The following is a 144,179-nucleotide window of genomic DNA, read 5'->3' as shown; positions in this document are numbered from 1 at the left end:
CTGTTTGGATGGGTGCGCCCGGTGGCGCAGTGGGTTAAAGCACTGAGCTGCTGAGCCTGTTGATCGAAAGGTCGCAGGTTCGATTCCGGGGAGCAGCGTGATCTTCCGCTGTCAGCCCTAGCTTCTGCCAACCTAGCAGTTCGAAAACATGCAAATGTGAGTAGATCAATAGGTACCGCTCCGGCGGGAAGGTAATGGCGCTCCATGCAGTCATGCCGGCCACATGACCTTGGAGGTGTCTACGGACAATGCTGGCTCTTTGGCTTAGAAATGGAGATGAGCACCACACCCCAGAGTCAGACATGACTGGACTTAATGTCAGGGGACTACCTTTACCTACCTTTTATCTGTTTGGAATATTTCCAAGCCATGGATGGTTGGATCCATGTTTGCAGAGTTTGTGGATTGAACTCTTGCATCTGGATGATACAGGCATTGAATTTCCTTCCTCTCTTGAGGATCCGTTCCAAATAACAATAATTCTTGGAAGAACAAAAGCTTGCAGCTGGAGCAAAGAAGCCGACTCAGTCCATTATAAACCCCAGGAAAGAAAGGTATGGAAAATCTTTCTTGCATCTTCATTAATTAATATGTTTTCCAAATGCTTTTGTTTCTACGTTTGGTCTTTTTGGCAGCTGCTCTAACATCCCTTTCCCCTTCAATACTCCATGTTCGTCTCGCTCTCACATTAGAATCATAGAATCAAAGAGTTGGAAGAGACCTCATGGGCCATCCAGTCCAACCCCATTCTGCCAAGAAGCAGGAATATTGCATTCAAATCACCCCTGGCAGATGGCCATCCAGCCTCTGCTTAAAAGCTTCCAAAGAAGGAGCCTCCACCACACTCCGGAGCAGAGAGTTCCACTGCTGAACGGCTCTCACAGTCAGGAAGTTCTTCCTCGTGTTCAGATGGAATCTCCTCTCTTGTAGTTTGAAGCCATTGTTCCATTGCGTCCTAGTCTCCAAAGAAGCAGAAAACAAGCTTGCTCCCTCCTCCCTGTGGCTTCCTCTCACATAATTATACATGGCTATCATGTCTCCTCTCAGCCTTCTCTTCTTCAGGCTAAACATGCCCGGCTCCTTAAGCCGCTACTCATAGGGCTTGTTCTCCAGACCCTTGATCATTTTAGTCGCCCTCTTCTGGACACATTCCAGCTTGTCAATATCTCTCTTGAATTGTGGTGCCCAGAATTGGACACAATATTCCAGGTGTGGTCTAACCAAAGCGGAATAGAGGGGTAGCATTACTTCTTAAAACATAATTGGAAATTTGGGTTCTGTTGAGGACTTTCCTCTACTAAGGGTACATCTACACTGCAGAATTAATGCAGTTTGACACCACTTTATTGCATCCCCAGATAGCATGATGACTGTGGATGATGGGAGTTGCAATCTGAGACATCTTGTGGAGACTGGGAAGGAGCCCACTGACCAAATTCATACAAACTGGTTCATAAATAATGTCAGTGATTTGAGGAAACTGACAAGTGCCTTCAGATCCTGTAGAAAATAATAATCTAGTTCCTCCCTTCCAGCAGATGTTTCTTGTTAGAGTTGCCCCAAGACATTTTGGCTTTTTCAGCTATGTTAAAGAAGAGAGAAAAGGAAAAAAAGAAAGGAGAATTCAAAGGAAGGGATGAAAGAAGAAAGGAAGAAAAAATGTGAGGGAGAGATGAATGAAGAAAGCAAAGAAAAATTGGTTGGAGGGATCAAAGAAGAAATAAAGGAAAAGTGGAAGGGAGGGATGAAAGAAGAAGAGAAAGGAAAAATGGAAGGAATGAATTGAAAAGAGAAAAGGGAGGGAAAAGAGGGGAGGGATGAAAGAAGAAAGATGGAAGGGAGGGATGAAAAGAAGAGAAAGGAAAAATGGAAGGAAGTAATGAAAAAAGGAAAAGTGGAAGGGAGGGATGAAAGAAGAAAGGAAAAATGGAAGGGAGGGATGAAAGAAGAAAGAAAGAAAGAAAGATGGAAGGGGGGATGAAAAGAAGAGAAGGGAAAAAAGGAAGGAAGGAAGGAAGGGAAAGGAAAGGAAAATGGAAGGGAGGGATGAAAGAATGGAATGAAAACTGGAAGGGAGGGATAAAAGAAGAAAAGAAAGGAAAATGGAAGGAAGGAATGAAAGGTAAAATGAAAGGAGTAAAGGGAGGGAAGATAGAAGAGGAGAGAGGAAAATTGGAAGAGAGGGATGAAAGGAAAAAAGAGAAAAATGGAAGGAAGGAATGGAAAAAAGGAAAAGTCAAAAGGAGGGATGAAAGAAGAATTAAAGGAAAAGTCAAAGGGAGAGATTAAAGAAGAAGAGAAAGGAAAATGGAAGGGAGATATGAAAGAATGAAAAGAAAAGTGGAAGGGAAGGACAAAAGAAGAAATAAAGAAAAGTCAAAGGGAGGGATGAAAAAAGAATGAAAGGAAAAGTGGAAGGGAGGAATGAAAGAAGAAAAGAAAGGGAAAATGGAAGGGAAAGATGAAAGGAAAAATGAAAAGAAGAGTCAAAGGGAGGAATGAAAGAAGAGGAGAAAGAAAAAATGGGAGGAAGCAATGAAAGCAAAAAAAGGAAAAATTGAAGGAAGGGATGAAAGGAGAAAGAAAGAAAAAGTCAAAGGGAGGGATGAAAGAAAAAAAAGAATGGAAAAGTCAAGGAGAGGGATGAAAGAAGAAAGGAAAATGGAAGGGAGAGATGAAAGAAGAAAGGAAAAGTGAAGTAGAGAGACAAGGGAAGAAAGAAAGGCAAAATATAAGGGAGGGATGAAAGAAGAAAGAAAGGAAAAGTCAAGGAGAGAGATGAGTGAAGAAAGAAAGGAAAAATGTAAGGGAGGGATGAATGAAGAAAGGAAAAATCAAAGGTAGGAATGAAAGAGGAAAGAAAGGAAAAATAGAAGGGAAACATGAAAAAAGAAAGAATGGAAAGGTCAAGGAGAGAGATGAAAGAAGAAAGAAAGGAAAAATTTAAGGGAGGGATGAATGAAGAAAGGAAAAATCAAAGGAAGGAATGAAAGAGGAAAGAAAGGAAAACTAGAAGGGAGAAATGAAAAAAGAAAGAATGGAAAAGTCAAGGAGAGAGATGAAAGAAGAAAGAAAGGAAAAATTTAAGGGAAGGATGAATGAAGAAAGGAAAAATCAAAGGTAGGAATGAAAGAGGAAAGAAGGGAAAAATGGAAGGGAGAAATGAAAAAAGAAAGAATGTAAAAGTCAAGGAGAGAGATGAAAGAAGAAAGAAAGGAAAAATTTAAGGGAAGGATGAATGAAGAAAGGAAAAATCAAAGGGAAGAATGAAGGAAGAAAAGAGAAGTCAGAGAGGGATGAAAGAAGGAAGAAAGGAAAATGGAAAGGAGACATAACAGAAGAAAGAATACTCAAAGGGAGGGATGAAAGAATGATAGGAAAAGTGGAAAGGAAGGATGAAAGAAGGAAATGGGAAATAATTGTTTCCATTCAATGTTTGATTTTTTGTCCTATGTCTATAACAGGCTGTGCTTTTTATTTAAATGTAGTTGTTAAGTCATAATTCACGTTTTTATGTTGGGTTGTATAAATTTTGTTGGCATGGATGTATTATTGTTGCATTCGGGCATTGAATGTTTGCCTTTTATGTTTGGAATCCGCCCTGAGTCCCTTTGGGGAGATAGAGCAGAGTATAAATAAAGATTATTATTATTATTATTATTAGTAGTAGTAGTAGTAGTAGAAAGTAAAAGGGAAGGATGAAAGAAGAAAGGCTGGAAAAGTGGGAGGGATGGTTTGATTCAATGCAGATCGCTTGAATGTTTTTGTTTATCTAGGTGATTTTAAGTCCTGATTCTTCCCCTCAAAATCAGGCACCGGGATTGTGGCGCAGCTGGCTGAGTGTCAGCTGCATTAAGATCACTCTGACCAAAAGGTCATGAGTTCGAAGCCAGCCTGGGTTGGAGTGGGTTTCCAACCAATTGTGTGTAGCCTGTTGTCGACCTTTGCAACCCGAAAGACAGTTGCATCTGTCAAGTAGGAAAATTAGGTACCACCTTAAAGTGTGGGGAGGCTAAATTAACTAATTTATGAGGCCATAAAGAAGACTCCAGCAAAGCATTCCAGCAGGGAAGCATGCGGGGAATGCGATGAAAGCGACAGCTCCCCTGGCGGCCAGAAAAAGTTAAATAGCCTCTGTCTATGTCTGTATATGTTTGTATGTCAGAAATTGGCATTGAATGTTTGCCATATATGTGTACACTGTAATCCGCCCTGAGTCCCCTGCGGGGTGAGAAGGGCGGAATATAAAAGCTGTAAACAAATAAATAAATAAAAAATAGGTGCATCTATAGTGTCAAACAAATGCAGCTTGACAGCCCTTGAACTGTCATGACTCAGAGCTATAAAATCCTGGGATTTGTAGTTTGGTGAGATGTCATAGAATCATAGAATCATAGAATCAAAGAGTTGGAAGAGACCTCATGGGCCATCCAGTCCAACCCCCTGCCAAGAAGCAGGAGTATTGCATTCAAATCACCCCTGACAGATGGCCATCCAGCCTCTGCTCAAAAGCTTCCAAAGAAGGAGCCTCCACCACACTCCGGGGCAGAGAGTTCCACTGCTGAACGGCTCTCACAGTCAGGAAGTTCTTCCTAATGTTCAGATGGAATCTCCTCTCTTGTAGTTTGAAGCCATTGTTCCGCGTCCTAGTCTCCAAGGAAGCAGAAAACAAGCTTGCTCCCTCCTCCCTGTGGCTTCCCTCTTTAGCATCCCTCTTTAGCAGAGAAGACTAAACTACAACTCCCAGGATTTAATTGCAGTGTGCCATGGCAATTCAGGAGATGTCAGGCTGCATCAATTATACACTGTGAACGCACCCTAGATGTGTTTAATCAAGACATTTAAAAATTGTGCAACAGGAAATCGCCTTGGTTGCTGGATTATTCTATCTGCACAACACTTAACTGCTTGCAAATGATCATTCAGTTTACATCTGTTTCCCACCACAACAGACAAAGGCTGTTAAACTGCACAGTTAATAAGTTACTAGCGGATCACGGGAGGGCACTGCTTTCACAATCAAACATTTCCTAATTCAGCGAAGACTCTGCTTTGACTCTGTGCAGATAAGGCCACGGGTTTACAGAGATCCAAAACTCACGTGGAAAGGTCAGATACACGAGGTTTTCATAGAATCATAGAATCATAGAATCATAGAATCAAAGAGTTGGAAGAGACCTCATGGGCCATCCAGTCCAACCCCCTGCCAAGAAGCAGGAATATTGCATTCAAATCACCCCTGACAAATGGCCATCCAGCCTCTGTTTAAAAGCTTCCAAAGAAGGAGCCTCCACCACACTCCGGGGCAGAGAGTTCCACTGCTGAACGGCTCTCACAGTCAGGAAGTTCTTCCTAATGTTCAGATGGAATCTCCTCTCTTGTAGTTTGAAGCCATTGTTCCGCGTCCTAGTCTCCAAGGAAGCAGAAAACAAGCTTGCTCCCTCCTCCCTGTGGCTTCCTCTCGCATATTTATACATGGCTATCATATCTCCTCTCAGCCTTCTCTTCTTCAGGCTAAACATGCCCAGTTCCCTAAGCCGCTCCTCATAGGGCTTGTTCTCCAGACCCTTGATCATTTTAGTCGCCCTCCTCTGGACACATTCCAGCTTGTCAATATCTCTCTTGAATTGTGGCGCCCAGAATTGGACACAATATTCCAGGTGTGGTCTAACCAAAGCAGAATAGAGGGGTAGCATTACTTCCTTAGATCTAGACACTATGCTCCTATTGATGCAGGCCAAAATCCCATTGGCTTTTTTTGCCGCCACGTCACATTGTTGGCTCATGTTTAACTTGTTGTCCACGAGGACTCCAAGATCTTTTTCACACGTACTGCTCTCGAGCCAGGCGTCACCCATTCTGTATCTTTGCATTTCGTTTTTTCTGCCAAAGTGGAGTATCTTGCATTTGTCGCTGTTGAACTTCATTTTGTTAGTTTTGGCCCATCTCTCTAATCTGTCAAGATCGTTTTGAATTCTGCTCCTGTCCTCTGGACTATTGGCTATCCCTCCCAATTTGGTGTCGTCTGCAAACTTGATGATCATGCCTTCTAGCCCTTCATCTAAGTCATTAATAAAGATGTTGAACAGGACCGGGCCCAGGACGGAACCCTGCGGCACTCCACTTGTCACTTCTTTCCAAGATGAAGAGGAAGCATTAGTGAGCACTCTCTGTGTTCGTCCACTTAACCAATTACAGATCCACCTCACCGTAGTTTTGCCTAGCCCACATTGGACAAGTTTCCTTGCCAGAAGGTCATGGGGGACCTTGTCGAAGGCCTTACTGAAATCCAGGTACGCTACATCCACGGCATTCCCTGCATCTACCCAGCTTGTAGCTCTATCGAAAAAAGAGATCAGATTAGTCTGACATGACTTGTTTTTGATAAATCCATGTTGACTATTAGCGATGACCGCATTTGTTTCTAAGTGTTTGCAGACCGCTTCCTTAACAATCTTTTCCAGAATCTTGCCCGGTATCGACGTGAGGCTGACCGGACGGTAGTTGTTTGGGTCATCCTTTTTTCCCTTCTTGAAGATTGGGACCACATTGGCCCTCCTCCAATCTGCTGGAACTTCTCCCGTTCTCCAAGAACTCTCAAAGATGGTTGCCAATGGTTCCGAAATGACTTCCGCTAGTTCCTTCAATACTCTGGGGTGTACCCTCGTACTATGCTAATAATATAATATATTATATGTATTATATATCTTGTAAGCCACTCTGAGTCCCTTTCTGGGTGAGAAATGTTGTAAATAAATAAATACATTCATAAATTACTCATTTTTTGTCTTTGCTGGTGTATTCCAGTTTGGATCCATTCACCTGGACCATAAGATTGGATCCACGTGAACACAAGTTAGAATTGCACATTAACGGCATATCTTCCTCTGTTCAGTCTGGTTAAAACCAGACCAGAGAAACTCCGAAGCAAATTAAAAGTTTTTAGTTAATAGTTTTTAATTAATAGTACGAGGGTTGAATGAAAAGTAATGCCTCCAGCTTTGTTACTTGGGTTTGGATGGGAATATTTTTATAAATCAAACGCAGAAATAATCCTTAGAATGTGCTCTTTAACTACCACTATTCACTTTTCCACATAATCACCACACAATTGGATACATTTATGCCAATGATGAAGTTTTCTGAAGTCGTCACGGAAGAAGTCTACACTCTGTTTCCGCAACCAGCGTCTCACAGTTTTCTCAACGTCTTCATCAGAAGCATAATGATGTCCCCACAGATCTTCTTTCATTATCGGGAACAGATGGAAATCAGACGGTGATAAATCTGGACTGTATGGAGGATGTCGTATAGTGGTGAAATCCAGTTTCTGAAGTTTCAAGTCTATGCGCTTTCATTTCAGGCATCAGCATCCTGGGTACCCATTGTGCACAGATCTTCAGATAGCCAAGCAAAGTAATAATGTGACCCACACGTTCTTGTGAAATGACGATTATGCTTGAAATTTCTCTCTGAGTGATATGACAACTGTCCTGAATCAATCTGTAAACCTTTTGCTTGTTATTTATTTATTTATCTATCGTGTCAGTATCAACCAGACACTTGTATTACATTTTTAACAAATGTTTAACAAACAGACAAAACAGACTCAGTTCTTGTGGGTTTTTTCGGGCTATATGGCCATGTTCTAGAGGCATTTCTCCTGACGTTTCGCCTGCATCTATGGCAAGCTTCCTCAGGCGAAACGTCAGGAGAAATGCCTCTAGAACATGGCCATATAGCCCGAAAAAACTCACAAGAACTGAGTGATTCCGGCCATGAAAGCCTTCGACAATACATTAGACAAAACAGAGTTTGCAAGCTTGGTAGTTGATTAAATGTCCTTTGACCAGTATCTGGCCACTTGGAGTGCCTCTGGTGTTGCTGCAAGGAGGTCCTCCATTGTGCATGTGACAGGGCTCAGGTTGCATTGCAGCAGGTGGTCAGTGGTTTGCTCTTCTCCACAGTCGCATGTCGTGGGTTCCACTTTGTGGCCCCATTTCTTGAGGTTGGCTCTGCATCTCGTGGTGCTAGAGCGCAGTCTGTTCACCGCCTTCCAAGTCGCCCAGTCCTCTGTGTGCCCAGGGGGGAGTCTCTCATCTGGTAACAGCCATGGATTGAGGTTCTGGGTTTGAACCTGCCACTCTTGGACTCTTGCTTGCTGAGGTGTTCCTGCGAGTGTCTCTGTAGAGCTTAGAAAACTATTTCTTGATTTAAGTGGTTGTCGTGCTGGCTGATACCCAAAAAAGGGATGCACTGGAGATGTCTCTGCCTTGGTCCTTTCACTATTGGCTGCTACTTCTCGGCAGATGTCAGGTGGTGCATTACCAGCTAAACAGTGTAATTTCTCCAGTGGTGTAGGGTGCAGACACCCCATGATAATGTGGCATGTTTCATTAAGAGCCCCATCCACTGTTTTAGTGTGGTGAGATGTGCTCCACACTAGGCTTTTGCTTGTGAAACTCTGTGGTTGCTGTCACAGGACATCCAACTCTTTGTTTGTTACGCAAGTCAGATGTTCCCATCTCAACATCTTTAAACTTACTCGCCCAACGATGCACAGTACTCACATCAACACAATCACCATAAACAGCTTGCATTCTCTGATGAATCTCCTTTGGGGTGACACCTTCTGCTGTCAAAAATTCAATGACAGCATGTTGCTTAATCACAGAATCATAGAATCAAAGAGTTGGAAGAGACCTCATGGGCCATCCAGTCCAACCCCCTGCCAAGAAGCAGGAATATTGCTTAAGTCACATTGACCAAACGTCTGCGTAAGGTTCCATACTTTGCACTTTAACAACACAACCATTCAATGCTAAGGCTTCCCGCCAACATGGAACTGTAGAGGAGAGTCTACTGAACAAGCCAGTACCTGCCACATACTAGTACTGCCATCTGTTGAGGAGTTATGAAGGTGGAGGCATTACTTCTCATTCAACCCTCGTATATATTCATTATATTATATTATTAGCATAGTACAATGTCAGTATTATATGTTACTATATTGAACTATTCCATTGTATTGTAATATTATTAGTAATATTACATGTAATATAAAATATATCATTATAATATCATGTTATTATTATTAGTATTATATTGTATTACATTATAATATTAAAAATATTATATGTATATAAAATATATTACATTATATTATATAAGGAAACACAAAGGACATTGGGTGCATCTACACTAGACATGGGCAAACTTGGGTCCTCCAGGTGTTTTGGACTTCAACTCTCACAATTCCTAACAGCCTACCAGCCTATAGAATGAATGCAGTTTGATCCCACTTTAACTGTCATGGCTAAATGCAAATGGAAGCCTTACAGTTGTCCTTTGATGAGGCACAGCACTCTTTGACAGAGAAGACCTTGGAAAACTACACCTCCCAGGATTCCATTGCACTGAGCCAAGGCAGTTCAAGTGGGGTCAAATTGCATTCCATCTACAGTGTAGATACACCTCCAATCTTTCAATACCTTTTGCAATGTTTTTGCAATGCAAGAGTGATTTCTATGTGTGTGCAAAAGTGATTTATATGTGCCAGCCAAAGGTTCATTTCATTCCTTGGAAGGCGTTTTGCCCGGTGCACCGTTCTAGAACGTTCTGCACAAATAATTTGCTCTGAGTTACCTTTGTGCCTTCATTTTTTTCTCCTCAGCTCAACGATATCTCCTCTCCTTTGCTTGCATGCCAGAGGGCAACGGAGTTGAAAAGAGCCGTTCCATCATCTCACGCAACAGGGCAACCAAGTTCAAAGCAGGAACTCTCTGCTGGAGAATAGCTAACCTCACCCTCTCCTTGCCATATTCTGGTGGTGGCTGTGCATGATGGGCATCAATGCCTTTGAACAAGGTTAGCCAAAAGTAGGATTGCACTGGCATATTCAGGGAACTAAAATAATAGAGATGGTTTACATACCTCTAACTCATCCAACTTTGTACAATTCTGGATACCACAATTTAAGGGAAATGTTGACAAGCTGGAATGTGTCCAGAGGAGGAAGACTCAAATGATCAAGGGTTTGGAGAACAAGCCCTATGAGGGGTGGCTTAAAGAGCTGGGTATGTTTAGCCTGAAGAAGAGAAGGCTGAGAGGAGACATGATGGCGATGTATAAATCATTTTAGTGTCCAGAGGAGGGCGACTCAAATGGTCAAGGGTCTGGAAAACAAGCCCTATGAGGAGCGGCTTAAAGAGCTGGGCATGTTTAGCCTGAAGAAGAGAAGGCTGAGAGGAGACATGATGGCGATGCATAAATCATTTTAGTGTCCAGAGGAGGGCGACTCAAATGATCAAGGGTCTGGAAAACAAGCCTTATGAGGAGCGGCTTAAAGAGCTGGGCATGTTTAGCCTGAAGAAGAGAAGGCTGAGAGGAGACATGATGGCGATGCATAAATCATTTTAGTGTCTAGAGGAGGGCGACTGAAATGATCAAGGGTCTGGAGAACAAGCCCTATGAGGAGCGGCTTAAAGAGCTGGGCATGTTTAGCCTGAAGAAGAGAAGGCTGAGAGGAGACATGATGGCGATGCATAAATCATTTTAGTGTCTAGAGGAGGGCGACTGAAATGATCAAGGGTCTGGAGAACAAGCCCTATGAGGAGCGGCTTAAAGAGCTGGGCATGTTTAGCCTGCAGAAGAGAAGGCTGAGAGGAGACATGATGAGGGCCATGGATCAAGATGTGAGGGGAAGTCTTAGGGAGGAGGGAACAAACTTCCTTTCTGATACGAGAGAAGGGAGCAGGCTTGTTTTCTGCTGCCCTGGACGCGGAGCAATGACTTCAAACTACAGGAAAGGTGATTCCACCGGAACATTAGGAAGAACTTCTTAACTGTGAGATCTGTTCAGCAGTGGAACTCTCTGCCCTGGAGTATAGTGGAGGCTACTTCTTTGGAGGCTTTTAAGCAGAGGCTGGATGGCCATCTGTCAGGGGTGCTTTAAATGCAATATTCCTGCTTCTTGGCAAGGGGTTGGACTGGTTGGCCCATGAGGTCTCTGGAGAACAAGCCCTATGAGGAGCGGCTTAACGAGCTGGGCATGTTTAGCCTGAAGAAGAGAAGGCAGAGAGGAGGCATGATAGCCATGTATAAATATGTGAGAGGAAGTCATAGGAAGGAGGGAGCAAGCTTGTTTTCTGCTTCCTTGGGGACTAGGACGCAATGGAACAATGGCTTCAAACTACAAGAAAGGAGATTCCATCTGAACATGAGGAAGAACTTCCTGACTGTGAGAGCTGTTCAGCAGTGGAACTCTCTGCCCCGGAGTGTGTTGGAGGCTGTTTCTTTGGAGGCTTTTAAGCAGAGGCTGGATGGTGGGGGGTAGAAATGTAAATAAATAAATACATACATTCATGGCTGGAATCACTGGGTTGCTGTGAGTTTTTCGGGCTATCTGGCCATGTCCCAGAAGCATTCTCTCCTGATGTTTCACCCATATCTATGGTAGGCATCCTCAGAGGTTGTGAGGTCTGTTGGAAACTGGGCAAGTGAAGTTTATATGTCTGTGGAATAATGCCCAGGGTGGGAGAAATAATTCAAGTGTGAATGTTGCAATTGGCAACCTTGATTAGCATTGAATGGAGATTCCATCTGAACATTAGGGAGAACTTCCTAGCTGTGAAAGCTGTTCAGCAGTGGAACTCTCTGCCCTGGAGTGTGGTGGAGGCTCCTTCTTTGGATGGCCATCTCTCAGGGGTGTTTGAATGCAATTTTCCTGCTTCTTGGCAGAATAGGGTTGGACTGGATGGCCCATGAGGTATCTTCCAACTCTAGGATTCTATGATTCTAAATACGAGAGGGGAAGTCATAGGGAGGAGGGAGCAAGCTTGTTTTCTGTTGCTCTGGAGACTAGGACGCAATGGAGCAATGGCTTCAAATGACAGGAAAGGAGATTCCACCTGAACATTAGGAAGAACTTCTTAACTATGAGAGCTGTTCAGCTGTGGAACTCTCTACCCCTGGGTGTGGTGGAAGCTCCTTGTTTGGAGACTTTGAAACATAGGATGGCCATCTATCGGGGGTGCTTTGAATGCGATTTTCCTGCTTCTTGGCAGAATGGGGTTGGACTGGATGGTCCATGAGGTCTCTTCCAACTCTATGATTCTATGATTCATGTCTAAGTCAAGGGTAGGTTTTGGGGACAGAAATATGGATTTTGATATGTCCCATGGACAAGTTGAGTGTTTGCTCACAGAGAAGGGAACTGACAGTGAAACTTCAATGGGGCAGTGATATTTGACCAATATTGCTGCCATTGGGTTGTTATAGGTTTTTTTCGGGCTATATGGCCATGGTCTAGAGGCATTCCCTCCTGACGTTTTGCCTGCATCTATGGCAAGCATCCTCAGAGGTAGTGAGGTCTGTTGGAACTAGGAAAAAGGGTTTATATATCTGTGGAATGACCAAGGTGGGACAAAGAACTCTTGTCTGCTGGAGCAGATATATAAACCCTTCCACAGATATATAAACCCTTTTTCCTAGTTCCAACAGACCTCACTACCTCTGAAGATGCTTGCCATAGATGCAGGCAAAACTTCAGGAGAGAATGCCTCTAGACCATGGCCATATAGCCCGAAAAAGCCTACAACAGCTTTCTTCTTATTCATTTTCCAAGTCACTGATAAAGGCTTCACATCCGCCCAGTGAATTTAGGTCCTTCTCTGCCTTGGTCAAGTGTAGAAGTGCCAAGGAGAAGAGAAGAGAGGCATGAGGAGGCTCCGGCGCCATGCGATGTGGCTCCACCGCCTCCTCACCGACTGTTATCATTCCAGCCGCATATTCTGTGCCTGAACTCTGCTCCCTTCGCTTCCTGACTCCCATGTCAAGCAGAGGAGGGATAAAGAGGGGATTGTGCCGAGAGGCCCGGCTCCCCGCCTCCTGGAAATCTCTGTCCCGCCGCTCTCCCTCGGCCATGTTTTTCCAGCTGTGACCTTTTCCACGGTCAAAGGAGTTCCCCCCAGGAAATGGGATCAAGAAGAGGGAGGCGTGTGTGAGGCAGGGAAGGATTTCCAGGCAAGAAGGAGAAAGGAGCACAGAAGGGTCTCTCCTCCTCTCAACATAGCCCTGCATCCAGCAACATGGACGGTGCAAAACTATTAGAATCATAGAATCATAGAATCAAAGAGTTGGAAGAGACCTCATGGGCCATCCAGTCCAACCCCATTCTGCCAAGAAGCAGGAATATTGCATTCAAATCACCCCTGACAGATGGCCATCCAGCCTCTGTTTAAAAACCTCCAAAGAAGGAGCCTCCACCACACTCCGGGGCAGAGAGTTCCACTGCTGAACGGCTCTCACAGTCAGGAAGTTCTTCCTCATGTTCAGATGGCATCTCCTCTCTATTACTTCAATATAGTCCTAGAAATTTTCTAGTCTGGGTGGATTCTGGGTCTTATAATCCCCCGATGTTCTCATCCTGCCTTTGCGACATGCCCTATATTTATTTATGGCAAGAATTCAATGCCAACATACACATCATGAAATAAATCACAATAATTAAACACTGACACATAACTATAAATTGGAATCATTGAAACTATGAAACATAAACATATACAACATGTAAACACTAAGACAACTGCCATGGATATATTAACCGCTGTGGCTCACTGTGATGGAATTCTGTAATTTTGTAGTTTTGTAAGATGTTGAGGGCTCTGGTGCCATGATTAACGACTAATCCCAGAATTGGCCAGACCACACCTGGAATCACACTATGTCCCATTCTGGGCACCACAATTGAAGGGAGATGTTGACAAGCTGGAATATGTCCAAAGGAGGGCAACTCAATGGATGAAGGGTCTAGAGAACAAGCCCTATGAGGAGCGGCTTAAAGAGCTGGGCATGTTTAGCCTGCAGAAGAATCATAGAATCATAGAATCAAAGAGTTGGAAGAGACCTCATGGGCCATCCAGTCCAACCTCCTGCCAAGAAGCAGGAATATTGCATTCAAATCACCCCCGACAGATGGCCATCCAGCCTCTGTTTAAAAGCTTCCAAAGAAGGAGCCTCCACCACACTCCGGGGCAAAGAGTTCCACTGCTGAATGGCTCTCACAGTCAGGAAGTTCTTCCTCGTGTTTAGATGGAATCTCCTTTCTTGTAGTTTGAAGCCATCGTTCCGCGTCCTAGTCTCCAGGGAAACAGAAAACAAGCTTGCTCCCTCCTCCCTGTGGCTTCCTCTCACATATTTATACATGGCTATCATATCTCCTCTCAGCCTTCTCTTCTTCAGGCTAAACATGCCCAGCTCCTTAAGCCGCTCCTCATAGGGCTTGTTCTCAGACGGCTGAGAGGAGACATGATGAGGACCATGTATAAATATGTGAAGGAAAGTCATAGGGAGACCAGGAGACCTGGAGACCAGGACACAATGGAACAATGTCTTCCTACTACAGCAGAGGGGATTCTACCTGAACATGAGGAAGAACTTCCTAACTGTGAGAGCTGTTCAGCAGTGGAACTCTCTGCCCAGGAGGCTTTGAAACAGAGGCTGGATGGCCATCTGTCAAGGGTGCTTTGTCCTGCTTCTTGGCAGAATGGCGTTGGACTGGTTGGCCCACAAGGTCTCTTCCAACTCTAGGATTCTATACTTCCTTGATTCCATGTTTCTATTCCCCCATTGTCTGTGTATGGATCTTAAAGTTGAGTCTCCCCTTTAATTTAGGACTATGGGCACGACAATTCAAAAAGAACGTGAATAAGATGGAATGGTTTTTAAACAGAGGTTGAATGGACATCTGTTGGGAGTGCTTTGATTGTATTTTTCTGCATGGCAGATGGTTGAACTGGATGGCCCCTGTGGTCTCTTCCAACTCTATAATTCTATGATTCGATGGTTCTATGTTATGTTTGAGCATTGGAATATGACTCTGGAGCCCAGGGTTCAAATTGTTGGTCAGCCATTAAAACCCATTGGATGATCTTGGACAAGCCTTTCTCAATCAACCTCAGAGGAAGCTAAAGCCAAAACTCTGCAAATCTTGGCAAGAAAGCCTTGTGAACAAAATGAAAAGTGGAATGAGTGGCTTTAAGTTGGAAAAGGGACTATAACAGCGTTTCTCAACCTGGGGGTCAGGACCCCTGGGGGGATCGCAATGGGTTTCAGAGGGGTCAGCAAAGACCATCATGGGGGGGGGGGGGTCTGTGTGGGAGGTTTGGCCCAATTCTATCATTGGTGCGGTTCAGAATGCTCTTTGATTGTAGGTGATCTATAAATCCCAGCAACAACAACTCCCAAATGTCATGGCCTATTTCCCCCAAACTTCACCAGTGTTCACATTTGGGCATATTAAATATTCGTGCCAAGTTTGGTTCAGATCCATCATTGTTTGAATCCACAGTGCTCTTTGGATGTAGGTGAACTACAACTCCCAAACTCGAGGCCAATGCCCAGCAAACCCTTCCAGTATTTTCTGTTGGTCATGGGAGTTCTGTGTGCCAGGCTTGGCTCAATTCCATCATTGGTGAAGTTAAGAATGTTCTTTGAGTGTAGGTGAACTATAAATCCCAGCAACTACAACTCCCAAACGTCAAGGTTTATTTTCCCTAAACTTCACCAGTGTTCACATTTGGGCATATTGAATATTCATGCCAAGTTTGGTCCAGATCCACCATTGTTTGAGTCCACAGTGTTCTCTGGATGTAGGTGAACTACAACTCCCAAACTCAAGGCTAATGCCCAGCAAACCCTTCTAGTATTTTCTGTTGGTCATGGGAGTTTTGTGTGCTAAGTTTGTTTCAATTCCATTGTTGGTGAAGTTCTTTGATTGTAGGTCAACTATAACTCCCAGCAACTATAACTCCCAAATGTCTAGGCCTATTTTCCCCATTGTTCACATTTTGGCATATTGAGTATTTGTGCCAAATTTGGTCTAATCCATAGTTATTTGAGTCCATGGTGCTCTGGATGTAGGTGAACTACAACTCTTAAACTCAAGGCCAATGCCCAGTATTTTTTTGTTGGTCATGGGAGTTCTGTGTGCCAAGTTTGGTTCAATTCCATCATTGGTGAAGTTCAGAATGCTCTTTGATTGTAGGTGAACTATAAATCCCAGCAACTACAATTCCCAAATGACCAAATCAACCCCACCAGTATTCAAATTTGGGCGTTTGTGGTTATTTGTGCCAAATTTCGTCAAGCGAATGAAAATACATCCTGCATATCAGATATTTACATTACAATTCGCAATAGTAGCAAAATGACAGTAGAATGAAAATAATGTTATGGTTGGGAGTCACCACAACATGAGGAACTGTATGAAGGAGTTGCGGCATTAGGAAGGTTGAGAAACACTGGACTAGAGGAATGAAAGGGTTACGCACCATTGCTTCTTCTGTAATCTCAATTCACTTTGGATTTGGTCTTTTAAAAAGACCGGCCAAAGAAATCCCTAGGCAACCCCATGGAAAGAATGATAAAAGTCAGTATCATGGGTTGTGTTTGCTTCTGATGGGATGCAGAGACTTGAAATTGTGCTTTGAAAGGCGGCCGGAAGAAGGGGAAAAAGCCCAGGGCAGAAGAAACTCCAGCAGTTATCAGCGACACACGGGACTTATAGAGGTGACATTTGTAAACGCTGATAACGGGGTTGTAATGACTATCAGAGGAAAAAGGCTATTTACTGTACTTACATTGCACTGTGCTGATAAAAGAAAACATGGAAAAGAGGATTAAATTTAGCCAGGCTGTTAGGAGAGTTCTTCCAAGCCAAACTCTGGAACCATGATGCAGTTAGGAAAATAAATCTCACTCAAAAAGAGCAGAAGATCAGAAAGTCATGAGGTCACTATATTTCTATAGGCAACTTGAACGTACATTCACACACACCAATGGAAGGCACAAAGGACATTTTGAACCATTTTTTTTTCAATGCCTCCCCGAAGTTTCCCAGTGTTTATTTATTTATTTAACTTGTATACTGCTACTCCCAATTTCTAATCAAGGTGAAAGAAGAAAGCGCAAAAGCTGGGTTGCAGCTAAACATCAAAAAACCAAGATTATGGCAACAAGAATGATTGACAACTGGGAAATAGAGGGAGAAAATGTGGAGGCCGTGACAGACTTTGTATTTCTAGGTGGGAAGATCACTGCAGATGCAGACTGTGGCCAGGACATCAGAAGATGCTTCCTTCTTGGGAGGAGAGCAATGTCCAATCTCGATAAAATAGTAAAGAGTAGAGACATCAGACTGGCAACAAAGATCCATTGCCTAGTCAAATCCATGGTCTTCCCTGTAGTCACCTACGGATGTGAGAGCTGGACCTGAGGGAAGGCTGAGCGAAGGAAGATCGATGCTTTTGAGCTGTGGTGTTGGAGGAAAGTGCTGAGAGTGCCTTGGACTGCGGGAAGATCCAACCAGTCCATCCTCCAGGAAATAAAGCCCGACTGCTCACTGGAGGGAAGGAGACTAGAGACAAAGTTGAAGTCCTTTGGCCACATCATGAGGAGACAGCAAAGCCTAGAGAAGACAATCATGCTGGGGAAAGTGGAAGGCAAAAGGAAGAGGGGCCGACCAAGGGCAAGATGGATGGATGGCATCCTTGAAGTGACTAGACTGACCTTGAAGGAGCTGGGGGTAGTGACAGCCGACAGGGAGCTCTGGCGTGGGCTGGTCCATGAGGTCACGAAGAGTCGGAGACGACTGAACGAATGAACAACAACAACAACTCCCAATTTGGCTTCGAGAGGTTTACAGAATCATATTAAAACAATACAATTAGCTTTAAAAATAACCATAACAATAACAATAGGCAGACATAGCCCGGGTTGTTCACCCGTCAAAAGCTTGCCGGAAAAGAAAAGTTTTACAGATTTTCCGAAAACCAAGTAGGTCTCGGATGGTTCGAGTTTCAACCGACAAGGCATTCCATAAATAAGGGGCTACGATCGAGAAGGCTCTGTGCCTAGTAGATGACAAATGATAGGTCCGGATGTTAGGGACTGCAAGCCAATTTTGGTCTTCAGACCGGAGTAATCTCTGGGGTTGGTAGGGGAATAAGCAGGCCCTCAGGTATGCCGGCCCCAGACCATATAAGGCCTTAAAGGTTACTAAAAGCACCTTGAAAGTGATCCGGTGCTCAATCGGTAGCCAGTGCAGCTGCTGGAGAATTGGAGTGATGCGACACCTCGCCGGCACCCCAGCGAGAAGACGAGCCGCTGCATTTTGCACCAGCTTCAGTTTCCGGATCACTGACAAAGGAAGGCCAATGTAGAGGGTGTTACAGTAGTCAAGCCTCGAGATGACTGTCACCTGGATCACCGTAGCCAGGTCGTTCGTAGATAGGTAGGGAGCCAGTCGCCTAGCCTGACGAAGATGGAAAAATGCAGATCTGCTCACAGCAGAGACCTGGGCCTCCATTGTGAGCAGCAGAGGGTCCAATAAAACACCAAGACTTTTTACAGAAGATGATGGATGTAGTGTCTCGCCATCCAGGGTAGGCAGCTGGATCTCCCTCCCACCCGGACGGCCCAGAAAGCATCTCCGTCTTTGCAGGATTCACCCTCAACCTGCTGGCATGCAACCATCCAGTAACGGCCTCAAGGCACTGATGGAAATGTTCAGATACGGAGTCCAGCTGGCCCTCCATCCTCAGAATGAGCTGAGTGTCGTCAGCATACTGGTGGCACTAAAGCCCAAAGCTTTGCACCAGTCGTGCAAGTGGTCGCATATAGATGTTGACATAAAATAAATATACATATAAGTAGTTGTCAATTGCCATTATCCTGGCTTTTACCTATGGAGACACTATGAATGTGAGACCTTCTAGAGCGGTGTTTTTCAATCTGGGGGTCAAGACCCCGGGGGGGGGGTCATAAGGGGGTGCCAGAGGTGTCACCAAAGACCATAAGAAAATACAGAATTTCCTATTGGTCATGAGGGTTCTGTGTGGGAAGTTTGGCCCAATTCAATCATTGGTGGAATTCAGAATGCTCTTTGATTGTAGGTAACTATAAATCCCAGCAACTACAACTCCCAAATGTCAAGGTTTGTTTTCCCCAAATGCTACCAATGTTCACATTTGGGCATATTGATTATTCATGCCAAGTTTGGTCCAGAGCCATCTTGGTTTGAGTCCACAGTGTTTTCTCAATGTATATGAACTAAAACTCCCAAACCCAAGACCAAGGCCCAGTGTTCACATTTCGGAATATTGAATATTCATGCCAAGTTTGGTCCAGATCCATCATTGAACCCATGGTGCTCTCTGGGTGTAGGTATACTGTATATGGTTACGGCATCGAATAGCTACCTATGTTGTAAATCCACCTTGAGTCGCCTTTGGGCTTGAGAAAGACAGGATAGAAATATTGTAAATAAATAAATAATTTTTCAATTGCTGGACCAAATTTGGCACAAATACCTGATGCGCCCAAATTTGAATACTGGGGGGGGGGGGGGGTTGATTTTGTCATTTGGGAGTTGTAATTGCTGATATTTATAGTTCACCTACAATCAAAGAGCATTCTGATCTCCACCAACGATAGAATTGAACCAAACTTGGCACACAGAACTCCCATGACCAACAGAAAATACTGGAAAGGTTTGGTTGGCATTGACCTTGAATTTTGGAGTTGTAGTTCACCTACATCCAGAGAGCACTGTGGACTCAAACAATGATGGATCTGGACCAAACCTGGCACAAATACTCAATATGCCCAAATGTGAACACTGGTGGAGTTTGGGGAAAATAGACCTTGACATTTGGGAGTTGTAGTTGCTGGGATTTATAGTTCACCTACAATCAAAGAGCATTCTGAACTTCACCAATGATGGAATTGAACCAAACCCGGCACACAGAACTCCCATGACCAACAGAAAATACTGGAAGGGTTTACTGGGCATTGGCCTTGAGTTTGGGAGTTGTAGTTCACCTACATCCAAAGAGCACTGTGGACTCAAACAATGATGTATTTGGACCAAACCTGGCACAGATATTCAATACGCCCAAATGTGAACACTGGTGGAGTTTGGGGAAAATAGACCTTGACATTTGGGAGTTGTAGTTGCTGGGATTTATAGTTCATCTACAATCAAAGAGCATTCTGAACCCTACCAATGATAGAATTGAGCCAAACTTCCCACACAGAACCCCTCTGACCAAAAGAAAATACTGTATTTTCTGATGGTCTTTGGTCACTCCCAGAGGCGGCCCTAGGTAATTTTCAATGGTAAGCAAACAGTATTTTGGCACCCCCCCCCCCCCCAACCAATCATTGATATATATTTTCTGTTTGTCGTGGGAGTTCTGTGTGCCATATTTGGTTAAATTCCATTGGTGGAATTCAGAATGCTCTTTGATTGTAAGTGAACTATACATCCCAGTAACTACACTTGCCGCACTTGCTCCCTTGCCTGGCCCGCTTTGGGTCCGGAGGCGTGCCTGAAGACCCCGGCGTGTGCACAAAAAGTCTCCTCTTCTCCTGACTTTCTACTCAGCCATTGGGACCAAGAGAGAGAGAGAGAGAGAGAGGTGGAGATGCCCACCTTTCCTGAAGGTAGGCACAAAAACAAAGGAGGGAGCGGAGGTGGGGGATACCTCCAGCCGGAGGGGCTCTCTCTTTCTCTCTCTTGGTCCCAATGGCTGAAGAGAAAGTCAGGAGAAGAGGTGACTTTTGGTGCGCACGCTAGGGTCTTCAGACACGCCTCCAGACCTGAAGCGGGCCAAGCATGGCGGCTCCGCCCCTTGGCCCACCCGCGGATTGGGGAGAGGAGAGGAGGTGGGTGGAGCACAGGGGGATTGGGAAAGGGAGCCGGTCATGGGGAAGGGATCGAATGCGGAGAACAATTGAGCGCCGGCTCTGCTCGCGCAGCCGGTGGCCGGGTGGAGCAGGAACAAGAGGGGCAAGGCGAGGCTCAACGACCCGGCCCCTTAGGGAAGAGGATCGCCCGGCAGCGAGGCAAGAAAGCCAAGGCTCCCTCCGGACTGCTAGCGCTGTTGTGAGCTGAGGGGGCACTCCTCAAGTGGCGGTTGAGGGGTATTTACAGAGGCGCCTTTGCACCCCTGGCAAAAAAAAAGTGTTCTGCGACCGCTTACTTTGCGTAATGGACGAGCCGCCCCTGGTCACCCCAGGGGTCCTGACCCCCAGATGGAGAAACGCTGCACTAAGGCTTCATCCAAGTCATTACTAAAGATGCTGAACAGCACTGGGCCTAGGATATGGTTTCATTGATTGAGTCAATCCATCTATAATGTGGACAACTTTGTTCCCTGCTTCCTTGGCTTTGCATTTTTGCTTCCCCCAAAAACTCATGTTATCTTGCTTTGTGTCCAAAATATGACAGCCTCGGATTAGTCAGCTGTCAAATATGCTAATTCTTTTCTTACCAACTTTCTTTACTGCTCAACATTCATAACCATACATAGATATCTGAAATAATTTGACGGCGATGATAATATGACAGGATTATATTCCTGGGAGAAAAGCCACAGCTTAGTAATAATAATTTTCTTCCTGTGAGCAGTCTTCACCATCAGCTTTCACAACTGTATGTAAATAGAAAGAAGTACATTTTGCAAACTCCCAATGAAAACTACAATGTTTGGGTGCTTGAAGGCAGATTGTACAGTACTCACCTTTGTTCCAGTACATATCCACCCATGTCAGCTGTGTTTACATCAGAGAAAATGTTAGATAAGAGTAGATATTGAGTAGGGCTGGTTCAAGGTTTTCCCTGTGCAAAGAAGCATAAAATGGGGTGGGTTGAAATTTCTGCTTATTTTGCAATGCAGCAGACCGAACTGTTTACATTCGCAATGTTTGTATGGTATGGCCCATGTTGACCAACTTAGGTCAACGGGACTGAAGAGATATACCTGCCCTATGCTGAATCATGCTGAGATGCATTGCCTGACAAAGCTAATGTGACCTGCAGTGAGTGATTGGAGCTTGGAAAAGTTACTTTTTGCACTTGGGCTTCTAGAAATGTCCAGCTACAACGGCCACATGCAGTCATTCCTCCACATTTGGTTTTTTTTATTGGCATGCCAATGACTTAAATCAAGAAATAGTTTTCTAAGATCTACAGAGACACTCGCTGGAACACCTCAGCAAGCAAGAGTCCAAAAGTGGCAGGCTCAAACCCAGAACCTCAATCAATGGCTGATACCAAACGAGAAGAAGACTGGGCGACTTGGAAGGTGCTGAACAGACTGCACTCTGGCACCACAAGATGCAGAGCCAACTTTAAGAAATGGGGCTACAAAGTGGAGTCCACGACATGCAAGTGTGGACGCAAGTGTGGACATGCAAGTCGCCCAGTCCTAAAGAAGACTGGGCGACTTGGAAGGTGCTGAACAGACTGCGCTCTGGCACCACGAGATGCAGAGCCAACCTTAAGAAATGGGACTACAAAGTGGAGTCCACAACATGCAAGTGTGGAGAAGAGCAAACCACAGACCACCTGCTACAATGCAGCCCGAGCCCTGCCACATGCACGATGGAGGACCTTCTTGCAGCAACACCAGAGGCACTCCAAGTGGCCAGCTTCTGGTCAAAGGACATTTAATAGAATTTAAACTTGGTGTTTTCTCATATATATTGGTTCGCTCCTGATAAGAGAAGTAACTAACCCACCAACAATAGAATTGGGCCAAACCTCCCACACAGAACCCCCATGTGGGCCACAGCAACGCATGGCAGGGGACGGCTAGTTTCTAATAAATACCTAATCTGGGCAATGCTGTGTATAACAACAACAGCAGCAACAACAACAACAACAACACTTTATTTGTATTCTGCCTGTGTTGTCCGTAGACACCTCCAATGTCAATGGCCGGCATGACTGCATGGAGCACTGTTACCTTCCCACCGGAGCAGTACTTATTGATCTACTCACATATGCATGTTTTCGAACTGCTAGGTTGGCAGAAGCTGGGGCTGATAGCGGGAACTCACTCCGCTCCCCGGATTCGAACCTGCGACCTTTCGGTCAACAAGAGAGGTGATTAATTACCAATATTAAAAAAACTTTAAAATTACAACAGCCAAACAACAGAGAGTAAACAATCAGACACATCTAATCACCTCTCAACAAAAGATTCCCCCAGGCACTGCCAAACCATCAAATGCTAATTAAGGTGGTTAGTTGAAACATTCACACCTAGCTCCAGCAGACAGAGTCCTTTGTCCCACCCTGGTCATTCCACAGATATATAAACCCATTTTCCTACTTCCAACAGACCTCACTACCTCTGAGAATGCTTGCCATAGATGCAGGCGAAATGTCAGGAGAAAATGCCTCTAGAACATGGCCATATAACCCGGAAAAACCTACAACAACCCAACTCTCAAAAGTGTTAGTTAGGTCTTTCCAATGATCTTTGATCTGTCTTCTCCCAGAGATGGTCCTCGTATTTCTGTGAAACTTTGTCTATGGCTGGATCAAGGAATGTTGTATTTATTCCGTTGACAAAAGTCCAGCAATTTTGCCCCAAAATCGTACCCTATATGTATATCTGAAGCCCTCCCTTCCTGTGCCAAAAGCATATCCAAACCATGATTGACCTCACTACCTCTGAGAATGCTTGCCATAGATGCAGGCGAAACTTCAGGAGAAAAATTGCCTCCAGAACATGGCCATATAGCCCGGAAAAACCTACAACAACCCATGATTGTCCTGCTTCTTGGAAGAATGGGGTTGGACTAGATGGCCCACAAGGTCTCTTCCAACTCTTTGAGTCGGTGCCCTGAATGGACAAATTGCCAACAAGGGACTAGATGAGACCGCGGTGCTGAGAGCAATTTTACAGACAGAAAATCTCTTTGGGAAATTGCAATTGCTGCGGATGGAGACGGACAATGGCTTGCTAATAAAGTGGAAAGTAATCTGATTTGCAAAGGTTGGTGTTCGGATCAAGGCTCCCTCGCTGTGTGCGGATAATTAGGTTTATGCGGAGGGAAAAGCTTTCAAAGCATTATATTGGGCCATTGCAGAAGAACCAAAAGGCATTACGGGTGCTCTTCTTCAGAGATGATAACATTGCCGCCTTGCTTTGTGTGGCAATTCTGAACCATTTGGGGGAAATCATAGAATCAAAGAGTTGGAAGAGACCTCCTGGGCCATCCAGTCCAACCCCATTCTGCCAAGAAGCAGGAATATTGCATTCAAATCACCCCTGACAGATGGCCATCCAGCCTCTGTTTAAAACCTTCCAAAGAAGGAGCCTCCACCACACTCTGGGGCAGAGAGTTCCACTGCTGAACGGCTCTCACAGTCAGGAAGTTCTTCCTCGTGTTCAGATGGAATCTCCTTTCTTGTAGTTTGAAGCCATTGTCCCATTGCGTCCTAGTCTCCAAGGAAGCAGAAAACAAGCTTGCTCCCTCCTCCCTGTGGCTTCCTCTCACATATTTATACATGGCTATCATGTCTCCTCTCAACCTTCTCTTCTTCAGGCTAAACATGCCCAGCTCCTTAAGCCGCTCCTCATAGGGCTTGTTCTCCAGACACTTGATCATTTCAGTCACCCTCCTCTGGACACATTCCAGCTTGTCAATATCTCTCTTGAATTGTGGTGCCCAGAATTGGACACAATATTCCAGATGTGGTCTAACCAAAGCGGAATAGAGGGGTAGCATGACTTCCCTAGATCTAGACACTATGCTCCTATTGATGCAGGACAAAATCCCATTGGTTTTTTTTGCCGCCACATCACATTGTTGGCTCATGTTTAACTTGTTGTCCTTGAGGACTCCAAGATCTTTTTCACACGTACTGCTCTCAAACCAGGCATCGTCCCCCATTCTGTCTCTTTGCATTCTCTTCAAGTATCCTTCCGCTTTTTTTGGGGCTCCTTTTAATAAATATCTTGGTTTTATTCTCTCACTCCAGAAGTGACTTGCAGTTTCTCAAGTCGCTCTTGACATGAAAAAAAAATTCTCCTTCCATTTTCCAGTTTTTGCTGCATCTACACAATAAAAATTATGGCACCCACCCACCATTGCTAATAGACCAAGGGCATTGAGGAATTGAGTGATCAAATATAATAAATCCTTTTTTTGTGCAATTTTTAAATGCATAGTTTAAATAACTCCCTTCGTGTGTTTACTTCTTGAAATGCATTGTTATTGTTGTGTGCCTGTCTTCTAGTCATTTCAAACTGATGGTAACCAATAGGCAGCCCAATCTCAGGGTTTCGTTGATAATGTCTGCTCTGTGCTTTCTTCTGAGGCTGAGAGAGTGTGGCTTGATCACGGTTGCACAGTACGTTTCCATGGCTGAGTTGGGATTCAATCTCTGGTCTCTAGAAACATGGTCCAACACCAATCCAATTTGGGGAGATAGGTTCCATCACCCTGGATAGCTCCTCTTATTTGGGACCTCAAACCAGGAACTCATTCACTGCTTCCACAAACTTGGAGACCATCAAATTATCACTGGAGGTGCCTCAGCAATTGTGGGCTTCTCCTGGAGCTCTTAAAGTCTCAGCAATATTGTGCTGTCACGCGCTCGGCCTATAGCAATTGGGTTTTGAACAGGATGTGCTCTTTGTGCCCAGCAGGAAGCCGGGGTGCCTCAGCTGAGAGGCCCTAAGGATTTTCCTATACAAAGTCTTTAGAAGCTTGAAAAGTTTAACAAAGTCCTTTACTATTGCTTAGGTCTTCAACAAAACAATCAAATACTTCTTAGATCTTCAACAGGTCAAACAAATACTTCAAGGCTTTGAATCAACTGGTGGCTTTCTTAATCTTGTCCACAAGGGACAGGCAATTGGCTTCATGAACTGTTTCTTTTCTTTAAGAGGAAAACCCTTTCTAACCCCTCCTTGGGCAATCTACTTTCTAAACTTTGCTGGTGTGGGCCCTACTCCCGGCTCCAAACTGCTTCTTGGGTCCCGAGTAGACCTACCAGTGAAGGTTTTGTAGATTCTCCAGCTGGAGTCCTTTGGAACTGTTTCCCCCCAGAATTTTGTAAGAAATGAAGCTTCTCTACAGGTGGAGCTGATTCCCATCCTGTAGTTAAGCCTTCAACTATAAGACTGAGCTAAAATGGCTCCCTTTCCTTTCTGAACCCTGGGGAAAGGGGCGGAACTAAAAAACCTAACGATGATTGATGGGTCATTGGTCCTATACTTGGAAACAAAGGGAAGCCACCTTATTGCAAAATGCATGAAACCTTGGAATACATGTAAACACTCAAAGAAAGAAAAAAAAGCTGGAGCTCCTGGTACAACTGTACCAGCACAAATATTGTATGAGAACTCACTGCAATTCATGTCTAAGGAGCCCCCGGTGGCGCAGTGGGTTGAACCCCTGTGCCGTCAGGACTGAAGACCAACAGGTCGCAGGTTCGAATCCGGGGAGAGTGCAGATGAGCTCCCTCTATCAGCTCCGGCTCCTCATGCGGGGACATGAGAGAAGCCTCCCACAAGGATGATAACACACCAAAAACATCTGGCCGTCCCCTGGGCAACGTCCTTGCAGATGGCCAATTCTCTCACACCAGAAGTTTCTCAAGTCGCTCCTGACACAAACAAAAAAACAAAACAAAACAAAAGTCTAACTGCTATGGCTGAATGGTATGGAATCCTGGGATTTGTAGTTTTATATGAATTTAACTGCAATGACTCAATGCTATGGGATCCTGGGATTTGTAGTTTGATATGAATTTAACTGCTATGCCTCAATGCTATGGGATCCTGGGATTTGTAGTTTGGCATCACTTTAACTCCCATGACCCAATGCGATGGGATCCTGGGATTTGTAGTTTGACATGAATTTAACTGCCATAGCTGAATGGTATGAGATCCTGGGATTTGTAGTTTGGCATGAATTGAACTGCCATTCCTGATGCTATTAGATCCTGCAATTTGTAGTATGACACCACTTTAACTGCCATGGCTCAATGCTATGGGATCCTGGAATTTGTAGTTTGATATGAATTTAGCTGCTATGCCTCAATGCTATGGGATCCTGGGATTTGTAGTTTAGCATCACATTGGCTCCCATGACCTAATGCTATGAGATCCTGAGATTTGTAGTTTGATATGAATTTAACTGCTATGCCTCAATGCTATGGGATCCTGGGATTTGTAGTTTGATATGAATTGAATGGCTATGCCTCAATGATATGAGATCCTGCAATTTGTAGTATGACACCACTTTAACTCCCATGACCCACTGCTATGAGATCCTAGGATTTGTAGTTTGGCATGAATTGAACTGCCATTCCTCGATGCTATTAGATCCTGTAATTTGTAGTATGTCACCACTTTAACTGCCATGGCTCAATGCTATGGGATTCTGGAATTTGCAGTTTGATATGAATTTAACTGCTATGCCTCAATGCTATGGGATCCTGGGATTTGTTGTTTGACATGAATTTGACCGCCATGGCTGAATGCTATGGGATCCTGGGATTTGTAGTTTGGCATCACTTTAACTCCCATGACTCAATGCTATGAGATCCTGGGATTTGTAGTTTGGCATGAACTGAACTGCCATTCCTCGATGCTATTAGATCCTGCAATTTGTAGTATGACACCACTTTAACTGCCATGGCTCAGTGCTCTGGGATCTTGGGATTTGTAGTATGACACCACTTTAACTGCCATTCCTCAGTGCTACTGCCAAACTGCTCTTACCATCAGGAAGTTCTTCCTAATATTCAGTGGGAATATCTTCTCCTAGAGTGTGTGTGTATTCATTGCTCTGTGTCCTAGTTTCTAGAGCAGCAGGAAACAATCCTGCTCCGTCTTCAGTATGAGATCAAGAGCATCTGGTCAAGGACTTCCAGGGTCAAACAGGGAACAGCAATGTGATGCAAGCACTGGAGCTCAGAGAAGACATGTTGACAGCCTGGAAGTCCCTTTCTGGGCAAGTAATGCCATTAACCTTGAAAAGGAAGAAGACAGGTCCTGCTAATGCCTGCATGGTGAAAAAGCTTTTTGCAACTTGCTTGCATGGGCTGGTGAAAAAATGGAGGTGCACATAATGAATGCCAGCAAACTGGGCGTGAAAGATGCAATCTTACAGATGGAAATGTTTCCAAAAACCATTCTTGCCAATGCAGGAAAGTACAATAAAAATATCACCCAGGGTGCATCGATACTGTAGAATTAATGCAGTTTGATACCACGATGAGACTTATGAAAATTTTGCACTTTGCAGCAATTGAAGGAAGCTGAGGAAAAAGGTTGAGGAGGGGAGAGAAACTGGGACATTTTGAAAAGGGACTGGAGAAGTTTATGTTGGTTGCCATCCAGATTTAAATTAAAGCGGAATCTGGGGCTAAATTGACCCCATTTGAGGTCAAAATGTGACTCATTTGATATTAATAAAATTAATAAATGGTACAATCAATTGATGCCTACCATAGATATGGGTGAAACATCAGGAGAGAATGCTTCTGGGACATGGCCAGACAGCCCGAAAAACTCACAGCAACCCAGTGATTCCAGCCATGAATGTATTCATTTATTTATTTAATAGCTGTCCCCTGCCACACGTTGCTGTGGCCCAGTCTGGTGACCTGGAAAATCAAATAATGAGAAAGTGTTGGTTTCTGATGTATGTAATGTCTTTATGCTTGTGGGTCAACAGTATTTCTTGCTGTTTCTATGTCAGTGTTGATGTGGAGAATGTCTGGTTTCCCTGCTCTGGAACATGCAACATGGAAATTGTCCTTCGTTAGGGGTCCCTTTCAAATCTATACTATATCTCTCTGTGTGTGAATCATTTATATCTATCTAATCAATGGCTGGATGGGTCTTTGTCAGGAGGGCTTTGATTATGTTTTCTTGCCCTGGTGGAGGGAGATGGACCGGATGGCCTTCAGTATGGGGGTTCTGTGCGGGAAGTTTGCCCCATTTCTGTCATTTGTGGGTTTCAGAATGCTCTTTAATTGTAGTGAACTATAAATCCCAGTAACTACAAATCCCAAATGTCAAGGTCTATTTCCTCCAAACTCCATCTGTGTTCATATTTAGGCATATGAAATTTTTGTGTCACGTTTGGTCCGGATCCATCATTGTTTGAATCCACAGTGCTCTCTGGATGTAGGTAAATTTCAACTCCCAAATTCAAGGTCAGTGCCCACCAAACCCTTCCAGTGTGTTCTTTTGGTCATGGAAGTCCTGTATGTCCTGTTTGGTTCAATTCCATCATTGGTGGAGTTCAGAATGCTCTTTGATTGTAGGTGAACTATAAATCCCAGCAACTACAACTCCCAAATGTCAAGGTCTATTTCCCTTAAACTCCATCTGTGTTCATATTTGGGCATATGGAATATTCATGCCAAGTTTGGTCCAGATCCATCATTGTTTGAGTCCACGGTGCTCTCTGGATGTGGGTGAACTATAATTCCCAAACTCAAGGTCAATGTCCACCAAACCATTCCAGTTTTTTCTGTTGGTCATGGGAGCCCTGTGTGCTAAGTTTGGCCCAATTCCATCATTGGTGGAGTTCAGAATACTCTTTGATTGTAGGTAAACTATAAATCCCAGCAATGACAATTCCCAAATGACAAAATCAATTTTTTTGAGTGGAGGACATACATTGGGTTGTTAGGTGTCCTATGTCCAAATTTGGTGTCAATTCCCCCAGTGGTTTTTGAGTTCTGATGGTATCACAAATGAACATTACATTTTTATTTATATAGATTTCAACCCCACCCTTCTCAACCCCCGAGGAGTGACTCAGAGCAGCTAACACTGGCAACAATTCAATGCCGCAATATCACAATATAACAACAATATAAAACCATAAAAACAATAACATTAATTATACAGTCATATAGCCGTTTTCGTTATCATAACAATCATATGGTCCAGTTCAATGTCCAAAGTGCCATTGTGCCTGTTAGCCAAAAGCCTGGTTCCAAAACCACGATTTCAGTTTGTTCCTAAAGGAAAGGAAGGAGGACGCTGATGTAATCTCGCTGGGGAGCAATTTCCACAAGCGGGGGTTCACCACCAAAAAGGCCCTGTCCCTCGTCCCCACCAGACATGTTTGTGAGGCTGGTGGGACCAAGAGCAGGGCCTCCCCGGTGGATCTTAAACTATGAGGCGGAACGTAGAGGGAGATATGTTCGGACAAGTAGGCTAGATGCGGGGAATGCCATGGATGTGGCGTACCTGGATTTCAGTAAGGCCTTCGACAAGGTCCCCCATGACCTTCTGGCAAGGAAACTAGTCCAATGTGGGCTAGGCAAAACTACGGTGAGGTGGATCTGTAATTGGTTAAATGGACGAACCCAGAGGGTGATTCTCCCCAAGGCTTCCTCTTCATCTTGGAAAGAAGTGACGAGTGGAGTGCCACAAGCAGGGTTCTGTCCTGGGCCCGGTCCTGTTCAGGATCTTTATTAATGACTTAGATGAAGGGCTAGAAGGCAGGATCATCAAGTTTGCAGACGACACCAAATTGGGAGGGATAGCCAATACTCCAGAGGACAGGAACACGATTCAAAACGATCTTGACAGATTAGAGAGATGGGCCAAAACTAACAAAATGAAGTTCAACAGTGACAAATGCAAGATACTCCACTTGGCCAGAAAAAACGAAATGCAAAGATACAGAATGGGGGACAATTCCTGGCTCGAGAGCAGGACGTGTGAAAAAGATCTTGGAGTCCTCGTGGACAACAAGTTAAACATGAGCCAACAATGTGATGTGGCGGCAAAAAAAGCCAATGGGATTTTGGCCTGCATCAATAGGAGCCTAGTGTCTAGATCTAGGGAAGTCATGCTACCCCTCTATTCTGCTTTGGTTAGACCACACCTGGAATATTGTGTCCAATTCTGGGCACCACAATTCAAGAGAGATATTGACAAGCTGGAATGTGTCCAGAGGAGGGCGACTAAAATGAACAAAGGGTCTGGAGAACAAGCCCTATGAGGAGTGGCTTAAAGAGCTGGGTATGTTTAACCTGAAGAAGAGAAGGCTGAGAGGAGATATGATAGCCATGTATAATGTGAGAGGAAGCCACAGGGAGGAGGGAGCAAACTTGTTTTCTGCTTCCTTGGAGACTAGGACGCGGAACAATGGCTTCGAACTACAAGAGAGGAGATTCCATCTGGACACGAGGAAGAACTTCCTGACTGTGAGAGCCGTTCAGCAGTGGTACTCTCTGCCCTGGAGTGTGGTGGAGGCTCCTTCTTTGGAAGCTTTTAAACAGAGGCTGGATGGCCATCTGTCAGGGGTGATTTGAATGCAATATTCCTGCTTCTTGGCAGAATGGGGTTGGACTGGATGGCCCATGAGGTCTCTTCCAACTCTTTGATTCTATGATTCTATGATCCTAAGAGAGGATATTCCATCTGAACATGAGGAAGAACTTCCTGACTGTGAGAGCTGTTCAGCAGTGGAACTCTCTGCCCCGGAATGTGGTGGAGGCTCCTTCTTTGGAAGCTTTTAAACAGAGGCTGGATGACCATCTGTCAGGGGTGATTGAATACAATATTCCTGCTTCTTGGCAGAATGGGGTTGGACTGGATGGCCCATGAGGTCTCTTCCAACTCTTTGATTCTATGATTCTAAGTAAGCTGGGTCGGAGCCGTATAGGGTTTATAGGCCAAGACCAGCACTATGAATTGTGCTCAGAAATGGACTGGCAGCCAGTGGAGTTGACATAGCAAGTGTGTGTGTGTGTGTTCCCTGTATGGTGCTCCGCTGAGCAATCTGACTGCCACTCATTGGACTACTTGAAATTTTTGAACAGTCTTCAAAGGCAACCCCATGTAGAGCGCACTGCAGTAGTCTATTTGGGAAAGTCTTTGACAACACAGAGATTAATTAATATAATTCAATATAATTCATCACATTGTGATGAGAGAAGTGGTGCCCTATAGACATTTGGATCTTTTGGTTGTCACTGGTATTAATCTCATTGTGAGTACATTATGGATGTGGATATCCTCTTTGGCCCAACAATCTCCAAACCTTTGGCAAATTTTCTAAGGTTGGAGGTCTCCAAATATCTCTGTGTTTTCCACTCTCCTTTGGAAAAGTGCTGGGGATCATTAGCCGCTAAATGCAGCCCAGCTTTTTCCCAAAACTATTTTGCCTTGCTCAGTACAGCTGCTTTTAGAGCCTCAATAGAGGCAATTGTCCCTGTCTGACATTTTTAAGTCTTTCCAGCTGCAATTTGCCGAGAAGGCGGAGAAGAAAAACCCAAGCTAAATTGCATAAAAAGAGGGTTGGGGATGGAACAGGGCTGAAGTTCCCCTTATTCAGCAAAGTCTCCCCCCCTGCCTTCCTATCCCACTGGGATTATTTGGAGGCGGTTTTTGCAGCTGTAGGATTCTGGGAGGGTAGGACTTGAGTCATCACAATTTGATGTTGTAATGCCTCCGAAGTTGCTAACCTCAAGAAATATGTGCAAAAACTCTTGTCTCTCACCGCAGGCATTTCTTGAATCCTCTCCTTGGCAAACCACAGCTTCTATCGTCCTTCTTTTGCTTTTGTCTCCTTGATCCTGTGCTACAAAAAGCTCCAAACTTAGACCCATTTTCTTGAAAAATTAGTCCTTTTGAACTCAGTGGAGCTTGTATCCGACATGTTGTTGGAGCATGAGAAGAATCAGTGAGTGTGTGTGTGAACTGTAAAATAAGATGCATGAAGCTGATTGGTCGAGCAATGCCCAGGGAGTAGGCTGAGCCTGGGACTTTTGGATACTGTTACATTTTTGTTCAGGCTTGAGCTGTGGAAGTGCAGAGAGAGAAGAGAGAAGTGGAGAGAGATAGAATTTGGAGTGTGCTCTCACTTCATGAGTGTTGTACTCCAGGACAGGAAAAGCCCTCTGACTTTAAACACCACACCAAACACCAAACAATCCTTTTATTGGAGATAATTTGTTCTGTCATGCGCTGGGCCTGTAATAGCTGTACTTTTCTATAGGACATATACTTTAAACCCAGCGGGAAGCCAGGGGGCCTCAAAGAGAGATTCTCAGGGATTTCTCTGAAGTGATGATCTTTAGAGTCTTTAATGATACAACAAAGTCTTTATTATGGAACAAACAACAAATCTTCAATGGTTCAAACAACACTTTAAGGCTTTCTTAGACTAGTCTTCAATGGACTGGCACCTGACTTCAATCAACTGAACCTTCTTCGTTGGAAAAAACCCTTTTTAACCTCTTCCCAGGCTGCTTTCTATCTATGCCTCATCAGTGTGGGTGCTACTACCGATTCCAAGTGCGTCTGGCTATCGAGCAGACCTTACCGGCTGAGGCTTGAAGATATTTCAGCTGAATTCAGTGAATCAGTTTTCCTGGATGGTCAGTTTCCCTAGATGATCCTTTTTTCCTGGAGGTTCCTTTTTCCCCTGGATGCTCTTAAGAAAGGAAGCTTTTCTACAGGATGAGCTGGTCTACGTCCTATAGCTTAGCTACCTTGTGTGAGACTGACCAAAAAATGGCTCCTTTCCCTCCCAGAGCCCAGAACAGGGGGCGGAACCGAAGCTTAACTATGATGGACAGGTAACTTGCCCTATGACTGCAACCAAAGGAAGCCACCTTTCTGCAAAACCCTGAAACCTTGGACTGCAAGCAAACATTTAATACAAAGAAAATAAAGTTGGAGCTCCTGGTACAGCCGTACCAGAACATAATTAAAAAGCAGCAAAGTAAAAAACACTTTAAAGAAATAGGTAAATCCAATTAGATAAACAGGAACAAAATAGTCCAGGGTAAAGCTCAGCAATGTCCATGAAAACGAATATAAATCCGGAAAACCAGGAAACATTAATCCAAGGCATGAATATGTAGTCATAAAATCCAAGAATCAAAACCATGAAACAAGAAATACTTAAGCATGAATCTTCCAAGCTAGTGTTCCATGAAACAAGGACAAGAATTTAACTTGATTCCAAATGATGTTTCATCTGATTATATATCCCCTGCTTGGGACTTTTATCCCCTCGTTAAGCTATCCCAAGCACTCAGAAATTGGTTTCGCTTCAATTGAGATTCCCTTATCTTTTTCTGTTGGAGCCTAGCAGGGCGCCGAAGCTACTGTTCAGCTTGTCTGTTTTGACTAATCTCCTGCCGTCTATTTGCTCATTAACTTCTTCAGGTGCCGAGTTCTTTTCAAGCCCCAAATCCTGGGAACTCACTGGTGGCAATTCAGGGAGTACACCATCATCCCCACACCCTTCAGGGACATTCTTATGGGAAACTACACTTTGAACAGGGATCTCCTGTTCATTATATGCATCAATATTATTGACCAAACCACTGCCATCTTGTAACTCATTGACATCACTCTCCATATCCAAAGCACCATGATCCTGAAACACAATCACAAGTTGAGCTCCAACAATGAGCTGCTGAAGGAGTTTATCCACATGGACAGAGAAAGACAATTTTAAATCTCCCGTAAAAGGACATTATGTGAGTTGATGCAACTGACCACATTGTATATATGTTGCTCTGAACTATGAAGAGTAAACTACTTGTTCTTTATTGTTCACCTGTGTGGCATATTTTCTTTCTCTGGCAAGGCAATGTGTGGACTGATCGAAGGTGAAATACACATGGTTTATTTTACACTAGCTGTCCCCTGCCAGGCGTTGCTGTGGCCCAGTCCGGTGATCTGGAAAAGAAAGTAATGAGAAAGTGTTGATTTCTAATATATGTAATGTCTTGATGCTTGTGGGTAAACAGTATTTCTTGCTGTTTCTTTGTCAGTGTTGATTGTCTGGTTTGCCTACTCTGGAACATGCAACATATAATTGTCCTTCTTTAGGAGTCCCTTTCAAATCTATGATACTATATCTGTGTGTGTGTTTGTGTGTTTGTGAATCATATGTTGTTCATTCGTTCAGTCGTCTCCGACTCTTCGTGACCTCATGGACCAGCCCACGCCAGAGCTCCCTGTCAGCCGTCACCACCCCCAGCTCCTTCAAGGTCAGTCCAGTCACTTTGAGGATGCCATCCATCCATCTTGCCCTTGGGCGGCCCCTCTTCCTTTTGCCTTCCACTTTCCCCAGCATAATTGTCTTCTCTAGGCTTTGCTGTCTCCTCATGATGTGGCCAAAGGACTTCCACTTTGTCTCTAGTCTCCTTCCCTCCAGTGAGCAGTCGGGCTTTATTTCCTGGAGGATGGACTGGTTGGATCTTCTCGCAGTCCAAGGCACTCTCAGCACTTTCCTCCAACACCACAGCTCAAAAGCATCTCTCTTCCTTCGCTCAGCCTTCCCTAAGGTCCAGCTCTCACAGCCGTAGGTGACTACAGGGAATACCGTGGCTTTGACTAGGCGGATCTTTGTGAATCATATATATCTATCTATATCTGTGGATGGATGGCTGTCAGGAGGGTTTTGATTACGTTTTCTTGCCCCGGTGAAGGGAGTTGGACTGGATGGCCTTAAGTATTTTCTGTTGGTCATGGGGGTTCTGTTTGGGAAGTTTGCCCCAATTCTGTCGTTTGTGGGGTTCAGAATCCTCTTTGATTGTAGGTGAACTATAAATCCCACTAACGACATCTCCCAAATGTCAAGGTCTATTTCCCCCAAACGCCATCTGTGTTCATATTTGGGCATATGGAATATTCGTGCCAAGTTTGGTCCAGATCCATCATTGAGTCAACAATGCTCTCTGGATGTAGGTAAACTATAACTCCAAAATTCAAGGTCAATGCCCACCAAACCCTTCTACAGTTTTCTGTTGGTTTTGGAAGTCCTGTGTGCCAAGTTTGGTTCAATTCCATCGTTAGTGGAGTTCAGAATGTTCTTTGATTGTAGGTGAAATATAAATCCCAGCAACTACAACTCCCAAATGACAAACTCAATATTTTTGAGTGATAGTCACTCATTGGGTTAGTAGGTATCTTCTGGCCAAATTTGGCGGAAATTCGTCCAGTGGTTTTTGAGTTATGTTAACCCCACAAACGAACATTACATTTTAAAAAATATAGATTTCACAACATTGTTTTGTTGTTGTGCATCTTCAAGGTGTTTCTGATGTATGGTGAACTTAAGACATAGGTATTGTCGAAGGCTTTCATGGCCGGAATCACTAGGTTCTTGTGGGTTTTTTCGGGCTATATGGCCATGTTCGAGAGGCATTTCTCCTGACGTTTCGCCTGCATCTATGGCAAGCATACTCAGAGGTAGTGAGGTAGCAAGACATAGGGTTTTCGTGGGAAGTTTTGGTCAAGTAGTTTCCGACTTAGGGCAACCCTATCATGGAACTTTCATGCAAGATTTGTTTGTTGAAGGTTTGTCATTGTCATCCTCTGAGGCTGAGAGAGAGTGACTTGCTCAAGGGACACCAGTGGCTTTCCATGGCCAAGCAGAGATATGAACTTTGTTCTCCAGAGCTAGAGCCATGACACAATGCTAGTTCTTGTTTTTCTTCTGTATCAGACATGGGCAAACTTGGGCCCTCCAGGTGTTTTGGACTTCAACTCCCACAATTCCTAACAGCCCATTGGAGCTGAAGTCCAAAACACGTGGAGGGCCCAAGTTTGCCCATGCCTGCTCTGGAGTAATCCATGGTTTCCAGTGTTTTTATTTAAGAATATTTATATTCTCCCTCAAAATCGATTCCAGGTTTAGAAAGCCCTCAACTATGAATACGTAAACCACAAAGAATAGATAAGAAGGCCGATAAAGCAGCAATCGGTCTTCTGCAAAGAAGAATATGCATCTGGTATGAATTCCCCTTTTTTCCCAATCTGGAGTCAGTGTTCTGAAGTTTGTTTTTAATCTGGTTGCAGTCATGCCTCGGTTGCCGTGACGCCTTGAATCTCAGTTTCCTGAGATATGAGTTTTTGGGAACTGTAGGTAGCAGAGGAGGAACACTACTCTGTGATGGAAGCCAATTCAGTATACTGGGAAAGGGGAGAAATAGGGGTCATGATCATGATGGCAATTTGTAAAAAGAAAAGTGGGCCGTGGTGGCACAACCGATTAAATCATTGTGCTGCTGAACTTGTTAACTTGAATGTTGGCAGTTTGAATCTATGGGACAGGGTGAGCTCCTGCTGTTAGCCCCAGCTCCTGCCAGCCTAGCAGTTCAAAATCATGCAAATGTGAGTAGATCAACAGGTACTGCTTCAGCAGAAAGGCAAACAGGTGCTTCAAGCAATCATGCCAGCCGCATGATCAGGAGATGTCTATGGACAACATAGGCTCCTTGGCTTGGAAATGGAGATGAACATCTTCCCCAGAGTTGAAGATGAGTACTGCCTCCAGAAGCTGGAGATGAAAGGAGAAGCCTTTGCCTTTGTCTGTGAATTTCTGTCTCAATGTATCAAGGCATTGAGTGTTTGCCTGTGTTTGTGTTTGTATATATACCGTAATCCACTCTGAGTCCTCTCAGGGAGAAAGGGCTAAATATAAATACATTATTATTATTATTATTATTATTATTATTATTATTATTCGAAACACAACAAGATTACTACACAGCAAAAAAAGATCACTATACCGGCTGTTGTATTGAATCACACACCAGACACTTCCAAGGTGTCTAGGACTGTGTGATGTATTGATTAATAATGCATGCAGATCTGAGTAGAGTGGCCTTTTGCGCAGACACGTTGTAATTCTGTCAGTGCCAATTGTGTTTAAGTGCAGGCCAAGGTCTTTAAGCACTGCACCCAGTGTGCCAATCACCACTGGGACCACCTTTATGGGCTTGTGTAGAGTCTTGGCAATCTGATCTTTAAATTCTCATAGCATGTTAACTTTTCCAGTTGTTCAATCCTGCTGTGTTGTTCAATCCTGCTGTGTTGTTCAATCTTCCAGTTGTTCAATCCTGTTCAATCCTGCTGTGCATATGTCTCTGTATCTGAGTAGAGTGCAGATCTGAGTAGAGTGGCCTTTTGCGCAGACACGTTGTAATTCTGTCAGTGCCAATTGTGTTTAAGTGCAGGCCAAGGTCTTTAAGCACTGCACCCAGTGTGCCAATCACCACTGGGACCACCTTTATGGGCTTGTGTAGAGTCTTGGCAATCTGATCTTTAAATTCTCATAGCATGTCAACTTTTCCAGTTGTTCAATCCTGCTGTGTTGTTCAATCCTGCTGTGTTGTTCAATCTTCCAGTTGTTCAATCCTGTTCAATCCTGCTGTGCATATGTCTCTGTATCTGAGTAGAGTGCAGATCTGAGTAGAGTGGCCTTTTGCGCAGACACGTTGTAATTCTGTCAGTGCCAATTGTGTTTAAGTGCAGGCCAAGGTCTTTAAGCACTGCACCCAGTGTGCCAATCACCACTGGGACCACCTTTATGGGCTTGTGTAGAGTCTTGGCAATCTGATCTTTAAATTCTCATAGCATGTCAACTTTTCCAGTTGTTCAATCCTGCTGTGCATATGTCTCTGTATCTCTCTACATGAAGCTTAGGGCCTGTCTATACCATCAAATTAATCCAGTTACAATGTATCGTGGCGATACATTGCTTTGAAATGTCCCCTTTCAGCCTCCTTTTTCCCAGAAGAGAGAGGGATTATGACTTCCCTTGATCAGGACACTAGGCTCCTATTGATGCAACCTCGAATCTATTGGCTGTTTATTTATTTATTTATTTATTTACTATATTTATATACTGCCCCTCTCAGCCCACAGGCGACTCGGGTTTACGGTCAGCATTAAAGACATAAAATATTATTAAAACAGTTAATTTAAATATAAAACCAAATAAAACAATCAATATCAATAAAAACATGTATCAGTTTGAGTCTCCTTGTTAAAAGCATTATCTAATAGCATCGTCCAGTCATTCCGTTTTTTCTCTCTCTGTCTGTTATATTGTATCTGCAAACACTTGCTCAAAAAGCCAAGTCCTGACTTTTTCGGAGAGTTAAAAGGGAAGGGGGCAATCTAATATCCCTAGGGAGGGCGTTTCACAGCCGAGAGGACACCACTGAGAAGGCCCTGTCCCTCATCCCTGCCGGATGTACTTGTGACGAAGGTGGGATCGAGAGCAGGGCCTCCCCAGACAATCTTAAAGTCCTGGAGGGTTCATAAGGGGAGATGCGTTCGGACAGGTAAGTTGATAAGTAAGGTAAGTTGTTTTAGCTGATGCATCACATTGTGATGCAGTTGTTTCAAAACTGGTGGCACAAAAACCTCAATGTGGAAAGTTTTTTCTCCTCTTTCAAAGTGACTGGGCTTGGCTGGGGAGTGGGTGGGTGGGAGCCCCAGTGCAACTTTTAAGAAGATACAAGTCATGTGAGGAACTCCCCAAGGTGCTGATCCTATATTGGCTAGATCTTGCAAAATCTGGACTGCTTCCGAAGGTGATGAATTCCCTTCTTTGGAGGTCTAGAAATAGAATTTGAATAGCCATCTTTTGGGAGTGCTTAACTTGAGTTTTCTTGCACAGCAGAGGGTTGGACTAGATGTAGATGGGTTTTTGTTCCCTTCCAGCTCTAAGAAGCCATTTTTTTATTTTTCAACTTTCTCCAAATCCAAATATTCTTTACTATGAAAACAGTTTGGGGAGTGCAGCAGAATGCCTTGGACTCTCACTCGTTGGAGGTATTTACATAGAGTCAGAGGTTCTCAACTTCTGGGACCCCAGGTGTTTTGGCCCATGACTCCCAAAAATCCCAGCTAATTTATGAATTTTTTATTTATACCCCGCTACCATCTCCCCATGGGACTCGCTGCTGTTTATCAGCTGTTAGGATTTTTGGGAGTTGCCCAAAACATCTGGGGACCCACAGGTTGAGAACCACCTGTCATTTTTGGGGAGTGCTTTATTTATATATCCTTGGAGTCCCTTTCCCTTCATATGTGTGTGTGTGTGTGTATAGGTATATACATACACACACACACACACATTTTGTTTGTTTTATAGTGTGTACAAGAAATAAAACGCATGATCAAGAAAGAAAAGAAAAACAGCTAAGCTGCTAAACTTGTTGACCGAAAGTTTGGTGTTTCAAATTCAGGGAGCGGTGTGAGCTTCTGCTGTCAGCCCCATCTTCTGCCAACCTAGCAGTTTGAAAACATGCAAATGTGAGTAAATCTGGGGGGAAGGTAATGGCACTCCATGCAGTCATGCTGGCCACATGACCTAGGAGGTGTCTACGGACCACGCTGGCTCTTTGGCTTAGAAATGGAGATGAGTACCAACCCCCAGAGTCAGACATGACTGGACTTAATGTCAAGGGAAAACCTTTACCTTTACCTTAAAGGGAGTTTGGATGGCCATCTTTTGGGAGTGCTTTCCTTGTGTATTCTTGCATAGTAGGGGTTTGGATCCAATGTTTGGATCCAAAAGGTGATGGACTTTTCCTCTTTGGAGAACTCTAAAGGGAGTTTGGATGGCCATCTTTTGGGAGTACTTCACTTGTGTATTCTTGCATAGCAGGGGTTTGGATCTAATGTTTGGATCCAAAAGGTGATGGACTTTTCCTCTTTGGAGATCTCTAAAGGGAGTTTGGATGGCCATCTTTTGGGAGTGCTTTACTTGTGTATTCTTGCATAGCAGGGGTTTGGATCCAACGTCTTTTCTGGTCCCTTCCATCTCTAAGAATGTTTTAGGCTTTTAAATTGCAAATTTCTCCAGTTCCACCTATTATTTAATGTAAGAACTATAGGAGAGTGTAGTAGAGAGCTTCAAAGGGTGATGGGCTCTCCTTCTCTGGAGGACTTTGGAGCATCATCTTTTGGGAGTGTTTCAGTTGTGTATTTCGACTGGTCGGTGGTTGGACTAGATGTCATTTGCGACCCCTTACAGCTCTAAGACTGCACGATGCAGCCTCCAAATCTCCTCCAGATCCAGGCTTCCTTTGCTCTTCTTTCCATTGCTAGAACATCTTCCTCCTGATCCTTCAGTGGCCCTACGCCCGGCTGTGCTGTCTTGTGTTACGGATATTTCAGAGCAAATTGGCCCCTGCCGGGGACATTCCCCAGAGATTAGCCAGTTCCCTTCCAGAATGCCAAGCAAGCCGTGAGATAAATAAACAACTCCTTTGGAGAAGATCGCTTTAAGCAGGCTGGGGATGTAAAGGAAACCCGTGAGAGGCTACCTTTGGTAATCCACAGATACTTGGAGCATGGTCCGGCCTTTGTAATCAGAGCAACGGAAGACATGTATGGTCATGAAAACAAAAGTTTAATGAGAATCCTATTGGCAAATAGGACTGAAATTTCAGCCTAGAAATTACCTACATTTTCCAAAGGAAGGGTTTACAATCTGGATTATGTCTTTGCTTCATCCTGGGGTCAGAATGTGTGATGTATCACGCACTTGCAATAAATTAAAGACCTGATTAAAAACCTCATTCAATTTATTGAATCAGCATCTGTTTTTCTTTCCTGTTGTGTTTGCATTTCTTTCTAGTTGGTCATCTGACATTGGTGCTTTTCACCTAATTGTCTGGGAATATTTACGGTGTGTATATTACTTACTTACTTACTTAGGTGATCCCTTGTAGCTCGAGGATTATTGCGGTGTCTTGGCAGTGGGTCCGTAGGTGGTGTTGCACCTCAGAGTAGATTCACCTTGCTGACATCACCAAAACTGTACACAGACTGAAGTCTTTGTAATTTATTGAAAAATAAAAGATAAATGTTCTTAAAAACAAGTTCCAAAAGATCAATAAGGCATAGCACTATAAAGCAGGAATCCAAGAGGCACCAATAAAACAATCTCTCATGAGAACATGACAAAGTCCCAAGACCATGGACACAAGAACTACAAGGTAATCCAGGCAAACGAGCACAAGCTGCTTGGTTGAGCACAAAGGTTTGTTTTCAAACACACTGCTTAATACCCTTTGCAACACATGAAAGCATTTCTTTGGCCTCCGACCTCCTTCTTGTTGGCTATTCTCACACTCCTTCGAACTCTGAATTCCAAACGGTCAGCCCGATCTAAGGTTCTCATTTCCTCAAGGTCAGGCTGCTCATTAGTGTCAGCCTGGTTGCCTTCCTGCCTACTATCAGGCTGAGAACTGCCCTCCTTTTCTGAGTCAATTTGCACCTAGCTAGTTTCAGTATCAAAAACATAATTCCCTGCTGTGAGAAACTGAACTTGCACACCCTGTTCCTCATTGTCTACAACAGGAACATTTTGAACCTGATTGTGAACCTGAATCCCATCATCCTTGTCAGAGTCACTCTGAGACCCCATCTGAGTCACAACACTATCAGTCTGTGATTCCAGCTGAGTCACAACAGGTGGCTGTGGAGCCCTATTCTTGACCCGCATGTGAGGACATTGGTTTCCAGACGGAAGGCGGTCCCATTCGGGATTGGCTTGACGTGCCTTCCTCTTCCCCTTTTGGCCTCCATTTGTGTCTCTTTGAATTCTGCAGCACTGCTCATCACAGCTGGCCTCCAGTTCAAGTGCTCAAGAGCCAGGGCTTCCCAGTTCTCGATGTCTATGCCACAGTTTTTAAGGTTTGCTTTGAGCCCATCTTTAAATATATTTTCTTTAACAGTGTTTCTCATACAACTTGGTTTCTATACATTTGATCATCTTGATTGCATTTCTCTGGACACATATCTTTCTTGAATTGTGGTGCCCAGGTGGACCCAAGATTATTCCAGGTGAGGTCTGATCAGTGCTTCTCAAACTTTGTTGTTTTGAACTTCAACTCCCACAATTCCTAACAGCTGCTAAGTGGCTGGGATTTCTGGAAGTTGAAGTCCAAAACAACTGAGGGGCCAAACATTGGGAACCACTGATCTAATAGGGCTGGGCTTTAGCACAGCTGGAAAATCACCTGCAAACAGCTTAGAGCTATAAGTAGAGAAATTAGGTACTGCTAAAAAGCGGGAGAGGTATTTTATGACACCATAAAATAAAAAGATCAGAAAACATGCCTGGCAACCAAAGGGAAGGAGGAAGTCCTGATGGTTCCTCATCATAGAAGATGGAGCGACAGCACCCCCCCTGTGGCTGGATTTGAGCACAACTCCAAGGTGCCAAAATGCGGGACGTCGACACAACATACCTCCTTTCTGTATGTCTGTTTCTGTTCTGTCTGTCCAAACAGCATTGAATGTTTGCAGTGTATGTGTACTGTGATCCATCCTGAGTCCTCTTGGGGAGATAGGGTGGAATATAAATAAAGTGTTTTTGGTGTTGTTGCTGCTATTATTATTATTATTATTATTATTATTATTATTATTATTATTATATGCTTCTGTGGATACAACCTAGAACCACATTGGCTTTTTTAGCTGCTCATGTTCAGCTTTTGTTTTGTCCCAGTTTTAAAATCTGATGAACTTGGGAGAGTTTGGGGACAGAGGGATGAGATCTCAAAACATGGTCAGGTTCCTATAGGAAAACACTCATGTTCAGAAAGGAGATTCCATCTGAACATGAGGAAGAACTTCCTGTCTGTGAGAGCCGTTCAGCAGTGGAACTCTCTGCCCCGGAGTGTGGTGGAGGCTCCTTCTTTGGAAGCTTTTAAACAGAGGCTGGATGGCCATCTGTCAGGGGTGATTTGAATGCAATATTCCTGCTTCTTGGCAGAATGGGGTTGGACTGGATGGCCCATGAGGTCTCTTCCAACTCTTTGATTCTATGATTCTAACACAACATTCAAATAATCTAGACATGAGCTTTAACCACCAAAACTAGCCCTTCAAATATAGGCTATGTGACCTCTGTGTTTCTGTTCTTTTTTCATGGCCAGGCACTCCAATTTGTTCTCTCTATCGGTGAGCATTTCCGCAATGATAAAATGGAGGGTGAGGAAAACTCCATCGATCCATTGTGGATTTGCCATTGCCCCCGGCTGTGATAATTCTAATCCTCTAACGCTATTAAAACCAAGGAATGCTTCGTGCCCATCCTTGTTTTATAGGCTGTACCTATTAAAGGGGGACTAAGGCTTGGATGAGCCTCTACGGAGGAATTAGACATGATCCTGAAGTGTAAAAATGCATCAATTAGAAATCAGTAAGTAAAGTTCCTATGTTTGGAAGTAAATGCTGGACAGCGAGGAAATATGGGAATGCATAGAGCTCAACAGTACGGTAATGCTCAAGATCCTGCAAGGAAGACTCCAGCAATACACGGAGCGAGAGTTGCCAGATGTACAAACTGGGTTTTGAAAAGGCAGAGGAACAAGAGACAAGTTGCCAGTCTCCACTGCATAATGAAGAAAGGCTATTTCTGTTTTATTGACTTATTCCAAAGCCTTTCACTGTATGGATCATAATAAATTGTGGCAAGGTCTTGGTGGGATGTATGGGGAGACCAAGCCACCTTGTCTCTCTCCTGAGAAATCTGTATAATGTCCAAGTAGCAACAGTAAGAACTGACCATGGAACAACAGACTGGTTCAAGATTGGGAAAGGTGTATGACAGGTTTGTATCCTCTCACCAAATGTATTCAACTTGTAGGCAGAACACATCATGCAATGTACGGAGCTTGACGAATCCAAGGCTGAGGTGAAAATTGCTGGAAGAAACATTCACAACCTCAGGATTTTGATTCAGAGGGTGCTGAGTTTGATTTGGGGGGGAGGGGGCTGAGTTTGATTCAGTGGGGGGGGGGGGAGGTGTGCTGAGTATCTACCCTAGCAAACCTTTTGCATCGTTATCCCAATACCCCCATGCATATGGGATATATTGAGCATGGTGATAAGATCATGATATGAATAAACATAACAGTTTAAATAATGTAGTAATAAGGCTTTCTCGCAGACCACCATGAGAATTTCGGGGGGGAGGGGACTGAAGCTAAGAGATACATGCCTGTGCAGATGATACCACTTTAAGGACCAAAAGCGAGGAGGAGCTGAGGAGCCTTCTAACCAAGGTGAAATAAGAAAGTGCAAAAGCTGGGTTGCAGTTAAAGATCCAAAAAAACCTAAAATTCTGGCAACCAGACTGATTGATAACTGGCAACAGAAGGAGAAAACATGGAGGTAGCGACAGACTTTGTATTTCTAGGTGCAAAGATGCAGACTGCAGCCAGGAAATCAGAAGACATTTACTTCTTGGGAGGAGAGCAATGACCAATCTTGATAAAATAGCGAAGAGTACACTGACAACAAAGATTCGCATAGTAAAAGCAATGGTATTGCACATAGTAACCTATGGATGCGAGAGTAGGACCATAAGGAAGGCTAAGTGAAGGAAGATAAGACGTTTTGGAACTGTGGTGTTGGAGGAAAATTCTGAGAGTGCCTTGGACTGCAAGGAGATCCAACCAGTCCATACTTCAGGAAATAAAGCCCAACTGCTCACTGGAGGGAAGGATAGTAGAGGCCAAGATGAAGTCCTTTGGCCACATCATGAGAAGACAGGAAAGCTTGGAGAAGACAATGATGCTGGGGAAAATGGAAGGAAAAGGAAAAGGGGGCGACCAAGGGCAAGGCAAATGGATGGTATCCTTGAAGTGACTGGACTGACCTTGAAGGAGCTGGGGGTGGTGACGGCTGACAGGGAGCTCTGGCATGGGCTGGTCCATGAGGTCACGAAGAGTCGGAAACGACTGAATGAATGAATGACAACAACAGCAAGAGCTCTTTCCAGCCCCAGTCTCAAAAATTGTCTCCAGGTTTTGCCTCCTGTTTCCCATGAGCTTAACAGGCAAGGTTTACTAGCAAAGCCAAAGTTGTTGGGAGGTCTGATCAATTAATGACTACTAACTTCAGGAAATAAATTGGGATAAGTAAGTGCAAGGCTTCTTGAAGTGACTGGCTTGATCTTTAAGGAGCTGGGGGTGGCCACGGCTGACAGGGAGCTCTGGTGTGCGCTGTTCCAGGAGGTCACGAAGAGTCAGAAGCGACTGAACAAATAAACAACAGAGCTCACACTGGTTTGGGGATTCTTCTGACATATGTAGTTAGAAAAATCATTTGCTCAAGCTTTGATTTTAATCTCTTGCTACCCAAAGCCTATTTTTTTAATCTGTTCTGTTCATTCGTTCAGTCGTCTCCGACTCTTCGTGACCTCATGGACCAGTCCACGCCAGAGCTCCCTGTCGGCCGTCACCACCCCCAGCTCCTTCAAGGTCAGTCCAGTCACTTCAAGGATGCCATCCATCCATCTTGCCATTTTTTTTAATAGTGTGGGTTTTATTTCCTTCTTTTTACTCAAAATCCAGACCTGTTTCTTATATTTGGCTGGCAGTTTTGTGAAGCAAATACTTTTCTTCTGACCCAGATGCCTGATTCTTCCATTTGGTTTTGTTTTCTAGGCGTTGAAATGCTCATCTGAGAATAATTCCTCCCAAGTCTTGGAAGCATTCAGAATGAAAACATTCACATGCTCCGGCTCATGAATCCACATGTGTGCCGAGGGTCACCAGCCAAAGGAGATGCAATGTATCCCCAGCTGGGTCACTACTGGGAAATGTCATTGGGCAACACTCTTCCAAATGAGGTGGACACAAAAACACACACACACTCCTCTTTCATTCTCTTTATCTGCTCCATCACCATTGGTCCAAAAGTGGGTGTGGGTTAGTAGCTGCAGCAGGGAAGCGGTGCCTGCAAAGGATCGGAGGCCAATTTCCTTCTCATAATAATGCCAAATACTTCCATATTTTTCCTCTGCAGCTTTTCATCAAGTCTTTTCCGACTTCTGACAACCTGATTGCAAACCTATCACAGGGTTTCCTTGCCAAAATATGTCGCCTTCCAAGGCTGAGAGTATGTGACTTGCCTGAGAAAATGGAATCTCCTTCTTTGGCAGGGAGATAAGCAGAAGATGGATGGTCCTCTCTCAGGAGGGCTTGGATGATGCATTTCTCCATGGCAGAAGGGGGTTGGACTGGATGGCCCTTGGCAACCCAGCTTCCCCTACTGTCAACAGCATGTTGTGATGCGGCAAATACTTCACATTGCATTTATGGTGCCGATATCACTAACAGGATACCTGTCACACAGAATCATAAAATGATTGAGGTGGAAGAGACCACAGGGGCCATCCAATCCAACACTCTTCTGCCATGCAGGAAGGCACAATCAAAGCACTCCTGATGGATAGCCATCAGCCTCTGCTTTAAAAACTCCAAAGAAAGGCAGCTTATTCTACTGTTGAACAGCTCTTACCATCAGGAAAGGAAACCCCGGTGGCACAATGGGTTAAACCAGTGGTTCTCAACCTAGGGTCCCCAGATGTTTTTGGCCCACAACTCCCAGAAATCCCAGCCAGTTTACCAGCTGTTAGGATTTCTGGTAGTTGAAGGCCAAAAACATCTGGGGTCCCCAGGTTGAGAACCATTGGGTTAAACCCTTGTGCCGGCTGAACTGCTGACTGGAAAAGTCAGCGGTTTGAATCCAGGGAATGGGGGTGAACTCCTGTCTGTCAGCTCCAGCTCCCCATGCGGTGAAATGAGAAAAGCCTCCCACAGGATAGTAAAACATCTGGGCATCCTCTGGGCTACGTCCTTGCAGATGGCCAATTCTCTCACACCAGAGGCGACTTGCAGTTTCTCAAATCACTCTTGACACGAAACTCCATCAGGAAGTTCTTCCTAATGTTATTTACCGTACTACATTTTATCAATTGCTCCCTTGTATCCTAATCTTGAGAGCTGTGGAAAACATGCTTCAATATGGCATCCTTTTCAAGTATTGAAACATGGAGACATACCATGTCACCTCTCAGCCTTCTTTTCTCCAAGCTGAACATATCCATATGTGAGAAGCAACATATTAAGTTGCTTCTCACAAGGATTCATGGATTTCAGCTTTTGGCTATTTGGGCCAAAACTAACAAAATGAAGTTCAACAGTGACAAATGTAAGATACTCCACTTTGGCAGAAAAAATGAAATGCAAAGATACAGAATGGGTGACGCCTGGCTCGAGAGCAGTACGTGTGAAAAAGATCTTGGAGTCCTCGTGGACAACAACTTAAACATGAGCCAACAATGTGATGTGGCGGCAAAAAAAGCCAATGGGATTTTGGCCTGCATCAATAGGAGCATAGTGTCTAGATCTAAGGAAGTAATGCTACCCCTCTATTCTGCTTTGGTTAGACCACATCTGGAATATTGTGTCCAATTCTGGGCACCACAATTCAAGAGAGATATTGACAAGCTGGAATGTGTCCAGAGGAGGGCGACTAAAATGATCAAGGGTCTGGAGAACAAGCCCTATGAGGAGCGGCTTAGGGAACTGGGCATGTTTAGCCTGAAGAAGAGAAGGCTAAGAGGAGATATGATAGCCATGTATAAATATGTGAGAGGAAGCCACAGGGAGGAGGGAGCAAGCTTGTTTTCTGCTTCCTTGGAGACTAGGACGCGGAACAATGGCTTCAAACTACAAGAGAGGAGATTCCATCTGAACATGAGGAAGAACTTCCTGGCTGTGAGAGCCGTTCAGCAGTGGAACTCTCTGCCCCGGAGTGTGGTGGAGGCTCCTTCTTTGGAAGCTTTTAACCAGAGGCTGGATGGCCATCTGTCAGGGGTGATTTGAATGCAATATTCCTGCTTCTTGTCAAGGGGTTGGACTGGATGGCCCATGAGGTCTCTTCCAACTATGATTCAGTTTGTCAAAATCCTTTATGAATTGTTTTGCCCAGAACTGGACACAGTGTGATTCCAGGTGAGGCCTAACCAAAGCAGAAGAGAGTGGGACTATGAGTTCTCCCAATTTGGAGACTACACTCCTGTTGATGAACCCTAGAATTGCACTAACCTTTTATAGCTGCCGCATCACACTGTTGACTGACATCCAGCTTATGGTCTACCAAGACTCCTACACCTTTTTCACCTGGACTTTTTGCAAGCCAGGTGCCACCTTTGCTCTTGCTATGGGCTTGTGATGGTTTACTTTCTGCAGCTCCATCTAGGTTCTTTGCAACCAATGTCTGCCGCAACCAATGTGGCTGGAGAATAGGGAAGGCAGTTAACGGCAAAGACGAAATGTCAGATGGAGTCCCGGCTAATCTTGCTCCTGTGTCAGACGGAGTTCGCCTTTGATCACAAATAGCCGGGCATCACAGAGACGAAATAAATCACCCGCAGGCTGGTCCTGCAGGACTCTGGTCTATTGTTGGACTGGAGCTGATGCGCTGCTGGAATGCCTGACCCCTGGCTGGTGCTATCAGCCCTCGAAGGGGAACAAGGGCTTGGGGTGACCTTCGAGGTCAACATAGGGCACCATCAATCAGCCCGGCCCCTTCGGAAGGCCTCCCTGGATGTCAATCTATGGCATAATGACTATTTAAGGCCCCCGCTGGCCTTTGAAGTCCGGCAAGGTGGGAGGGGGGCAGATCCCTGGGAATAATGCCGAGGGCTTTGGAAGAAGCTTCTGCTAATCCCGAATGCTTCATTTTCTGAACGCTTGGGAAGCTCGGGTGCCTCCCCTCCATAGCATGCCAAAAAGGCTGGCATTGCAGACCTTGCGTTGAGGTTGGTGTTGCCACTCAGAGTGTGTACATATTCACCCCCAGATAAGGAAGGTCTTTTGTTAATAAGCCCACTTGCCCAACAGTTTCGACTATTTCTTGTCCTCATGATCATCTCAAGCTGCAATATAATCCAGTTTCAAAATCCAGATTTTCTGCTTTGTACTGAGTTATGTGAGTCTACAAAGCCCTATAATTCAGTTCGGAAACACTGACCATATAATGCAATTCTGGATTTGGGATCATAGTGTAGATGGGGCCTCCATGGAAAATATGAGATGGTGGCTGTAATACATGGCTGGCTTGCAGTCTCTTTCGGAGTGGGCTGGATCTATACTGACATGCAATGCAGTTTGAAACTTCAGTGTAGACCCATTGAATTGCATTAGATAGGTCTACACCAGACATGGGCAAACAGCCAGTAAGCTGTTCGGGATTATGGGAGTTGAAGTCCAACACACCTACACTGGGAACTTCCGCTGAACTGCTGAACTTGCTGACCAAAAGGTTGCCAGTTCAAATCCAGGAAGTGTGGCAAGCTTCTGCTGTTAGCCCCAGCTTCTGCCAACCTAACAGTTCAAAAACATGCAAATGTGAGTAGATCAATAGGTACCGCTCCGGCAGGATAGTAACAGCACTGCATGCAGTCATGCCAGCCACATGACCTTGGAGGTGTCATAAAATAAAATCCTAGAGTTGGAAGACACCTTGTGGGTCATCCAGTCCAACCCCATTCTGCCAAGAAGCAGGAAAATTGCATTCAAAGCACCCCTGACAGATGGCCATCCAGCCTCTGCTTAAAAGTCACCAAATAAGACTCCCCCACCACACACTGGGGCAGAGAGTTCCACTGCTGAACAGTTCTCATAGTTCTTCCTAATGTTTGGGTGGAATCTCCTTTCCTGTAGTTTGAAACCATTGTTCAATTGTGTCCTAGTCTCCAGGGCATCAGAAAGGAAGTTTGTTCCCTCCTCCCTAAGACTTCCCCTCACATATTTAGACATGGCCCTCATCGTGTCTCCTCTCAGCCTTCTCCAGGCTAAACATGCCCAGCTCTTTAAGCTGCTCCTCATAGGGCTTGTTCTCCAGACCCTTTATCCTTTGAGTTGCTCTCCTTCTGTAAACATTCAATCTTGTCACCACCTCCCTTCAATTGTGGTGCCCAAAACTGGACACAGTATTCCAGGTGTGGTCTGACTAAGGCTGAATAGAGGAGTAGCATGACTTCCCTGGATCTAGATTCTAGACACTAGAGTTATATTGATGCAGGCCAAAATCCCATTGGCTTTTTTTAGCTTTAGCATCATATTGTTGTTCACCTTCCTCCCCACGAGGACTCCAAGATCTTTTTCACACATACTGTTCTCGAGCCACGCATCTCCCTTTCTGTATCTTTGCATTTCATTTTTTCTGCCTAAGTGGAGTATCTTGCATTTGTCACTGTTGAACTTCACTTTGTTAGTTATGGCCAATCATCTCTCTAATCTGTTCAGATCATTTTGAATTCGGCTACTGTCTTCTGGGGTATTGTCTACGGACAACACTGGCTCTTGAACTTACTGGGCAAAAGGTTGGCAGTTTGAATTCAGGGAGTGGGGTGAGCTCCCTGGATTCAATGATCAAGGGTCTGGAGAACAAGCCCTATGAGAAGCGGCTTAAGGAGCTGCGCATGTTTAGCCTGAAGAAGATAAGGATGAGAGGAGATATGATAGCCATGTATAAATATGTGAGAGGAAGCCACAGGGAGGAGGGAGCAAGCTTGTTTACTGCTTCCATGGAGATTAGGACAAGGAACAATGGCTTCAAACTACAAGGGAGGAGATTCCATCTGAACATGAGGAAGAACTTCCTGGCTGAGAGAGCTGTTCAGCAGTGGAACTCTCTGCCCCGGAGTGTGGTGGAGGCTCCTTCTTTGGAAGCTTTTAAACAGAGGCTGGATGGCCATCTGTCAGGGGTGATTTGAATACAATATTCCTGCTTCTTGGCAGAGGGTTGGACTAGATGACCCATGAGGTCTCTTCCAACTCTTTGATTCTATGATTCTATGATTCCTGCTGTTAAGCCCAGCTTCTGCCAACCTAGCAGTTCGAAAACATGCAAATGTGAGTAGATCAATAAGTACCATCTTAACGGGAAGGAAATGGCGCTCCATGCAGTCATGATCTTGGAGGTGTCTATGGACATCGCTAGCTCTTCGGCTTAGAAATGGTGATGAGCACCACACCCCAGAGTTGGACACGACTGGACTTAATGCCAGGAGGAAACTTTTACCTTTCCCTTAGTGTACACTGACCATATAATGCAATTCAGGAGTGCATTTCATGGCAGTGTAGATCTAGCTTCAGAACCAAGTGTACGCTTTCTCTCCTCCCTTCTCTCTTTCTATTCTTTCGTTCTCCCTTTCTCGCATACCTCCGGTGTCAGGTTTTTCCCCTCCTACATAAATACCAAGCTGGACAATCCCCAGAGGATTTTCCCTTGCTTGTTCACAGCAGGAGGTGAGGGCAAAGGGGCTGGCCACAGGCAAAGAATGCCACAAACATCCCTTGAGGGTGTGTTTGGTTGTGTTGTGGGGCTATATATAATGACACTCTTCATCAATCAAGCACCGTGTGCCTGTACATTGTGGCTGCGGTCTTCCTGTAATGCAACAGGCAGAAGTTCGAAGCAACAGGTCAAAAGTAAAGAGGTTAAAAACTCTAAAATCAGGAGAGTAAATAGAGAGACTCAAAAAGCAGGGGAGTTCCAGACAAGAATCAATCAGGGCCAGCCAACACTTCATAGAATCATAGAATCAAAGAGTTGGAAGAGACCTCATGGGCCATCCAGTCCAACCCCCTGCCAAGAAGCAGGAATATTGCATTCAAATCACCCCTGACAGATGGCCATCCAGCCTCTGTTTAAAAGCTTCCAAAGAAGGAGCCTCCACCACACTCCGGGGCAGAGAGTTCCACTGCTGAATGGCTCTCACAGTCAGGAAGTTCTTCCTTATGTTCAGATGGAATCTCCTCTCTTCTAGTTTGAAGCCATTGTTCCACATCCTAGTCTGCAAGGAAGCAGTTAACAAGCTTGCTCCCTCCTCCTTGTGGCTTCCTCTTCCAAACAAAGGATCCTCGGGCAGCAATCAGCCAGGCTTTGAAGCTGCAAGGCCATTAAATGCTAATCAAGGGGGCCAATTGCAAGATTCTCACCTGCCTCAAGCAGACCAGAGTTCTTTCTCTCATCCTGGACATTTCAGGATGCTTGCCATAGGCGTGGGCAAAACATCAGGAGAGAATGCTTCTGGAACATAGCCATACAACCCAGAAAACTCACCACAATCCAGTAAAGACGTTGGTTGCTGTTATTGTTTGTTCAGTTGCTTTATTTCCCAGCTTCTTTCCAAAACTTTGAATCCAAAGTGAACAGCAACAACAACACAAAACAGTTTTTAAAATTATTATTATGTAGACATTAAGGGAGGAAATATAGATAAAGTGAAGACAATAACAAAAAGGGAGAGCAGATTTTCATAATTATATGGTCAGCGTAGATTCAGTTCAATGAAGTTATGCAGTTATAGGAAAGGTAAAGGATGTCCCCTGACATTAAGTCCAGTGGGGTGTGGTGCTCATCTCCATTTCTAAGCCAAAGAGCTGGCATTGTCCATAGACACCTCCAAGGTCATGTGGCCGGCATGAATGCATGGAGCGCCTGTTAACTTCCCGCCGGAGGGGTACCTATTCATCTACTCACATTTGCATGTTTTCAAACTGCTAGGTTTGCAGAAGCTGGGACTGACAGTGGAAGCTCACTCCACTCCCTTGATTCGAACCTGCAACCTTTCGGTCAACAACTTCAGCAGCTCAGCGCTTTAACCCACTGCACCACTGGAGGCTCCTATGCAGTTATATATACACAAAATATTTACTTCCATGGGTCATTTAATTATATTTTACTTTTGTTGAGAGTAAATAACACTATGTACAGCATCACGATTTTTGTTCCTGGATTATAAATGTCATTTCCTAATTGCTTCTATCATTAAAAATATGGAAAAAGTTTACCAAACTGCAAAAACTAAACATTGTTTTTGCAGTTTGGTAAACTTTTTCCATATTTTTATGATAGAACCAATTAGGAAATGACATTTATAATAGGGAGGGACATCCTGCAGGACATTTTGCAATGGTTTTTCAAGGAATATCTTATTTAGTCTCAACCAATTCAACCTAGGTTGCTTTGAGTTTTCCGGGCTGTATAGCCATGTTCCAGAAGCATTGTCTCCTGACATTTAGCCCACCTCTATGGCAGGCATCCTCAGAGGTTGAGGCATCTGTTGGAAACTAGGGTTAGACCACACCTGGAATATTGTGTCCAATTCTGGGCACCACAATCGAAGAGAGATATTGACAAGCTGGAATGTGTCCAGAGGAGGGCGACTAAAATGATCAAGGGTCTGGAGAACAAGCACTATGAGGAGCGGCTTAAGGAGCTGGGCATGTTTAGCCTGAAGAAGAGAAGGCTGAGAGGCGACATGATGATAGCCATATATAAATATGTGAGAGGAAGTCATAGGGAGGAGGGAGCGAACTTATTTTCTGCTGCCCCTGGAGACTAGGATGCGGAACAATGGCCCTCAAACTACAAGAACATTAGGAAGAACTTTCAGACTGTGAGAGCTGTTCAGCAGTGGAACTCTCTGCTCCAAAGTGTGGTAGAGGCTCCTTCTTTGGAAGCTTTTAAACAGAGGCTGGATGGCCATCTGTCGGAGGTGCTTTGAATGCAATATTCCTGCTTCTTGGCAGAATGGGGTTGGACTGGATGGCCCATGAGGTCTCTTCCAACTCTTTGATTCTATGATTCTGCAATGACTGTGCTATGTAGCTAAGTAAAGTTAATGTGGGACTTGATAAAGAATCACTGCTGATATTCTCATTATCCTTAGTAGTGTTATTGTTGCTGGAACAGAGACGGAAGCAAAGGAAGAAGATGGGTGAAATAATATTTTCAGCATCCAAAGCAAGTCTGAGAACCTCCTTTAGCCTCATTCCTCCTGGTCATAAAGTGAGAACACCCTGTAAAGTACACTTTCTACGAAAATGGGAGTGCTTAGGGAATAAAGAAAAATATATAATTAATCAGCCATATGATCTCACTACTTGCTTTGCTTGCTCAGCTGAAGCCATGTGCTAGAGACAGAGCGCCCCTTAGTGGTCCTAGCAAAAATCAGCTCACAGTATTTAAGGGTTCATTCTACATTATAGACTTATTGCAGTTTGCTACCACTTTATCAATCTATGCCTTAATGGGAGTTTTAATTTTGCAAGGTCTTTAGTCTTCTTCGCCAAACCAACTAGGATGCGGAACAATGGCTTCAAACTACAAGAGAGGAGATTCCATCTGAACATGAGGAAGAACTTCCTGACTGTGAGAGCCGTTCAGCAGTGGAACTCTCTGCCCCGGAGTGTGGTGGAGGCTCTTTTTTTGGAAGCTTTTAAACAGAGGCTGGATGGCCATCTGTCAGGGGTGATTTGAATGCAATATTCCTGCTTCTTGGCAGGATGGGGTTGGACTGGATGGTCCATGAGGTCTCTTCCAATTCTTTGATTCTATGATTCTAAGTGAGAAATACAGTGGTTCCTTTGGGTATTTTTGGGGATGCTGAAGTGGGCCCCGCATTCTTGGATATATTCAGGGTTTCCAAACCCACAAAGCAATATATTTCAAGATGATAACGTCATCTGTGCGCATTCAAAAGAAGACCTAAAAGCCACTCTAAACACCTTCACAGAAGTATACGAGAAGCTTGGCCTCGCATTGAACATCGGGAAAACCAAAGTCCTCTTCCAGCAGTCACCACCCAATCCCTCTCCAATGCCAGAAATACAGCTTAATGATGTGACATTAGGAAATGTTGACCATTTCTGCTACCTTGGCAAATACATCTCCACAAAAGTCAACAATGACACTGAAAAACAACACGGCCTGAGCTCTGCGAGTGCAGCCTTTTTCTGAATGAAGCAGAGAGTGTTTGAGGACCAGGACATCCATAGGGAGACCAAGGGGCTTGTTTATAAAGCTATTGTCCTCCCAACTCTGCTATACATCTGCGACATGTGGATTATCTACAGACGTCACATGCAACTCCTGGAACGATTCCATCAGCGTTGTCTCAAAAAAATCCTGCAAATATCCTGGTAAGACAAGTGGACAAATGTCAGTGTGCTGGAAGAAGCAACGACCACTAGTATTGAAGTGATGGTCCTCCGCCATCAACTCCGCTGGACCGGCCACATTGTCCGGATGCCCGACCACCATCTCCCAAAGCAGTTGCTCTATTCCAAACTCAAGAACGGAAAACGGAATGTTGGTGGGCAGGAAAAGAGATTTAAAGATGGGCTCAAAGCCAACCTTAAAAACTCTGGCATAGACTGAGAACTGGGAAGCCCTGACTCTTGAGCACTCCAGCTGGAGGTCAGCTGTGACCATCAGTGCTGTAGAATGGAGGCGTCATTCTACAGACGTCATATGCAGCTCCTGGAACGATTCCATCAGCGCTGCCTCCGGAAAATCCTGCAAATCTCCTGGGAAGACAAGCGGACAAACGTCAGCGTGCTGGAGGAAGCAAAGACCACCAGCATTGAAGCAATGGTCCTCCAACATCAACTCCGCTGGACAGGCCACGTTGTCCGGATGCCTGACCACCGTGGGCTCAAAGCCAACCTTAAAAACTCTGGCATAGACACTGAGAACTGGGAGGCCCTGGCCCTTGAGCGCTCCAGCTGGAGGTCAGCTGTGACCAGCAGTGCTGCAGAATTCGAGGAGGCACGAGTGGAGGGTGAAAGAGAGAAACGTGCCAGGAGGAAGGCGCGTCAAGCCAACCCCGACCGGGACCGCCTTCCACCTGGAAACCAATGCCCTCACTGCGGAAGAAGATGCAGAGCAAGAATAGGGCTCCACAGCCACATGCGGACCCACAAGGAAACCCATGATGGAAGACCATCTTACTCGTCCAACGAGGGATCGCCTAAGTAAGTAAGTAAGTAAGTGTAGAATGGAGGGCAAAAGAGAGAAACGTGCCAAGAGGAAGGTGTATCAAGCCATACCCTGACCAGGAATGCCTTCCACCTGGAAACCAATGGCCTCACTGCAGGAGAACATTCAGGTCAAGAATAGAGCTCCACAGTCACCTACGGATCCACAGCAAGTAGACCGATCTTGGATGACAATCCTACTCAGACTATGAAGGATCGCCTAAGTAAGAAGGATATTTCAAAAATAATTTGCAGCTTTGTTTCTTCTTTAAGACAGAGAATTGAACATAGAAATGGATGCTTTGTCTGTCTGTCTGTCTATCTATCCATCTATCCATCTATCCATCTCTCTCTCTCTCTCTATCTCTCTATCTCTCTATCTATCAGCAACATGACTCTTGTATCCAAATGCCATTGTTTTGGAGAGAGCTGCCTTGCGACTTGAGCTTCACAGAGTCTCCTTTTGATTCTTGGAACAATAATGAGTCTTAATCTTCTTTGCCCTGCTCAGCTAGAGTCTCATGTCAACATGGCTTATATGGTTAAGATCCTTTCTCAAGTGGGTGGGGAGTCTACTATATTTTATGGGTCTGATAATTACATTCCATATTCAGACTTAAGTGTTCTCCCTTTTTTTACATCTACGGATATGGCTTACTTCAAGTTTGTGACTGTGTTGTAGAAAACCTTGAGCCTGGCATGCAGATAGTGAACATGAGTGAGAGGATTTACACACGAAGTAATGTTATATGTCAGCCTTTTCAGCCTGTGATAGTGTCTGATGTTTGTGATGGGAATGGGGATGATGTTCTTGATGGTGAGCCTGGGTCTGTTGACAATGCGGATGAGAGTTTGCCTGGGTCTGAGTTAAGCAGAGACGAGAGGCCCGAGCTGTCTCTGAAAGATTCACAAGGTCACATTCCTGGGAGAGACCCTTCGCAGTCTTTCTCAGAGCAACCGTCTGAAGATTATTTGTCTGGTGCAGAACTTAATGAGAATGAAGTTAATGAGAGTGTAGACAGAAAGCAAGTCTTTTGTAAACAGAGTGCTCAGGTGCAAAGAAGATCAGTTTGCTTTCAGGAAAACAGAGATAAAAAACTTTTATCTGGTGGTAAGGTCAAGAGAAATGCTTTCCTTTCAGTTTTGAGATCTGGAAAACCTTTATAATGATTCATGGAAAAGAGCTGCCTCAGTTGGGTCAATGTTGCAATTTCATGATGGTCTTGCTTTCAAGTGTTCTTAGTTTCATGTGCCAAGTTTTTGCCAAGCTCTTGATTTGTGTATTGGATTTTTCATGCTGTCTTGTTTCATGGATTCTTGTGCCTGTTTGATAGATTTTTATACCTATCGATCTTGTTTTGCCTTGAAGCTCATGGATTAACTTTTGTTTCGGAACTTTACTGTTTTTGCTAATTTTACTGCTTTGCCTACTTATATTCTTCAATAAACATTCAGAAGAAGATCTACAAGCCACTCTAAACACCTTTGCAGAAGAATACGAGAAGCTCTGCCTGTCATTGAACATCGAGAAAACCAAAGTGCTGTTCCAGCAGTCGCCGGCCAGCCCCTCTCCAATGCCAGAGATACAGCTTAATGGAGTAACATTAGAAACTGTTGACCATTCCGCTACCTTGGCAGCCACCTCTCCACAGAAGTCAACATCAATACCGAAATACACCGCCTGAGCTCTGTGAGTGCAGCATTTTTCTGAATGAAGCAGAGAGTGTTTGAGGACCGGGACATCCGTAGGGATACCAAGGTGCTTGTTTTAAAGCTATTGTCCTCCCAACCCTGCTGTATGCCTGTGAAACGTGGACTGTCTACAGACGTCACATGCAACTCCTGGAACGATTCCATCAGTGCTGCCTCCAGAAATTCCTGCAAATCTCTTGGGAAGACAGGCGGACAAACATCAGCGTGCTGGAAGAAGCAAAGACCACCAGCACTGAAGTGATGCTCCTCCACCATCAACTCTGCTGGACCATCCATGTCCGGATGCCTGACCACCATCTCCCAAAGCAGTTGCTCTACTGTGAACTCAAGAATAGAAAACAGAATGTTGGTGGACAGGAAAAGAGATTTAAAGATGGGCTCAAAACCAGCCTTAAAAACTTTGGCATAGACACTGAGAACTGGGAAGCCATGGCCCTTGAGCGCTCCAGCTGGAGGTCAGCTGTGACCAGCAGTGCTGCAGAATTTGAAGAGGCACGAATGGAAGGTGAAAGAGAGAAATGTGCCAAGAGGAAGGCGCGTCAAGCCAACCCTGTCCTGGACCGCCTTCCACCTAGAAACCAATGCCCTCACTGCAGAAGAAGATGCAGATCAAGAATAGGACTCCACAGTCACGTATGAAACCACCGCCAGGACACCGAACTTGGAGGACCATCATCCTTGGACTACGAGGGATCGCCTAAGTAAGTAAGTAAGTAAGTAAGTCTTCAATAAACAGCTTGCTGATTTTAGCAAGCTGGTGTAGTGTTTAAAACCATTAAAATTGTGGAAAAGAACAAAGTTTGGATTATTGATGTTGACATACCGGGTGAAAGTTGCATTGAGGAAAAACAACAGGAAAAAATCAGCTGTTATCAGGACCTCAAAATCGAACTGCAAAGGCTCTGGCATAAACCAGTACAGGTGATCTCAGTGGCCACCGGCACACTGGGTGCCATGTTAAAAGATCTCAGCCGGCATTTGGAAACAATAAACATTGACAAAATCACGATCTGTCAACTGCAAAAGGCTACTTTAATTAGATCTGGGTGCATTTTCATTCGAAAATACATCACACAGTCCTAGACGCTTGTGAAGTGTTCGACTTGTGATTTTGTGATACAAAATCCAGCATATAGATCTCATTTGCTGTGACATACTGTGTTTTTGTGTCAATAAAATAATAATAATAAATAATATTAAACAACTGTAACAGTCTACATAACCTTGGCAGACCGTGCAAAAAGAATCTGTGAACCCCACCTCCTCCAAGAAGAAGTGAACCACCTCAACTGGGCTCTCCAGGCCAATGGAGACTCCACCTCAGACATCAGAAGAGCTGCAAGACCAAGAACAAGTCATGAGAGTCAAGACGAAGATCCACCCAGAGGAAAAGTGTTCCTGCCATACATCAAGGGAACCACTGAATACAGAGGGAAGCTGATGAGGAAACACAACATACAAACTATCTACAGACCCACCAAGAAAATCCAACAAATGCTACGTTCAGCAAAGGACAAGAGGGATCCTCTCACCTCTGCAGGAGTCTACCGTGTACCATGCAGCTGTGGACAAGTCTACAGAGGGACCACCAAATGCAGCATTGTCCAAACACGAATCAAGGAACATGAAAGGCACTGCAGACTACTCCAACCAGAGAAGTCAGCCATAGCAGAGCACCTGATGAACCAACCTGGACTCAACATATTATTTGAGAACACAGAAATGCTGGACCACTCCAACAACCAACATGTCAGACTACACAGAGAAGGCATTGAAATCCACAAGCATGTGGACAATTTCAGCAGAAAGGAGGAAACCATGAAAATGAACAAAACCTGGCTACCAGTATTAAAAAACTAAAATTAAAACAGCAAAACAGCAGAGAGGAAACAATCAGGGACATCTAATCACTTCTCAACAAAAGATTGCTCCAGGCACTGCCAGGCCATCAAATGCTAATCAAGATGGTCAGTTGAAACATTCAAACCTAGCTCCAACAGACAAGAGTTCTTTGTCCCACCCTGGTCTTTCCACAGATATATAAACCCATTTTCCTAGTTCCAACAGACCTCACTACCTCTGAGGATGCTTGCCATAGATGCAGGTGAGACATCAGGAGAGAATGCCTCTAGAACAGTGGTTCTCAATCTGGGGTCCCCAGATGTTTTCGGCCTACAACTCCCAGAAATCCCAGCTAGTTTACCAGCTGTTAGGATTCTTGGGAGTTGAAGGCCAAAAACATCTGGGGACCCCAGGTTGAGAACCACTGCTCTAGAACATGGCCATATAGCCCGAAAAAACCTACAACAACCCAGTGATTCTGGCCATGAAAGCCTTCGACAACACAGTCTGCATAACATCTCCAATATCTGGGCATAAAGCTTAGAGTCGCCTTGTAGCCATTCCAACAAAAGCTGCATTGTGCGAACTAAATCTTCTTACTTCAAATGCAGAGCTTAAACTAGTACTTTCTGTAATTGCAGTCATGTCAGGCTTCTCCGAAATTAAACTGTGACAAGCCATTCTTTATAATAGAGGAAAGAACTGCTCAAAAAGGCTTTGCCTTCCCATTGAGGAAAGGAGTCGAAATTGAAAACGCGGAAGCCGTGGAGGTGCCTCCGAAGCTCCAAAGGGAAAAGGCAACTTGGGATTATGAAAGAGGTGCCCGTGACAATTCAATAATGGGCTGCCAAGCGGGTGGCTTTCTGTCAAAAAATCCTTTTAATTAGGAGTTGTCCCAAAGGAGGAACTCTCCGTGGTGCTGAATATGATGCCAGTCGTTTCCTACCAAGTTCAGAAAAAGTGCCAGCGCCACATCCGTTAATGAAGAGACGCTTTTGTGCATCATTCGTTATCCCCAAAACGGTTATCTTCAAACGACAGGAAAAAACAGAGAGTATCAGGAGAAACTGCTGTTATGAAGTTTGGTCTTGAAACATTGTGTTGGTTGCGTTGCAGTGATTAATGTTGACTGGGAGGTGGAACTGTCGTATTTTGGATACGGTAAGTGGATTTCACATGGTTTTATGGAGCAGTGTTTCTCAACCTGGGGGTCAGGAAACCTGGGAGGGGTTGCGAGGGGTGTCAGAGAGGTCGTCAAAGGCCATCAGAAAACAGAGATCATCAGAAAATACAGTATTTTCTGTTGGTTGTGGGGGTTCTGTGTGGGAAGTTTGGCCCAGTTCTATCATTGGTGGGGTTCAGAATGCTCTTTGATTGTAGGTGAACTGCAATCACTGACAGGTGATTTCTATTGTTGGTAGGGTTCAGAATGCTCCTTGATTGTAGGTGAACTTTGTCAGCATATTGAGTATTCATGCCAAGTTTCGTCCAGATCCATCATTGTTTGAGTCCACAGTGCTCTCTGGATGTAAGTGAACTACAACTCCCAAACTCAAGGCCAATGCCCAGCAAACCCTTCCAGTATTTTCTGCTGGTCACGGGAGTTCTGTGTGCCAAGTTTGGTTCAATTCCATCACTGGTGGAGTTCAGAATGCTCTTGGATTGTAGGTGAACTATAAATCCCAGCAACTACAACTCCCAAATGTCAAGGTCTATTTTCCCCAAACTCCACCGGAGTCCACAGTGCTCTCTGGATGTAGTGAACTACAACTCCCAAGCTCAAGGCCAATGCCCAGCAAACCCTTCCAGTATTTTCCGCTGGTCATAGGAGTTCTGTGTGCCAAGTTTGGTTCAATTCCATCTCTGGTGGAGCTCAGAATGCTCTTTGATTGAAAGTGAACTATAAATCCCAGCAATGGCAACTCCCAAATCTCAAGGTCTATTTCCTCCAAACTCCACCAGTGTTCGTATTTCGGCATATTGAGTATTTGTGCCAAGTTTAGTCCAGATCCATCATTGTTTGAGTCCACAGTGCTCTCTGGATGTACATGAACTACAACTTCCAAACTCAAGGCCAATGCCCAGCAAACCCTTCCAGTATTTTCTGCTAGTCATGGGAGTTCTGTGTGCCAAGTTTGGTTCAATTCCATCACTGGTGGAGTTCAGAATGCTCTTTGATTGTTGGTGAACTATAAATCTCAGCAACGGCAACTCCCAAATGTCAAGGTCTATTTTCCCCAAACACCACCAGTGTTCACATTTTGGCATATTGAGTATTTGTGCCAAGTTTGGTCCAAATTCATTGTTTGAGTCCACAATGCTCTTTGGATGTGGGTGAACTACAACTCCCAAACTCAAGGCCAATGGCCACCAAACCCTTCCAGTATTTTCTGTTGGCCATGGGAGTTCTGTGTGCCAAGTTTGGTCCGATTCCATCACTGGTGGAGTTCAGAATGCTCTTTGATTGTAGGTGGTTTATCCTACTGCCCCATAAACAGAGACATTGCCTAACAATAACATATCAAACCACATAGCATACATGTGTATTCCAATTGCATATAAGCCTGAACTACAAACATATATACATAAACTGATTTTAAAAGTGGATTTCTTGCTTCTCTTGATCTGGTCACTAGACTCCTATTGATACAGCCTAGAATCGCATTCGCCTTTTGAGCTGCCACATCATAATATTGGCTCATGTAGGTGAACTATAAATCCTAGCAGCTACAACTCCCAAATAACAAAATCAACCCCCCCCCCCCCCAACCCCACTGGAATTCGAATTTGGGCATATCGGGTATTTGTGCCAAATTTGGTCCAGTGAATTAAGATTATTTATTTATTTCAAATATTTGTACCCCGCCCTTCTCTACCCCGAAAGGGGACTCAGGTTGGCTTACAGCCGGCAACAATTCAATGCCCCACATATACAACAGATAAAACAACAGTTACATAATAAGTAAAACAATGGACGATGGGATTTGTAGTACTTTCCCACCCTTCTGTTCCCTCAGACTGCCTTGCCCCCCAACAAAGACCGATAAAGACCAAACTTGGCACACAGAGCCCACATGACTCACTCTACATCCTGGTGCAGTTTTGTAGGAGGATGGACCATGGATTATGGGACTTTAAGTACGCCCACTCACTTCCTGAGACCTCTGTGACACTCATCCAATGACTGATCAAGACCAAACTTGGCACACAGAGCCCACATGACCCACTCTACATCCTGGTGCTGTTTGGAGGATGATGGACCATGGACGATGAGACTCGCAGTACTGAATTCCTGAGAGCACTGAAAGCCACATAAATAACTGATAAAGACCAACCTTGCCGCAAAATGCCTTTCTCAAATTACCCGGGCAGCGCTAGTAAATAAATAAATGAGGAACTGTATTATGGGGTCGCGGCATTAGGAAGGCTGAGAAACACTGTTATATAGAGTGAAAGTAAAATGTGGGTAAAAAAAAATGGGACAACTGTATTGAACCCCGTAGAGCAGTGGTTCTCAACCTTCCTAATGCCGCGACCCCATAATACAGTTGTGGTGACCCCCAACCAGAAACCTAACATTATGAATATCCATGTAAATAATGATCTGCAGGATGTATTTTCATTCACTGGAGCAAATTTGGTACAAATATCCGGTATGCCCAAATTTGAATAATGGTGGGGTTGGTGGGGGGATTGATTTTGTCATTTGGGAGTTGTAGTCGCTAGGATTTATAGTTAACCTGTAAACAAAGAGCATTCTGAACCCCACCAGCAATGGAATTGAACCAAAGTTGGCACACAGAACTTCCATGACCAACAGAAAATACTGGAAGGCTTTGGTGGGCATTGACCTTGAGTTTGGGAGTTGAAGTTCGCCTATATCCAGAGAGCACTCTAGACTCCAACAATGATGGATCTGGACCAAACTTGGCACGAATACTCAGTATGCCCAAATGTGAACACTCATGGGGTTTTGTGAAAATAGACCTTGAGATTTGGGAGTTGTACTTGCTGGGATTTATAGTTCACCTACAATCAAGGAGCGTTCTGAACATCAACATTGATAGAATTAGGCCAAACTTCCCAAACAGTGACCCCCATGACCAACAGAAAATACTGTGTTTTCTGATGGTCTTTGGCGACCCCTCTGACACCCCTTCGCGACCCCTACAGGGGTCCCGACCCCCAGGTTGAGAAACACTGCCATAGAGGTTTCGTTCACCAGTCTTTTGATCTTCAAAGGCTGGATCTACAATGCCTTACGTCACAGTTTGGAACTGCATTATATGGCGCTACGTTGATCATATAATGCAGTTTGAAACAGCACTATGTGGCAATCTAGTTCGGCCAAAAAGCTGACTTAGAGAAGATGCAATCAAATATTCCATCAGACAGTCAGAGTTTTATAATGCAAACGGAGAAGAATCGCTTCCTTTTATCTTGTCATCCTTGCCTTTCATATTTAAAAAGTGTGCTCATTGTCTTGAGCAAGTGCTAGAGACACAATTGGAAATAATAGTGCCATTTAAGTATCTCAGCAAGATCTCTCTTCTGTCTGTTCGTTCGTTCGTTCAGATACAATCTTCCCATCCAAATGCGGTGAACTAGGCGTAATTTGCAAAATTGCATATTGTCACTTAAAATGGTTGCTTTTCTTTAAGTGGCTCATTTTAACCCTCCAATTCTGGACCACTTACATTATTTTTTTGATTTTCTGTAACATGTCTCTGCTCAAACAGAGCAGTTTCACTCAAGAGAACAAAAACCGAAGCTTTGTTTTGGAAGTTGGGAATTAAGTAACACCGGGAAATTGTGAATTAAGTAACACCAGGACTGTGGCACAGCTGGCTGGGAGTCAGCGTCATTCAGATCACTACTGACCAAAAGGTCATGAGTTCGAAGTCAGCCCGGGTTGGAGTGAGCTTCCAACCATTTGTGTAGCTTGCTGTCAACCTTTGCAGCCCGGAAGACAGTTGCATCTCTCAAGTAGAAAATTTAGGTACTGCTTATGCGGGGAGGCTAATTTAACTAATTTATGACACCATAAAATCTCCAGCGAGCATGCAAAAGAATGAGGAAGTACTCCATCAGTGGACGGTGAAGTGACAGCTCCCCTGGTGGCCAGAATATCCTCATGAAAAAGCTGGAATGTTAAATAGCCTCTGTGTCTGTCTATATATGTTGTGTGTCTATGGCATTGAGTATTTGCTATGTATATGTACGTTGTAATCCACCCTGAGTCCCCTGTGGGGTGAGAAGGGTGGAATATAAATATTTTAAATAAATAAATAAATATGCAATGTGTGGAAAGATTTGGAAATATTTTATTTATTTATTTATCGTGTCAGTAGCAGCCAAACAATTGTATTACATTTTAAACATTTTTTAAAAAAACAGATAAAACAGAGTTTGCAAGCTTGGTAGTTGATTAAATGTCCTTTGACCAGTATCTGGCCACTTGGAGTGCCTCTGGTGTTGCCGCAAGGAGTTCCTTCATTGTGCATGTGGCGGGGCTCAGGTTGCATTGCAGCAGGTGGTCAGTGGTTTGCTCTTCTCCACACTTGCATTTGGAAAGATAACCCCTAAAAGTGAAATTATTTCAGTTCAGTGATGATCCAGTTGGGGAGTCTACAAAGTAAAATGTAATGTTAGATTTGGAGACTTTTGTGACAATTGTGCACTGGTGTAATGCAGTGCTGTGCCAATGAGTGTCTAAACAAATCAAGAGATAGCATTGTATATGTCCAGAATTCTATTATCAGTCCTAACTAGAACACTGAATTAATTATTGACTGATGAGTCAATACTGGTGTAAATCCCATTGATTCAATGTGAAGCCCTCGGTGTTAAATTGGATTAAACCCTTGGGTCGGCAGGAATGATGACCACAGTGTCAGTGGTTCGAATCTGGGGAGTGGGGTGAGCTACCATCTGTTAGCTCCAGCTTCTCATGGAGGAACATAAGAGAAGCCTCCCACAGGATGGTAAAACATCCAGGTGTCCCCTGGGCAACGTCCTTGCAGACAGCAAATTCTCTCACAGCAGAATCAACTTGCAGTTTCTCAAGTTTCTCCTGACACAAAAAAAGGGTGTCCCATAATTGGGACTCACATCAGGCATTCAGGCCCATGTGTATAGATATGGAGTGCCTCTTTCCTATATTTTTCTGCATGTTTTCCTGCACATGTAATATCATGTGCCAGATTATAATATTTTAAATCCCAGGATTCCATAGCATTATGCCTTGACAGTCAAACTGGTGTCAAACTGTATTAATTCTGCAGTGTAGATGCAGAATTAATGCATCTACACTGCACGTCTGGGGCTTTGACATTTGATATTTGATTGTTCATGTATTTAACTAAAGTGTTATCTCTCCCCCAGTACAATTCTACAGTCAGCTTTCAGTGGAAAATGAACACAAATTTGTGGTGGAGGACTTCAAAATTCCTACAGACTCACAGATAGAAACAATGCATCTTTTATTCATATTTTTTACCATAATAATAATAATAATAATAATAATAATATATCTGTGTAAACAAAGGATTCCCCCAGGCAGTAACAGGGCACACCAAAAAGCTGTCAGTCCATCAAATGCTAATCATGGTGGCCAATTGAAACATTCACACCTACCTCGAACAGGCAAGAGTTCTTTCTCCCATCTTGGACCTTCCACAGATATATAAACCCAATTTTCCTAGTTTCCAACAGACCTCACAGCCTCTGAGGATGCCTGCCACAGATGAAGGTGAAACATCAGGAGAGAATGCTTCTAGAACATGGCCATACAGTCCACAAAACCTACAACAACCCAGTGATTCTGGCCATTAAAGCCTTCGACAATACAAAGTGGTTCTTCATTTTAAATATTGTATTTGTTCCCGTTATTTTTTTAACTTCAAAATAAGATATGTGCAGTGTGCATAGGAATATGATTATAGTTTTTTTTAATCAAATTCCTACAACAGTCTGAGGGCCAGTGAACTGGCCCCCTGTTTAAAAAGTTTGAGTACCCCTGGCTTTGACTATGCAGATCTTTGTTGCCAGTGTCATGTCTCTACTCTTCACTATTTTATCAAGATTGGTCATTGCTCTCTTCCCAAGAAGTATTAAACATCTTTCTATAAAATACATATTAAAATACACAAAATAAAAGTTAGACATAGAGTGGAAGTTTAAAATTCATGGGGATCCCAGAAAATGTGGGTGGCTGACTATAAATGTATGTGTTCCTTCTAGGCTAGTGGTTCTCAACCTGGGGGTCACAACCTCCAGAGGGGTCATTTGACCATTTCTGAGGGGTTATGGCACCACCTCGTTAGGCCCCATGCACCATCTACAGGGCGCCAGAAAGCCCTCGAGAAGCCTAGGCCTTCTCCCGGCATTGGCAAGAGCGTGAGGGATGAGGGTTGGTGCAGGAAGCACATGCCGATCCTGAATATCAGATATTTACATTACAATTCATAACAGCAGCAGTTATAAAGTAGTAATGAAAATATGGTTGGGGATCACCACAACATGAGGAACTATATTTAGGGGTCACTGCATTAGAAAGGTTGAGAACCACTGTTCTAGGTCATGCAACTTAAAGGCTCCTTTGATCTATCCATACCAGCGCTAATCGATTTTGTATTTTCTTTTTGATAGAGCGCGTCATCTTAAAGACTTTTGCCTGGGACTAACTAGATAAAAGATGATGGCTTTCCTGGTGTGTTTTCACCACTCATCTCTGATCATCTCCCATTATATAAGGTTGTTTTGTCGGATGTTGATGGGACTGTGGTGGATACTTCTTGGGATGGTCCCTCCACCTTCCCCAATAAACTGCATGGTCTTCAACATTGGTCTGGTAGGACCATGGTCCTGTGATCCTTTTCTATCCAAGGCTTACCCTCAATTGGCCACAAAGTTAGCCATGGAAAGGATAAAGAAGGACCCTTCTGTTAATGGCGCTCAGCAATTGGACTGCACTGTGTATGACGAAGACTGCCAAACTAGCCAAGCCTTGGCTGGGTTCACTAGGGATGCAAAGCATGCTTCGGCTTTTATAGGGCCCCTGAATCCTGGCTACTGCGTCACAGCCTCTTTGCTTGGGATGGGATGGAATAAAGCCCTTTTCTCTTGGGCATGCCTCAGTGAGGAGCTGGACAACCCAAGCCAACACCCAACCTTTGTCAGGACCTTGCCCTCTTCGACCAGCATCCTCCTGGCTGTCTTGAAGCATTTCCAATGGGCTCACGTCGGCATCGTCTTTTCCAAAGAGGACCTTTGGGTTGAGACGGCCAATAAACTAGCCGTTACACTGAGAAACCGAGGACTGCCGGTTGGAGTTGTGACATCAATGGGCAAAGGAGATGAGGCTATTGAAGGGACTTGGGCAAAGATCCAGGCGGATGGAAGCGTCAAAGGTGAGAAGCATGTGAATGCTCCCTTTTGGAAAGGGCATATGTCATAGTGTCTATCTAATCTAGACAGTTATACTACTCTGATACTGCTTTAACTACCATAGCTCCAACACAGCCAATTTGATCATAGAATCACAGGCTCATAGATACGGAAAGGATCTCAAGGACCATCTGGACTGACCCCATTCTCCTAGACCAATGGTTCTCAACCTTCCTAATGCCATGACCCCTTAATACAGTTCCTCATGTTGTGGTGACCTCCAACCCTAAAATTATTTTTGTTGCTACTTCATAACTATAATTTTGCTACTGTAAATATCTGATATGCAGGATGTATTTTCATTCATTGGACCAAAATTCGCACAAATACCCAATACGCCAAATTTGAATACTGGTGGGTTGGTAAGGGGATTGATATTGTCATTTGGAAGTTGTAGTTGCTGGGATGTATAGTTCACCTACAATCATAGAGCATTCCAAACTCCACTAATGATGAAATTGAACCAAACTTGGCACACAGAATTCCCATGACCAGCAAAAAATACTGGAAAGGTTTGGTGGGCATTGACCTTGAGTTTGGGAGTTGTAGTTTACCTACATCGAAAGAGCATTGTGCTCTCAAACAATTATGGATCTGGATCCTTTGGCACGAATATTCAATATGCCCAAATTAGAACAGTGGTGGAGTTTGTGGAAAATCGACGAGCAGAGCATGGCGGGTAGAACAGACTCCTCAGTCTGCCACACTTTGAGCATTATTAGACTGAGTCTTTTATAGGAATATTCTGCTGATGTAGTCCCAAAGTTGTAAATTAATGATAGACGTCTTCCATCCTGGTTCCATCTCAATTTCCTGGGCAGATGTTGACTCTTCTTGATTGGTGTTGACAAACACAAGGCTTGTGTTGACTTCCTTCTTAACATAAGGAATGTTGCGAACATTTCTGTTATCACTGTTCCAGTTCTTATCACAGCTTACTTTTAATTACAGTCCAGCAAGAAGGTAGTTAGTCATTGCAGGCCTGGGTCTTTTACTAGTGTTTTCGAAATTATTAGCTCTATCCATACAGCCTTCCATTCTTCCATTCATTCCCAAACATCATATTAAATTCACATTTATCAAATCTGCACCTTGAATTTCTTATTATAGAAAGAGTAAGCATTTCATTGTCTTCTTCTATTCATTTGCACAACACTAAAAACTACAGAATTTTGAAAAAATGGAAATAACTCTGCTTTCTCTTATTTCAGTTCTCATTCTCTGCATGCATTCTGCCCTCATTGGAGGTGAAGACCAAGCGACGTTCCTAACCAAAGCTCAGGAATTGGGACTGACCGATGGGAGATATGTCTTTGTGCCATACGACACTCTGTTCTACAGCCTTCCCTACGAAAACCATTCCTACTTCATTCTTGAAAACGACCATGTCTTCCGGAAAGCTTACGATGCTGTGTTGACGATTACTTTACAGTCTGGGGAGAGAAGCTTTTACGAGGCATTTGACACTGCAAAACAACGGGGTGAAATAACACTAAATCTGGAACCACAACAGGTCAGCATTGCCTACAAACAGAATCATAGAATCATAGAATCAAACAGTTGGAAGAGACCTCATGGGCCATCCAGTCCAACCCCCTGCCAAGAAGCAGGAATATTGCATTCAAATCACCCCTGACAGATGGCCATCCAGCCTCTGTTTAAAAGCTCCCAAAGAAGGAGCCTCCACCACACTCTGAGGCAGAGAGTTCCACTGCTGAACGGCTCTCACAGTCAGGAAGTTCTTCCTCATGTTCAGATGGAATCTCCTCTCTTGTAGTTTGAAGCCATTGTTTTGCTTCCTAGTCTCTAGGGAAGCAGAAAACAAGCTTGCTCCCTCCTCCCTGTGACTTTCTTTCACATATTTATACATGGCTATCATATCTCCTCTCAGCCTTCTCTTCTTCATGCTAAACATGCCCAGCTCCTTAAGCTGCTCCTCATAGGGTTTGTTCTCCAGACCCTGGATCATTTGAGTCACCCTCCTCTGGACACATTCCAGCTTGTCAATATCTCTCTTGAATTGTGGTGCCCAGAATTGGACACAATATTCCAGGTGTGGTCTAACCAGAGCAGAATAGAGGGGTAGCATTACTTCCCTGGACCTAGACACTATGCTCCTCTTGATGCAGGCCAAAATCCCATTGGCTTTTTTTGCCGCCACATCACATTCCTGGCTCATGTTTAACTTGTTGTCCATGAGGACTCCAAGATCTTTTTCACATGTACTGCTTTCGAGCCAGGCATTGTTCCCCCATTCTGTATCTTTGCATTTCGTTCTTTCTGCCAAAGTGGAGTAAAGACCTTCTTTACAATGTCATCTGCACCATAGAATGAATTCAGGTTTGAGACCACTTTAATTGCCATGTCTCGATGCTATGGAATCATGGGAGTTGCAGTTTGTTGAGGCACCGGCACTATTTGGCGGAGAAGGCTAGAGACCTTGTAAAGCTACAGCTCCCATGGCTCCACAGCATTCAGCCTGGTTAAGTGATGAAGCTCCCCGAGCCACCAAAAAAATAAAGAAGTTTCATGCTATTAGCATTAATTTAACACAATTAGAACTTCCATAGCCATTTTGTCATCGACAGTGATTGTTTTGGTTCTCAACCTGGGGTCCCCAGATGTTTTTGGCCTACAACTACCAGAAATCCAAGCCAGTTTACCAGCTGTTAGGATTTCTGGGAGTTGAAGACCAAAAACATCTGGGGACCCCAGGTTGAGAACCACCTATTGTACCCTTTTGCAGATTGTTTGTAGGTTGTATTTTTTCATCATCTCTGCGGTTAGTGATTCTCTTGATGTATGGTTCCATTTGCTTCATTGTCAACAGAACCTCTGAAGATGCCAGCCACAGATGCAGGCAAAACGTCAGAAGAAAATACTACTGGAACATGGCCATACGGCCTGAAAAACTCACAGCAACCCTGTGATGATGGCCATGGAAGCCTTCGACAACAAATCTAGAATCTCCTTTCTCCCAAACTCCCTTCTTTGCTGAAAACTAAGACTGCTGATCTCTTTTTTCCAGGTCTCTCCCCTCTTTGGCACAATCTACGATGCGATTTACCTGGTCGCGAAAGCTTTGGCCAAGGCACATCATCACACACCCTTAGAGATCTTGGGGATGTTGTTGACCCAACATGTCAAAAACCTTGACTTTGCCGGTTTTAGCCACAGAGTCCAGATGGACAGCAAAGGAAGGCCAATGGCCAAGTATGTTGTCCTGGACACAGATGGCAAAGGGAGCCGCCTTCTCCCCACTTATATTCTGGTGACCTCTTCCGAATTGCTCCGGCCCCTTGGACGAGGGATCCACTTTCCCGGAGGAAGCCCTCTTCCAGCAGATTCCAACTGTTGGTTTGATCCAGATGTTCTCTGCATTAGAGGTAAGGGATGGCTGCTTTTGGAAAGACATAGAAAACAAAGCAGGGATGGATAACTACCATTACATATGATCTTGTCCTGCTGCCCGGCGTCTGCCCAAATTTCACTGCACACATGTCACTTACTGTTGACATTTGTATACCCAGAAATAGGTCTAACATTTGAGGCACCAAAATATGAGTTGGTAAGTTGTATTATTATTATTATTATTATTATTATTATTATTATTATCCGTCCCCTGCCACGTGTTGCTGTGGCCCACATGGGGGTTCTGTGTGGGAGGTTTGGCCCAATTCTATTGTTGGTGTGGTTCAGAATGCTCTGTGATTGTAGGTGAACTATAAATCCCAGCAACTACAACTCCCAAATGTCAAGATTCTATTTTCCCCAAACTCCACCAATGTTCACATTTGGGCATATTGAGTATTCATGTAGAGTTTGGTCCAGATCCATCATTGTTTGAGTCCACAGTGATCTCTGGATGTAGGTGAACTACAACTCCAAAACCAAAGGTCACTGCCCACCAAACCCTTCCAGTATTTTCTTTTGGTCGTGGGAGTTCTGTGTGCCAAGTTTGGTTCAATTCCATCATTGGTCGGATTCAGAATGCTGTTTGATTATAGGTGAACTATAAATCCCAGCAACTACAACTTCCAAATGACAAAATCAATTTTTTTTAGTGAAGGACATACATTGGGTTGTTAGATGTCTTGTGTCCAAATTTGGTGTCAATTCATCCAGTGGTTTTTGAGTTCTGTTAATCCCACAAATGAACATTACATTATTATTATTATTATTATTATTATTACCATATTATTATTGTTATTATTATTACTACTATTATTGCAGTACTACCATATTATTATTATTTTAAGACGAGTGACTGGTAATTAGATTTTTCACCTCATTGCCACAGAAATAACATTAGTTACATGTAATTAGTTTTTTTTAGTATAACAAATATTAGTGCAAGTTATACTAAAAAAAATACCTAGTTACAGTTACCACAATGAAGTAGTTTGGTGAGATACTCACTCATTCCAGGTCCTTGTTACTTTTCGTTGACCTTGGTGTGCCTTCACCATTTTGTCCCTCTTTCTTCCCTAGGGTCAGATCCACCGCTGGTGATCTTGGTGTTGCTGCCTCCCCTCTCGCTGCTACTTTTCGGCCTCTGCCTCGCATACCTCATCAGGTCAGGCCCTTGGTTTCTTTTGTTGCCTTGGGAAACTTCCACCTCCTCTGAGTCTATTCAGTGGGACGTCCATAAAATCATAGAACTGGATAAGACCACAAGGGTAATTAAGCCCAGCATAGTTTAAATTCCAATTTCCGCACCTTGTCGGTCCTATCCATCTGGTTTCCATATTTAATTGTCAAGATGCCCAAAGGCCTGGTCCCATAGCCACGTCTTTACCTTCCTCCTGAAGGCAAGGAGGGATGTTGATGCCCTGATTTCCCCCGAGAGTGAGTTCCACAGGTGGGGGGCCACCACTGAGAAGGCCCTGCTCCTCGTCCCCACCAGCCTCACTTGTGATAGCGGTGGGGTCGAGAGCAGGGCCTCCCCGGATGATCTCAAATTCCGGGATGGGACATAGAGGGAGATACGTTCGGACAGATACGCTGGGCCGGAACCGTACAGGGTTTTGTAGGTCAAAACCAGCACCTTGAATTGTGCTCGGAACTGAATCGGCAGCCAGTGGAGCTGACGCAGCAAGGGGGTGGTGTGTTCCCTGTATGTTGCTCTGGTAAGCAATCTGGCTGCCACTCGCTGGACCAGTTGAAGTTTCCAAACAGTCTTCAAGGGCAACCCCATGTAGAGTGCGTTGCAGTAGTCTATATGGGATGTAACAAGAGCGTGGACCACTGTGGCCAGATTAGACTTCCCGAGGTACGGACGCAACTGGTGCACAAGTTTTAATTGTGCAAAAGCTCTTCTGGCCAGTGCTGAGACCTGGGGCTCCAAGCTAAGCGATGAGTCCAGGATCACTCCCAAGCTGCGAACCTGCGTCTTTAGGGGGAGTGTAACCCCATCCAGTACAGGCTGTAACCCTATACCCTGTTCGGCCTTACGACTGACCAGTAGGACCTCTGTCTTGTCTGGATTCAGTTTCAATTTGTTAGCTTCTGCTTATAACCTCCAGAGAAGGTTCTTTTCTCTAAGCTAAATACAGCCAGCTCCCTAAGCTGCTCCTCATAGGACTTGGCTTCCAAACCTTATGTTTGTCCATCTGAAAGGTTCTTATGCCGTCATGCCTGGGGACTATAACTCTTAGTGAAAGAGACATAGACGTGACATCTTTCCCCCAGGAGATTGCTTCTTGCCTTCCTTTAGAGAACTGGAACTCTCAAGGACCAAAACGCTGTAGATAACTCAAAATAGGTTTTATTGTTCACAAAGAGTTATCTCTTTAAGGCAATAAGCTGTAAGTTTCAAAGGGGGTAAAGGAAATATACATTACAGTCTCTGGTTGTCTTGGGTCCAAGGAGATTTCGCAGCTGAGAAACTTTTCAAGGTTCCCTCTTTCTCAATGGCTGCAAATGCCTGAACATTCACAGCCCCAATCCAAATGGCCACAGGACCAATTTGAAGGCGCTTGGGTCTCCTCAACGTTGTCCAGGGTGATCTGGGCATGACGTATGAGTCCCAAGGTTAAAAACCTTAGAACTGGTGACGAGAGGAAACTTAATTAAGGGCTTTAGAGCCAAGTCTCTTTCTCACATCCATCTGATAGAAAGTTTGATGGTAGAATGGAAAAGGAAAAACTCTGCCCTCCTCCAGGAAGAGGTGAAGCCAAGCAAATGAGCTGAGGAAGCAATATAACTGGTGCAAACAACATTGATTGACAGCTATAAATAACCAATCAATCCAACTATACATTTACAAACTAAGCAAGTTTGATGCAAGCCAATGGGATTTTGGCCTGCATCAATAGGAGCATAGTGTCTAGATCTAAGGAAGTAATGCTACCCCTCTATTCTGCTTTGGTTAGACCACATCTGGAATATTGTGTCCAATTCTGGGCACCACAATTCAAGAGAGACATTGACAAGCTGGAATGTGTCCAGAGGAGGGCGACTAAAATGATCAAGGGTCTGGAGAACAAGCCCTATGAGGAGCGGCTTAGGGAACTGGGCATGTTTAGCCTGAAGAAGAGAAGGCTGAGAGGAGATATGATAGCCATGTATAAATATGTGAGAGGAAGCCACAGAGAGGAGGGAGCAAGCTTGTTTTCTGCTTCCCTGGAGACTAGGACGCGGAACAATGGCTTCAAACTACAAGAGAGGAGATTCCATCTGAACATTAGGAAGAACTTCCTGACTGTGAGAGCCGTTCAGCAGTGGAACTCTCTGCCCCGGAGTGTGGTGGAGGCTCCTTCTTTGGAAGCTTTTAAGCAGAGGCTGGATGGCCATTTGTCAGGGGTGGTTTGAATGCAATATTCCTGCTTCTTGGCAGGGGGTTGGACTGGATGGCCCAGGAGGTCTCTTCCAACTCTTTGATTCTATGATTCTATATTATACAATTTAAACCTTTGCACTTTAAAGTTCTACATACAAGTAGCGCCACTTGCGCCGTCAGAGTTCCTAAATGTTGTCTGCAAAGCATCACCCTTGTTCGCTTTTAACATTCGAGGCATCCATCGTGCTGTTAATTTTTTTCATACCCAATTCTTTTGTCAATATTGTGTGTATTGTATAGTATGAGATATCTGTTTCCTGTACTGTATCCCTGGTGGCTACTCATCAATCTTGCGTAACTGTGCCATGGATCCTGTTGATGATTTTGTATAAGTTGACAGCAAAGGAAGTCTCCCCTCGATGGATTGTCACCTTGTCGTGGTGAGGAGGCTTGCATGTTCTGATGAACCTGCGGGCACAACGTCTGGAGTCATGCACTCCCAGGAGTGGCCGCAGGGGAGGTTCCAGACTAAGCACAGTCCAAAGGCCCAAAGACCTCAACGGCAGAGCAGGCGGAGGATAACACGGTACATGTTACAATGGCTGTGAAGGCGGAAGAAGGCTGCAACAGATTGAGAAGCCACGGCCGTCTTGTTAAACCACACACCCCGTGGAACCTCACTCTGTGAAGACTGTGTGTTGACCAGTTGTGCACTGACCTCCACACATTAATACAATTCACACACAGGCATAGAATAGAATCTAAGAGTTGGAAGAGACCTCATGGGCCATCCAGTCCAACCCCCTGCCAAGAAGCAGGAACATTGCATTCAAATAACCCCCGACAGATGGCCATCCAGCCTCTGTTTAAAAGCTTCCAAAGAAGGAGCCTCCACCACCCTCTGGGGCAGAGAGTTCCACTGCTGAACGGCTCTCACAGTCAGGAAGTTCTTCCTCATGTTCAGATGGAATCTCCTGTACTGTATCCATAATGGCTACTCATCAATCTTGCATAACTGTGCCATGGATCTTCCAAGGGAAAATAAAAACAAGCCAACGACACTGAGAACTGGGAAACCCTGGCCTGTGAGCGCTCCAGCTGGAGGTCAGCTGTGACCAGCAGTGCTGTAGAATTTGAAGAGGCATGAATGGAGGGCGAAAGAAAGAAACATGCCAAGAGGAAGGCGCATCAAGCCAACCCCAACCAGGACCGCCTTCCACCTGGAAACCAATGCCCTCACTGCGGGAGATGATGCAGATCAAGAATAGGGCTCCATAGTCACTTACGGACCCACCCTGGAGGATTATCCTACTCGAACAACAACAACAACAAGGGCTCTTTCCAGCCCCAGTCTCAAAAATTCTATCCAGATTTGGCCTCCTGTTTCTCCTGAGCTTAACAAGCAAGGTTTACGAGCAAAGCCAAAGTTGCTGGGAGGTCTGATCAATTAATGACTACTAACTTCAGGAAATAAATTGAGTGCAAGGCTTCAGAGCAATTATTACAGTCCAGGTGTTCAAAACCCTTTGACGATTCTGGCTGCAACAAGAGGATAGATACCAATTTCTCACTTAATGGCTTAAATAATCAGAATAATGCAGAATTATTAACACTAAGGTGAACACAGACCCAAAGGGCATCGAGCTATAATTATTGCTGTGAGTGTTTACCTTTCGTACAGAGAAATTGTGGGCTGGAAATGGATTGGCTCTCCTGTTATCCTTTCGACAGCATTTCTCAACCTGGGGGTCGGGACCCCAGGGGGGGTTGCGAGGGGGTTTCAGAGGATCACCATAGACCACCAAAAAACATATATTTCCGATAGTCTTTGGAACCCCATTGGCCGAGAAGGCTGAAGATCTCTCCACTTGTCCTTCTTTTCCTTTTTGGAAATAGATGGTGAATCCTTCCACCAAAAGCCCTCCTCCGCTGTAATTGGCTGGCCCCTCAACCAAGTGGAGGGCTGTTTTTGAGACTCCAAATGGGGAGGGGAGAGCAGGCACATGGCAGTGTTGTGTGAGTGCAGGCGAGGGAGAGCGTGTGAGGCTGGAGGAAGGCTCATGCCAGTGAGTCCCTTCAAGGCATGGGGGTTCTGTGTGGGAAGTTTGTCCCAATTCTATTACTGGTGTGGTTCTGAATGCTTTTTGATTGTAGGTGAACTATAAATCCCAGCAACTACAACTCCCAAATGTCAAGGTCTATTTTCCCCAAACCCCACCAGTGTTCACATTTGGGCATATTGAGGATTTGTGCCAAGTTTAGTCCAGATTTGTCATTGTTTGAGTACACAGTGTTCTCTGGATATAGACGACGACAACTCCAAAACTCAAGGCCAATGCCCACCAGTATTTTCTGTTGGTCTTGGGAGTTCTGTATGCCAGGTTTGGTTCAATTGCTTTGTTGATGGAGTTCATTGTTTGAGTCCGCAGTGGTTTCTGGATGTAGGTGAACTACAACTCCAAAATTCAAGGTCAATGCCCATCAAACCCTTCCAGTATTTTCTGTTGGTCTTGGGAGTTCTGTGTGCCAAGTTTGGTTCCGTTCCATTATTGATGGAGTTCATTGCTTGAGTCCACAGTGGTTTTTGGATGTAGGTGAACTACAACTCCAAAGCTCAAGGTCAATGTCCATCAAACCCTTCCAGTATTTTCTGTTGGTCTTGGGATTCTGTGTGCCAAGTTTGGTTCAGTTCCATCACTGATGGAGTTCAAAATGCTCTTTGATTGTAGGTGAACTATAAATCCCAGCAACTACAACTCCCAAATGACAAAATCAATCTTCCCTCAACCTCACCAGTATTCAAATTTTTGCATATCGGGTATTTGTACCAAATTTTGTCCAGTCAATTAAAATACATCCTGCATATCAGATATTTACATGACAGTTCATAACAGTAGCAAAACTACAGTTCTGTAGAAGCAACGAAAACAATTTTATGGTTGGGGGTCACCACAACATGAGGAACTGTATTATGGGGTTGCGGCATTAGAAAGATTGATAAACACTGCCCTAGACAGTGGTGAGGGAGGATGGACACTGCAGTCCAATAACATATTTGGGCCTCAAGATGACCGACAGCCAACCTGTTTGGATGGTGTGTTCCTGCACAACAGAAAGGGGTTGGATTGGATGACTCCTGGGTGTCTTTTCTAACTCTGTTTTTATGAGTGGAAGAGTGAGTTTATTTGCTCTTTAACCTTATACTTATCCAAGATCTTGAATCTCTTTTGGACAATTCTTTTAAACTTTGGACTAGAGCTGCTTTACTGCTGTATTGCTATGAATCCCACCAGCCACTACGGCTTAGAGCAGGGATCCTCAAACTTTTTAAACAGAGGACCAGGTCACAGTACCTCAAACTGTTGGAGGGCCAGATTATAATTTGAAAAAAACATTAATGGATTCCTATGCACACTGCACAGATCTTATTTGTAGTGCAATTTTTTAAAAAAACAAATACAAATACAATAATTAAAATGAAGAGCAATTTTAACAAATATAAACTTACTAGCTTGGGGACCCGGCTCTTCCTGGGTTATCAGAGAAAGTGGGTAATGGCTGTTCTCTATGCCAAGTTTAGTCTTTAGTCATTGGTCATTGGATAACGGCTGCATTGTTTTCAGGAAGTGAGTGAAGGTACTTGAAGTCCCATCATCCATGGTCCACCCTCCTCCAAACAGCAGCAGGATATAGAGTGGGTCATGGGGGCTCTGTGTGCCAAGTTTGGTCTTTATCAGTCATTGGCGAGGGTCTCTGTGATCTCAGGAAGTGAGTGAAGTGACTGCAAGTTCCATCATCCATTATCAAATTCTTCCAAACCGCACCAGGATGTAGAGTGGGTCATAGGGACTCTGTGTGCCAAGTTTGGTCTTGATCAGTCATTGGCGAGGGTCTCAGTGGTCTCCGGAAGTGAGGGAAGAGACTGCAAGTCCCATCATCCATTATCAAATTCTTCCAAACCGCACCAGGATGTAGAGTGGGTCATGTGGGCTCTCTGTGTTAATTGTGGGCCTGATCCATCATTGTTGGCAGTTGTAATGGTCTTAGGAAGGGAGTGCAGGTATTGCAAGTCCCATCGTCCATGGTGCATCCTCCTCCAAACTGCACCAGGATGTAGAGTGCGTCATGGAGACAAAGTGTGCCAAGTTTGGTCTTTATCGGTAATTGGATGTGGGTTGCAGTGGTCTCAGGAATTGAGCAAAGGTACTGCAGGTCCCATAATCCATGGTCCATCCCCAGCCAAACCACACCAGGGCGTAAAGCATTTGTTTAATCTGTTGAAAATCTAAGAAGTGTTTGTTGTTTTATTGAAGACCTAAGCAATAATAAAGAACTTTGTTAAACATTTCAAGCCTTTTAAAGACTGTGTATGGGAAAATCCTTGAAGGCCTCTCACCCGTGGCACCCTGGCTCCCCGCTGGGCACAAAGAGCACATCCTGTTTAAAAAAAATCAATTATTACAGGCCCAGCGAGTGGCAGCACATTGACCCTGAGTGAGGGCCAGGTAAATCACCTTGGAGGGCTGTATCCGGCCCCCAGGCCTTAGTATGAGGACCCCTGGCTTAGATAATGATATGACCACTGTTTGCAATATTTCCTTTCGCTTGTCCCCTAGAACCTAGAAAGAGATACAAAGGGGAAATCAACATCCCATGAATCAGAAGGCAGTTCTGGAATTCTTGTCTAATCTGCATTGTATTGATTCTGGAATCAAAATATGCTTTCTGATCCCATCTGAGCGGGACCACCCTGGCTTTGGAGAAGGACACATCTTTTTGGGGCCAAGCAAGAACAGCTGCAACAACAGTGCGTTTTGCAAACTCTTTTTTTCCAAAAGCATTGCCCCTGGATAGTTGGAGGAGGTGGGATAAGATCTGGAACAGCATTTTTGAGAGTCTGCTATGCTGAGAAATAAGGCCAGTTCCATCATCAAGGGAATAGAGCAGGGGTTGGGACCCCTGTGGGGGTCACAAGGGAGTGTCAGGGGGTCGCCAAAGAGCATCAGAAAACATAGTATTTTTTGTTGGTCAGGGGGTTATGTGTGGGAAGTTCAGCCCAATTCTATTGTTGATGGCCCAAAACTAACAAAATGAAGTTCAACAGGGACAAATGTAAGATACTCCACTTTGGCAGAAAAAATGAAATGCAAAGATACAGAATGGGTGACGCCTGGCTCGAGAGCAGTACGTGTGAAAAAGATATTGGAGTCCTCGTGGACAACAAGTTAAACATGAGCCAACAATGTGATGTGGCGGCAAAAAAAGCCAATGGGATTTTGGCCTGCATCAATAGGAGCATAGTGTCTAGATCTAAGGAAGTAATGCTACCCCTCTATTCCGCTTTGGTTAGACCATATCTGGAATATTGTGTCCAATTCTGGGCACCACAATTCAAGAGAGAGATTGACAAGCTGGAATGTGTCCAGAGAAGGGCGACTAAAATGATCAAGGGTCTGGAGAACAAGCCCTATGAGGAGCGGCTTAGGGAACTGGGCATGTTTAGCCTGAAGAAGAGAAGGCTGAGAGGAGATATGATAGCCATGTATAAATATGTGAGAGGAAGCCACAGGGAGGAGGGAGCAAGCTTGTTTTCTGCTTCCTTGGAGACTAGGACGCGGAACAATGGCTTCAAACTACAAGAGAGGAGATTCTATCTGAACATTAGGAAGAACTTCCTGACTGTGAGAGCCGTTCAGCAGTGGAACTCTCTGCCCCGGAGTGTGGTGGAGGCTCCTTCTTTGGAAGCTTTTAAGCAGAGGCTGGATGGCCATTTGTCAGGGGTGATTTGAATGCAATATTCCTGCTTCTTGGCAGGGGGTTGGACTGGATGGCTCATGAAGTCTCTTCCAACTCTTGGATTCTATGATTCTATGATTCTATGGGGTTCAGAATGTTATTTCATTGTGAACTATAAATCAAAGCAACTACAACTCTGAAATATGAAGGTCTATTTTCCCCAAACTCCTCCAGTGTTCACATTTGGGCATATTGAGTATTTGTGCCGTTTGGTCCAGATCCATCATTGTTTGAGTACACAGTGCTCTCTGGATGTAGGTGGACGATAACTCCAAAAACTCAAGGTCAATGTCCACCAGACCCTCCCAGTTCTGTGTGCTAAGTTTGGTTCAATTCCATCATTGATGGTGTTCAGAATGCTCTTTGGTTGTAGGCGAACTATAAATCCCAGCAACTACAACTCCCAAATGACAAAATAAATGCCCCCAACTCAGACCCAGGAATACATCATTCACAATCACCTGGACTAGGCCAGAACACATTCCCCAAATGAAGTTCTATATACAGTTAATGCATGAGTCAGCATTTCCAATAGAAGCCCTTTAGCAGTGCATGACTCAGCTATATTACATTACAATACATTGTAAAACCTGACAGTAAAGATAAAAGGTTTTCCCTGACATTAAGTCCAGTCATGTCATATCAATTTCTAAGCTGAAGAGCCGGCATTGTCCATAGACACCTCCAAGGCCATGTGGCCAGCATGACTGCATGGAGCATTGTTACCTTCCTGCCGGAGTGGTACCTATTGATCTACTCACATTTGCACATTTTTGAACTACTAGGTTGGCAGAAGCTGGAGCTAACAGCAGGAGCTCACCCCACTCCCCAGATCTGAACTACCAACTGTTCAGTCAGCAAGTTCAGCAGCTTAGCGGTTTAACCCACTGCACTACCAGGGGCTCCCGTTCCTAATCTAACTAGGAGGCTAATAGTGTATGAACAACTGTGACTAAATTTCCCTCCCCAAAACAGCTTTCTATAATCCATGCAGGTTTTTAATGTGTTTATTTCCAGGCATGGTGCCCTCTATCACCAGGTTCTCCAAGGCTCTAAGAAGTTGCTGTTGTCTCTGGATGACCTCACTTTTGTCCACACCAGACTGAGCAGAATGGTAAGTGATCCGGACACATGGGTCAGGCAATGGCTACCTTTTGCCCCAGCAATGGGATTTTGGCCTGCATCAATAGGAGCATAGTGTCTAGCTCTAGGGAAGTCATGCTACCCCTCTATTCTGCTTTGGTTAGACCACACCTGGAATATTGTGTCCAATTCTGGGCACCACAATTCAAGAGAGATGTTGACAAGCTGGAATGTGTCCAGAGGAGGGCGACTCAAATGATCAAGGGTCTGGAGAACAAGCCCTATGAGGAGTGGCTTAAGGAGCTGGGCATGTTTAGCCTGAAGAAGAGAAGGCTGAGAGGAGACGTGATAGCCATGTATAAATATGTGAGAGGAAGCCACAGGGAGGAGGGAGCAAACTTGTTTACTGCTTCCATGGAGACTAGGACGTGGAACAATGGCTTCAAACTACAAGAGAGGAGATTCCATCTGAACATGAGGAAGAACTTCCTGACTGTGAGAGCCGTTCAGCAGTGGAACTCTCTGCCCCAGAGTGTGGTGGAGGCTCCTTCTTTGGAAGCTTTTAAACAGAGGCTGGATGGCCATCTGTCAGGGGTGATTTGAATGCAATATTCCTGCTTCTTGGCAGGGGGTTGGATTGGATGGCCCATGAGGTCTCTTCCACTCTTTGATTCTATGATTCTATCATTCAATCACTATTATATCGAACGGCTAACTGCTTCTAGCCAATCAGGGATCATTCTGCCCCAGGGCATGTTTTAAACCAAACTTTCTCAACAGAGAGATATAGTAGTTGATATGTCCAGCCTTGGTGAGCAGGACATCTTCGCCAGCTAAGCAGCTGCTATATTTGGCACAGCTAGTTAGTAGCTAGCTACATTAAATCACTACTGACCGAGAAGTCATGAGTTCGAAATCAGCTTGGGTCAGAGTAAGCTCCTGGCCATTAATAGTCTAGCTTACTGTTGACCTATGCAGCCCGAAAGACAGTTGCATGTGTCAAGTACGAAAGTTAGGTACCACTTTATGCAGGGAGGCAAATTTAACTAATTTACGACACCATAAAACCTTCCAGCAGCGTGCAGAAAAATGAGTTAGTATTCCATCAAAACACTCGGTGTCACAAGTGGACGGTGAAGTGACAGCTCTCCCTGTGGCTGAAATCGAACCTTCATGAGGCCGGAAAGCTGGAATGTTTTATTGCCTCTGTGTCTGTCTTAATATGTTGTGTGCTGTCACGCTTTTGGCCGTGTGAGGATGTCTGTTAGCAGGACATGCTAGGGACGCTGGGGTGCCTCAGCTGAGAGGCCTTTCAGATTTCCCCACACAAACTTATGTTGAGTCTCTTGATAAGTCCAACAAAGTTCTAATAGGGATAAAATCTTCAAACATGGATTAAACACTCTATAACTTTGGAAATTGGTAACTTCTTAAATCTGCCAACGAGGGACAGGCAACTGCTTAACAAACTGTTTCTTTCTTTCTTTAAGGGAAATCCTCTGACCCCTCCCTGGGCAATCTCTTTACTTTACTGGCATGGGCCCTACTCCTGGTTCCAATCTGTGTTATGGGTGACCCGAGTAGACCTTACCAGGCAGTCTTTGTAGATTTCCAAGTTGAAGGAAGTCCTTTACTATCCAGCAAAGCTGGCTGTATTCCCCTTTTCCAGCGGAGGCTGGCTGTAGTTATATTTCCCCAGCGGATTGCTGTGAGAACTAAAGCCTTTTCCAGGTCGGAAAGAGAAACCCCACATATCCTGTCTGACATGTGGGCTTCCAACTGTAAACTGCTTAAAGTCTTCCTTTTCCCTCCAAAACCTGGGGAAAGGGGCGGATCTAAAGGCTGCAACGATGATTGACAGGTTGCTGGCCCTATGATTGCACCCTGTAGGAAGCTACCAAATTGCAAAATGCATAGCCTACAGGAATTCATGCAAACAAGCAAAGAAAGAAAAAAGGGAATTCAAACCCCTGGCACAGCCATGCCAGCACATGTTGTATGTCTAAATGGCATTGAATGTTTGCCATGTATAGGTGCATTGTAATCTGCCCTGAGTCCCCTGCAGGGTGAGAAGGGCGGAATATAAATACTGTAAATAAATAATAAATAAAATAAATTTGATTCCACAGAGGCTGACACTGGACAACCTCAGTGAGTGCAAAAGCATCTCAGAAGGCCGAAGTTTGAGATCTGCAACCCATTCCTTGTCGGTGAAAAGCACAGTCGTGACGTTTGAAACCTCCAATGTGGCAGTATACGAGGTTAGCAGGCACCTGATTAAATCTGTTTGGCTAGGCAGTATTTCTCCATGCATTAATATCAATACGAAAAATATAAAGCCTATTTGACATTGCTATATTAAGCATGCAGCCTATCCTAACCAATCAGGGACCATTCTAGCCAATCAGAGAGTGCACTATGCAACACAATGTTTGTTCCTGGGATATAAATGTCATTTCCTAGTGGATTCTATCATAAAAACATGGGAAAAGTTTATTAAACTTCCAAATCATTGTTTTTGTGGGACATCCTGCAGTACGTTTTGCTATAGCTTTTCAATGAATATCACGCAGAGTCTCAACCAATTCAACCTAGTTTGTGGCAGCCACAAAAATTGAGTTTCTGGAGTAGAACAACTACTCTCATAGTAAGTACTGCACAATTAAACAGGAAATAACACTTTCAAACCAGGAACATTTTTCAAATTTTGTTACATAATGTTATACTAGCCAGTCCTAACCTTTCCTTAGGTGATCCCTTGTTGATCGAGTAAGATTGTCTTCCAGGTTCATTGTACTGGTGGTGGGTCCGTAGGAGACTGTGGAGCCCTATTCTTGACCTGCATCTTCTCCTGCAATGAGGGCATTGGTTTCAAGGTGGGAGATGGGTCTGGTCAGGGTTGGCTAGACGTGCCTTCCACTTGGCACACTTCTCTCTTTCGCCCTCCATTCGTGCTTCTTCAAATTCTGCAGCACTGCTGGTCACAGCTGACCTCCAGCTGGAGCGCTCAAGGGCCAGGGATTCCCAGAATTTTTAAGGTTGGCTTTGAGCCCATTTTTAAATCTCTTTTCCTATCCTCCAACAATGCGTTTTCCATTCTTGAGTCTGGAGTAGAGCAACCGCTTTGGGAGATGGTGGTTGGGCATTCGGATAACGTAGCCGGTCCAGCAGAGCTGATGGCGGAGGACCATCGCTTCAATGCTGGTGGTCTTTGTTTCTTCCAGCACACTGACATTTGTCTGCCTGTCTTCTCATGAAATTTGCAGAATTTTCCAGAGGCAGCACTGATGGAATCATTCTAGGAATTGCATGTGACATCTGTAGATTACGTTTCACAGGCGTATAGCAGGGTTGGGAGGACAATAGCTTTATAAACAAGCACCTTAGTATCCCTACAGATGTCCTCAAAAACACTGTGCTTCATTCGCAGAGCTCAGGTGATGTTGTATTTCAGTGTCGATGTTGACTTTTGTGGAGAGGTGGCTGCCAAGGGAGTGGAAATGGTCAACATATTCTAATGTTACACCATTAAGCTGTATTTCTGGCACTGGAGATGGATTGGCTGGTGACTGGTGGAAGAGCACTTTGGTTTTCTCGAGGTTCAGTGACAAGCCAAGCTTCTCGTATGCTTTTGCGAAGGTGTTTAGAGTGGCTTGTAAGTCTTCTTCTGAATGTGCATGAACGACGTCTTCAGCATACTGGAGTTCTATAACAGATGGTGTTGTAACCTTTGTTTTGGCTTTCAGTCTGCTGAGGGTAAATAGACTAGCCAGTCAGACATCATTCAACTCAATCAGGGAGCATTTATCTATTTATTTATTTACATTATTTCTATCCCGCCCATATCAGCCCGAAAGCGACTCAGGTCGGCATTCTACCCAAACAAAGATCATTCTAACCAACTATGGATTAGCCAATCAGATATCATTCTACACAAACATTTTAGCCAATGAGGGATCATTCTAGCCAATGAGGGATCATTCTACCCAAAACAGGGATCATTATAGCCAGTCAGGGACCATTCTACAAATCCCAGGATTCCATAGCATTGAGCCAGTGCTGCAAATCTACAATGTAGATGCATCTTTGCTGATGTTGTTTCTCAGTTGCCTGTGCTTTTCTGGCAGGGAGACTGGGTATGGTTGAAGAAGCTGGAGTCTGGAGTAATCACTGATTTGAGACAGAGTACTGCCTGCTTGCTGAGCAAGGTAGGGATCAGCCATGACCGTCAACATATATGTTTGCAGATATATCTTTTGTGGTGTCAGTCATTGAATTGTGGAAGAGGTGGAATAGACTCCAGAGGTCCACCCAGTCCAACTCCATTCTGCCATGCAGGAAGACACAATCAAAACCCTCCCGATAGAGGTCCATCCAGCCTTTATTGAAAAATCTCCAAAGGGTCTCTGCTATTCTTCTTTTAAAAGAATTTGGAGATGCGTTGATTTTACAGTGTAGCTCAGGCATGGGCAAACTTGGGCCCTCCAGGTGTTTTGGACTTCAACTCCCACAATTCCTAACAGCCGGTAGGCAGAGTACTGCTGTTACTGCTGTTAGGCTGTTAGGAATTGTGGGAGTTGAAGTCCAAAACACCTGGAGGGCCCAAGTTTGTCCATGCCTGGTGTAGATGCACCCATGTTTAGACCAATCTGAAATTATTGTTGCCTCAAGAAAGGGCATCAATAGACTTTCCTTCCCTTCCTACTTTCCTCCCTTTTCCTTCCTTCCTTCCTTCCTTCCTTCCTTCCTTCCTTCCTTCCTTCCTTCCTTCTTTTCTTCCTTCCTTCCTTTCTATATCACAAGATCTCAAAGTAGCAGAGAGATTAAATCAGTTTTAAAGCCATTAGGAACAATTTAGAGTTGGAACAATGAAGGTTTGTTTAGGCAGTCTGGAAACAATGGAAAGCCATTGGATAATTAAAACAATTTATCAATCAACAATTAGCAATTTACTGAACAATTGAGACAATGTTACCATTCAAAACAAATTTTCAACCTGGAACTGTTTGAAGAAGCTTAAAACGTCAGACTGGCCTTTCAAATGGTTCATTTTAATATTTTTGTTTGTTGTGATATTGAAATAGTTAAATTCTGGATTAAAATTTGGAACAAGTTTTAAGATTAGTTGTAACTAGCAGTTACTTTTGGTGCAATCATGTTCCAAGAGTGACATAACAACTACGGGCAGCATTAAAGAGTAGGTAAAGGTTTTCCCCTGATATTAAGTCCAGTCGTGTCTAACTCTAGGGGGTGGTGCTAATCTCCAATTCTAAGCCAAAGAGCCGGCATTGTCCATAGACACCTTCTAGGTCATGTGGCCAGCATGACTGCATGGAGCACTGTTCCTTCCCTACCTATTGGTCTACTCACATTTTAGAACTGCTAGGTTGGCAGAAGCTGGGGCTAACAGTGGGAGCTTATGCTGCTCCCCAGATTCGAACCTGTGACTTTTCGGTAAACAAGTTCAGTAGCTCAGTGGTTTAACCCACTGCACCACCTCGTAGAGTAACAAGCAATAATTAGGAACTGTTTTCATATTACTTTCTAATAGTGCTTTCTAACCAGTTTCAAAGCATTGTAGGGTATTTTGACAATATCATGAGCAATGAGTTCCAAGCTCTTTTTTCATGATATTACTGGCCATCCAGATTCCTTTTCACTGGTAGAAAGGAGGGGAGAAAATAATCCAAAAAATACTACACAAGGGAAGATCTTCATTCTCTGGTGATTTCGTTTTTCTCTTCTCAGATGAAAGATGTACGCCATGAAAACATAAACCCATTTTTTGGTCTTTTATCTGACGGAGCCCTCTCTGCTCTTGTGATGGAGTATTGCTCCAGAGGAAGCCTGGAGGATTTACTACGAAATACGGATTTAAAGCTGGATTGGATGTTCAAATCATCTCTTCTGATGGACTTGATCAAAGTAAGGTCTCTTCTTACACCAAGGTTGGAATCAGTTGAGAAGGGCTTCTAAGTCAGTGTGTCTACTTTAGACTTTCATTCAAACTTTGGAGGAGTTAGCTAAGGTGATAGACCTATATGGATAGCTCATATAGCCAGTAGGCTGTTAGGAATTGTGGGAGTTGAAGTCCAAAACAGCTCGAGGGCTGAAGTTTGTTCATGCCTGGGATAGATCCTTTAAAATTCAGACTAAAAACCATGGATGAATTCCTTATTGTTCTGGAAATTATAGCCCAACATATCTGGAGGACACAAAGTTGCTGTCATTGGAGCCTGTGTTACAGGATGAATGCTGATTTGAGTTCTATTTTGTCCAACTGTAACCCCCTAAACCAATATAATAAGCATGGTTGCAAAGCATAGAACATGAAGCAAAGTACAACATGGAATTGTCTCTATATGTAATAGTAAGAGTGTGCATATATGCTAATTCTGGACATGAAGCACACCTAAGAAAAACAAAATGATAAGCTTAAAAGAGAAGCATAAATAAGAAACTGATTTATAATGAATCCAGGAAAGCTTGTGGATAGAAGAGTTAGCTGTATAGCCTTAAAGGATCACTGGCTGATGCAATACGATGGCTGATGCAATCCAATGGAAGGCAGCCCAGAACCCATGGTCACTAGACGTTATTTAGCAGAGTAAAGACTACCAAGATAAGGTTGTTTTAAAAAGGCCACTAAATTCTCTGATTGGAGATTTGGAGGCTGGGAAGGATATAAAACTAGCCAAGGAAGGAGAGACTCACCATGCATCAGTCTCCCTTGTTCATTATGTTCTGAGATTCCAAGACTTAAGAGTGCAATATAATCCCCATATCCACAGGGATATTTTTCCAGATGCTGTGTGGTTATGCGAAAGGAAGAACTTCTGGTTCAAGAATACTATAGAGTTACACTGGAGGACATATTTAGTCAGATGTGGATAAATGACACCATGGATACCAGTCCCAAAGATACAGGAGTTGCATTGTACTTATGTAGTGTGTTGATGATAATTCTCCTGTTTGGACTTCAGCGTAGTTCATGAGTTGGTGACCAGAAGTTGGTAAAATGGACCTGCAAAAAGACACAGACAAATGGCGAAGAACTCTCAGTCCCACACTCTAAAGAGATAGGGATTGGGGACCTCCTAATTTTTTTCATAGATGATTGTAGGAGTTGTAGATGAGTTGTAGTCCAACAGCTGGAAGGCATCATAGATGATTATAGGAGTTGCAGTCCAATAAGTCTGGAAGGCATCAGGTTGGGGAAGAATGAACTATTGGCTTCATATTCCACTTCTATATATACACATTGCTATCTTGGTATCTTCTGAACCTGGTTTTAGGTTCATAGCTTCTGGGGCTGTCCAAAATACCTCTTAGCACCAGTTCTGAGGTTTTTTACCCTTGAGACTTGTGCTTCATGTTCAGACCAACCTGAACAACGTTGGAAGTCTCAAGCGCCTTCAAACCGGTTCTTTTGGCACCAAAGGAAGATCCTGAGTCTTCAAAGCATAGGCCATCTGAACCGGGGTCGTGGTTTGCTCCGGCATTCACAGCCATTGAGGAAAGAGGAAACTTGGTGAGGCTTCTCAGCTTCCAACACCTTGGACCCAGGACTAATTGAGACTGTAACGTATATTTTCCTTCATCCCTCTGAAGTTTCCAGCTCATTGCTTTAAAGAAATAACTCTTTGTGATCAATAAAACTTATTTTGAGTTAGTTACAGCATTTTGGGTTTTTGAGAGTTCCAGTTTCCTATAGGAGGGCAAGAAGCAATCCCTTGGGGGAAAGATGCCACGTCCATCCCTCCTTCATTAAGAATAATAGCCCCCAAGCGCGATGGCACAAATGTTATGTTATGTTTTCTAGGGCATGAAGTATTTGCACCACCAAGACCTTTGCCACGGGCGTCTCAAGTCCCGTAATTGTGTGGTGGATGGACGATTCGTACTGAAAGTCACTGACTATGGTTACACTGGGCTGTTGGCTGCACAAAACACTCTACACATTCAGCCTCCAGCAGAAGGTAAGAAGGTGTACTTGGATCAACAACAACAACAACAACAAGTGAACTCAGATTGGCAGTTTTAAAATTGAAATGCTTCATCTGGGATCCGACATTGTGTTTGGATTTTTTATTATTATTTATTTACTTCATTTATATACTGCTTTTCTCAGCCCTCAGGCGACTCAAAGCAGTTAACAACAGCAAAATTCAATGCAAAACATCATAAAACGATTATGGGACAGTTAAAACAATCGCATCATCAACAATTAAACATCAATATAACAATCATTAGCGTCTCATCAGTAAAATCAGAATCTAATCTCATCATGCATTAATCCGTTTTCCTATATTCATTACACTGCTTAATCGAATGCTTGTTCGAACAGCCAGGTCTTCACTTTCCTCCGAAACGCCAATAGGGATGGGGCCGATCTGATATCTATAGGAAGGGTGTTCCACAGTCGAGGGGCCACCACTGAGGAGGCCCTGTCTCTCGTTCCCGCCAGGCGCGCCTGTGATGCAAGCGGGACTGAGAACAGGGCCTCCCCAGATGATCTTAATGTCCTAGTTGGTTCATAGGAGAAGATGCATTCGGACAGGTAAGTAGGGCCAGAACCGTTTCGGGCTAACGCCAGCACTTTGAATTGTGCCCGGTAGCAAACTGGCAGCCACTGGAGCTGGCGCAACAGAGGAGTAGTATGCTCCCTGAGTGCCGCTCCTGTTAGTAACCTGGCTGCCGAGCGTTGGACCATTTGAAGCTTCCGAGCAGTCTTCAAAGGCAATCCCATGTAGAGAGCATTGCAGTAGTCTATACGGGATGTAACCAGAGCGTGGACTACCGTGGCCAAGTCAGACTTCCCAAGGTATGGGCGCAGCATATACATCTGTACATAGTTGTATCTCAATGGTGCTATGCCACCTTTTTGTTGAATAACAATGCTGCATATCTGCCAATGGACCTGCTTATTGCCCTGTAGTGCCAGCACAATTCATATCTTAGCAATTGCAATGATGCATACATCATCATCATCAACAATAACAACAACTGCAACAACAAGTGAACTCAGATTGGCAGCTTTAAAATTGAAATGCTTCATCTGGGATCTGACATTGTGCTTGGATCTCATATACATCTGTACATAGGTATATCTCAATGGTGCTATGCCACCCTTTTGTTGAGTAACAACACTATATATCTACCAATTAACTTGCTTATTGCCCTGTAAGGCCAGCACAATTCATATCTTCACAATTGCAATGATAAATCCAATCCAAGAAGGTACAAGGCTGGGCTGGAATCCTGTTAGTTGATCCCAGAAAGGACCCAATGAGTCAACAAATAGCGAGTCAACAAATAGATAAATCCAATGGATTCAATGGTTCTGCTATTACTTGGGACTAATTACAAGATTTAATGTGCAAGCAAAAAGTTTTTTTGATTAGAATCATAGAATCATAGAATCAAAGAGTTGGAAGAGACCTCATGGGCCATCCAATCCAACCCCCTGCCAAGAAGCAGGAATATTGCATTCAAATCATCCCTGACAGATGGCCATCCAGCCTCTGTTTAAAAGCTTCCAAAGAAGGAGCCTCCACCACATTCCAGGGCAGAGAGTTCCGCTGTTGAATGGCTCTCACTGTTTGGAAGTTCTTCCTCGTGTTCAGATGGAATCTCCTTTCTTGTAGTTTGAAGCCATTGTTCCGTGTCCTAGTCTCCAGGGAAGCAGATAACAAGCTTGCTCCCTCCTCCCTGTGGCTTCCTCTCACATATTTATACATGGCTATCATCTCTCCTCTCAGCCTTCTCTTCTTCAGGCTAAACATGCCCAGTTCCCTAAGCCGCTCCTCATAGGGCTTGTTCTCCAGACCCTTGATCATTTGAGTCGCCCTCCTCTGGACACATTCCAGCTTGTCAATATCTCTCTTGAATTGTGGTGCCCAGAATTGGATACAATATTCCAGGTGTGGTCTAACCAAAGCGGAATAGAGGGGTAGCATTACTTCCCTAGATCTAGACACTATGCTCCTATTGATGCAGGCCAAAATCCCATTGGTTTGTTTTGCCACCACATCACATTGTTGGCTTATGTTTAACTTGCTGTCCACAAGGACTCCAAGATCTTTTTCATATGTACTGCTCTTGAGCCAGGCATCGTCCCCCATTCTGTTTCTTTGCATTTCGTTTTTTTCTGCCAAAGTGGAGTATCTTGCATTTGTCACTGTTGAACTTCATGTTGTTAGTTTTGGCCAATCATCTCTCTAATCTGTCAAGATCGTTTTGAATCCTGCTCCTGTCCTCTGGAGTATTGGCTCTCCCTCCCAATTTGGTGTCGTCTGCAAACTTGATGATCATGCCTTCTAGGCCTTCATCCAAGTCATTAATAAAGAAGTTGAACAGGACCAGGACCAGATTCCACTTACATGACCATGAACTGACAATGTTGGTTGGGCAATGTCCCCAAAATAAAATAGGACAACAACAGTATTCTGACCTGAGGAGCTTTGGAATTCTGTATGCCGGACTTGGGGAATCTCCACTTTATAGACTTATGGCCACGGCTCCATCCTATGGGATCTTCAGAGTTGTAGTTTGTTATGGCATGAAAACTCCCTGACAGAGAATTGTAAATATCTCACAAAAATGACATGCCCCAGAATTCTATAGCATTGAGCCATGGCAGTTAATGTGATGCCAAACTGCTATAATTCTACAGTGTGGATACTGTTTTAGTTCCTAAGGCCAAACCTAGCCCTTGCTAATCTGGCTTATTGGAGATGCAGGAGCAGGCTGCATGATTCCCACTTATGGAATGATACATCTGCTTCTTCAACTGTATACTAAAAGAGAGCTAGACTTCTACAATCGTCATGTAAATATAAGTCTGAAGATTTTGGCTTTTCTTTTGCAGAATTACTCTGGACAGCTCCGGAGATACTTAGAGACCTGCAGTTGTACCCCAAGGGCACCTTTAAAGGAGATGTTTACAGTTTTGCCATCATTTTGCAAGAAGTTCTCATTCGAGGCCCTCCATACTGCATGTCTGAAGTATCAGCTGAAGGTGAGCAATCATTTCTTCAGTCTTGTGGCAAGTGACCAAGGGTGCCTAGTGTTGCTACTAGGGGTTTACAACTGGCTTGTTCTAAGTAACAGGGAGGATCAGAACCTTTTCTGTTACAGCTGCCACAAGTTAATTGGGTGCGTTATCTGCTTCAGCATATAACAAGACACTAGGCTTGCAAGTTTTGAGCTTTGCATTTTGGCTTAGCTTGATGGCTCATTTTGAGCTGAAGAAACCTTTGGTTGTTGCTGGGAGCGGTTATGCAGCATCCTGAAGCTGAAGACTGAAACAGTTTGGAGTGCCAGAGAAACTGATTGTTTGTGGCAAGATATGGACATTCCACTGATAACTAAGTAGAGATACTGTATTATTTTGCTATGTGTTTGTATATTGTTGTGTAAAGAAGACTCATTGGATATATTTATTTATCATGTCATCAGCAATCAGACACTTGTATTACATTTTTAACAAAAACAAATAAACAAACAGATAACATACAAAGTTTGCAAGCTTGGTAGTTGATTAAATGTCCTTTGAGCAGTATCTGGCCCCTCGGAGTGCCTCTGGTGTTACTATAAGAAGGTCCTCCATTGTGTATGTGGCAGGGCTCAGGTTGCATTGCAGCAGGTGGTCAGTGGTTTGCTCTTCTCCACACTCGCCTGTCGTGGATTCCACTTTGTAGCCCCATTTCCTAAGGTTGGCTCTGCATCTCGTGATGCCAGAGCACAGTCTGTTCAGAGCCCTCCAAGTCACCCAGTTTTCTGTGTGCCCATGAAGGAGTCTCTCATTTGGTATCAGCCATTGATTGAGGTTCTGGGTTTTAGCCTGCCACTTTTGGACTCTTGCTTGCTGGGGTGTTCCAGAGAGTGTCTCGGATATATTATTTGTTGTATATTGGTGAGAACAATTCTTCTATTTTGTGTTGTGTTTTTGATCTACAGTGAATATTTTTGTTTCTACTTAAAGCAACAGACTCATGTGTATTTTTTTTTTAGTTTTTATCACACTGAGAGTAAAAAGGGCTGAGACATTCTGCGGGCTACTAACGCTTGTCTGACACCAAGGTGTGTCTGTTGCACTTTGCAGGATGCTGTTAAGAGCAAAGAACTCGGTTAGATTTGTTTTCAGAAGTTCCTTTTATTGCACATTTGTGTGCTTCACCTTAAAGTGGGATTAGGCTTGGAGAAAGAAGGCACAAAAACTGGAAGAAGGAAATTCAATAATTTAAGATATGCAAGTGACATTGTACTACTTTGAAAGAATGTTATAAGGAAAGAGGGAGCAGGCTTGTTTTCTGCTGCCCTGAATGCAATGGAGCCATGGGTTCAAATGACAGGAAAGGAGAACATTAGGAAGAACTTCCTGACCATACAAAGCTGTTCAACAGTGGGAGCTCTTTCTTTGGAGGCTTTTAGACAGAAGCTGGATGGCTATCTGATGGGGTGCTTTGATTGTGCTTCTCCTGGACTGGATGGCCCATGTGATCCCTTCCAAGGCTTTGATTCTATTAGCAGAAAATAGCAAAATAATTGAACCATTACAGAAAAAAGTAAAAAAGGAAAGTTCAAAGGCAGGTTTACAGTGTAACTTTAATGGTTGCATAGAAGAAGACATTTTCAACAGTGACAAATGTAAGATACTCCACTTTGGCAGAAAAAATGAAATGCAAAGATACAGAATGGGTGACGCCTGGCTCGAGAGCAGTACGTATGAAAAAGATCTTGGAGTCCTCGTGGACAACAAGTTAAACATGAGCCAACAATGTGATGTGGCGGCAAAAAAAGCCAATGGGATTTTGGCCTGCATCAATAGGAGCTGAGTGCCTAGATCTAGGGAAGTAATGCTCCCCATGCTCTATTCTGCTTTGGTTAGACCACACCTGGAATATTGTGTCCAATTCTGGGCACCACAATTCAAGAGAGATATTGACAAGCTGGAATGTGTCCAGAGGAGGGCGACTAAAATGATCAAGGGTCTAGAGAACAAGCCCTATGAGGAGCGGCTTAGGGAACTGGGCATGTTTAGCCTGAAGAAGAGAAGGCTGAGAGGAGATATGATAGCCATGTACAAATATGTGAGAGGAAGCCACAGGGAGGAGGGAGCAAGCTTGTTTTCTGCTTCCTTGGAGACTAGGACGCGGAACAATGGCTTCAAACTACAAGAGAGGAGATTCCATTTGAACATTAGGAAGAACTTCCTGACTGTGAGAGCCGTTCAGCAGAGTGTGGTGGAGGCTCCTTCATTGGAGCAGAGGCAGTGGCTGGATGGCCATTTGTCAGGGGTGATTTGAATGCAATATTCCTGCTTCTTGGCAGGGGGTTGGACTGGATGGCCCATGATGTCTCTTCCAACTCTTTGATTCTATGATTCTATGATTCATCATCATCATCATCATCATCATCATCATCATCATCTTTAATTACTTATTAATCGCCCTCCATCCGAGATGCTCCAGGTGATTTACATTGCAGAAATTTTGATAGAGTTCACTTATGTCCTGGCTGTTTGCCTCTTTTATTCAATTCACTCTGTATCTGATGAAATAGCCTGGGGCTTAGGGGTGAATCTACACTGTAGAAGGAATACAACCTGATGCCACTTGAACTATCAGGGCTCAATGCTATGGGATCCTGGGAGTAGTAGTTTTATAAGGTCTTTAAACTTCTCTGTCAAAGAGTGTTGGTGCCTCACCGAACTGCACATCCCACAATTCCATAGCATTGAGCCATGACAGTTCAAGTGGTGTCAAACTGTGGTGTCAAACTGTGGGAGTTGAAGTCCAAAACACTTGGAGAGCTGAAGTTTGCCCATGCCTGGGATAGCTCCTTTAAAGTTCAGACTAAAAGCCATAGCGAATTCCTTATTCTTCTGGAAATTATAGTCCAACATATCTGGAGGACACAAGGTTGCTGTCATTGGAGCCTGTGTTACAGGATGAGTACTGATTTGAATTCGGTTTTGCCCTAACTTAACCCCTATACCAATCTAATAAGCGTGGATGCAAACATAGAACACAAAAGCAAAATACTAAATAGAATTGTCTTTATATGCAATTGTAAGAGTTTTCATTAATTCAACAGTGTCCATGTACCCCTTTTTTTCAAAAAAAAATTATTTTATTGCAGCAGTTTCAATTGTCTTTTTAAAAAATCACATATAGATCTAACATATATAAATATTTTTTTAAAGTTTCCACAGCAATCCGTTGGCTGATTTGTCCCCTCCCCGCAACCACGTATTTAGGATGAAAGCAACCAATATTTGGGAAGACGTGAAGAGTAATGCTTGCGATTTTCCACGAACAATCTATTCTTCCAAAACCCTTTGAATTCTTATACCATGAACTTCTTAACTTTCTCCCCATTAGTCTCAAATATAGTATTTGTGAGAAATGATTTATTTCCGCATGAGCTTTCAGGGGCATCAGCCACTTCTTTAGATGCACTGAATCCTGGAATTTGACTGATATCCATGAAATCTCATGCTAAAACAGATCATTTTCAAAGGCATCTTTTGATTCCTTCATTTTGTTCTATGCTGATAACAGAACTATCACTTTGAAAACTTTTGCCATTGAGTAATCCCTCTCTGGAGGCCTGTTTCTGAGATGTGATCAAAGAAATGCATTTTTGGGACTTATTGGCGACTGAATACTTGGCAGAATAGTAGTGAATACTATCTCTATCTGATCTAGAAATTGTACGCAAGTTGCAGAAGCCCCCGCCTTTGTACCGCCCCAGCGTTCCTCCAGAAGATAACCCTCGGGAGTGTATCCAGTTGATGAAGCAATGCTGGAGTGAAGCCCCTGAACGAAGACCCACATTTGATGAGATCTTTGAACAGGTCAGGATTGTTGGGGCTGCTTTGGGGAGTCATGGGGTGCCTCTACACTGTAGAATTAATGCAGTTTGAGACCACTTCAGTTGCCATGATGTCACAAAAAAATTAATGTGCAGATTTTATAAATGTGGATTTAATATGATGTGTGGGAATGAATGGAAGAATTGAAGGATGTATGGAGCTTATAATTTTGGAAACACCAGTAAAAGACCCAAGCCTACAATGATTAACTACCTGCTTGCCGGACTGTAATTAAAAGTTGCTAATAAGAGTTGAAAAGTAAACTCTGATAAGAATTGGGACAGTGATAACACAAATGTTTACAATGTTAAGAAGGAAGTCAACATAACATCAACACCAATCAAGAAGATCAACATCTGGCCAGAAAACTGAGATGGATCCAGTATGGAAGACGTTTATCATTAATTTACAACTTGGGACTACATCAGTAGAATCTATATCTACAAATTTCCTACTGGCATCCAACGGGGAAGCAAAACTCTAAAACCCCTCCACAAAACTACCAAAATTCCCATGCCCCAAGGTACAAACTAACCCACTTAGAAATCAAAACCACACAACAACAACCACAAAAAACGGCAAAACAACTGAGCATGCGCACTGGTGCAAACTCCCCGGCACGCGCACACGCATGGCCCCTCACCACCACCACCACCGCGCGGCATTAGATCCATAGAATAGAGTTGAAAGGGACAGTCGAGAAGTAATGAGAGAAGGAGGGAAAGAGAAGGAATGAAGGAGGGAAAGGGGGAAGGAAGGAGAAAAGGAAATAAAGTTAAAGGAAACAGAAGGAAGGAGAGAAGGAACAAAAGACAGAGGGAAGGAAGGAAAGAGGGAAAGGGCGAGGGGGGGGGGCGAGAAGGGGCCCGGCTCCCCCTCCGCCTCTGCCGCCTCCTCCTCTGCTGGCAGACCCGGGAATCTCGCCCCTACCACCGCCACCGCCGCGCCTGACGTCACCGGCCCCGCAGGTTGGTTGCGGGAGAGGCGCGCCATTCCCCACAGACACGTCGCCGCCAAAAAGGGGCTTGCCAAGCAGGACGTCCCGGTGAAGGAGGCCCACAACGTCGCCTTGGCAACTGGGGTGCCCCCCCCCCGCCCGCGCACCCTGCAACCCCCACCCTGCCCCGCCAGGGAGATCCCAGAGAGGGAGAGAGAAGGGGCGCGCCAGGGGCAGGGGTTTCCTACTGCCGCTGCTTCCAGACAGGGGTCTGCCCCGCTGTCATACCGGTTGTGGGTCCACAACCTGAGTCGGGAGCAACATCACGGTTGGGAAGGGGGAGGCAGAAACAGAAGGAAGGAGGGAGGGAGGGAGGGAGGGAGGGAGGGAAGGAAGGAAGGAAGGAAGGAAGGAAGGAAGGAAGGAAGGAAGGAAGGGGAGAAAGAAACACAAGGAAAAAAGGAAGGAGGGAAGGAAAGACAGAAGAAATAAAGGAAGGAAGGAAAGAAAAAGGAAGGAAGAAAAGCAGAAAGGGAAGACTGAAATGGAAGGAAGGAAGGAAGGAAGGAAGGAAGGAAGGAAGGAAGGAAGGAAGGAAAGGACAATACATCTATCAGGCCATTGAGTTACCATCACTCATAAAAACACTGAAAAACACAGCAGACGAGACTTACAAACCCAAAAAACAAATCCACTATAATGCATGCACATAACCACATTGTTACCCTGACATTAAGTCCAGTTGTGTCCGATTTGGGGGGGGGGGTGTTGGTGCTCATCTCCATTTCTAAGCCCAACAGCCGGCGTTATCCATAGATACCTCCAAAGTCATGAGGCCTACATGGAGCACCCTTACCTTCCTGCCAGAGAGGTACCTATTGATCTACTCACATTTTCAGGTTTTCAAATTCCTAGGTTGGCAGAAGCTGGGCCTAACAGCAGGAGTTCATGCCACTCCCTGGATTCAAACCTCCAACCTTTCCGTTACCAAGTTTCACAGTTTAACCCACTGCGGGCTTCAGCATAACCACATGTGTATTTATGCATAAACACATACACACACACATATACACATATATACACACACAAAACACATACACACAGATTGGGCCACAGCAACGCGTGGCAGGGGACAGCTAGTATTCCTATAAAAGACTCAATCTAATAATGCTCAAAGTGTGACAGACAGAGATGCTGTTCACCCGCTATACTCTGCTCCATGGGAAGGAGAGAGATTTATTTATCGTGTCATCAGCAACCACTGTTTTACAATTCTAACAGAGCAAAACAAACACAGAGATTAAAATGAAAAAGAAAAAAAAAAGAAAAAAAAAACCACACAGATTTTGTAAATTTGGTATTTGGTTAAATGTCCTTTGACCAGTATCTGGCCACTTGGAGTGCCTCTGGGGTTGCCGCAAGAAGGTCCTCCATCGTGCATGTGGCAGGGCTCAGGGTGCATTGCAGCAGGTGGTCAGTGGTTTGTTCTTCTCCGCACTCGCATGCCGAGGATTCCACCCTGTAGCCCCATTTCTTAAGATTGGCTCTGCATCTCGTGGTGCCAGAGCGCAATCTGTTCAGCGCCTTCCAAGTCGCCCAGTCTTCTGAGTGCCCAGGGGGGAGTCTCTCATCTGGTATCACCCATGAATTGAGGTGCTGGGTTTGGGCCTGCCACTTTTGGACTCTCGCTTGCTGGGGTGTTCCAGCGAGTGTCTCTGTAGTTCTAAGAAAACTATGTCTTGATTTAAGTCGTTGACATGCTGGCTGATACCCAAACAGGGGATGAGCTGGAGATGTCTCTGCCTTGGTCCTTTCACTATTGGCTGCTACTTCCCGGCGGATGTCAGGTGGTGCAATACCGGCTAAGCAGTGTAATTTCTCCAGTGGTGTGGGTCGCAGACACCCCGTGATAATGCGGCATGTCTCATTAAGAGCCACATCCACTGTTTTAGTGTGATGAGATGTGTTCCACACTGGGCATGCATACTCAGCAGCAGAGTAGCATAGCGCAAGGGCAGATGTCTTCACTGTGTCTGGTTGTGATCCCCAGGTTGTGCCAGTCAGCTTTCGTATGATGTTGTTTCTAGCGCCCACTTTTTGTTTGATGTTCAGGCAGTGCTTCTTGTAGGTCAGAGCACGGTCCAAAGTGACTCCCAGGTATTTGGGTGCGCTGCAATGCTCCAGTGGGATTCCTTCCCAGGTAATCCTCAGAGCTCGGGATGCTTGTCTGTTCTTAAGGTGAAAGGCGCATGTCTGTGTTTTAGATGGATTAGGGATCAGATGGTTTTCCCTGTAATAGGCAGTAAGAGCACCTAGAGCTTCGGAGAGCTTCTGTTCTACCATCTCAAAGCTCCCTGCTTGAGCAGTAATGGCACGATCGTCAGCATAGATGAAACTCTCTGTCCCTTCTGGCAGTGGCTGGTCATTTGTGTAGATGTTGAACATGGATGGAGCAAGCACGCTCCCCTGAGGCAGGCCGTTCTTCTGTTTCCGCCATCTGCTTCTCTGGCCCTGGAACTCAACAAAAAAGCTCCTGTTTTGTAGCAGGTTTCCTATCAGGCGGGTGAGGTGGTAGTCCTTTGTGATATTATACATTTTTCTCAGGAGGAGGCGGTGGTTCACAGTATCATAGGCTGCTGACAAGTCTATGAAGACAGCTCCTGTGATCTGCTGCCTTTCAAAGCCATCTTCTATGTGCTGGGTCAGGTTCAGCACTTGCGATGTGCAGCTTTTGCCTTTTCTGAAGCCAGCTTGCTGTGGGATCAGACAGGGGTCTATATTTTCCATAATTCTATGCAAAATAAGTCTCTCCAGAACTTTGTAGAGGTGGCACAACAGGGAGATTGGTCTGTAGCTTTTTGGGTCATTGCGGTCTTTGCCTGGCTTCAAGATGGCGATGACTCTTGCTTTCCTCCAGATTTTGGGGATCTGACAGGATGCAGTGCAGTTGTTCATCAGCTCCAGCAGCCAGCGCCTTGCTTTTGGACCAAAGTTCTTGATTTGTTCCATCCGTAGATCATCCAAGCCAGCTGCTTTGCCATTCTTACATTTGTTGAGAGCCATGTCCAATTCAGTAGATGTAAAGGGTTCATGGAGGTTGTTGTTCTCAATCTCTGGTTGTCTGGCTATTGGTTTCTTTCCTACTTTGGTGGCAAGGTTGGGTTTCCCATTCTTCAAGAGTTGGTGTGCTATCTGATCTGCCTTTATGTTGGCATGGGTATTAGTTTGTGAGGGATCGTTGCTCAGCCGTCTCAGCAGCCTCCACGCCTTCTGGCTGCTCCTGCCCATGTCGACCTCTGTGATCAGCTTGATCCACTGTTCTTTCTTGGCTTCAGAGATGGAGGACACAATGCTCTGCGCTGCCTGAAGGGTCTGCTCACTGAATGGGTCTTCGTTGTGGAGCCTGTAATAGTTTTCCAACAAGGCAGCTGTTTCAGGAGTAATGCCCTGGAGGTAGTGGGTTCTGCAGCCTCTCGGTATGGAGGCCCGTGAGCAGGTTTTCACTATTTCAATAAAATGTTCGTATTCCTCAGGGACTGGTGCGACCGATGTGATCATGTCGTCTAACATGTCTGAGAATTTAGTCCAATCTGCCTTTCTGAAGTTGTATCTTCGTTTAAATCGAACTTCCTGAGGCCTTATTGTTGGGAACAGTTGGCATATTATTGGTCGGTGCTGTGTGTTTGGGATTGGTGGTCCCACTGATTTGGTGCATTGCTGTACGATGCTGTCGCTCACAAATAAGAGGTCTGGGTTATAACCTCGGTGCCATCTCCCGCTGTTGTAGGATGGTGGGAGCTTGCTATCATGGATGAGTGATAGTTTGTGCAGTTCAGACCAGGACAGGACAGCCTCTCCATTTCTGTCCTCTTGGGCATAGCCCCATACGTGGCTATGGCTGTTGAAGTCACCAATTACTACCGCCCTTTGATGCCTGTCAAAGTTCTCGGGGGAGGAGAAGCAGAAATCTTCATTTGGGGGCTTGTACACAGAGGTGATGGTGATGTTATTAAGCTCTACTGTTATAACCTCGATATTGTTTTCTTCAGTGTTGTGGGCACTGCTGACTTGGAGGCCTGGTTTGACAAAGACAGCACTTCCATACTGCGCATGTGGTCTTTCCGCTACTAGGATCATTCCTGGAACTTTGGGTCGTTTCTGTCGTTCATCCCTGTGTGTTTCTTGGACACACAGCACGTCACATTTCTTATCTCGACACAGTTCATAGAGCAGTTGTTCTTTGGCAGCTGACATGCCTTCAATGTTGATTGCGATTATTGTCATGGTTGGTCCTGAAAAGGACCGTTGGTTGTTTTGCTTCCTTGTTTGCATGCTTCAAGTCGTCACCGGTTGCTTCTGGGTTGAGAGAATCGGCCGTCTACGAAGACGTTGCCCAGGGGACGCCCGGATGTCTTGCAATCCTGCGAGGAGGCTTCTCTCATGTCCCCCAGGAGAGAGATAGTGTACCTATGGATAGTGGCAGATTTGCAAGGGAGCAGTCTGGCCACTTTGGCCTTCCTTCTTAAGGGAAGAGGAAGAAGTGCTTCTGGAGTCTTAGATTTTGTGAGGGAGTCAGGTTCTGCTGTATGGAAAAACAGAGATCTGGTCCTTTGCATCATTCTTAGGGAAAGAAGTTTGTGCATTTCAGCCTTTTGAACTTTTGGCGCTATGGAACTATGCATTGACAGGCTGCAGGAAAGCAGGGTCTGGACTAACAGGTGCTTCTCCAAGGAGGGAGAATATTTGGGTGCATGAGGATGAATGCATGTACATGTGTGTGAATGTTGAATGAAAATGTAATTCTCCTTTGTTTGTTTGTTAGCCATGTAATTTTAAATCTAATGTAGTTGCATAGAATCTGTATGTCTCCTTAAATCATTTCATATAGGGCTTCATTTCCAGAACTTTAATCATCTTCATTGTACTTCTCTGGACACCTTCCAGTTTGTTGATATCCTTCTTAAACCTTAGAGCCCAGAACTGGTCATAAGATCCAGTGAGATCTGACAGTACTAATATTCTCTTCTAGAACATGGCCATATAGCCCGAAAAACCTACAACTACCATATAGTCTCTTTTGTTCTGAATGGATTTGGCTTCTTGTTCTTTAAAATTAAAACTAAAACTCCATCAATACGGGTAGCCACGAGCAGCCACTGCTAACCATGACTTCTTGATTCTTCTTGCTCCCCAGTTCAAAGCCATCAACAAGGGCAAAAGGACCAATATCATTGACTCCATGCTGCGGATGTTGGAGCAGTACTCCAGCAACCTGGAAGAATTAATCCGGGAGCGGACCGAGGAGCTGGAGATGGAAAAGCAGAAGACAGAACAGCTGCTGACCCAAATGCTTCCTGTGTAAGGACAATTGTGAAAATAGTGACCCTGGTTGATGCCCCCTTTGCCCTAAAGAGCTTCCAAGTGCATAAAAAACTGCCATGCGCTGTGAGCAGCCACAACCTGATACTTCCCATGTCAGTGGGACAATGTATCCAAGCCAGATTTCAGTCAGAACTTTATGGGAGTTGTCCAAAGTTTTAAAAAAGCCAGTAATTGGTAAACTAGGATTCTAGGAGACTCAAGTTGGAATCTCTGCTCAGCCATGGAAGAGCACTGGGTGCCCTTGAATAAATCATGCTTTCTCAGCCTCAGAGGAAAGCTATGGTAACCCACGCCATGAATAAATCTTGTCAAAAAACTCAGTGATAGGGCATCCTAGAGTTATAAAGTGGAAGGGACTTGAAGGTGCACAACAACAACAACAAGGTACCAAACCCTGCCTCCAAAACAGGTTTGGTGTTACACCCTGGCCTTGATTCACCTTTGCATCACACAAGAGTCCAGTATTACTAACTAAACTGTTTATTGAAGAAAGCAAATATAAAAAGGCAAAGGGCAATTCAAAAAGCATTGTCCCAAAAAGCAATAGGAAAAAGGGCTATTAAAAGGCAATAGTCAGAGTTCTGTTCCAAAACGGACAAGGTACATGGAAAAACAGAAGTCAAAACATAAACATAAATCCATAATCAGGAACACAGAAACTTCTTCCAAAACATGAATCCATGAACATGATCACAAAACTTTCCCAAAGAACTTAAACATAGACTCGAATGTGAAACAAGACCAAGGCGTACACTTTAATGTAGCATTGCCTGTTCTGACCCTTTTAGTAAATAATCATTTAATTTAAGGTCCACAGAGCCATGAAGTCATGGCTTTGACATCTTATTATTATTATTATTATTATTATTATTATTATTATTATTAAACTTTATTTGTACCCCGCTAGCATCTCCCGAAGGACTCGATGCGGCTTACACAGGCCAAGGCCTCAATACACAATGTAACAATACAAAACCTAAGGCAAATTAAAAACAATTAAAGCAATATAAACAACAAGCAATAAACAATACACTAAGACACAATAAAACTGGGCCGGGCCAGAGTAATTAAAAGTGCTGATGTGACAGGTGGTATATAAGGCTTATAGGGCAAGTTTCAGTGTGCGGTGTGCAGCAATCTTAGTTCTAATAAATTGCTTATGGGACTTGGTATTGGAGATTTCCTATTCTGAGAAGGCACATCGGAACAGCCAGGTCTTCAAGTGCTTTATAAAGACTGCCAGTGTAGGGGACTGTCTAAGATCTTGGGGGCCACCACAGTTGGGGGGCCACCACAGAAAAGGCCCTGTCTCGTGTTCCCACCAACGCGCTTGCGACGCAGGCGGGATCACGAGCAGGGCCTCTCCAGATGACCGAAGTGAACGCGTGAGTTCGTAGACGGAGATGCGGTCACGCAGGTAGGATGGTCCCATCTGCTCTGTTACTTCAACGATTTCTCACTCTGTTGTTTCAAGAATTTTTTACAGAGTCTCTGTGATTTCTCATGGAGTCTCTGTGACCTCCATAATGTGGCTCCCTTCTCCCGGAGATCAAGCCTCAAACTCCTACTGACCTCAAGTGTGTTCCCAGGGGAAAGATCTCTGCCATCCAGCTCCTTATCTTCCATTGCCAAGGACCGACTAGAGGAAAGGTTCTCCCTATCTTCTGATGCCACAGCATCTCCCTCTCCACTCTACTCTGAAGCCTTTTCTCTCTCACCAGACACAGGCCCATCCTTCCAGGCAGAAGCGTGATCTAAAATCCCCTCATTTCCAACATTGGAAAGCCCATCAGTCCTCACAGTCTCGGATAGAACAATCCCCTCACCTTCAGCCTCTGGCTGAACTACAACATTTGGTATAGAACAGGTGTGGACAAACTTTGGCCCTCCAAGTGTTTTGGATTTCAACTCCCACACTCCTACCGGCTGTTAGGAATTGTGGGAGTTGAAGTCCAAAACACCTGGAGGACCAAAGATTGCCCATGCCTGGTATAGTATAATTACTGTAAAGTTCAGGCTAAAACTCCCTGTTGAAAACTATTAACCATTCCTGAGAATGAGACTGAAATGGAAAATGTTGCTTACAGCAACATATGGAAAGAATATTAAAAATATTGAAAAATGAATTGAAATATTTATTTTTTTTAGTATGGAAAATATTTCTGGACTGATGAGAATATTCGCAATCCAAGACTTATTCAGTGCAAAATACATGTATGGTTGTTTTGTACAGAAATCTAAAAAATATTATTTCAATTTATTTTTCAAATTTTTTTTAATATTCTTTCCATATATTGCAGGAAACAGCAGGGCCCAGAGATGTATGCAGATGTTCTTTCTAGGAAGACATGTTCTCTTGGTGCCCCAGCACAGCTATATAGTCTACAGTATTGTTTAATATATAGTATGTGTAAGTAGCAAGTATCCAGAACAGCTTTTCAGCCGCATTCCATTGAGAGGTTAAGGCACAACTGTACATGGGTTTTCCCCATCTATTTTATCCTTGTGAAGTATATCAAAGGTAGGAACTGATCTGAGTTGGCTCAAAGGACCTTGACAAATGTTCCCAGTGCAGCCTCAGAAAGCTGTTCAGTATCAGATCACCTGAACTAAGGTTCCTGCATCATTTCAGGTCTGTGGCAGAGACATTGAAAATGGGGGGCACCGTTGAGCCAGAGTATTTTGATGAAGTCACCATCTACTTCAGTGACATCATTGGCTTCACGGCCATCTCTGCCCTGAGTGAACCCATTCAGATTGTGGACCTTCTCAATGACCTCTACACACTCTTCGATGCCATCATTGGCCATCATGATGTTTACAAGGTAAGGCTTGGGCCAGTCGTTGGAAACGTTAAAATTGAGGGAGGTAGAGCTCCCACATTTCTTTCAGCCAATATTGTACTTCAAAGGATTGCAAATGACAGATATTGGGAAAGACTAATCTTTGCTTGATAATAACGGCTATGGATGTACTGTCTCACCAGATCTGAGATGGCTTTCTATATTCCTAGTCTATTGCTGTTTTAATGCCAATGTTAAGTTAGGGCTCTGGTTCCAGATAGACTATTGAAGGGAATGAGAAGTTATTGAAACATTCTACTAAAGCACTCTAGGCCTACATTCTGAATCTGGCTCTCCATGCCATTGTATATGGCCTTCTAGATGCTGGACTACTGTGTTCCTCATCATTAGACATTATGACTAGAGCTGGTGGGAGTTGTGATACAGGAACATCTGGAAGGCTGAGGCTTCCCTTGCTTAGACAGGAGTGAGGTTTGAGTTTAGATACAAGGCTTGTGAATATGGTGTTAGACTTTAAAATTCTCTCTAACTTTCCCTCAACCCAAGTGCTGTTGGGTTGTAATTCCCATTATCCCCAGTCTGCATGGCAGATAATAAAAGTGATATGAGTTGTCCTTCAATAACATCTAAAAACTAAAGAGCATTGACAGCTATGTAAAGTGGGTTGTTGTAGGTTTTTTCGGGCTATATGGCCATGGTCTAGAGGCATTCTCTCCTGATGTTTTGCCTGCATCTATGGCAAGCATCCTCAGAGGTAGTGAGGTGAGTATGCTTGCCATAGATGCAGGCGAAACGTCAGGAGAGAATGCCTCTAAACCATGGCCATATAGCCCGAAAAAAACCTACAACAACCCAGTGATTCCGGCCATGAAAGCCTTCAACAATACAACTATGTAAAGAATTATAGTTGGCCCTCAATATCCATGGATTCTCCATCCATGGAGTCAAGAACCGTTTGAAGGCAACCATAAGGTCAATGTGGCCCCCGATTAAAATGGATTTGACACCTTTGTACCAAGGTTTCTGTTGATCTTGTAAAATGTCTTTAAATTTAAAGTCAACATGAGTTTCTCAAAAACAAGAAATGCCAAATGAACCTCTCCTCTTTTTTGATAGAGTTACAAGCTCAGTAGATGAAGGGTATGCTATGAATATAGTATAACTTGGTTTCCGTAAAGCCTTTGACATGGTTCCCCGTGACATTCTCATAAAGAAGCTCATAAAATGTGGGCTGAACAATGCTACTGTTAAGTGGATCAGGAATTGGTTGACTTGTCTAGCCCAAAGGGTTCCTCCCAATGGTTCCTCTTTCTTCATCTTGGAGAGAAGGAACCAGTGGAAAGGGCACATTTGGGTTCTGTCCTGGACCATTCAGGGCTATTCAATATCTTTATCAATGATTTGGATGATGGAATAGAAGGCATGCTGATCAAATTGGCATATGGGACCAAATTAGGAGAAAGAGCTAAGATCCCAGAGGACAGGATCAGAATCCAAAATGACCATCACAGATTAGAGAGCTGGGCTCAAACTAAGAAAATGTGCAATACTATACTTTGGCAATAAAAAATAAATGCACAGATATGGGATGGGTGACACCTGGCCTGACAGCAGTTCATGTGAAAGGACTCTTAGTAGACCTCAAGCTGAATATGAGTTGAGAGTTTGATGCAGCAGTTTAAAAAGCCAACACAATTCTGGGCTGCATCAAGTGGAATCTAGTGTCCAGATCAAGGGAAATCACAGTCCCACTCCATTCTGCTTTGGTCAGATCTCACCTGGGATTATCCAGTGTCCAGTTATGGGCACCGCAATTCAAGAAAGACATTTACAAGATTTTTTTTGTTGTGTCAGGAGTGATTGCAAGTTGCTCCTGGTGTGAGAGAATTGGCTGTCTGCAAGGACGTGCCCAGGAGACGCCTGGATGATTTTGATGTTTTATCATCCTTGTGGGAGGCTTCTCTCATGTCCCCGCATGAGGAGCTGGAGCTGATAGAGGGAGCTCATCCGCCTCTCCCCAGAGTCGAACCTGTGACCTGTTGGTCTTCAGTCCTGCTGACACAGGGGTTTAACCCACTGCGCCACCGGGGGCTCCTATTGACAAGATGAAAGGTGTCCAAAGGAAAGTGAACACAATGGTGAAAGGTTTTACAAAGCAGAATAGGATGGGACTGTTACTTTTTACTGTCTAGACCAGTGGTTCCCAACCTGTAGGTCATCAGCCCATTGGTGGACTGTGAGACCTAAAATAAGCTCCACGGCTCTAGATTATTAGATATGGTTTTTTGTGGGCAAGCAGATGGTGACCACTGGATGGCATATGTTCTGTATCAGAAACTAAAGCTGATGTCTAGCCAACGTAATTTTCTGAATCAGCACCTCAAATAAGCAAACCGAATCTAAAGTTGACCAAAAACTAATGTGTAACCCTTTTGGTACTAATGTTGGAGAGTGATACCTGGTCAAAAAAAGATTGGGAAGCATTGATCTAAACACTAGAGGCAACCTACAATTGCACTGACCTTTTTAGCTGCCACATCACACTGTTGACTCATTTCTGAAAAGCGTTACATCTGTTTCATCATCATGCTGATAAAGATATTACATTGTATTTTCGAAGGCTTTCATGGCTGGAATCACTGGGTTTTACACACATGGAACTATATGAAGGTTGTATGATGCACTTGATTAGTGGACCAGGATGATTCATATTATAATGTGCAACAGCAGGCACACATGCACCTTCGTGCAAATGCCCAGCAATGTAACATCCTGGGTTGTTGTAAGTTTGTTCGGGCTATATGGCCAGGTTCTAGAGGTTCTGACATTTCACCTGCATCTATGGCAAGCATCCTCAGAGGTTGTGAGAGGTTCTCGCAACCTCTGAGGATGCTTGCCATGGATGCAGGCAAGACGTCAGGAGAGAATGCTTCTAGAACATGGCCATACAGCCCAAAAAAACCTACAACAACCCATTTTGCTGTTCATTCGTTCAGTCATTTCTGACTCTTTGTGACCTCATGGTCACACGCCAGAGCTCCTTGTCAGCCGTCACCACCCCCAGCTCCTTCAAGGTCAATCCAGTCACTTCAAGGATCCCATCCATCCATCTTGCCCTTGGTTGGCCCCTCTTCCTTTTTCCTTCCATTTTCCCCAGCATAATTGTCTTCTCTAAGCTTTCCTGTCTTCTAATCATGTGGCCAAAGTACTTCTCACAACCTCTGAGAGGTTGCTTGCCATAGATGCAGGCAAAACATCAGGAGAGAACGCCTCTAGAACATGGCCATATAGCCCGAAAAAACTTACAACAACTCAGGATGTTACATTGCTGGGCATTTGCACGAAGGTGCATGTGTGCCTCTTGTTGCACATTATAATATGAATAATCCTGGTCCACTAATCAAGTGCATCATATAACCTTCATATAGTCCCTTGTGTGTAAAGATTTGCTCCATCTTCTCATGGTAGTCTCTTGGTTTACAGTTTTGAGATTTGAAGAATTCCAGGTCTCCATGCCTCCTACTTAGTTTGTCCTTTGGAAAACCCTATTACCTTCAATTTCCAGGTAGAAACCATTGGGGATGCTTATATGGTTGCTTCTGGACTTCCAAAGCGCAACGGGCAAAGGCACGCTGCTGAAATTGCCAACATGGCCCTGGATATCCTCAGCTCTGTGGGATCGTTTAAGGTGAAACACCTCCCCGGGGTGCCCATCAGGATCCGGATGGGGCTCCACTCAGGTAACAATGGAGATTTTTTTTCCTGCTTTCCTATAATATAAAATCTCACAAGGAATTGCCTGTCTTTAAGAAATCAAAGTAGATCTAATAACTTTTCCATTATGCATTGCCTCTCATTGTTGGCCAAACAACATTTATTTATTTATTTACTTTATTTTTATACCACTTTTCTCAGCCCTCAGGCGACTCAAAGTGCTCCATCTCCATCAAATACTGAGATATCAGAATAAATATTGGTTTGCACATTTGGGACACAGTTTTCTGCTTCAGGTTCAGGACTGTTGCAAAAGTGGCTCTGTGTGTGGTTCTCATCTCCATTTCTAAGCCATAGAGCCTGCATTGTCTCTAGACACCTCCTAGGTCATGTGGCTGGCATGACTGCATTGTGTCTTTTATCTTCCCTCCGAGGTGGTACTGCGAGCGCAGCATTTTTTCGAATGAAGCAGAGAGTGTTTGAGGACCGGGACATACGTAGGGATACCAAGGTGCTTGTTTATAGAGCTATTGTCCTCCCAACCCTGCTCTATGCCTGTGAGACGTGGACTGTCTACAGACGTCACATGCAACTCCTGGAACGATTCCATCAGCGCTGCCTCTGGAAAATCCTGCAAATCTCTTGGGAAGACAAGCGGACAAATGTCAGCATGTTTGAAGAAGCAAAGACCACCAGCATTGAAGCGATGGTCCTCTGCCACCAACTCCACTGGACCGGCCACGTTGTCCGGATGCCCAATCACCGTCTCCTAAAACAGTTGCTCTACTCCGAATTCAAGAATGGAAAACTGAATGTTGGTGGACAGGAAAAGAGATTTAAAGATGGGCTCAAAGCCAACCTTAAAAACTCTGGCATAGACACTGAGAACGTGGAAGCCCTGGCCCTTGACCGCTCCAGCTGAGGGTCAGCTGTGACCAGCAGTGCTGCAGAATTTGAAGAGGCACGAATGGAGGGTGTAAGGGAGAAGCGTGCCAAGAGAAAGGTGTGACAAGCCAACCCCAACCGAGACCGCCTTCCACCTGGAAACCAATGCCCTCACTGTGGAAGAAGATGCAGGTCAAGAATAGGGCTCCACAGTCACCTACGGACCCACAAGAATATTTGAAATTCTCAGAAAACGAGGGATCGCCTAAGTAAGTACTCACATTTGAATGTTTTCAAACTGCTAAGTTGGCAGGAGCTGGGGCTAACAGTGGAAGCTCACCCCGTCCTGCAGATTTGAACCGTCAACCTTCTGGTCAGCAAGTTCAGCAGCTCAACTGTTTAACCTGTTGTGCCACCGTGGCCCAATTGTATTCTCAAGCTGCAGAATGCACTGGGAAAAGATAGGACCCTCAAAGTGATACCAGCCTTGTCCCATCTAATGCTTTTTAGATGTTATGGACTCCAAACTCTATCATCATGACTTCCTTGTTGGTGGAGCAGCGCATCTGCTTTAAGTTTCTCTGAAGAGGTTATCAGTGGTGCTACTGGGTTCCCTCTTTTCCATTTTATTCCACAGATTTGGGGTTTGTTTTAGGAGGTGGAGAGGAAGATTGGCAGCTTGGTTGCTCATCTCCTTGGCTTGCGGTTTCCTCTTGCCAAGAAAAGCAGCTGAGTTCAGAGGTATCCAAGTTGGACCTGAGCAGGAAGGGAGAGGCAGCGCTGAGGGAGAATTAGATTTATTTCCAGCAAGAGAGACCTGAATGGGTTTGTTTGTCCAGACCCCAAGGGTTTGGCAGGCATCCACTCAATGTGGCCCCAAGATCTCATCCTCCGTCCCTCTGGAATCCTTGATGGTTGTTGCAGCAGATTGGTGATCATGCCTCATTAACCTACCCAGGTCTTTTGGAAAGCAGCCACTGGAGAAGACAATCAGCCAACTCACTAAAAAAGTACTCCTAAAATGGGAGGAGGTTGTGTTTCTGTTTTATTATGTTTTATGTGTGTTTTGAAACTTCTTGTAACTTGTTTTTGAAACTTGGCCTGCATCAATAGGAGCCTAGTGTCTAGATCTAGGGAAGTCATGCTACCCCTCTATTCTTTTCTGTTTTGGTTAGACCACATCTGGAATATTGTGTCCAATTCTGGGCACCACAATTCAAGAGAGATATTGACAAGCTGGAATGTGTCCAGAGGAGGGCGAATAAAATGATCAAGGGTCTGGAGAACAAGCCCTATGAGGAGTGGCTTAGGGAACTGGGCATGTTTAGCCTGAAGAAGAGAAGGCTGAGAGGAGATATGATAGCCATGTATAAATATGTGAGAGGAAGCCACAGGGAGGAGGGAGCAACCTTGTTTTCTGCTTCCCTGGAGACTAGGACGCAATGGAACAATGGCTTCAAACTACAAGAGAGGAGATTCCATCTGAACATTAGGAAGAACTTCCTGACTGTGAGAGCCGTTCAGCAGTGGAACTCTCTGCCCTGGAGTGTGGTGGAGGCTCCTTCTTTGGAAGCTTTTAAACAGAGGCTGGATGGCCATCTGTCAGGGGTGATTTGAATGCAATATTCCTGCTTCTTGGCAGAATGAGGTTGGACTGGATGGCCCATGAGGTCTCTTCCAACTCTTTGATTCTATGATTCTATGATTCTATGACTTGAGTTTCTTTTGGAAACAGGAGACTAGTTTAATTAGTTTTTCATTGGTATAGTAAGTCCTTGGTATTCACTGGGTTTGGTTCCAGGACATCTCCTTGGATACATAAATCCATGGACACTCAAGTCTTATTACAGATGATGGTAGAAGAAGGAGAAGTAGAAGATGACGATAATATATATTTTTTCCATGTCAGGAGTGACTTGAGAAACTGTAAGTCGCTTCTGATGTGGGAGAATTGGCTGTCTGCAAGGACGTTGACCAGGGGACACCTGGATGTTTTGATGTTTTATCATCCTTGTGGGAAACTCCTCTCAAACTACAAGAAAGGAGATTCCATCTGAACATTAGGAAGACCTTCCTGACTGTGAGGGTTGTTCAGCAGTGGAACTCTCTGCCCCGGAGTGTGGTGGAAGCTCCTTCTTTGGAGGCTTTTAAACAGAGGCTGGATGGCCATCTGACTTTTCTTGCTTCTTGGCAGGGGGTTGGACTGGATTATTTATGTATTTATTTATTTATTTACCGTATTTATATTCCGCCCTTCTCACCCCGCAGGGGACTCAGGGCGGATTACAATGTACGCATATATGGCAAACATTCAATGCCAATTTTTGACATACAAACATATACAGACATACACAGAGGCTATTTAACTTTTTCTGGCCGCTAGGGGAGCTGTCGCTTTCATCGTCCATCCGCGATGCTGATGAAGCACTTCCGCATTCCCCGCATGCTTCCCCGCTGGAATGCTTTGCTGGAGTCTTCTTTATGGCCTTATAAATCAGTTAATTTAGCCTCCCCACACTTTTAAGATGGTACCTAATTTTCCTACTTGACAGATGCAACTGTCTTTCGGGTTGCAAAGGTCAACAACAGCCTACACACAATTGGTTGGAAACCAACTCCAACCCGGGCTGGCTTCGAACTCATGACCTTTTTGGTCAGAGTGATCTTAATGCAGCTGACACTCAACCAGCTGCGCCACATCCCTCATGGATGGGCCATGAGGTCTCTTCTAACTCTATGATTCTATTCTATGTCCCCGCATGGGGAGCTGGAACTGATAGATGGAGCTCATCCGTGGTCTTCCCGGATTAAAACCTCTGACCTGTTGGTCTTCAGTCATGCTGGCACAAGGGTTTTACCCATTGTGTAACCGGAGGCTCAATAATAACAGCAGGATTGAAGAGAAACAACTGGAAAAGATGACACAATATGAGGATTTAAAGATTGAACTGCAAAAATTCTGGCACAAGCCAGTCAAGGTGGTCCCAGTGGTGATCGGTGCACTGGGTGCAGTGCCTAAAGACCTTGGCCTGCACTTAAACACAATCGGCACTGACAAAATTGCCATCTACCAGCTGCAAAAGGCCACCTTACTGGGATCTGCATGCATTATTCGACGATACATCACACAGTCCTAGATACTTGGGAAGTGTCCGACGTGTGATCCAATACAACAGCCAGCAGAGTGTCTGCTGTGGACTCATCTTGTTGTGTTTCAAATAATAATAATAATAATACAAAATACAATCTTCCATATCCACAGATTTTGCATCCACAGATTCAGCTGTCCACAGCTTGAAAATATTAAAAATGAAAATTAGTGACATCATTAATAATAATAATAATAATAATAATAATATCACTAATTTTCATTTTTAATATTTTCAAGCTGTGGATGGTTGAACCTGCGGATGCAAAATCCATACATATGGAAGGCCATATTTTGTTTTTAATATGTTGCATACTGCCTTCAGTATCCACTAAAGTTTAATTCCAGGATTCCTCTGTAGATGTAATAATAATAATAATAATAATAATACTTTATTTGTACCCTGCTAGGATCTCCCCATGGGACTCGGTGCAGCTTACATGAGGCCGAGCCCACAATACATCAATACAAGCAACAACAATAAACAATAAACAAATAAAGCTTTTAAACAGGGGCTGGATGGCCATCTGTCAGGGGTGATTTGAATGCAATATTCCTGCTTCTTGGCAGAATGGGGTTGGACTGGATGGCCCATGAGGTCTCTTCCAACTCTTTGATTCTATGATTCTATGAAAATAAAACTCATAAACAAAAAAGCAATAACAATAACAGTAATACAACACACATTTTAAAATCTATGACTGGGCCAAATGCAATTAAAGTTTTAAAAAATGCTAGACATGAACAAGGTAGGAGAGATGGGGCGTTGGTGAAAGCGTACAAACAATCCTAAATCAGTGTAAAGTGCATTTAGAGGACATAATGCTGAGGGTTCATTATTCTGGGAAGGCACACTGGAACAACCATGTTTTCAGGCTCCTCCTAAAGACTGCCAAAGTTGGGGCATGCCTGATGTCCTTGGGGAGTAAGTTCCAGAGTTGAGGGGCCACCACTGAGAAGGCCCTCTCCCTCATCCCCACCAATCGCACCTGCGATGGGGTGGGAGCGCGATCTGGGCCTCTCCAGATGATCGAAGACATCGTGTGGGTTCATACACAGAAATGCGGTCATGCAAAACCACCCAGGGCTTTGTGGGTAAGAACCTGCACCTTGAATTAGGACCGGAAAATGAACGGCAGCCAATGGAGCTCCTTATACAGGAGGGTTGACTACTCCCTGCAAGGGGCACCAGTTAACAACCTGGCCGCGGCCCGTTGGACCAACTGAAATTTCCGAGCCGTTTTCAAGGGCAGCCCCATGTAGAGCGCATTACAGTAGTCCAATCTGGAGGTGACTAAGGCATGGAACACCATGGCCAGATCCGCCTTCATGAGGTACAGTCGCAGCTGGCACACGATATCAAAATCTGTGGATGCTCAAGTGTCATTACATACAATGGCACACAAAATAGCCATTGTATATAATGTGCTGATTTTCATAAAATATCAAAATCAAAGTTTGCTTTTTGGGTTGTTTTAAACAAAATTTGAAGTAATGGTTGAATCCATAGGCTCAGAATCCTTTGATGCAAATGGCTGAGTGTATTGCGTTTTTCATAGGTTCATTTTAGGGTCTCCATAAGTTGTAAATGACTTGAAAGCACACAGCAACAACAGTGCTTTGAATTAGAAGGTTACGATTCTGGATTGCTGGCTGGTGCTGTTCAGAACAGCGTGTACTCAAAGTTTCTAACAGCTGGTGGAAAGCTATATCTTATGGCAATGAAATGTATGTACTGATGTCGATATTGTGAAATTATATGAACCGGTGCCTGGGACAAATCTGATAGTGCTTTCCAAAGGGCTGGTATTCTACTTTGTTCCCCCTTAATAATAATATGCTTTATTTATATTCCACCCTATCTCCCCAAAGGGACTCGGGGCGGATTATAGTACACATATAAGGCAAACATTCAATGCCGTTATACAATTAACAAAGACAGAGAGTACATATACTGTTGCAACTCAGAGTAAGCTTCACGTTGCTGCCAAACACCACCACACAAGAGCTGTAGCTTTATAGTTTATTGAGGAGAAAATCCAAGTCAAAATAAAGGGTAAGCATTGCAAAATTCCAAGCATTAAGATTAAAAGCAGAATATAGTTCCAAAGATCTTCAGGTAAAAACAGGAGACATAATCCTATTGGCAAAGTTCAAACCAGAGTCCCTTGTACAAGCAATGAAACAATTGCCCCATGAATCACAATGCAATAAATCCCAAGCGTACTGCTTTCCAGGCTAAGATTATTCCATGAAGCTTTCAGGCTAGTAAGCTACGTTGAACTGACGCTTTCACAGAGTTTCAAGGAGGCCTAAATACCTTTCTAATATCAAAATATTAGGCTCTCAGCATCATAAAAGCATTGCGATGACCTTTCACCGAGCTAGCCTCCTGTCTGCTTGTCAGACGTGAACTCTGCCTGACCCAAAGATCAAGGCGAGCTTCTCGGGTCAAGTCACTATCTACACTATCGGTATCATCGTGGGAAGGCACCTGCTCGCTATCTCCTTCGTTAAAATTCCTTTGTGGTGAAAACAGCTGTGTTGACACTGCACTGTCTGTGAGAGCCTCAGAAGCAGGCTCAGAGATTTGAGGCACAGACAAAGAGCCAGGAAGCTGAAACCCAACAGGAAGCTGAACCCCGTCATCCTCATCGTCAGAAAATAGCTCAGCCACAACAGAAACAGAGGTAAAGGCTTCCCATCGTTTTCCATCTCCGGCATCTGGAGGCTGTGCTCGACTCTGGCCACAGGGGAGTGCTGTTGCTCCGTCTTCTATGCCGAGGAGCTTTGTTGCCTTGAGACATTCTCCTGGGTGCCTTTTATTACCTCCCCTCCAAAGCAGTGCTTATTTATCTACTCACATTACTGTTTATGAACTGCTAGGTCAGTGTTTCTCAACCTGGGGGTCGCGACCCCTGGGTGGATCATGAGGGGTCACCAAAGACCATCAGAAAACACATATTTCTGATGGTCTTAGGAACCCCTTTGCCATAGTCGTTTGGGTTCACAGTGCTCTTTAGGGGTTCACATCTCCCCTAAAAGGGGCTCCTGGTGACGCAGTGGGTTAAACCCCTGTGTCGGCAGGACTGAAGACCGACAGGTCGCAGGTTCGAATCTGGGGAGAGGCGGATGAGCTCCCTCTATCAGTTCCAGCTCCTCATGCAAGGACATGAGAGAAGCCTCCCACAAGGATAATAAAACATCAAATCATCCGGGCGTCCCCTCGACACCATCCTTGCTGACAGCCAATTCTCTCACACCAGAAGGAACTTGCAGTTTCTCAGGTCGCTCCTGACACGACAAAAAAAAATCTCCCCTAAATCACTGTCAATTAATCCCCAATCCCTCCAGTATTTTCTGTTCGTCATGGGGGTTCTATGTGGGAAGTTTGGCCTAATTCTATCCTTGGTGGAGATCAGAATGCTCTTTGATTGTAGGTGAACTATAAATCCCAGCAACTACAACTCCCAAATGACAACATCAATCCAGCCCCAACTCCACCAGTATTTCAATTTGGACATATCGGATATGTGTGCCAAATTTGGTCTAATGAATGAAAATACATCCTGCATATCAGATATTTGTATTAGGATTCATAACAGTAGCGAAATTACAGTTATGAAATAGCAATGAAAATAACGTTATGGTTGGGAACTGTATTAGGAAAGTTGAGAACCACTGTGCTAGGTGAACAGAAGCTGGGCTGATGGTTGGGAACTTACCCCAACCCAGAGTTTGAACTGTTGACCTTTTGATCGGCAAGATTTTCTGCAACTGGTGGTTTAACCCACTGTATTAAAGCTCAGTCCTTAAGTCCCTATTGATAGACCTAGTGATGTAAACAATCCAATGGGCATGCATTATAGAATCATAGAATCAAAGAGTTGGAAGAGACCTCATGGGCCATCCAGTCCAACCCCATTCTGCCAAGAAGCAGGAATATTGCATTCAAAGCACCCCTGACAGATGGCCATCCTGCCTCTGCTTAAAAGCTTCCAAAGAAGGAGCCTCTACCACACCCCGAGGCAGAGAGTTCCACTGCTGAACGGCTCTCTGAACTGTTTAAGCTGAAGAAGGAAGGATTGAGAGCCAATTGATATACAATAATACTTCTATATCAATAGGGATACTTCGCCAATTGGATTGAAGATACCAGAAAACACTGATATGACCATTAAATTACTTTGCATCCAGTCCCAGCAAGCCAGAGTATCACCCAAAAGGACTCGGATATTCATAGAGGTATCCTACTGAGATGGATACTTTCCTTCTTGACTCTTTCTCAAAGAAATGACAACCTTCATTTAGTGATAACAGTTATATAAACATAGCTTGTATGCCTGATTAGTTCATCAGATTTCGAATCCCAAGAATGGGAGTTCAGTGGGTGGTCCTGGGTTTTGCCAAGATCTGTAAAACAGTGTAGGCTGGGATTGTTTGAATACTGATTGCCTATTTTTGTATGTCTGGCTTCCTAAGAAACCTGGATTTAGTAGTAAACATGCAATAGTTTTGTCAAGGTGGGATAGGTGCATGATTTCTAGTTTTCCTTCCAATCACACCCTCCCAAGATATGCTGCACACTGTACTGATTGTCTCAGTACACAACAGAGTGCTTATCAGTTGTCAGCAGAGTATAACTGCACCATTTGACCTTCTGCTGCTCATTGTTGTCTTTTTTTAAATCTCTGATTCAGTTTTCATCCAAACTCACAAGAGGCATTTAATCGTCCTAGTCTCCAGGGCAGCAGAAAACAAGCCTGCTCCCTCCTCCCTATGACTTCCTCTCACGTATTTATCCATGGCCCTCATCATGTCTCCTCTCAGCCTTCACCTCTATAGGCTAAACATGCCCAGCTCTTTAAGCCGCTCCTCATACAGCTTGTCCTTTTCTCCCTCGTATTTCTTTTTAAATTTCCTAGGTCCTTGTGCTGCCGGAGTGGTGGGTCTGACCATGCCTCGGTATTGTCTCTTTGGGGATACGGTGAATACGGCTTCCCGGATAGAATCCACTGGGCTGCGTAAGTACTTAGTCCATTTTGTGCCAATGACAGCTCAACTATGAATACTGATCAGAGCTTGGGGGAAATTATCATTATGGAGTCCAAGTCCCAAAATCCCGCTACTGGTAGACTGTTAGGAATTGTGGGAGTTGAAAGCCAAAATACTTGGAGGGCCAAAGTATGCCCACACCTGTCCTAAAGGAAGCTGGTCCTATTGCAATCTTTAGTGGTGAAAAATTAAAGGACGCACCTCTATTGTACAATTAACGCAGTTTGTCACCACTTTAATTCCCATGGCTCAATGCTACGGAATTGGGGAAGTGGTCATTTGGTTGGACTTGATGGTCTTGCAGTTCTCTGGGCTTTTGAGGCATAAGAATGGGAGTTGTTTGCTGTTGTTTATTCGTTCAGTTGTGTCCAACTCTTGGTGACCTCCTGGACCAGCCCACGCCAGAGTTCCCTGTTGGCCGTCACCACCCTCAGCTCCTTCAAGGTCAAGCCAGTCACTTCAAGGATACCATCCATCCATCTTGCCCTTGGTCAGCCCCTCTTCCTTTTTCCTTCCATTTCTCCCAGCATCATTGTCTTCTCCAAGCTTTCCTGTCTTCTCATGATGTTTCCAAAGGACTTAATCTTTGCCCCTTTTATCATTGCCTCCAGTGAACAGTTGGGTTATTATTATTATTATTATTATTATTATTATCGAATGTAATGGGTACAGGTTAAAAAGTTTAAAAGTGCTGAGTATGAGAGGTGGAATATAGGATTTTGGGGTAAGTGCAATGTGCAGACAATCTTAAATCTCTGCTAAAGTGCTTCTGGGACATATTGCTGGAGTTCCTATTCTGGAAAGGCACAGCCAGGTCTTCAAACTCTTCCTGAAGACTGCCAGTGTAGGGACTTGTCTAATATCCTTGGGGAGGGAGTTCCAAAGTCGGGGGCCACCACAGAAAAGGCCCTGTCCCTCGTCTCCACCAGACCCGCCTGCGACGCAGGTGGGATCGCGAGCAGGGCCTCTCTGGATGAACGAAGAGAACGCGCGGATTCATAAACGGAGATGCGGTCACACAGGTAGGCAGGTCCCAAACTGTTTAGGGCTTTGTAGGGAAGCACCTGCACCTTGAATTGGGACCGGAAAATGAACGGCAGCCAATTGAGCTCCTTGAACAGGAGGGTTGGTCTCTCTCTGTAAGGAGCACCAGTTAACATCCTGGCCGCCACCCGTTGGACTAACTGAAATTTCCGAGCGGTTTTCAAGGGCAGCCCCACGTAGAGCGCATTACAGTACTCCAATCTAGAGGTGACTAAGGCATGGACCACCCTGGCCAGATCCGCCTTCACGAGGTACGGTCGCAGTTGGCGCACGAGTCTTAGTTGTGCAAAGGCCCTCCCGGCCACCGCCGATGCCTGAGCTTCAAGCGTAAGTGATGAGTCCAGGAGGACACCCAAACTGTGGACCTGTGACTTCAGGGGGAGTGCAACCCTGTCCAACACAGGCTGACAGTTGGGTTTTATTTCCTGGAGGATGGACTGGTTGGATCTTCTTGTGGTCCAAGACACCCTCAGCACTTTCCTCCAACACCACAGTTCAAAAGCATCTATCTTCCTTCGCTCAGCCTTCCTTATGGTCCAGCTCTCACACCCGTAGGTTACTACGGGGAATACCATCTTCGTTGCCAGTGTTTTTAGCCTTATCAACCAAAGCGTGTCAGTGCTTCCCCAAACCACAAATCCCAGGATTCCATAGCTCTGAGCCATGGCAGTTAAAATGGAGTCAACCTGCATTATTTCCACAGTGGAGATGCACCCCAGAACTGGGAATTTGGCCACCTCTGGATCCCATCATCCCCAATGTCATTGGCATGTTTATCAAGCAGGCCTGTGACTTGTACACAGAAGAGCGTTCTATGACGTTATTTTAGTTATGTCTGCTTCCAGTATGGTTTTATCTGTTGTTTATTGTTTTTCTAATATTTTTAATTGTTTTAGAAGCCACCTTGGGTCCCACTCTGGGAGAACTATGGCATACATATGCAATAAATAAAATAAAGTAAAATAATATAGCAGGCCACATGGCCCTTGCAGAAAAAAGTCAGCCCCATTTGCCCTTCCTGGCTTTGCGGGCCGATGGACACAAGGCAGAAAATCCTGGATTTAGCTGATGGCACCAATCTTTGACTTCCAGATGGGCTAACAACAGCTCCAAAGGGCTCTGAACCAAAGTTTGAAGTTAAAATGTTTTTTGGTATGTGTCCTCCTCCTTTTTCCTCCCAAATCTCAGCCTTCAGGATTCACATCAGCCAAAGCACCATGAAAACACTTCGGAGCCTAAACGAAGGTTACAAAATTGACTTCAGAGGCAAAACTGAATTGAAGGTAAGAAACCTGAACCAAGGACATTCTCAGGGTGAAGCTACACCAAGCATGGACAAACTTTCTAACTTGGGGGCCACATGGTGGGCTGGAGCAGGGTGGGTGGGCCAGGAGAAAGGGGTTTTTCTCCAAGCTCCTTCCCTTCCTCTTCTCCTTCAGAGGCAGAAAGTGAAGGAAAGATGGGAAACATTTGGATCCCAAAAGGGTTGGTCTTGATTAGAATGAGATGGTGGATGAGAGAGAAAGAGTGTATCCATTAGAACCCATATTGCCTACTCCTGATAGAATCATAGAATCAAAGAATCAAAGAGTTGGAAGAGACCTCATGGGCCATCCAGTCCAACCCCATTCTGCCAAGAAGCAGGAATATTACATTCAAATCACCCCTGACAAATGGCCATCCAGCCTCTGCTTAAAAGCTTCCAAAGAAGGAGCCTCCACCACACTCCAGGGCAGAGAGTTCCACTGCTGAACGGCTCTCACAGTCAGGAAGTTCTTCCTCATGTTCAGATGGAATCTCCTTTCTTGTAGTTTGAAGCCATTGCTCCATTGTGTCCTAGTCTCCAGGGAAGCAGAAAATAAGTTCACTCCCTCCTCCCTGTGGCTTCCTCTCACATATTTATACATGGCTATCATATCTCCTCTCAGCCTTCTCTTCTTCAGGCTAAACATTTATTTATTTATTTATTACTTGCACTTATTTACCGCCACTCTCAGCCCAGGGGGCGACTCGTGGCGGTGAACAACAACATAGAAAAGACAATTTACAGTAATCAGAACAATACATAACATGCTACTACTACTTGACATATACTTATACTAAAAATCCGCTTCGTCATATCATGGGTCATAGTCAGTCTCATAGTCGTGGTCCATTCCGGTCATCATTGCCAAGATATAGCACTCAGTTAAAGGCCAACTCGAAGAGCCATGTTTTCAGGCTCTTACGAAAGGCCATAAGGGAGGGCGCCTGTCTAACTTCAGCAGGGAGGGCGTTCCACAGCCGGGGGGCCACCACCGAGAAGGCCCGCTCTCTCGTCCCCGCCAGGCGTGCCTGTGAGGCAGACGGGATCGAGAGAAGGGCCTCCCCGGATGATCTCAAGGTCCTCGTGGGCTCGTAGGCCAAGATGCGGTCTGCAAGGTATTTTGGGCCGGAACCGTTTAGGGCTTTGTAGGATAGTACCAGCACCTTAAATTGGGCCCGGTAGCAAATCGGCAGCCAGTGGAGCTGGGACAGCAGGGGCGTTGTGTGCTCCCTACGCCCTGCTCCTGTTAACAACATGGCTGCCGCGCGCTGGACTAGCTGGAGCTTCCGGGCCGTTTTCAAGGGCAGCCCCACGTAGAGAGCGTTGCAGTAGTTGAGGCGGGATGTGACCAAAGCGTGTACCACCGTGGCCAAGTCAGACTTCCCAAGATACGGGCGCAGCTGGCGCACGAGCCTGAGCTGTGCAAATGCTCCCCTGGTCACCGCTGAAACCTGGGGATCCAGGCTCAGCGACGAGTCCAGGGTCACACCCAAGCTGCGAACCTGAGCCTTCAAGGGGAGTGCGACCCCGTCCAGCACAGGCTGTAACCCTATACCCTGTTCGGCCTTGCGACTGACCAGGAGTACCTCTGTCTTGTCTGGATTTAATTTCAGTTTGTTCGCCCTCATCCAGACCATTACAGCGGCCAGGCACCGGTTCAGGACTTCGACGGCCTCCTTAGTAGCAGGTGGGAAGGAGTGACAGAGTTGGACATCATCTGCGTACAGATGACACCGCACCCCGAAACTCCGGATGATCTCACCCAGCGGCTTCATGTAGATGTTAAACAGCATGGGGGACAGGATGGAGCCCTGAGGAACCCCACAGGTCAAAGGCTGTGGTGTTGAACAGGAGTCCCCCAATAACACCTTCTGGGTACGGCCCTCCAGAAATGACCGGAGCCACTGCAAAGCAGTGCCCCCGAGACCCATCTCTGCAAGGCGCCCCAGAAGAATACCGTGGTCGACGGTATCGAAGGCCGCTGAGAGGTCCAGGAGCACCAACAGGGACACACTCCCCCTGTCTAGCTCCCGGCGCAGATCATCGACTAAGGCGACCAAGACCGTCTCGGTACCATGTCCCGGTCTGAAACCAGACTGTGCCGGATCCAGATAATCCGTGTCTCTCAAGAATACCTGGAGTTGTGAGGCCACCACGCTTTCCATGACTTTGCCCAAGAAGGGAAGATTGGAAACAGGCCGAAAGTTTTCGAATTTGGTGGGGTCCAGTGATGGCTTCTTCAACAGCGGCTTTATAATAGCCTGTTTTAGGCTCGCTGGACTCTTGCCTTCCCGAAGGGAGGCATTCACCACCACCGTTACCCACTCGGCCAATCCCCCTCTGGCCTCCTTCAGAAGCCAGGATGGGCAGGGGTCTAGGATGGACGTGGTGGGCCTCATTCCTCCAAGTATCTTGTCCACATCCTCGGGCTTCACAAACTGAAAAGAATCCAACAAAATAGGACAAGCAGGTGCTTGTGTCACATGCCCAGCTCCTTAAGCCACTCCTCATAGGGCTTGTTCTCCAGACCCTGGATCATTTTAGTCGCCCTCCTCTGATGTAGACTCCTAGAGCTGGAAGAGATCCCCAAGGAACATCCAGTCCAACCCCCTGCCATGCATGAAGGCACAATCAAAGCACTCCCAATAGATAGCCTCTGCAGAAAAGCCTCCAGGGAAAGAGGCTCCACCACACTCCCAGGCAGACTAGGCCACTCTCCAACAGCTCTTAATCTCAGGAAGTTCTTCCTAATCTTTTCAGTTGAATCTCTTTCCTTGCCATTTGAAACCATTGTTCCCTTGTGCCCTGGTCTCCAGAGCAGCAGAAAGTCAGTTTTCCCCCCTCCTTCCTGCTCCTCAATGGGATACCCTTTGAAATCTTGAAACATGGTTCTGATGTTCCCTCTCTACCTTCTCTTCTCCCAGCTAAACATCCCTCAGGAGGAAAGGAGGAAGGGCAAAGAGAAGGAAGAGAAGAAGAGAAGGAAGGGAGGAAGAGAAGGAAGGGAGGAAGAGAGGGAAGGAGGAAGAAAGGAAGGAAGGAAGGAAGGAAGGAAGGAAGAGAGGGAGGGAGGAAGAGAAGGAAGGGAGGAAGGGAGGAAGGAAGGAAGGAAGGAAGGAAGGAAGGGAAGGATGGGAGGGAGGGAGGGAGGGAGGAAGAGAAAGAAGGAAGAAAGGGAGGAATGGAGGAAGAGAAGGAAGGGAGGGACAGAGGGAGGAAGGAAAGGAGGGAGGAAGGAAGGGAGGGAGGGAGGAAGAGAAAGAAGGAAGAAAGGGAGGAATGGAGGAAGAGAAGGAAGGAAGGGAGGGAGGGACAGAGGGAGGAAGGAAAGGAGGGAGGAAGGGAGGGAGGGAGGGAGGAAGAGAAGGATGGATGGAAGGAAAGCTGGAAGGGAATGGAGAGAGGGAAGGGAGAAGGAAGGAAGGACAAAAGGGAAGGAAGGAGAAAGAGTGAGAAGGAGGGAGGAAAGAGGGAAGGAAGGACAAAAGGGTGAAAGGGAAGGAAGGAGGGAGGGAGGGGGAGAAGGAGGAAGGAAAAAGAGAAGGAAGGATAGGATGGAGAAAGAGAGGAGGGCCTGAGAAAGGAGCTCCAAGGGCACATCTGGCTCACGGGCCTGAGTTTGCCCATACTGAGTTTGTGCAGGTTCACAGTTTGGAAGTGATCCTGGACTCATTGCTAAGCCTGGAACCCCAGGTCTCAGCGGTGACCAGGGGAGTTTTTGCACAATTAAAACTTGTGCGCCAACTGCATCCGTTCCTTGGGAGGTCGGACTTGGCCATGGTAGTCCACGCTCTGGTTACATCCCGAATAGATTACTGCAACGGACTGTACGTAGGGTTGAAGACTGTTCGGTAGCTTCAGTTAGTCCAACACTCGGCAGCCAGGTTGCTCACGGGAGCGGGATATCGAGAGCTCACAACGCCCTTGCTACGCCAGCTCCACCGGCTGCCTATTAGCTTCCGAGCACAATTCAAAGTGCTGGTGTTGGCCTATAAAGCCTTTAATGGTTCTGGCCCAGTCCGAACGTATCTCCCACAACGAACCACCTAGGACCTTAAGATTGTCCGGGGAGGTCCTGCTCACTGTCCCCCCACCATCGCAGTCGTGGTTGGTGGGGACAAGAGACAGGGCCTTCTCTGTGGTGGCCCCTCGTCTATGGAATTCCCTCCCAAGTGAAGTCAGATCCGCTCCATCCCTCCTGACGTTACGGAAAAAAGTGAAATCCTGGCTTTGTGGAGTAGACCGACGTGATGGTAGAGCGATGGTTTAATGGACTCTGATAGACTATTTGTAGGACGACGATTTAAACTGGTGATTATTCTAATGTTTTTATGAAGTTTTTATGATGTTTTTTATAATGTTTGATACTGTTTTACTTAATTTATGCTTTTGTTGTTAACCACCCTGAGTCCCTCTGTGGAGGTCGAGATAGGACGGGATATAAATGTCCGAAATAAATAAATAAATACTTGATCTACACTGTAGAATGAATGCAGTTTTGCACCACTTTAACTGCAATGGCTCGATGCTAAGGATTCCTTGAATTTGTTGCTTGGAGAGGCACCAAGACACTTTGTCAGAGAAAGCTAAAAACCCTTGTAAAACCACAACTCCCAGGAGTCCATTGCATTGAACCATATAACTCATAACCAGCACTATGAAATGTGTCCAGAAATGAACTGGCAGCCAATGGAAGTGTTGCAACAAGGGAGTTTTTGCTCCACATTAATCATCGTCATAAACACGAATCCCTCCTTTGCTCTGTGGGCGTAAGTCCAGTTTACAGTTTCGCAACCCCCAAAGTCATATTAGCCATGGCAACCATTTAAAACAGTTTAGAAGTGACAACAATTTAAAAATATGCTCAATATGGCCCCTGTATCCACTTGAATTTGTGGTTTTGTTTCTCTACTTCCAACCAAATATAGTTATCCTTCCACATCTGTGGATCTGATTAAAAATATTTTCCCTCTATATAGGTCTTTAGGGATTTTAATGCAATTCGGTATTTATTTATTCATTTACAGTATTTATATTCCACTATTCCCACTGGCCACAGGGGGAGCTGTTGCTTCACTATCCATTTGTGACACTAATGAAGTACTTCCTCATTCTTTGCATACTTGCTGGAGATTTTTATGGCCTCATATGGTCTTTTAGTACTTTTATGGTCTCATATTTATATTCCGCCCTTCTCAACCCGCAGGGGACTCAGGGCAGATAACAATGTACATATACATGGCAAACATTCAATACCATAGACACACAACATATATAGACAGACATTCAGAGGCTATTTAACATTCCAGCTTTTCATGAGGGTATTCTGGCCACCAAGGGAGCTGTTGCTTCACCGTCCATTTGTAACACTGATTAAGTACTTCCTCATTCTTTGCATGCTTGCTGGAGATTTTTATGGCCCTGTAAATTAGTTAAATTAGCCTCCCCGCATAAGCGGTACCTCAATTTCCTACTTGACAGATGCAACTGTCTTTCGAGCTGCAGAGGTCGACAGCAAGCTACACAAATTGGTCGGAAGCTCACTCCAATCCAGACTGGCTTCGAACTTATGACCTTTCGGTCAGTAGTGATCTTAATGCAGCTGACTCCCAGCCAGCTGCACCACACTCCCAATATTATTTACGATATTTATAACCCACCTTTCTCAGCCTTACGGCAACTCCAGGCGAGTTACAGGTTGGCACAATTTGATGCCACACATCCATAAAAGTGCAATAAAAAACTGCTGTTCAGCTACCAGCAGAGGTTGGCCATAGATACATGCTGAAAGACCTAAAAATTCCTAAATTCTCAGTAAAAAAAATGCAATTCATTGCAAGACATTCACAATTGGGTTGCTGTGCATTTTTGAGGCTGTATGGCTATGTTCCAGAAGCATTCTCTCCTGACGTTTCACCTACATCTATTAGCAGGCATCCTCAGAGGTTGAGGGGTCATTCACAATTGCTGTAAACATCATTATTAGCTCACTTTTGAACCAAAAATAGCCTACAGATAGCCGTGGACCCTAAGAATTTTCAAGGCAATGCTCTTACCCTGAGATTCCTCTCTCCTTCCCAGAGACATAGAAAAAGAGAATCCAGATTATGAGACAGACCTGGAGATCTGGAAACCCTATTGATTAGACTTAAGCAGCTGAGGGGGGAAAGAAAGGGGCCTGAGGCTATTAGGAATTGTGGGAGTTGGAGTCCAAAACACCCAGAGGGCCCAAGTTTGCCCATGGCTGGATTAGACATATAGGCCTCCAACCAAAGGTCCCTCTTACCCAAATTAGACCTTGGTAAGAGGTGGTGGGTTGGCTTGGATATTGCCTGCAAAAATTGCGTAGATGTTTCAGGTGGTGCAAATGCCTGATCTGCTTCTGGCCCTTTGTTGACAGGGAAAAGGTTTGGAAGAAACATACTGGCTAGTAGGGAAGAAAGGGTTCGTGAAGCCACTGCCTCGCCCTCCTGAAATGAGGCCAGGGTGAGTATGGCCAAACGTCAACGATCCTTAGCGTTTTCCTTCGGTCAAGAGTCCAAAATGGAATGAACATTTTTGCTTAATAAGGCCAAATATGTCCTCTGATTCAGAATGCATTAATGAATCTGGGTATCGTTTCTCTGCTTTCAGGGTGAGGTTGTTTGGGTGTGCAAAGGGTTCCTCTCTGAGCTTGATTTGGGATTAAATTTAACAAAACGTGTGGTATTTCCACAAGCTGGTTCATGTAATAATCCAGGCTATAAACATAAGGAAGTACTATGTGTTGTCAAAACATAAACATAAGTGTGCTGGTACAGCTGTACCAGGAGCTCCAACTTCTTTTCCTTTCTATTGAGTGTTTGCATGTATTCCAAAGTTCCATGCATTTTGCAATAAGGTGGCTTCCATTGGTTTGCAATCATAGGGCCAATGACCCATCAATTATCATTATGTTCTTTAGTTCCGCCCCTTTTTCTGGGTTAAGGAGGGAAAAGGGGACCTGTAGTTCAGTTCACGCAGAGAAGCCTTTCGTACAGGACTTGAATCAGTTCCACCTGTAGAAAGCTTCATCTTTTACAGCTTTGCTGGGGGGATCCAGTCCCACAGCTCTACAGAGAACTACAGCATAGCCTTTGTTGGGGAATTTAATTCCACAACTCTATAGCCAGCCTTCGCTGGGAATTGAAAGCCTTCTTTCCTCTTGGAAATCTACTAAAGGACTCTGTTTGGTAAGGACCACTCGCAGTAGCCATAATGCAATTTGGACCGGGTGTAGGGGCCCAAGCCAGCAGAGCTTAAGTCAGATTGCCCAGGGAGGGGTCAAGGATTTCCCTTGTATGAGGAAGAAACAGTTTATGAAGCAAGTTGCCTGTCCCTTGTGGACAAGATTTAAGCAAGCCACCAGTTGATTCAAAGCCTTGAAGTATTGGTTTGATTTATTGAAGATTTAAGCAACAATAAAAACTTTGTTGAACTTTATAAGTCTTTAAAAGAACTTTGTGTGGGAAAATCCAAAAGGCCCCTCAGCCAAGGCACCCCTGGCATCCTGTTGGGCATTCAGAAAGCACGTCCTGTCTACAGACTCTTTCACAGGCCCAGTGCATGACAACACAATAAGGACCTTTTGGTGTGTTGACCAAAAGGTCGCAGGTTTGAATCCGGGGAGCGGCGTGAGCTTCTGCTGTCAGCCCCAGCTTCTACCAACCTAGCAATTCAAAAACATGCAAATGTGAGTAGATCAATAGGTCTACTCAGGTGGGAAGGTAACAGCACTCCATGCAGTCATGCTGGCCACATGACCTTGGAGGTGTCTATGGACAACGCCGGCTCTTTGGCTTAGAAATGGAGATGAGCACCACACCTCAGAGTCGGACACAACTGGACTTAATGTCAGGGGAAAACCTTTACCTTTATCTATGTGTTGTCGAAGGCTTTCATGGCTGGAGTCACTGGGATGCTGTAAGTTTTCCAGGCTGTGTGGCTATGTTCCAGAAGCATTCTCTCCTGATTCTCGCCCACATCTATCGCAGGCATCCTTAGAGGTTGTGAGGTTTGTTGGAAACAAACTTGCCTCTAACAGACAAAAGTTCTTTCTCCCACCCTGGACATTATTCCCCAGATATATAAACCCCACTTGGCTAGTTTCCAACAGACCTCACAACTTCTGAGGATGCCTACCATAGATGTGGGTGAAATGTCAGGAGAGAATGCTTCTGGAACATGGCCATTCAGCCCAGAAAACTCACAGCAACCCATAAGGAAGTACTCTTAATGTTTACTCTGAAGTAAAAATAAAAAATAAAAAGCAGAGCTGACATAATAAGAGGGATAAAGGATACATCTGTACTGTAGAATTAATACAGTTTGACACCACTTTAATGGCCATGGCTCACTTGTATGGAATCCTGGGAAGTATAGTTTGATAAGACACCAGCACATTTGGGCAGTGAAGGCTAAACTATAACTCTCAAGATTGCATAACATTTTACAGTGTGGAATGGATCCACCTTTATTGCCAATGTGCAGGTATTCCACATTGAAAGCTACACCTATGGAAAGCCTCAGACCCATGTGGTTTGCTCCAGATTTCACTGTGGACCTTTGATCTCTCTCCCCGACCCCACCCTATATTTGCAGACATCCTTGGCAAGACACAATTGTGCAAGAAATCAAGGCTGCCTTGCGGGAGTCCAAGAGAAAGTTCGTCGGCAAGCAGAAGCAGCAGCCCTAGCCGTACAGAAGACTAAATGCAAAGGGAAGAATAGTTCAGGATGTCCATGCAATAACGTCCCTCTCATTTTTTTTGTTTTAAAAGTCTTATCTGATTCCTGCAAATTAAACATTTATGGTTGGGTTTTGAATGGAGAATTGGTGCAAGTTAGGCAGGAGCATCCTTTTATGAATCAGGTTTTCCTCTGAGAAAATGATTGAAAGGTATGGGGAATGAATTTTATGTATTTCGTTTCAAAAACACTGCATACAATAGTTAATCTAAAACTGATAAAGTAAAGGATTGCAAGCTGCTAGATCGTTTCAGACCAAAAACGGGCAACAGTGACTGCATTGTCTGTAGCTTTAAACAATTCTTCCTGTTATTGTTGTAGGTTTTTCCGGGCTATATGGCCATGTTCTAGAGGCATTTTTCTCCTGACGTTTCGCCTGCATCTATGGCATGCATCCTCAGAGGTAGTGAGGTCTGTTGAAACTGGGGGGAAAGGGTTTATATATCTGTGGAATGACCAGGGTGGGTCAAAGGACTTATAGTGATGTCAAACTGCATCCATTCTACAGTGTAGATGCAACCATAGACACCATAATCTATATAGTGTAACTTTAGGCATACCTACCTATGTAGCAGAGGTACTACAAAATCAATAGGAGTATAGTGTCTAGATCTAGGGAAGTAATGCTACCCCTCTATTCTGTTTCGGTTAGACCACATCTGGAATATTGTGTCCAATTCTGGGCACCACAATTCAAGAGAGATATTGACAAGTTGGAATGTGTCCAGAGGAGGGCGACTAAAATGATAAAAGGTCTGGAGAACAAGCCCTATGAGGAGCGGCTTAAGGAGCTGGGCATGTTTAGCCTGAAGAAGAGAAGGCTGAGAGGGGATATGATAGCCATGTATAAATATGTGAGAGGAAGCCACAGGGAGGAGGGAGCAAGCTTGTTTTCTGCTTCCCTGGAGACTAGGACGTGGAACTATGGCTTCAAAGTACAAGAAAGGAGATCCCATCTGAATATGAGGAAGAACTTCCTGACTGTGAGAGCCGTTCAGCAGTGGAACTCTCTGCCCTGGAGTGTGGTGGAGGCTCCTTCTTTGGAAGCTTTTAAGAAGAGGCTGGATGTCAATCTGTCAGGGGTGATTTGAATGCAATATTCCTGCTTCTTGGCAGAATGGGGTTGGACTGGATGGCCCATGAGGTCTCTTCCAACTCTTTGATTCTATTCTAAAACCTATTGCAAGGTTTTCTTAGCAAAATTTGTTTAGGGCAGGGCATTCTTGTTACAGCCCGAATAAACTACTACCACACACTTTACGTGGGGTTGCCTTTGAAAACTGCCTGGAAGCTTCAACTAGTCCAACGGTCGGCCTCCAGGTTGCTCACATAGATCTGCTCTGCAACCGAACATCAGCTCCACTGGCTGCCAATCTGTTACCGAGCACAATTCAAAGTGCTGGTCTTAACCTATAAAGCTCTAGACAGTTCCGGCCCAGATTACCTGTCCGAACATATCTCCCATTACGAACCATTGTGAAGTTTAAGATCAGCTAGAGAAGCCCTGCTCTCGATCCCACCACCATCGCAAACCTGACTGGTGAGGACGAGAGACGGGGCCTTCTCAGTAGTGGCCCCCCACCTGTGGAACTGGGAGCCCCCGGTGGCGCAGTGGGTTAAACCCCTGTGCTGACAGGACTGAAGACTGATAGATCGCAGGTTCGAATCCGGGGAGAGGCAGATGAGCTCCCTCTATCAGCTCCAGCTCCTCATGCCTCCCACAAGGATGATAAAACATCAAAAATCATTTGGCGTCCCCTGGGCAACGTCCTTGCAGATGGCCAATTCTCTCACAACAGGATGCTCCTGACACGACAAAAAAAAAAAAAAACCAAAAAAACCTGTGGAACTCTCTCCCTAGTGACATCAGATTGGCTACCTCCCTCCTGCCCTTTAGAAGAAAACTCAAAACCTGGCTGTGGGACCAAGCATTTGAATGATAGCAGCAGCAACTGAGAATAAGTCTCAAGCAAATATGAATGACAACAAAATGACACGGATTTTGATTTTTAAACCTGTGACTTACCCAAGGCCAGGTATTGCATTTCCATGGCTGAGCTGGGTCTCAAACCTTGGTCTTGAGTCCGGGTCAAAACTATTATATAGAATCAAAGAATCCTAGAGTTGGAAGAGACCTCATGGGCCATCCAGTCCAACCCCATTCTGCTAAGAAGCAGGAATATTGCATTCAAATCACCCCTGACAGATGGCCATCCAGCCTCTGTTTAAAAACCTCCAAAGAAGGAGCCTCCACCACACTCCGGGGCAGAGAGTTCCACTGCTGAACAACTCTCACAGTCTGGAAGTTCTTCCTAATGTTCAGATGGAATCTCCTTTCTCGTAGTTTGAAGCCATTGTTCCACGTCCTAGTCTCCAAGGAAGCAGGAAACAAGCTTGCTCCCTCCTCCCTGTGACTTCCTCTCACATGTTTAGACATGGCTATCATGTCTCCTCTCAGCCTTCTCTTCTTCATGCTAAACATGCCCAGCTCTTTAAGCCACTCTTTATAGGGCTTGTTACATCTGGGGTAGCTCTTGATCATGAAAGAGGAATGGATGAGGTTCTGGACCAAAAGAAGAATACGTTTTCATAATGTTTGGGTAGTTTGTTTGAGAACCAAATGCTAATTTATGTGCACATTGTACTTGTAGTTTAAGTGTTTAATAAACAAATCATCTATATAAATAAAAATGTAATGTTTGTTTGTGGGGTTAACATAACTCAAAACCACTGGACAAATTGACAGCAAATTTGGACACAATACACCTATCAGGCCAAAGAGTGACCATCACTCATAAAAACACTGAAAAACACATCAAAAGAGACTTTAAAAGCAAAAATTTACATTACAACACATGTGCAAAACCACACATATACACAAACCCACATTGAAAAATGCAGCAGAAAAAACAAAAGCAAAAAACAAAAATTACATTACAACGCATGTGCAAAACCATATATATATATATATATATATATATATATATATATATATATGCAAACACACATATACACAAATATATACACATACATATACACACACAAAAAAACATATACACAGACTGGGCCACAGCAACGCATGGCAGGGGATGGCTAGTAAGTCATGTGTATCTAATGCCACTCCCATTTTTGCATATTTCAGGGAGCTTCCATTTATGTGAAAGTGCTGGTGTTAACCTATAAATCCCTAAACGACTCCGGCCCAGTTTACCTGTCCGAACGTATCCTCTCTATGAACCATCAGGATTGTTAAGATCGTCTGGAGGGGCCCTGCTCTCGGTCCCACCAGCCTCGCAAGCGCGCCTGGTGGGGACGAGGGACAGGGCCTTCTCGGTGGTGGCCCCTCGGCTCTGGAACACTCCCCCACTGGAGATTAGAACTGCCCCTTCTCTCCTGACTTTTAGAAAACAGGTGAAAACCTGGCTCTGGAAACTGGCATTTGACGAGTGAGTCAATAACTCGTGGCTATATGGATGGATGGTGATGAACAACTATGTTATTGTGACGACTTGGCCATTGTAATTATATGACTGTATTTTTGGTATTTTAATGTGTCAGTGTATTATGGAATGTTATGTTTTTAAACGATTGCTTGTGATATTATTGTTGAGTCCCTCCACGGAGGTGAGAAGACCGGTATACAAAAGTTCTAAATACATAAATAAATAAATAAATAAATAAATAAATAAATAAATCTGATTGGATTTCTGAATTTTGTATGAATTGTAATCACAAATAATAGCAAAGGCAATGGCAGCTTCAGCCACTAGGGGGCAGGCGACATGCATGTAATCAAGCCAATGCCTTTCATTGATTTGCAAACATTCACATCTGGAATTGGCCTACCAGGGGAAACAGTGTCGCTGTCAAACATTTTCCTTTTCCAAATTCTTTCTCGTCTTTCTCCCCACCCGTTCTCATCCCTGTCATCCTGACATTCACTCATGTCGCATGCTGAGTAACCCAGGCTGGTCGGTTTCGGTGCGGCAAAAAGAGAATCCTATTTCGGAATTCTTTACATTTCTTCCCAATGAGAAATTCCTCTCCAAATTGAAAGACATCTGGTATCCATGGAAGGAGGAAAAAAATCTATCTGACGTCTGGGAGACTAACTGACAATTTGGACAAATCATGATCGAGGTCTTGGTCATTGGCTCATAAATATACAGTAGACTCTCAGTTAACCAGAAAGTAATTTGGCAAACATATCAAATAATAATACTTTCAACAACAATTAACATACCGTTCTTATACTAAGACTGTGACATCAAGTTTAGTTTGTCTTTATTTGCTTCTAATTAATCAATTTCAATATTAATGTCAAGTAATACAGACTTAGGGGCCACGGTGGCACCAGTAAGCTACAGAACTTGCTGACTGGAAGCTCAGCGGTTTGAATCTGCAGGATGGGGTGAGCTCCTGCTGTTAGCCCCAGCTTCTGCCAACCTAGTAGTTCAAAAATGCAAATGTGAGTAGATCAATTGGTACCGCTTCGGTGGGAAGGTGATGGTGGGTAGGTTTTTTCAGGCTATATGGCCATGGTCTAGAGGCATTCTCTCCTGACGTTTCGCCTGCATCTATGGCAAGCATCCTCAGAGGTAGTGAGGTGATGGTGCTCCATGTGACCATGCCAGCCACATGACCTTGGAGGTGTCTGCGGACATCACCAGCTCTTCAGCTTAGAAATGGAGATGAGCACCACTCCCCAGACTCGGACACAAATAGACTTAATGTAACGGGGAAACCTTTACCTTTACATTAATACAGACTTTACAGCATGGTATAGTATGGGGTATTAGTTAGGACTATTTTTAATAGTAACTCTCAAGCAAACAGACTGGCACTGACCAATTCTTAATCTATGTCAAAGTATGTGTGTCTGTTGGTTTGTGGGTTTGTTTGAGGTGCTTGTTTATAAAGCTACTGTCCTCCCAACCCTGCTCTATGCCTGTGAGACGTGGACTGTCTACAGAAGTCACATACAATTCCTGGAATGATTCCATCAGCACTGCCTCCAGAAAATCCTGCAAATCTCCTGGGAAGACAAGCGGACAAACGCCAGCTGCTGGAAGAAGCAAAGACCACCAGCATTGAAGCGATGGTCCTCCACCATCAACTCCGCTGGACCGGCCACGTTGTCCGGATGCCTGACCACCGTCTCCCTAAGCAGTTGCTCTACTCTGAACTCAAGAACAGAAAACGAAATGTTGGCGGACAGGAAAAGAGATGTAAAGATGGGCTCAAAGCCAACCTTAAAGACTCTGGCATAGACACTGAGAACTGTGAAGCTCTGGCCCTTGAGTGCTCCAACTGGAGGTCAGCTGTGACCAGCAGTGCTGTAGAATTTGAAGAGACACAAATGGAGGGCAAAAGAGAGAAACATGCCAAGAGGAAGGCACATCAAGCCAACCCCGACTGAGACCGTCTTCCACCTGGAAAGCAATGCCCTCACTGCAAGAGAACATGTGGGTCAAGAATAGGGCTCCACAGTTACCTACGTAACCAGTGCTACGAGTTGATGCAGTATATGATCTAATTTCACTCATTGATTTTTCACAGAATTAAACGAGGACAGCATTAGGAATATGAGAAGTGTAGAGATCATAACTTTTGGACTCACAGGAGAGTGTCAGAGCGGAGCACGAAGATGAAAAATAGGCTGTTACATTACAGCAGGAAACATCTGGGTTGGGGGAGAAGGAGAATGGCTCATTGTATCGTTTATCATGGCTTTGGACAGGAAGGTGTTGCACGCTCAAGTCTGCCAGGAATAGGGCCTGGAACCCAGCCATTGCTGGAGTTCATGGTGGAGGACAGGACAGAACGGGAGGGTCAAGCAAGGGATACTTGTCCAGACACATGCTTGAGTCTGGAGGGTGCATCTACACCAGGCATGGGCAGACTTTGTTCCTCCAGATGTTTTGGACTTCAACTACCGGCTGTTAGGAATTGTGGGAGTTGAAGTCCAAAACATCTGGAGGAACAAAGTCTGCCCATGCCTGATCTACACTGTAGGCTGAATGCCATTTGACCCTACATTAATTGACATGGCTCACTGCTATGGAATCATGGGTGTTGCAATAATAATAATAATAATAATAATAATAATAATAATAATAATATCCAAGAATATGCAATTAGAACAAATGCCATCAAAGCCAAAATTGAAAAATCGATGACAGAACCCAAGTGTAGACTCTGCAAGGAAACAGATTAAATCATAGATCACATCCTCAGCTGCTGCAAGAAGATTGCGCAGACAGACTACAAGCAGAGGCATAACACCATTGCTCACATGATCCATTGGAACTTGTGCCACAAATACCATATGCCTGTGACAAAGAATTGGTGGGATCACAAGTCTGAAAAAGTTACAGAAAATGAAGACATCAAACTACTCTGGGACTTCCGAATTCAGACAGACAAGAGTTTTGGAGCACAATACTCCTGACCTCACGATCAGAGTGTGGATTGTCGATGTTGCAATCCCAGGTGACAGAAGGATTGAAGAGAAACAACTGGAAAAGCTGACACAATATGACACGAAAAGCTGACATGATATGAGGATGTAAAGATCGAACTGGAAAGACTCTGGCACAAGCCAGGCAAGGTGGTCCCAGTGGTGATCGGCACACTGGGTGCAGTGCCTAAAGACCTTGGCCTGCACTTAAACACAATCGTCACTGTCAAAATTACCATCTGCCAGTTGCAAAAGGCCACCCTACTGGCATCTGCACACATTATTTGCCGATACATCACACAATCCTAGACACTTGGGAAATGTCCAACATGTGATCCAATACAACAGCCAGCAAAGTGATCTTGTTTGCTGTGTACTCATCTTGTTGTGTTTCAAATAGTAATAATAATAATAATAATAATAATAATAATAATAATTGTATTCCACCCTATCTCCCTGAGGGGACTTAGGGCGGATTCCAGCATACACAAAGACAAAGGCAAACATTCAATGCCTAAAAACAACAAAACACTGATAAAGGTAAAGGCTTCCCGTTTCGACTCTGAGGGGTGGTGCTCATCTCCATTTCTAAGCCAAAGAGCCTGCGTTATCCATAGACACTTCCTAAATTATGTGGTTGGCATGACTGCATGGAGCACCGTTTACCTTCCCGCCGAGACGGTACCTATTGATCTACTCACATTCACATGTTTTCGAACTGCTAGGTTGGCAGAAGCTGGGGCTAACAGCGAGAGCTCACCCCATCCCCCAGATTCAAACTGCCAATCTTCCGGTCAACAAATTCAGCAGCTCAGCAGTTTCATAGAATCATAAAATCAAAGAGTTGGAAGAGACCTCGTGGGCCATCCAGTCCAACCCCATTCTGCCAAGAAGCAGGAATATTGCATTCAAATCACCCCTGACAGATGGCCATCCAGCCTCTGTTTAAAAGCTTCCAAAGAAGAAGCCTCCACCACACTCCAGGGCAGAGAGTTCCACTGCTGAACGGCTCTCACAGTCAGGAAGTTCTTCCTCATGTTCAGATGGAATCTCCTCTCTTGTAGTTTGAAGCCATTGTTCCATTGCGTCCTAGTCTCCAGGGAAGCAGAAAACAAGCTTGCTCCCTCCTCCTCCCTGTGGCTTCCTCTCACATATTTATACATGGCTATCATATCTCCTCTCAGCCTTCTCCATTGCACCACCACTGCCCGCTTTTACAAGGTCTTTCTCCTTCTCTGCCAAAGAGGACTGGTGCTTCACCAAACTACAAATCTCAGGATTCCACAGCGTTGAGCCATGCCAGTCAAAGTGGTGTCAAACCTCAACAGTGTAGATGCACCACGAATTTCACAGGAGCTATCTGAGGTAATGGATCTAGATAGCAACAAGGCTCAGCACCTTGGAGAGTTCCTTGAAGTCGGGCATTAAAACCTAATAATTGTATTCCACCCTATCTCCCCGAGGGGACTTAGGGCGGATTCCAGCATCTTCTCACCTCTGTAGAGGGACTCAGACCAGCTTACAGCAAGGATTCAATGCTACTAATACAAGTTAAAACATCATACAACAATACAAGATTAAAATACATATAGATAAAATACATACATACCAAATCGGCAAGGTAAAATCATGTTCAACTCAGTCCGCATATGGTCACTCACTTTGGTCTGTAATCAATCTCAGTCGTTATTCTGGGAATGCTTCATTCCATAACCAGGATTTCACTAGCCTCCTGAAGGACAAGAGGGAGGGGGCAGATCTAATCTCGCTCGGGAGAGAGTTCCATAGCTGAGGGGCCACCACAGAGATGGCCCTGTCTCTTGTTTCCACCAAATGTGCTTGCGAAGATGGTGGGACTGAGAGCAGGGCCTCTCTGGAAGATCTTAACGTCCTTGATGGCTCACAGGGGAACCATGGAACAACCAAAAAGGACCAATAAAGGTTGAGCATCCCTTATCTGGAATCCTTTAGCCAAAATACTCCAAAATCCAAAATTTTGCACACCAGTGGGTGAGATCATTGCTTTCTGTACACAAACTTTCATGCACAAAATGTTTTTTAAAAAAAATGTATAAAATTACCTTCAGGCTATGTTGGTACCTAGCAATTATTATTATTACTATTACTATTATTTATTTATTTAAAAGTTTTGTATACCGGCCTTCTCACCTCTCTTGAGGGACTCAGACTGGTTTCCAACCATAATATCACAGACAATCAATAAAACATCATAATACATATTACAGTAAAACATTAAAACAGCAATTACAATCAATAACTATAATGATCAGTCGTCACACTAAAATCGTTGCTCATCATCCTCCATCCATATCTCAGGGTGTTGGCTCACTCGTTGAATGCCTGTCTCCATAACCAAGTCTTCACCTGTTTCCTAAATGTCAGGATAGACGGGGCGGTTCTGATCTCCAGTGGGAGAGAGTTCCAGAGCCGAGCGGCCACCACCGAGAAGGCCCTGTCCCTTGTCCCCACCAGACGCGCTTGCGAGGCCGGTGGGACCAAGACCAGGGCCTCTCCAGATGATCTTAATAATCTTGATGGTTCATAGGGGAGAATACGTTCAGAGTATTAGGTACATAACAAGTTTAATACACAGCAAAGAAGATCTCTATGTTGGCTTTTGTATTGGATCACACGTTGGACACTTCCCAAGTGTCTAGGACTGTGTAATGTATCGGTGAATAATGCATGCAAATATGAGTAGGGTGGCCTTTTGCTGCTGGCAGATGGTAATTTTGTCAGAGCCTATTGTTTTTGAGTGCAGGCCAAGGTCTTTAGGCACTGCACCCTGTGTGGTGGTGATGATGATGATGATGATGATGATGATGATTTCCTAAGGTTTCCAGATCTCTAGAAGAACTCAGGGTGAAAGGAAAGGGATCTCAGAGTGAGATTTATCATGTCAGGGGCAACCAGACCATTGTATTACATTTCTAACAGAACAAAACAAACAAACAGATAAAAAAAACCAAAGTTTACAAGCTTGGTAGTTGATTAAACGTCCTTTGACCAGTATCTGGCCACATGGAGTGTCTCTGGTGTTGCCGCAAGAAGGTCCTCCATTGTGCATGTAGCAGGGCTCAGGGTGCATTGTAGCAAGTGGTCAGTGGTTTGCTCTTCTCCACACTCGCATGTTGTGGATTCCACTTTGTAGCCCCATTTTTTGAGGTTGGCTCTGCATCTCGTGGTGCCAGAGCGCAGTCTGTTCAGCGCCTTCCAAGTCGCCCAGTCTTCCGTGTGCCCAGGGGGGAGTCTCTCATTGAGGTTCTGGGTTTGAGCCTGCCACTTTTGGACTCTCACTTGCTGAGGTGTTCCAGCGAGTGTCTCTGTAGATTTTAGAAAACTATTTCTTGATTTAAGTCGTTGACGTGCAGACTGATACCCAAACAAGGGGTGGGTCAGAGATGTCTCTGCCTTGGTCCTTTCATTATTGGCTGCTACTTCCCGGCAAATGTCAGGTGGTGCAATACCAGCTAAGAAGTGTAATTTCTCCAGTGGTGTAGGGCACAGACACCCCCTGATAATGCGGCATGTCTCATTAAGAGCCACATCCACTGTTTTGGTGTGGTGAGATGTGTTCCACACTGGGCATGCGTACTGGGCGGATGTCTTCACTGTGTCTGGTTGTGATCCCCAGGTTGTGCCAGTCAGCATTCGTATGATATTGTTTCTAGCACCCGCTTTTTGCTTGATGTTCAGGCAGTGCTTCTTGTAGGTCAGATCACAGTCCAGGGTGACTCCCAGGTATTTTGGGTGCGCTGCAATGCTCCAGTGGGATTCCTTCCTTCCCAGGTAATCCTCAGAGTGAGATTGTTGCGTTTGACATGTTTCCTATATTTTTACATCTTTTAAGGACTTAGTGGCCCTTTATTTTAATGAGGATTATAGATGTTAACATGGAATAAACAGCATTATAATAATCAAGGGAAATAAGGACATTTGCATACAGTGGGAATAGTATGGGTTTGACCTTGGTGAAGTCCGTCCGTCCTTTCTTTCTTTCTTTCTTTCTTTCTTTCTTTCTTTCTTTCTTTCTTTCTTTCTTTCTTTCCTTCCTAATTCCATTTAAATGAATTTCCCATCTCTGAACTTTTGGAAAATATTTGAAACCCCAAAGGATAACTACTGAAATATTCAGACATTCAATTGTGGGAACTTTGTTTTGCTGTGTGTTTTCTCAATCTAAAAAAAAAAAATGTGACCTGAAACTTTGCATTTCGATTTGCAACTCAAATGCTGAAGGGTGAAACAATGTGCATTCTTACATTTCATTCATAGCTGTTTTGTTCTCTTCGGCGAGTTTAGCTCTGGGAGAAAATATTACCTGTGAACATTCAAAATATTTGTGTCACTCTTAAAGATTGCTAAACTGGGTGGCTCTACACAGAAGAATGAAGGCATTTTAACACCAGTTTAACTGCCTAATACTAGGAAATCCTGGAAGCTGTAGCTTGGTGAATTACCAGCACTCTTTGGTAGAGAAAACTATAGACCTTGTAAAGCCACAAGTCCCAGGATTCATATTTCTTGAGCTGCATTGGAATCTGGTGTCACGTGCATAGGAATAATAGGAGTTGCATGTATGCCCACAAATACAACAGTATGTGCAAGTCAATAATCAATAAACAGGAGTCCCAGGTGGCGCAGTGGGTTAAACCTCTGTGCTAGCAGGACTGAAGACCGACTGGTCGCAGGAGAGCGTGGATGAGCACCCTCTATCAGCTCCAGCTCCCCATGCGGGGACACGAGAGAAGCCTCCCACAGGATGGTAAAACACCTCGGTGTCCCCTGGGCAATGTCCTTGCAGACAGCCAATTCTCTCACACCGGAAGCAATTTATTTACTTTACTTTACTTTACTTTACTTTACTTTACTTGTATACCGCACTCTCTCAGCCCATAGGCGACTCAGTGTGGTTTACAGCCAGGACAATATACAAGGTGAACAACATTAGCATTTAAAACAGTAACTAAAGCAACTACATCGATATAACAGTACATCAATATAACATCTATACATCTATACAAACTTGCAGTTTCTCAAGTCACTCCTGACAAAAAAAATATCAATAAACAGGTATGAAATATAAACTTATATTGGATAAACAAATACAAATTTACAAGTACTATGCTAATGCTCCATACATCACAATAAGTAATAAACTAAACATAGGTTGTTGTAGGTTTTTTCAGGCTATATGGCCATGTTCTAGAGGCATTCTCTCCTGACGTTTTGCCTGCATCTATGGCAAGCATCCTCAGAGGTTGTGAGGTCTGTTGGAACTAGGAAAAAGGGTTTATATATCTGTGGAAAGACCAGGGTGGGGCAAAGAACTCTTGTCTGCTGGAGCTAGGTGTGAATGTTTCAACTGACCACCTTGATTAGCTTGAATGCCTCTAGAACATGGCCATATAGCCTGAAAAAACCTACAACCTAGTGATTCTAGCCATGAAAGCCTTCGATAATACATTAAACTAAACATAAATTTGCCGCTGGCGAAGTCAGTCCATTGAACTGAAAGGTCTGTAGAGCTCACGACCCGTTTCGACTTTTAAAGTCTTCCTCACGCAACTATGTTTAGGAATATTGTAATACATGAGCTGGAGCATATGCCATTTCCATATAAATACATTTCAAACAGGTATGAATACTCACAGTTATACATTTGTGTAACAGTCACTTAATATTCGTCTCCCAAGAAGTGTTCTAGGTCTTTTTTCTTTTTGTAAATTTTATCAAAGGAAGGTACATAATGTATAGACTACTGCAACACATTTACATGGGGCTGCCTTTGAAGACTGTTCGGAAGCTTCAAATGGTCCAACGAACGGCAGCCAGTTTGCTAACGGGAGCGGCGCTTAAGAAGCATACAACTCCTCCGTTGTGCCAGCTCCACTGGCTGCCAGTTTGCTACTGGGCACAATTCAAAGTGCTGGCTTTAGCCTATAAAGCCCTAAATGGTTCTGGTGCAACTTACATGTCTGTACGCAACTCCCCTTATGAACCACCTAGGGCTTTAAGATCATCTGGGGAGGCCCTGCTCTCATTACCGCCTTCATCATAGGTACGTTTGGCGGAGACGAGAGGCAGGGCCTTCTCCGTGGTGGCCCCTTGGCTGTGGAACGCCCTCTCTATAGATATTAGATCGGCCACCTCCCTTTTAACATTCCAGAAAAAAGTCAAGGCGTGGCTTTTTGAACAAGCATTTCCAAATGCAGAGTAACTGACATAGGAAAATAGAATGACGACAATGAGACCGGACAACATTTTTAACAAGGTGACATTATGAATTTATATTTTATCGATATGTTTAATTTTTATTATATGTTATGTTTTTAATTGTATTTATGATATTGTAAGCATTGATTTTTACCCTGTTAACCACCTTGAGTCACCTACGGGCTGAGAAAGGCGGTATACAAATACAGAAAATAAATAAATACTGAAAGATAGTTCAGGTTTCGCAGCTTAATTCACATAATTTGACATTTGTATTGTTGAAGGCTTTCATGGCCTTTCACTGGGTTGTTGTAGGTTTTTTCGGGCTATATGGCCATGTTCTAGAGGCATTCTCTCCTGACGTTTCACCTGCATCTATGACAAGCATCCTCAGAGGGAGTGAGGTCTGTTGGAACTAGGAAAATGGGTTTATATATCTGTGGAAATATATCGCCATTTTGGAGGGAGAGGCGCTTTCTTCCTGTCGCTTTTCACAAAACAGCAGAGGGAAAACAATCAGGGACATCTAATCACCTCTCAACAAAAGATTGCTCCAGGCACTGCCAGGCTATCAAATGTTAATCAAGGTGGTCAGTTGAAACATTCACACCTAGCTCCAGCAGACAAGAGTTCTTTGCCCCACCCTGGTCGTTCCACAGATATATAAACTAGGGCTGGCCGATTTCGTTCGTTAATTTCGTAATTTGTTATTAATTCGTTATTTTTTTTAATAACGAAGCGATATTGAACCATTCAGGAGCAACTAAAAAACGAAACGAATTTTTTCAATTCGTTTCGTAATTGTTTCGTAATTGTTTCAAAATCGATTCGTAATTGATTCGAAATCGTTTCGTTATTACTTCCGCATGTCTGGTGCAAGTTTTAGGGTTGCTGTTTGTTTTCTCAGTGAAAAAAAAATAAATTATCACACCAACAGTCAACAACAGAGGGAGAGGGAAGCTTCCTGTCCCATTTGGAGGTTTTTTTAGCGTATTGCGCAATTGCGCCCGCCATTAACGAATCGATTTGTAATTGTTTCGAAATCAATTCGTAATTGATTCATATTTTACGAAATTTCGTAAATATCGAAAAAAATTTAAAGAAAATTTCGGAATTCTTTTAAAAATCGAAACGCAAAAACCCCCTAAAAACGAATCGAGTTTAGAAACAAATTTTTCCGTGGTTGCCCAGCCCTAATATAAACCCATTTTCCTAGTTCCAACAGACCTCACTACCTCTGAGGATGCTTGCCATAGATGCAGGCGAAATGTCAGGAGAGAATGACTCCAGAACATGGCCATATAGCCCGAAAAAACTTGCAACAACCCAATATGACATTTAATAGGCTCAGAGGTGGCCCTAGGTAATTTTCAAGGGTAAGCAAACAGTATTTTGACACCCCACCCCCCAACCAATCACTGATATATATTTTCTGTTCATCATGGGAGTTCTGTGTGCCATATTTGGTTCAATTCCATCATTGGTGGAGTTCAGAATGCTCTCTGATTTTAGGTGAACTATACATTCCAGTAACTACAACTCACATATGTCTATTTTCCCCCAAGAGTGCCTGAAGAGCGCCCCTGGGCAAAATCAACTATGCTGCAAATGCTTACTTTGCGTAATGGGTTGAGCCACCCCTGAATAGAC

General features: G+C 44.4%; 1 protein-coding gene across 1 annotated transcript; it reads left to right on the top strand.

Annotated features, from left to right (window-relative positions):
- The first annotated feature begins 60,536 nt into the window (after positions 1-60,536).
- On the top strand, positions 60,537-129,902 carry LOC132770285 (retinal guanylyl cyclase 2-like). The gene is made up of 19 exons (XM_067466467.1): positions 60,537-60,964; positions 67,454-68,214; positions 69,463-69,764; positions 71,280-71,637; positions 72,743-72,827; positions 81,846-81,942; positions 84,041-84,172; positions 86,039-86,119; positions 87,660-87,836; positions 89,734-89,890; positions 92,782-92,931; positions 96,626-96,774; positions 102,924-103,087; positions 105,744-105,936; positions 109,481-109,655; positions 118,588-118,686; positions 120,950-121,044; positions 127,468-127,553; positions 129,687-129,902. Exons 2-19 carry the CDS (start codon positions 67,500-67,502, stop codon positions 129,778-129,780), a joined length of 3,309 nt encoding a protein of 1,102 aa, XP_067322568.1. The 5' UTR covers positions 60,537-60,964; positions 67,454-67,499; the 3' UTR covers positions 129,781-129,902.
- Positions 129,903-144,179: the final 14,277 nt, after the last annotated feature.

Source organism: Anolis sagrei, chromosome 3 (genome assembly GCF_037176765.1).
Source record: "Anolis sagrei isolate rAnoSag1 chromosome 3, rAnoSag1.mat, whole genome shotgun sequence".
NCBI lineage: Eukaryota > Metazoa > Chordata > Lepidosauria > Squamata > Dactyloidae > Anolis > Anolis sagrei.
The sequence above is the reverse complement of the archived record's forward strand: the minus strand, read 5'-3'. Positions and strand labels throughout refer to the sequence as shown.

Excerpts from the sequence above, each read along its gene's own strand:
- LOC132770285 (XM_067466467.1), top strand. The coding sequence starts at position 67,500 with ATGATGGCTTTCCTGGTGTGTTTTCACCACTCATCTCTGATCATCTCC. Across the intron at positions 81,943-84,040 it reads ACACCAGACTGAGCAGAATG|AGGCTGACACTGGACAACCT; the intron begins GTAAGTGATCCG and ends TTGATTCCACAG. Across the intron at positions 105,937-109,480 it reads GCCATCATGATGTTTACAAG|GTAGAAACCATTGGGGATGC; the intron begins GTAAGGCTTGGG and ends TTCAATTTCCAG.